Source organism: Ochlerotatus camptorhynchus, unplaced genomic scaffold (assembly GCF_037179485.1).
Source record: "Ochlerotatus camptorhynchus isolate MF236.1 unplaced genomic scaffold, CSIRO-AGI_Acam_v1.1 ptg000171l, whole genome shotgun sequence".
In the NCBI taxonomy this organism is placed as follows: domain Eukaryota; kingdom Metazoa; phylum Arthropoda; class Insecta; order Diptera; family Culicidae; genus Ochlerotatus; species Ochlerotatus camptorhynchus.
This window is the reverse complement of record NW_027040661.1, coordinates 949,944-1,067,358: the sequence shown is the minus strand read 5'-3', so window position 1 is coordinate 1,067,358 and position 117,415 is coordinate 949,944. Positions and strand designations below refer to the sequence as shown.

At 37.5% G+C, this 117,415-nt stretch overlaps 4 protein-coding genes across 6 annotated transcripts; 1 reads left to right on the top strand and 3 right to left on the bottom strand.

The window, feature by feature from the left end:
- The first annotated feature begins 9,351 nt into the window (after positions 1–9,351).
- On the top strand, positions 9,352–11,978 carry SrpRalpha (signal recognition particle receptor alpha). The gene is made up of 4 exons (XM_065222512.1): positions 9,352–9,609; positions 9,678–11,135; positions 11,196–11,363; positions 11,428–11,978. Exons 1-4 carry the CDS (start codon positions 9,493–9,495, stop codon positions 11,551–11,553), a joined length of 1,869 nt encoding a protein of 622 aa, XP_065078584.1. The 5' UTR covers positions 9,352–9,492; the 3' UTR covers positions 11,554–11,978.
- An 8,846-nt stretch (positions 11,979–20,824) lies between these two features.
- Osbp (oxysterol binding protein) lies at positions 20,825–106,446 on the bottom strand. Of its 3 annotated transcripts, XM_065222509.1 has the most exons (11): positions 106,001–106,446; positions 85,206–85,295; positions 71,298–71,396; positions 64,644–64,832; positions 64,308–64,566; positions 64,077–64,236; positions 40,034–40,224; positions 23,298–23,554; positions 23,030–23,240; positions 22,322–22,965; positions 20,825–22,255 (listed from the first exon to the last, which is right to left on the bottom strand). In XM_065222509.1, exons 1-11 carry the CDS (start codon positions 106,183–106,185, stop codon positions 22,045–22,047), a joined length of 2,496 nt encoding a protein of 831 aa, XP_065078581.1. In that variant the 5' UTR covers positions 106,186–106,446; the 3' UTR covers positions 20,825–22,044. The 3 variants fall into 3 exon arrangements, with proteins under 3 accessions (XP_065078581.1, XP_065078582.1, XP_065078583.1); XM_065222510.1 differs by lacking the exon at positions 71,298–71,396 and having other exon boundaries at positions 106,001–106,445; XM_065222511.1 differs by lacking the exons at positions 71,298–71,396; positions 85,206–85,295 and having other exon boundaries at positions 106,001–106,445.
- Positions 106,447–109,573: 3,127 nt separating this feature from the next.
- On the bottom strand, positions 109,574–112,473 carry LOC135701655 (uncharacterized). The gene is made up of 5 exons (XM_065222504.1): positions 111,540–112,473; positions 111,102–111,281; positions 110,465–110,767; positions 110,200–110,394; positions 109,574–110,139 (listed from the first exon to the last, which is right to left on the bottom strand). The coding sequence occupies exons 1-5, from the start codon at positions 112,292–112,294 to the stop codon at positions 109,929–109,931; spliced, it is 1,644 nt and encodes a 547-aa protein (XP_065078576.1). The 5' UTR covers positions 112,295–112,473; the 3' UTR covers positions 109,574–109,928.
- Positions 112,474–115,329: 2,856 nt separating this feature from the next.
- On the bottom strand, positions 115,330–116,094 carry LOC135701673 (uncharacterized). Its single transcript, XM_065222531.1, has one exon. It carries the CDS (start codon positions 116,092–116,094, stop codon positions 115,330–115,332), a length of 765 nt encoding a protein of 254 aa, XP_065078603.1.
- Between the last annotated feature and the right edge of the window lie 1,321 nt (positions 116,095–117,415).

The following is a 117,415-nucleotide window of genomic DNA, read 5'->3' as shown; positions in this document are numbered from 1 at the left end:
AGGTGTATATGTTTGGGTGAATTAAATGTGTGTGTTGAATGCTTTTGAGAGCGAACTGTATTAGTTGTGGGACTATGGTCTAATTGTGTTCCGACTAAAATGGATCGGCAAGCGTACGAATTAGTATGTTTGTGTGTATGCGAATGAGGATCGAACATAATTGGGATGAGATTGTAATTGTGTGCCGACAAGACACGGGTTTTCAGTTAAGAGTTTTGTTAGAGGTGTGCGTGTGAGATTGAGAAAAATGCTAGCTAGAAAAATTCGAGTGTGGCTGAGGTCTGCATTCAGAAAACTAATCTTGGAGTGTACAGTTGGCATAAGAAAAAATCTTTAATATAAAAAAATGGACGGCGAAAAAGAAGTCGGTCACCACAATGGCGCAGCTAACGCTCCCACTAAGTAAGTATTTTAATGGAAATACGATATAAAGAAAGTAAATAGTAACATGTATAGTTTAAATGATTTTTCTGATATATAGAACAAATTTGAAGGCAGCCATTTTGCTTTATAAAAAAAACTGAATATATTTCTGATGGTGATGAGTAGCCTGGATTGACCCAGTAGGCTCATCATGGCATAGGCAAAGCAGCATTAAAAAAATGAATGAAATTCATTTGACTCATCATGTCAGAATGGTGGTGATGAGAAGGCTGAAACATTAAAAAAAAATTAAATTCAGTAAGCTGTAGGGCTGAGTAGGCTGGATTGACCCAGTAGGCTCATCATGGCATAGGCAAAGCAGCATTAAAAAAAAAGTGAATGAAATTCAGTAGACTCATCATGTCACAATGGTGGTGATGAGAAGGCTGAAACATAAAAAAAATGAAATTTAGTAAGCTCACCATAAAGTACGAGTTGGTTGAAGAAATAAAAGACCGAGTAAAAGACAGCAATAAATACAAATCCATAAAAAAATAGGTTGAATATTTATAAGAATTGTGATCCATTTATTTTAGGAAAATAGCAACCAAGAAGAAAACGAAGCAAACAAATGTTTCTTTGGTGCAAGGAAAAAACTCGACTTCAAGAAAGATCAATGATGCTCCGATAAAGAAAAGGAAGAAGGTAGATGTTCGTAAATCCCGATATTGCGAAGCTATGGCAAGTGATTTGAAGACTGAAAGGTCGCTCACTGCTGAGCTTCGTAATGAATTGGAGAAAATTCGGATGGAGAAGGAACAACTTGAAGCGGCCGCTAAGACGCCAGCTACAAGTGATGTTGACAACCGGAGCATGAGTGATTTTAATGAACACTTCAGACCACACAGCACCCAACACAACACATCAGCTTCATTTGATGAGTCTCGATTCATGTCATCAATCAACCAACTGTCCATTTCATCCGTCAATGTTCCGGAGTGTAAGCCTATTGGTGATGATGGAGAACTTCATCGACACGCGTTCGAACAATGGAAAGATCTGTTGGTGGATTCGATGCAGCTGGCTGGTATTTCAGATGAAGCAACTCAATTCATGATCTTCAAGGTAAAGGCAGGCAATCAATTGTTGGACATCTACAGGAATACCAAATCAGACGAAACTGCGCCAGATGCAGTGTCTAATCCGTTTTCGAACGCGATGCACCGGCTCAATACTTACTTTGGTTCTGGTTCAGACGTGCAGCGGCGTAAACTGGCTCTCACGTTTCAGAAGCAAGGAGAGTCAGAGTCGGCTTACATAACTAGGGTTGGAGCTATAGCCCGGTTGTGCGAATATGGAGCAGATAGAGAGTCTGAAGTTATATTGGGTACCGTAGCAAATCAAGCCAGATGCAAGGACGTTCGTACCGCTGCCCTTAAATTGTTGCACCACAAAGGATCGTTCATGGAACTGATCGATAAGGTGCGTGAAATTGAGTGCATTCGCCTAAGTGAGCAATTCTTTAAGGAAAGACATGCACCGTCAGAACAAGTCAGCATCGCTCCAGTTAGTGCCGATTTCCCGTTGAACACTCAGCAGTATCGACGACCAAATGCTTCTTTCTATCAACGTGGTATGTCTCGTGGCTACTCAGGGCGTCAGTACAGTCGTTCAGGAAATCAACGCTACGTAGGCAACGGCAGGCCACCGTTCACACGGGCAGGTAATCAGAGATCGGCTCAAGGTTCCAGATGCTGGAGATGTACTAGTGTATACCACGACCCGTCTGCTTGCCATGCCATCGATAAAATATGCCATAGCTGTGGACGAGAGGGTCATATCCAAATCGCTTGCAAGACAAAAGTTCAGGCGGGAACTAAACGAGAGGCTGAGTATGAAATGTCCACACCAGATGTTCCACCGCGTAAGATTGATGCCATCCAGAAACAGGACAACGATAATGTACCTACGGAAAATGTAAGTGATGAAACTGAAAATTAAACTGCCATTATTATTGAGACCATTATTATTATTATTAAAACTTGAACTGTTGGATTACTTATGAAATGGTCATTCGTAAACATTTTTTTTATGCTTGATAAATAAAGTCACCGGACGTGAATTACAAATATAAGTAGTAATGAATTTAAAAAAAAAAAAAAAACAACAACAAATGAAGGGAATATGCCACTTATTCAGCATTTTGTGATATTCTTCTGACAGGCCGTAGCCGTTGCAGCACACGGAAAGACTGTTATTCATATCACTACTGTCTCACATATGCCAGATGAAGGAATCATCGAAGGTACCGTTGCTGGCATGCCATGTCAGTTCCTCATTGATTCTGGAGCACAGGTCAATACGTTAACGGACGGTATTTTTCGCATTATGGTCTCCGACCCTAAGTATTGCGAGGGAGTTTTCAATCTACAGAAGAAATCAGACCGTTCTCTTAAAGCATATGCTTCTGCGGGAGAAATAGAGGTTATAGCAATGTTTGAAGCCTACCTGTTTATTTCTGACGATAGACCGGTGTATCTAGAGAAATTCTACGTTGTAAGAGAGCTTCGATCTCTGTTAAGTAGAACAACGGCTACAAGATACAGGGTACTTATGCTGGGAGTTAAGGTACCAGCGACAATAGATGGAAGTTCTACGATATCGTTCTTGACAGAAGAAATCGCTGCTATCAATACGAATGATATTTTCCCTAAGTTCAACATTCCCCCGGTGAAAATCGCATATAACAAATCAGAACCACCCTGCAGGAACATCTACCTTAGCATTCCACAGGCGGTAAAACCGCTAGTTGAAGAACGTCTAACGCAGCTAGTAAGTGCCAATATTATTGAAACGGTGACAGATGACATGGATACCTCGTTCTGCTCGTCCATGATCGTGGTACCAAAAGGAAAGCACGACATCAGACTTGTAATTGACCTCAGAGGACCTAACAAGTACATCCACCGAACTCCGTTCAGCATGCCCACATTGGAGAGTATAGTTGCGGATTTAAACGGAGCCAACTGGTTTTCAACGATTGATTTGAAAAATGCTTTTTTCCATGTCGAACTTGATGTTGAATCACGTCATTTGACGAATTTTTTTACCGAGTTCGGGATGTTCCGTTGTGTGCGACTGCCATTTGGTTTGTGCAATGCACCCGATATATTTCAGGAGGTACTGCAGAGGAAAATACTCGGTGGATGCAGAGGAGTCACAAATTACCTGGACGATGTATTGGTTCATGGGAGCACAAAGGAGGAGCACGACGCAAATCTCGCTGAAGTTCTAGCTCGATTACGGGAGCATAACGTGATGTTGAATGAAGCAAAATGTGTATTTGGTTCTCAATCAGTTCTATTCCTGGGATTCATCCTTACACCCGAAGGCTGGCAAATTGATGATGAGAAGTTAATCGCCATAAAAACCTTCAGAACGCCGGTGAATTGCGGAGAAGTAAAAAGCTTCCTCGGATTAGTGACTTTCATCGACCGGTTTATCATTAACAGGGCGGATAAAACAGAACACTTGAGGGCATTGGCAAATTCTAACAATTTTTATTGGACAGATCGGGAAGAACAGGAGTTTCGTTTTCTACAAGACGACGCACTCAATGCTATAAAAACGCTTGGATACTATAGCCCAACAGATGCTTTAGAACTGTATGTGGATGCATCGCCCATTGGCTTGGGTGCGGTGTTAGTACAATTTGATAATCATGATGTACCCAGAGTTATAGCATGCGCCTCAAAATCACTAACGCCCACCGAGCAAAAGTACCCTCATGCTCATAAAGAAGCGCTGGCTGTGGTTTGGGGTGTAGAGCGTTTTGCATCGTACGTACTAAGCAGGCATTTCATCATCAGAACCAATGCGGAGGCAAACGAGTTCATATTCGGATCAAACCATCGTGTCGGCAAACGAGCAGTGGTACGGGCAGATGCATGGGCTCTTCGATTACAGCCTTTTGATTTTGAAATGAAAAGGATCCCTGGAAAATCTAACGTGGCAGATGCACTCTCAAGACTGATACATCACTCTCAAGAGGCTATACCTTTCGATGAGGATAACGATAATCATTTTCTGTTTGCGCTTGATTCAGGTGGTATTAGCAAATACAACGATATTTTAGTATATTTAAACCAATTTATCCCGAAATAGGTTCCTTAGACGTTACATGGGAAGAAATTGAAATCAGCTCGGAGAACGATGACGAGCTTCAACTGTTGCGTGCCGCCATTCAACTTGATCAATGGCCACTAAAGCTCCGCAAGTATGAGGCTCAAAAGAAGTACTTACATGCTCTTGGATTCATGATTTTCAAGGACAATCGTCTCATCTTACCAGTATCCTTACGACAGCGTGTCATGCAAACGGCACATGGAGGTCACGTCGGTGAAGTTGCGATGAAGCGGATTATGAGGGAATACTTCTGGTGGCCGAGAATGTCTAGTGATGTCGAGCGTTTTGTCAAAGAATGTGAAACATGTCTTCGGCTTTCCAGAAAGAATCCTCCTATTCCACTTAGCAGCAGGGAGTTGCCTGATGGCCCGTGGCAGATTCTTCAAGTAGATTTCCTCAGTATTCCCGGATTTGGATCAGGCGAGTTTTTAGTTGTTGTTGACATCTTCTCGTGCTACTTATCAGTAGTTGAAATGAAGCACATGGATGCTGACAGCACGAACGTTGCGCTTTGCAAGGTGTTTCAGATCTGGGGTTGCCCCCTCATCCTCCAGAGTGACAATGGGCCTCCTTTTCAAGGTGCTCAATTCATTAAGTTCTGGGAAGACAAAGGCGTTAAGGTGCGTAAATCCATTCCCCTTAGCCCACAGTCAAATGGGGCAGTGGAGCGACAGAACCAAGGGGTAGTGAAAGCTCTTGCAGCATCTAAAATTGAGGGCACTAACTGGAGACGTGCTCTTCAAATATACACTCATAACCACAACAATCTTGTTCCACACTCGAGACTGTTGGTAACTCCGTTCGAACTGATGTGTGGGTGGAAATTTCGCGGACATTTCCCATGTCTTTGGGAACATGGAGGTAGACAGCTTGATCGTACCGATATCCGTGAAAGAGATGCTGAAACGAAACTGGTAAGCAAACGAAACGCAGATTTAGCTCGGGGGGCGAAAGAATCAGATATTAAAATTGGCGATACAGTGCTACTGGCTCAACATAAAAAGTCGAAAACTGATCCTGTTTTCACACACGAACGTTATAAAGTTGTTGCCAGAGATGGTTCAAAAGTTGTTGTGATGAGCAGACGTGGTATCCAGTATGCACGTAATGTGCAAGACGTGAAGAGGGCTCTCAGAATAGCAGATTACTCATCGGACGAAGAGGACGTTCCCGCAGAAATGGTTTCATCGAACGACATCGAAGATGCTAAATATACGGATTTGTCCATTGATTCTTCAGTTCCGGTCGTCCCCAAAGTAACAGCAAATCATGATTCATCACATTCAACAGGACTTCGACGACGAGAAAACATCAAACGACCTAGCAGATTCGATGGCAATTTCGTTTATGCCGTGTTTCAGTAACAAACGATTGTTGATTTTTTTTCTCACTAGAAGAGTGGAGATAGAGAAGAATGTAGTAATGTAGATGATACCTATAAATAAAAAGAATAAAATTATAATGAACAAAATAACTCACCAATTGAGGATTGATTTATTGCATGACGCAATGACCGAAACTGAATATTTTGATCTGGTACAGATCAAAACAGAAGCAAATAAACAAACTGACGTTTATCGCTTCTCACACAGCTTACTGCGAATATATAGTATTGGACGATCTTGGATAAACTATCGTGTTGCTTATGGTTGGAGTCTCAGGAGAGCTTTAATGTGAAAGTTGTTATGAATGCGAGTATGAATGTCGAATGAAAACTAAGCGATGGAAACCAATATATCGGATATAAAGGTGTATATGTTTGGGTGAATTAAATGTGTGTGTTGAATGCTTTTGAGAGCGAACTGTATTAGTTGTGGGACTATGGTCTAATTGTGTTCCGACTAAAATGGATCGGCAAGCGTACGAATTAGTATGTTTGTGTGTATGCGAATGAGGATCGAACATAATTGGGATGAGATTGTAATTGTGTGCCGACAAGACACGGGTTTTCAGTTAAGAGTTTTGTTAGAGGTGTGCGTGTGAGATTGAGAAAAATGCTAGCTAGAAAAATTCGAGTGTGGCTGAGGTCTGCATTCAGAAAACTAATCTTGGAGTGTACAGTTGGCATAAGAAAAAATCTTTAATATAAAAAAATGGACGGCGAAAAAGAAGTCGGTCACCACAAACAACACTTATTTTGTGCCAATTTTTTGCCCCAAGTGTGCAACAGATTGAAATTTCGCTACCGAAAGATGGAATATCCATACATACAAAAAAAAAACAAAAACTGTATTGGTAACAATATTAACCTTTCAATTTAAAAGTATAAAAAACATCGTTATTCTTACTACGAAAATATTTGATTCAACAAAGTTGTTTTTAATTAAAAAAAAAGAGATTGTTTCAAATTTAACTTGTAAAAATTGAAACTTAAAAGGTTTTCCCGTGTTTACGAAGAACGATCTAATAATTTTTGCTATTGGTAAATACGAAAATCAAAGAATCGGAGTTACAAATAGCAAAATCTTTTATGTTTTTTTAATTAACAGGGATGCTACGACAGCTACTATGCTGAACACTTTCAAAACGGTTTTATAACTTAGAACTTCATCAAGATACAAACTGCGACGGCTTAGTGGGATTACGAATTGTTGGTAGGAATATTTATTTGGTTTCTAAGATACAGGATACAATACTGGGTCACGTAAACACTGCATTATTATTCGAGACCATGTAGGAGGCAATATCTAATTATTATTGCTTATGTATTTCTGATAAAGGAACCTTACATACTTATATAGAGACCCTGATTTCGGTAAAAAAATATACCGCTTATACCCCGTACATACTATGGCTTATATCATGTAATATAGACTGTCTTGCAATGAGCACTCACATATAGGATTTCCAGTGAAAACTAGATGTATGAGTGCTCATTGCAAGACAGCCTATATTACATAATATAGGCCATAGTCTGTACGGGGTATTAGATCGGTAATCCTAAAAATTACAGATGTTTCGATATTTTCTCGCTCTATTGCTAAAAACTGTAAATAAAATGACCGAATTTCATTTTAATTTAACGAAAACTGTAAACATTTTTACCGGCAGGTCTGTAAATCAGCTTCATGACTGACTTTGGTGAAATATTTTACTGAAGTTTCGGTAAACAAAGTGTTCCATTACCGAGTCCGGTAATGGTCTCGGTAAACTTTAAATCCGAATTGATTTTTGATGGGCTTTGAAAATGTTCATGTTTGTGAAAAATTAAAAGATGAAATAATGGAGGCTGTCATGTAACACCAAGATGAGTGAATCGTAGATATTTCCCGTAAATATAATTATTATTTTGACGTAGAACTACGTTTTTGTCGACTATACTGGGGTGCAAATCAAAAAATATGTGTGGTGAAGGAGTGTTAGGTTTTGAACGCTTGTTACTTTGTCATTTATAGATGAAACTTAAATCCAAATACGCCAATCGATAGGATATTACATTACAAACCTGCTGAAATAAATATTTTTCCAATTTTTCTTTAATTAAACTTTTGAAAATATACAAATGATAATTTTATCATTTGTTTCATGAAATAAGCCTTTTTACCAAACCCAGCTCCTTCCCCATTCATAATAAAATGGCGGGAAATCCTGTCAGTTGCGGGGCTTAGAAAGTATGTTTTGTGCAGAATATGTAAAAAAGGAGGGAATTCGGATGTATTTTTTCTGCAAAATATGTAAAAAAGGAGGGACGTCGGATGTTAACCTAAATGCATATATCATGCATCATAGATAGAGATAGATAGATAAGTTCTACGTCATACTGCGGTCGTGTCTAGGACACAACCCTTTACTTTTTCATCTAAATAAATATCATTACAGATGGCCGATGTTAAGCCTTGTTTTATTTTCCGTCGGTCCAAGTTCTATTCCCATATTCACGACGATCTAAAACAGCATTTGGAATCTTTATCCAAATCTTCCCTGTTTTCAGTGTAGCGCAGAATACTTCCAACAAAAACTTCTTTTTGTTCATCGGTGGAGCAAACACATTGACCAAGACTGTGTCAGTTGTTTGTATGGATTGCAGTGACCGCCACCTTGAAACAATATTACAGCATTACAGTCAAGGTTAAAGAGGTTTTAAAAAAGTTTTTATTGGAATGGAATATAATGGAATTGGATTTGGAAAACGAAATCAGTTTATTTTTAGTAACTTACAGAAACAATTGTCTGACAAAAGAATGGTGACTTCCCATCAGAACGGATATTTTCGTACATTCCTTAAGACCTTAATTGATTTAATTCATCCGAAAAAAGCATTAAAATTTTAAGCTACATCTACTAAAATCACCGCAGCATGATGATACTAATGAACCCAATGTGGATGGAGATGTCCATATGGGGTCAAATGATCCATTTAGTAATCTGACAGCGGGCGATGAGTTATGGTATAAAAACAACAAACCAATTTTTTTTTTCAAACAAGTGCTTGGTATAACTTATAAATACCACAATGTACTAATTAAAGCGAAGAAATGTTTTTCATCTAAAATTACTAAAATATTGTCAGTTATGAATGCAATACTTGTAGTTCACTGGCTGTGGGAACAATAATGTTTATTTATTTTGCTTGTTTGGTTGACAGTTCGATTGGTACTTCTGGCTTCACTCTTGGCGGGACTCTTATTATAACATTGACTCTGTATGTGAGGCCCCTCGACAGCCTCGACAGTGGCTGCATTCTTGTCACACATCTCAATGTCAAAATTGACGTTTATCATACTACGTGTTTACGTTCGTTGTGCTGCGTTGTCACCGTCACTCACTACAGAACATTAGGAAAAACATCGGGCTGCGAGGTGAGATTTTTGTGCTAGAAATTCAACGATTTCTCGCATTTGTAACACACGCAGGAGTTTAAAGTCCATTTGCGCGAACAGGAAAATAAACGCTTAGTTGTTAGTTTTAGGTAAATTTTACAGTGTGGCTGATTGGTGATCCAAAATGTTGGATTTGTTTACCATCTTCACCAAGGGCGGAATCGTCCTCTGGTACTTCCGAGGTACTAATCAAATATTTGCCCCTTCGGTTAATGCGCTTATCCGCAGCGTAATTCTGCAGGTAAGTCTGGGAAGCATAGATTTGACTGTCGTTGAGGCATAATTAACATTGACTATTTTGTGCTCCAGGAACGTTCTGGAGTTTACGATCATGACGGGTTATCGCTCCAATACAAACTGGACAATGAATTCGAGTTGGTGTTTGTTGTTGCATTCCAAAAGATCCTTCAGCTTTCGTACATCGACAAGTTTTTGAGCGATGTACATTTAGAATTTCGTGATAAGTATAAGAATGACCTGAGAGCTGAAAACCGAAACTATACGAATTTTGAGTTTCAAGATGATTTCACAAGGATTCTGGAGCAGGCCGAAAAGTGGGGCCGAATGCAAGCAACGCTTCCAAAGCAGATGCGTAGCTTTGAGGATTCCCATAAATCGAAGAAAACGGTTGCTTCCATGATTGAGAGAAAGGGTGAGGAAAAACCAGCTGGTAGTAAGAAATCGGTGAAAATAATGGAAAATAAAAAGGAACAGGAAGAGAATGTTGCTCCTCCTCAAATGAACGGAGGTAATGAAGATTTGATTCTGGAGAATCGTAAGAAAATGATAGAAAAGTTGAACAAGAAGAAGGGAGATAAGCCCAAGTCCCCCAAATCTCCGCCACAAAAATCTGGAAAACAAATGCGTGTTTGGGATTTGGGAGGTAATACAAGAGATTTGCCAAATTTGGATCGTTCTAAGGACAAGCCGGAAGACATGAAGAGCGATTTCACAACGAGCAATGCAATGATTGGCAGCATGAAAGGGGGCATTCAAGATTTGGAAGTCGAAAGCGATAGCGATTACTCTGAGGAAGAAGATGAAGAAGAAATCAAAAATTATGAAATGCGCCAAAGTACTGCACCAACCAAGAAATCTGGCGGAGTATTCTCCTTGTTCAAAGGCTTGGTAGGATCAAAGAATCTTACTCGTGAAGCTATGCAGCCAGCGCTTGATAAACTTAGTGATCATTTGATTTCCAAGAACGTTGCATCCGATATTTCTCACAAGCTATGCGAATCGGTCGCTGTAAAACTAGAAGGAAAAGTTCTTGGCACATTCGATACCATTGCTGCAACGGTTAAAAATACATTGACTGAAGCTCTGGTCCAAATATTGTCACCGAAACGTCGCGTTGATATTCTTCGTGATTGCCTGGAAGCCAAGAAAAACAAGCGACCTTACGTGATGAGCTTCTGTGGGGTGAACGGTGTCGGAAAGTCCACTAACTTGGCCAAAATCTGCTTCTGGTTAATTGAGAATAATTTGAATGTTTTGATTGCGGCTTGCGATACGTTCCGTGCTGGAGCTGTTGAGCAACTGCGTACTCACATGAGACATCTGAACGCTTTGCATCCACCGGAGAAGCATGCTGGAAGGAACATGGTACAGCTGTACGAGAAGGGCTACGGCAAAGATGCAGCTGGAATTGCAACGGAAGCCATACGATATGCAAATGATTCTTCGGTCGATGTAGTTTTGATTGATACTGCAGGGCGTATGCAAGACAACGAACCGCTCATGAGAGCGTTGGCCAAATTGATAAAGGTAAATGTTAATGTCTTCCTACATTACTGGTCACAAATATGTAATTCGTGTATATTATAGGTTAACGAGCCCGATCTCGTATTGTTCGTTGGAGAAGCCCTCGTAGGAAATGAAGCCGTCGATCAGCTGGTTAAATTCAACCAAGCTTTGGCAGATTATTCTGCGAATGAGAATCCGCACATTATCGATGGTATTGTTTTGACCAAGTTTGATACTATTGACGACAAGGTATATGTGTAATCCTCGATTTCTCAATTTTGCGTATATCTTAAATGTGTTATTTCCTTCATAGGTGGGCGCTGCTATATCAATGACATACATTACGGGACAACCGATTGTGTTTGTCGGAACAGGACAGACCTATACCGATCTGAAAAAGCTGAACGCTAAAGCCGTCGTTCATGCTCTGATGAAGTGAGCTGGTAAAAATTTCCACGGTGTGCATTTTACTCCATCCACTCCTTATAATTGAGCTCCATGTATCTTACTTGTGCTTGAATATTTCTGTTCAGATGTTATATCCTAGTTCGTGTTCAATTCCAATGATTTCTTCCACCATTTCTATCGGCTGAATTCCAAACATTAAATGCAAGATAGTAGACCAATTCCAGCTAGTCATAGGGACAGACACAATTGAAAAAAGTATCTTCTACTCACATGTAGTGATTGAACCTCGATGTATCTTTCTTTTTTATTTTTATATAACTGTGTACCTACCATAGTTTTTCGTTTGTGGATGTATATTATCATTGTACTTTATCGCTATTTTGTTGTGTTTTATTGAAGGAAAAAAGGGAACATTTACCTTACAATTATGGAGAATAAAAATCGAGAACATAAAATATATGGAAAATTATCGGTATTGTTCGACATTTACGGCGATGACAGCCTTCATGGTCGAGTATTTTTGCTTATCTCTTCTCCAGGATTCATGTTACATGCACAGCCCCGGTATACTTCCGTGTATCGAAAACTCAAAAAGTTTACTTAAGCTTTTGGATGATTACCCGCATAAACGCGAACCATCACATGACCTTACCGATAATGGTTATAAATTGTTTATAATCCCTGCTAAACTTCAACTGAAATGGTTATGGAACCTTACATGAACGTTTGTGTGATAAAGTTTTAACCTTATGTGTTATGGTTTTTTGGAAGCGGACCTTACAAATAATGGGTTGTTAAGAACCATTACCATTCCAAATTCTTGTTTTCTCCATACATTTTCGGAAAGAGAACTATATTAGAACGTTTTTACTTATGGTTTGAGAACATTAATGGTTATGGTTATGGTAGTCAGTAAGGTCCATTAATGGTTTTGTATTATCGCTCAACTTTACGTGAAATATATCGTGAATTGGTAATCAAGAGCAAATTTTCATTACGTCGAATGTAACAAAGGTAAACAAAGTCGAGCTATCAGTGTCAATCGATTCTCCTGCTATTATACTATATACTGTCCGAATATAGGATCAAATCCCATTTTTAAATTTATTTACCAGTCAAATTGCTTTTTGACGTAATCACCTTCCGATCAAAATAGTTTTCGATGTTACTTAAGTCACCCAATTTCTATGGAGATGCCGTTTGACTTAAGTTACAGCGCTGAGAAACCCGTGAAAAGTGTACGTTCGTCGTTTCGCTTTCTCATTATTAAAGTGAATAAATCGAACTGTTTGTTGCTAAGATGATTTCGGTGGTCCTAAAATGATGAATGGGCTGCACGTATGGAGACGTAATTGATAATTCTCCCGAATATCCTGGTAAATACACTTTGACTTAAGTAACAATAGGGGCCACCAAACGACGTATAATAACTTTTGACTCAAAAACCAGTATTTTTTAGCATGAAAGCTAGCGATTTGCATGTGTATGATTAAAACCCTGCTAAATATGTTAAACATTGCTATCACTATGAGATTATATGTGTTTACTTGGAAATAGGAATAACTTTTCGGTCATCAAAACAAAACTTTATTTTTCTCGGATTGGTGCGAATGTTACTTACGACATAATGAAAATTTGCTCTTGTAATCAGTAATTTACAGGCAACCAATTCGCGATATATTCCACATAAAGTTGATCGATGTTACAAAACCATTCATGGACCTTACTGGTTACCATAACCATTATCATTAATGTTCTTAAACCATAAGTTAAAAGGTTTTAGTAAAGTTTTCTTTCCGAAAATGTATGGAGAAAACAAGAATTTGGAATGGTAATGGTTCTTAACAACCCATTATTTGTAAGGTCCACTTCCAAAAAACTATAATACTTAAGGTTAAAACTTTATCATTAAACGTTCATGTAAAGTTCCATAACCATTTCAGTTGAAGTTTAGCAGGGATTATAAACAATTTATAACCATTATCGGTAAGGTCAATTTATGGTTCGCGCTTATGCGGGTAATCAAACATTTTGTTTATTTATTTATTTATTGTTGTTTTACATCAACAGGCTGGATGAAGCCCCAATGATATTAACCTTATCAACTATAGTAAAAAAAATACATTCAAGCATGGTCAAGCAAAACATTAAAAAACATATATCTTATAGTCAGTTACTCCTGCCGGTGAAAAACATAAGAAAACTTTTGACGAAGCGCATCGGGGGAGAGATGAAAGTCGAAAACAGATGCAACTCTGTTGAATGTTCTCTGCAGTCCGCAAATTGCGCCGTATGCTCCATAATTAGTGGGACGTAGAGGCAGTCTTAGGATAAGGTTATTACGAAGCGGTCGGGGTTGAACATTCAGGTCATGGTGGGTATACAAATGGTGATACAGCTTTGTCACTACATAGGCGAGGAGGTCGCGGGGGAAAAAGTGCGGTTTTAGAGCAAATTGTAAACAAACTCGGTCACTGTCCCATACAAAAATCCAACATGGCTGAATCATGAATTTGACACATTAGAACGACTATATGTAGTCACCTTGATTCAGGTCAATTTGCCTCAGGTTAGCCTCGCAATCTGTCCTTCCTTGCAGGATATCGGCCACGGTTAGGGCTCTGCTTGTGTCTCTTCTAGTCCGGAGAAGTTCTAGGTCGATAAGTTGACAACGGCTTTCGTAACTGGGTAATCGAAACGGATCATTCCAAGACAATCTATGCAACGCACAACGAAGAAAGCGACGTTTAACAGATTCAATTCTCTCGGCACCGTTGTTGTAGTTTGGGTTCCATACCGCTGAAAATACTCAAGTGTCGATCGAACAAGCGAATAATAGAGAGATTTTAGACAGTAGATATCAGTGAAGTTTTTAGCTATCCTAAAAATGAACTCTAAAGTTCTTGACACCTTATCGACAACATATGCAATGTGTTGCTTGAATGAAAGTTGTGAATCCAAGATCACACCCAAGTCTTTCACCTGATTCACGCGTTCGATTGTCTAGTCAAGCAGGACATAGCTAAATATTGTCGGTTGTTGTTTTCGTGAGAACGTAATAGCGGAGAATTCGGCTGGGTTCAGTACCATTCTGTTTAAACTGCACCAACTAGCGAATACATTCAGCTGACGTTGAAGAAAGTGACAGTCAGTAATGGAGCAGATTCGTAAGAAGATTTTGAGGTCATCTGCATATGATAACCGAGGAAGAAATCAACGGTCCCATGTGGCTCCTGTTACGTTTGGGACACTTTGTCCCTGCAGATTCTTCTGGATTGTGATATCTTTCCGAAATCACAAACGCGCTCGTTGGTGGTTAGAACAACAATAATCTTTATTCAAAATTATATTCCTTAACACATTTTTTCCTACGGGAGACACCTGAAGTCATTATGTGACAGTTTATGTAAACGATCACCAATCAGCGATCGATATTAACAAACGAGAGAATGAGAGAGTGAGAGAGAGAAAGAATTTGGAGAAGGCAAATTGGTTAAGTCGGTTGCGCTGAAAACGGCTTAGCAACTAGGAATATCGGTTGCCCGGAGTGCGCCTTGGCGACAAGCAATACGATACCCTTAGACGCCGAATATGGGTTATTAAATTTGTTTTAGCGTTCATCGAACTGCTCCATGCACTTGCTGCGTAAGGAGTTCGATGTCCGAGTGAGGCATGGGAAAATGCTTTTACTAATTGAAAACTGAAATGCTTTTTGAAAATTGATGACATGTGAGTTGCGCATGTCACACTCCCCTGAGGTATACCTGATGTGGCGAAGAAGCTAGCTGATCTGCAATCTCCTATGGCAACCATTAGTTGGCAACCGGTAAGATATGATCGAAACCAACTCAGAAGATTACCGCATACACCGGCCGAGTTTAGCAATTTGCAATAGCATGGTTCAACTTGTCAAATGCTGCGGATAGGTCTGAATAAATAACGTCCGTTTGAACCCGATCCGATATGATTTCGGTTGTATACGATGTGAGACACAGCAAATTGGTGGTTGTAGAGCGACCAACAGTAAACCCATGTTGATCAGCACTCAAATACTGCTTGCAATGGGACAGCAACGGTTCCATAATCACTAGCTCGAATAGCTTCGAAACGGCACTTAACGATGTAATTCCTCTAAAGTTATCCACAGCTCGTTTCCTTCCTTTTTTGTGGACGGGAAACATGTGCGCAAATTTCCAGCAAGATAGAAATATGGCACTGGAGTGAGACATTCCGAACATTCGGCGAAGAAGCGGAATTAACAAGCTAGCAATATGTCTCTTCAAAAATACAGCTCCAGGTCCAGGGTTAAAGAATGACTTGAGCAGAGTCGCGGCCTTATAAATCATCTCAGCATTAACATCAATTGCACCCAGCGTTTGATCATTTACTGGAACGTCCCTGGCAGTCAGGCAAACTTTTCGGAAAAAAGGTGGCAAATATCCTGAACGGTGGCAGCAACTTCTCCGTTGAATTCCATAGACGATGGGAGGCCGGTATCCCTGCGTTGCTCGTTTACGTAGTTCCAAAAGGATTTCGGGTGTAGCTTAAGTTTGCGCTTGATGCCTCTTAAGAAACTTGAAAAGCATTCCCGACTGACTCGCTGGTACATGTGATTCAGCCTCACATAATGTAGTTTCAGAGGAAGCGTGCGATACTTCGTAAATCTTCTCAATGCTGCTCTTTTGATTGTCTGTTTAACCTACGTAGCTCTCTCGTCTGCCAGGGAGGGTGAGACACTTTGTGGTGAGTTCTTTTCAGGACGTGTATGTCAATGACATATGCCAAGACATGTGAAAAGGTTTGTGCTGCAGCCTCAACGTCATCTGGATCGAGGATGTTCTCCCATACCATGCTAGACAATACATCTATGATTCTACGGTGGTCAGCTTTACGGAAGTTATAAGAAACCGTAGCACGATAATCGTCGCAATCACGCACGAGTTTGTCCTCAACAGTGACAATTAGAGGAGGGTGATGTGGAACTAGATTAGTTAGTGTCAGTGCTGTAAATTCTCAAAATCATTTGAACATTTTTGATGAAAATGAGAAAAGTAGCTATTCGCTATCAAAGGGGTGATATCAGTTGCTTAGTCATTTTAAGAAGGCATGGATCATTCTCATTTGAGAAACGCTATATATCATTCAATTGAGTGTAACCTACACACTAACTTAGTGTACAAGGAGCCGAGGAAATTGATGGATCCCTGTCCTGTGTGCTCACGAAGCAGAGGTCCAAACTACGATACGGTTGGGAGATCCCACCACCGAACTCGACCGCAGGTCCAGAACGACGCTGATGGCAGGAAACAGCTAGCGCGACTGGATCGAGTGGTTCGAGGTCTCCCATAATGCGAAAGGCAGTATGTTCTGGTTTATAGCGTTCCAATTCACAACGCGGCATCTAATTCTGAATCATCATACTAGGTCTAGTTCGGAGATGGGAGTTGAGAATTCGGAAGGTCCCGGAACAGGAGAGATCGTGATGGCTAGCGTGTTCAAACGAGGCATCCACATGTTTTTTGAACTGTCTTAAAATTCACGGAACAAAATTCCTTTCGGCCATGTATCCGATGTAAGAGCAACTGCACGTAGTTTGGGAGTCAATCCGACTTTGTACGATATGTACGATACCGCTTTAGTAGCACCAACAAGTGGTTTGCTGGTGAGCGAGCCTTCATCGCGGCGTCGTTTTAATGGCGGTTGACGCATAAGATCGCCGGAACTCAAGTGTTTTGGAGTTGTCAATGCGATTCGTTTCGAGAGCATTTCCTTCCTGGTGAATCATCCTGTCCATTCCGTCTCGCACGCTGAGCCGATCAAGTCGCATCGGTCTCGTTGTACGACACTATCATTTAGTTTTGAGTTTTTCCCCACGCGAGGGTTTTTTCTCGCCAAAGTTAATTGGCATAGTGTTTAGACGACTAGTGCGCGAGTGAGGAAGCCGTTAATGATATGCCGAGTGCTTTCATTACGGTCCAGCTTTAACCCAGCATCATCGCAACATCATCAGCAAAATCATCACCACTATCGGTACATCACCCCATCGATAGCAACAACGAAAGAGCGTCATATCATAGAGGTAACTCTAAGACTACTGGGTCCCGAAGAAAATCATTATTATTTTTGGCTCACTCAGTACCAGAACAACGGTCCCAAGCAGTCCCAAGCTATTTCACTCACCCCTGCATGTTCTGCATGAATCCACACACCCCTGATGTTATCTGTCAAACTTTCATAGCGAATCAAAACAAACATAGTGTAGTAATAGAATTTCAACTAGAATAGGGTACGTTAATCGTTCGCTTGGGACCAATAGGCTACTAAAGTGGTGAGCCAATTTAAAATCGTTAGTTTCGTATTGATTGTTGGTCATATTGCCTACCGAGTCGACCGAGGCACACCAGCATCGAGGTTATTGACTCTGCAGCCGTTGGATCAAACAATTATATCTCTCCAGTCTGCTGCCGCCTCAGTGCGTTAGGTATAAATCGTGTCGTTTGTATTGTTCTCGCCAGTATAGCATCTTCCTTGTTTCCCTGGTCCAATATTAGATTGGTGTTTAATTAGAGTGATCCAAAAATCCAATTTTTTTTTTTCGCTCGATTTTTTTTTGCCAATTTAAAATCGTTAGTTTCGTATTGATTGTTGGTATATCCATAGAGGTAACTCTAAGACAAGTAGGTCCCGAAGAAACGTGCTCAACTTTTTGGCTCACCTCTGGTACTATCTTGGGTCCCAAGCTTGTCGAATCACCCCTCGAAAGATAAGAAAAACCAATAACCCCTCATTTTATCTGTCAAACTTTCATAGCGAATCAAAACAAACATTGCGTAGTACTAGAATTTCGACTAGAATAGGGTACGTTAATCGTTTGCTTGGGACCAATAGGCTACTAATTGTTGGATTGTTGGTATATCGTTATACACTAGAGTTGTTTTCTACGCGGTTTTTTTTACACGGTCTTTTTTTACGCGGTTTTTTTTTACGCGGATTTCGGAATTTACGCGGTTTTTTTTACGCGGATTCCGGAATTTACGCGGTTTTTTTTTACGCGGGACGTATCACCCGCGTAAAAAGCGACTCCAGTGTATTACGCGAGTTATTGAACTAATAGATTCCATCCGGCTGATGTTGCTTGTGACGGAATACAAAATTAAAGAAGAAAAACAGTACAGTTTTCCCGGGTCCTGTACCAATTTTACGAGGTAAGAATCAAAAGTGTCATTATGATGAGGATTAAGTTGGCATAACAAAAATATAACCCGTTTCCAGTGAAGGGAGAAACAAAGTTAATATTTGTAAACATCCGGACCCATTCGATGAGCGACATCCTTCAAGGATCGATTCCAGCAGTGAACTGTGCTGCATGACGAAAACACCCTTCGAGGAAAGCCTCGATTGCATCGTACCGGTTGATGCTGGTGATAATTATGTTTAAATGGCTAATTTTTTCCAATAATTGTGTGGCAATAACAAAAATATGACTGGTTTCAATGATTTCGGTTCATACTTGCAAAGATTTCAAGAGGTTCTTTATTTTATGACTGGTAGCCCGCATAAACGCGAACCATCACATTACCTTACCGATAATGGTTATAAATTGTTTGTAATCCCTGCTAAACTGCAACTGAAATGGTTATGGAACTTTACATGAACGTTTGTGTGATAAAGTTTTAACCTTATGTATTATGGTTTTTTGGAAGCGGACCTTACAAATAAGGGGTTGTTAAGAACCATTACCATTCCAAATTCTTGTTTTCTCCATACATTATCGGAAAGAGAAGTATATTAGAACGTTTTTACTTATGGTTTGAGAACATTAATGGTTATGGTTATGGTAGTCAGTAAGGTCCATTAATGGTTTTGTATTATCGCTCAACTTTACGTGAAATATATCGTGAATTGGTAATCAGTAATTTACAGGCAACCAATTCGCGATATATTCCACATAAAGTTGATCGATGTTACAAAACCATTCATGGACCTTACTGGTTACCATAACCATTACCATTAATGTTCTCAAACCATAAGTTAAAAGGTTTTAGTATAGTTTTCTTTCCGAAAATGTATGGAGAAAACAAGAATTTTGAATGGTAATGTTTCTTAACAACCCATTATTTGTAAGGTCCACTTCCAAAAAACTATAATACTTAAGGTTAAAACTTTATCATTAAACGTTCATGTAAAGTTCCATAACCATTTCAGTTGAAGTTTAGCAGGGATTATAAACAATTTATAACCATTTTAGGTAAGGTCAATTTATGGTTCGCGGTTATGGTTCATTCCACCTAAATCTGCATTCTGGACCACTGTGCATTGTTCGATAAAATGTTACCCTTGCCGATCAGTTTCATACAACGTTTCTGGCGCATCGAAGAGGTAGAGAATCAGTCCAATTACTCGGTGGAAGAACAGCAGTGTGAGTTCCATTTAATTTAAAGAAATTCCAACCGCCAAGAAAAAAAGATCGTTTTCAAATTAAATAAAGTGTTGTGTAAAATACGATTGGAAGTTTTGCTACTCCTTGGTGAACTTGAGTGCCTACTCCGCCGGTTTTGCCGTTCTGTTTTGGTGACTAGTGTCCGTGTGTGATCCCGAAATACCCCGCCGGAATACCACGATCCTGCCCTAACATATTGGTAATCAAACTGGAAGGAACAAGTGGCATTTTTTTAAAGATCTGGAACCATGGGGCGATTCTACAACAGCATACTCTCTACCGTTCGTAACATTTGAAAAAGGCCTATCAGCTATTGACAACAAAACTTTTCGCACGAACCGAAATTCGCCTACGCAAACCAATAACCAATAGAATTTCCCCTACTCAATAGTGCTGTTGGTTTGCGTAGGCACGCTTCGATTGTGCGAAAGGGGCATTACAAGTTTTGTTTACAAAAGCTGATAGGCCCTTTCCAAATGTTAGGCGAGGTTTCTCAGCAATCTTGGTTCAAAGATTGATCGTTTACTTGAATGCAGATAATCATGATTATCTCGGATGCAATGGAATTATAAATGATGATTTATGTTCCTGTGGAGAAGCACCTGTAGATCCAGACCATATGCGTGTTCTAGATATGAATATCAGAGACGAAAGTTATGGACAAGTATTGGAAAAAAGGATTATTCCAGATGTTTCAATTATTCTCAACGGCAGAGAAATTTTGCAAAAAATAGCCGATTATAGAATGTGAAAATTACGTGTAGAAAAAATATAGTATCGATAGAACCACTAACCGCAAATAAAAGGCTAGCCTAAAAAACTTAAAAAGCCGTGTGATAAGTATAATATTTCAAAGCCTGAGTTTGGTTTAAAACATTTTCATTGTTTTATTTTACTTCATATTTTCATTAATAGCTTCATAAGCGTAACAACTAGTAATTTCTGTCCTATTATGTTTCCTCTGTTTTAATTTTCATGACATTTGAATAAAGTTTCTTTGTATATTTATGGTTTTCATTCGAATATTGTTTAACCTGTTATTTCGTTAAATTCACATCATTAGTCAGAAAGGGTTTCGTTCCTTCGTATTTGTTATTCCTTTTTGTCAAGTAATTTGTCTAAACTATTTTATCTAGTTTGTTTTGTTTTAAATGTATAATTTGCCGTGTTTATCCGTTACTTGAACTGAGTGAGTTTTTTCTTTCTTTCTCGATGACGGATTGCTATTTGTTTGTGGTAGGAAATCTTTGCTTTCTGGAATTTGACATTCAGTGTTTAGTTTTGCTTTACAATCGAAACAGCTTGGACAATATAGAAGATTAACGTTTCAGTTATGATAAGCAGCATAAGAGTTGAGAAAAACATAAAGCAATCGAACGATTTGAATCACCTTTTTGAACCAAGATTTAGGATAACCATTGTCTACCAGCTAAACTCTGCACCATGTTTTAACATTTAGGTACGATACTTTATAATTTTACATGCCGCCAGTTACCAATCTATTCGTACTCCACTTTTTTTGTATAATAGTAATAATGTAATTTGCTAGCAATAGTAATAGTGCTTAGGTAAAGGTATCCCAAAATTTGTTGTAGTTTACGTCTCAAAGAGAGAGAGTCACAGTTATCATTTGAATGCTATCATATCAATTCGAAGACCACTCTCATAATTTCTGAATGCTTTCCCTTCAATATTTTGTGTTGTTCTTCAATATTAGCTGATATTTCTAATCCGGCATTTGTTTTGTCTTGGTAATTGATTGTTGTTGTAACAGTAGTAGTAGTATTTGGTAATGCCAACAAAAACAGGAACTAAAGAAGAACAAACGTTCGTGTTGCTATATTTATTCTTCAAAAGATGCATTAAACAATTAGTCCAGAAAATGTATTACAAATAACACCTCGATATTTTTCGTTTCGCTACGCTTTTATTAAATTAATTAGCAATATATTGCAAATAAAACCATCCATTTGATTCATCCGTTCACCTCTTTCATACATAGTACTAAACCTATCAATAAAGCAAACATTTCCAAATTACATAACCGAAAAAAAAAAACAATGTACAAGATTATACAACTTCCTAGAAAATATCGGGGCATTTGGACCAATCCTGCTTCACCTTGGCATCCCAATAGGTTCCCTTGAACACGTGCACCAGATTATCGGTGCCTTCCTCTTGCTGTTTACTAAACCAGACCGGTTCGTATGGCGGATAGGGTCGGCCTTCTGCCGCAGCCTTCTCGGCCTCAGCCTCACGTTCACGTCGTCGCGCTCGTTGCTTTTCTTCCAGTCTGAATTTCATGAATGATCAACAATAAAACATAATGTCCAGTTGTTCAAAAGTTTACAATTCTTACCTTAGTTTTTCCCCATTACTTTCGTTCCACTTGCCTTCCTCCATTAACCGCTGATCGGGTCGCAAACGCGTATCTGTGCGTGCAACGTTAGGCTCGAGTTCGTTCAGTTGGCAGGCAAGCAACGTGAAGTTGTAGTATTTATCACAATCAGTTGGCGGTAATCGCCTACTCCAGGCCGTTTTATAGTTGCCCGTCTTGTAGACAGGATTTTCAACAGAGCCACTAGTGGAAGTTACTGGTGCAATTTCGATTTTGCTGTCCCAGGTACCGTTTATCACCCATTTGACCTGGTTGGAATTGTCCATCACTACACCCTTCACACGACGCTGTGTATCTCTCGTAAAGTATGAATAGGGTAGATATTTTAGATGGCATTTCACTCCTCGGGCATTCTTTTCGCCGAATATTTCCATATCTCCGTGGTTATCAACCCAGAGCTTTCCAACGATGATATTGTGTACCGTAGTGGTTACCTTGCGCCAAGTGAATTTGTTACCAGTCGCAGGAAATTCAACGTGCGCGTACCCAAGCGGAACTATTTGAATATACTTGCCACGAAATTTGGAGGTCATTGTGAACTCCTGCCAACATCTCCAACCCCGACCCTCACAGTATTGTGCTGCCATGGGTGGATGGTGAGATACCTATGCGTAACGAAATTGGAATTTCAATGAGCTTAACGGTAAAGCTTGATGTCTTTCTTATTACCTGTTCATTGATACACCTCCAACCGAGATCATCTGTCCGGTCACACTCGTACGTTTCGCCAAGAAGTGGATTAAATGGTTTACCAGTGCGATTACTAGTGGTCGAATAACTCGAGATGGTAAATGCGGTTACGTATGCTAGCTGCTCACAAGTTTCTTTGCACTGAGCTGCCTTGTCCAAAATTTCCGAGTATTCGAAATCCTCGGTTAATCTATCATACACAGAGTCAACAGATTATTATATTCTCATAAAACAAAATTCTACATACCTTTGAAGCATCGAGAGCGGTTCGTTGAAATTAACCGGCATCGGAATTTTCGATAGATCCTTACCGATGCAGTTCTTGATGATAGACCACAGGTTCAACGGATAGTTGGGTTTGTCTGGTACACGTGTTCGTCGCCTCCGTACCACCTTTGTGGATTGGTTGTTATTGAAAAGGGTTGGTGTTAGTGCTTGACTACTGTTAACAGATATTCTATCCGTCATGTCCATATTGTCTAGATTATCGGTGACTACTAATACCTGAAATTTAATCAGAGACGAAAGCAGATGACTTGATTAGGAACGGAAAGCAGTATAAATTGTAACATTGGAATGTAAACTTATGTCTTGGTAGTATTTAACTTAATTGTAATTTCGCAGCGCAGGTTGGGGCAGCAATAGCGCAAAGTCAATCCAAGGCCAATAATAAAGGAGATGCAATCACATGCAGGCTACATGATCGCCAAAGGAAGGGATCAGGGTAGATTATGGCGGGTGGTTGGTGGTTTTTAGCGAAGACAACAAATCAAGAAGACTGGCAACTTTGTCAGAATCAAAGCGACAGATACAATGGCGCTGCGCTTGAGTGAAGGTAGAAGCAACGCATAGAAAAATGAGCAAATGCACAAACCCTTCTTCTGATGATGTAATCTTTGCTATCAAATTCGTTCGAAGCATTTACCTTTGAGCGGCAGATGACGCGATTGTACCTGTCTCATAGCGTTCATACGAGAAAATGGAAGAGTTGCCAGTCTTCTTGATTTGTTGTATTCGCTTTTAGGTTGACAACAATGCACTCAAATTTCACGACTGAAATAATTTGACTCTGAAGAAGCTTCTTACACGGGTTATACGTAAAGAAAAGTAAATTAAATTGAATTAGCTTAAATAAAAATAAAGAAAATAAAAACCGCATTAACTGCGAGCAAAAAAGAAACTTAATGATTACAGCTCCAAATATTAACTAACAAGTAAGGATTACAGCTCCCTTTGAATAAAATTCGAAAACTGAGGATTGTTATATGACTGAGAAGATCATGACACGCACGTTAATTTCTATAACCACGTAACAGAATAAATGAATAACGTAACAGAATAAATGAGTAAACTGGTAAACCCTGGTGCCCGGAGTTTAGATTTAGAAATTGCATATTTTTTTCCGAAGGTTTACCTACCAACTGCAGTCTTAATAGGCTATTATCTCGGTTGGTTTACTGTGATCTGTCAAAAGTTCTTGGTAAACCAAAAAGTCAGCTGATCGCAACTGTCTCGTGGACAGCCTTATTCACTACAAAATTGTGATAGAGAAGAAACCAAATCAGGGGAAATATGTCAGAAGGGTATAACTCGAAACGTAAACAATGACTTTGAACGTCGATTTCTCTTGAATGACCACACACCCACGGAATCTGATCACACCAGCTCATAGAACAAACATTTCTCTGTCAGATGATTTAGTTAGTTTGAGTGGGTGTCATTCGTAAGAAACCGACGATCCAAGTCATTGTTTACGTTTCGAGTTAGACCCTTCTGACATGTTTCTGCTGAAATCTAAAACGACTGGTAAATTCCAAATGTGATGTGAATGGAACCCACCATCAGTGCAAGGATTACCAATGTCTGCAGATACTTTACCGGTTGTAAAGTTCTGCCTGATGGTTTGTTGCAGCAGGGTGAATCAGCTTCATTGAAGACCTTTGGATGACGAAACGACCAGATGGCCATCTGTTATCACGTGACAAGGGACTGGCAAATCCACGAACCCTCGTCCAGTCAACAAATCCTTTGATTCCCTTAGGCTGACCCCACCGCCCCCAGGATATAATATAATCACAGACAAACAGACGTAACTCTTCATTGTGTATCTTCGTTCATGCATTTAACGGTTGATTTGAATATTATCAGTTCCGCGAACTACTCGCCGCAGCGCTGGCATCGAATCACTTTGACGTTTCTTTATATTCTATAGAACTTTTATGCAATATTGTTTACGAGTTAGCGAGCAAGCTTGTTTTCCGCGAGAAGCCAGAGAGATGTCGCTACTGAGGTTATATGTTTTGAGATACTATGTTTTCAAGAACAAGTTTTTCAAAGAGTTACGTCTGTTTGTCTGTGATATAATGTTTTAATATATATGAATTACAGTAATGTTCCACCACATGTTCAAAAATGTTCAGACATTTGGCGTTCAATGATGTTTTCAAATACACACAAAAAAATGGGATGTGTGGAGAAAACTCCATTAATAATTTGCCAAATTTAAGAGAATGATGTAAATTTTGTTTATATAGATAAAATCAGATACGATCTCACCAAGTTAGTCCAAATGAATCCACAGGAAGCATCCGTGCTATTGTTGCATTGTAGTTCCAATCTAGGACGGTTCGCTTGATCGGGATCGACATAAACTAGTCCCCTCCTATGTAGAACCAATTTGAAGTGTCCAATCGTCGAAAATGTTAACCGGATTAATAACCAAATAAAGGTCGGCGCCCAATGCATACGTTTTCGGGTTTTTTGACAGATAATGCATGGGCTAACTGTCAAAAAACCTGAAAACGTATCCATTGTGCGACGGCCTTACACAGAAATTCAAAACAACCCAAAATTAAGTTCTTTTCACTCATCTTCCATGTTCCGTACGATAAGCCAAATTTGGGTAAACCGGCTCAAAGTAGTTTGCATTTAAGCACGGCAAAAAAAATTACCCATCGCTAAGTTATTTTCAATTTTTTCTACCCAAAATTAAGTTCAATTAACTCAAATTTGGGTATATCGCATATTACTCAATTTTGGCTTCTCGTACGGAACTAGACGGTTGAGTCGAATCTTTCGTTCTATTTTTGACAACAACAGCGAGAGGAAATGGAACGGGCAGAGGTCAAATAACTCAAATTTGAGTTTAAAAAACCCAAGCGGTGGGTAGTTTTGTTTTTCTGTGTAAGCATAAAAAACTCCGAGAAAATACCAAGGGGCTGCTAAGCCAGCATTTTTCTGATGTCTGATATTTTTCATCCACACATATGCAACCAACGCAAAACAAACACATGCGGAATAAGCGACAGCTATAAAATACGCAATACAGCCGCAAAATTCGTATGTGTTGTTCAAGTTTGCTATATTTTATATTACATATAGAGATTGCTGACGTTTATCGTACGCACACTACGTCACGTATACGTATACGCAAAATGTTTTCATCGGGAAAAAAAACTTAATAGCGGAAAATTTTCCCGATGAAAACAAATCACTGACACAATCATACTTTAGCAATCTCTATAGTCCGTGCAAGAGGGTACTGTCATACTTGTCAAATCCCATACACGGTAACCGCAAAATACCCAATAATGACTACAAAGTAAGCATTTTCGAGGGAGACTGGGACTACCCATTAAATGAGTAAACATATTACCCATTTATGAGTATTTGTTACTCAAAAATGAATACTTACTACTTATTTTTGTAGTTGTAATGACTCATAAATGGGTAAAATTTTACTCATTTAATGGGTAGTCCCAGTTTCCCTCAAAAATGCTTACTTTGTAGTCATTATTGGGTATTTTGCGGTTACCGTGTACACGCTAACTTGAAAGTACTCATTAATGAGTAAAAAATACCCATTTTGAAGAAAAGTGGCTTAACTCATTAATGATTAAACAATTTTACCCATTAATGAGTATCTGTTACCCATTAAGGGGGAGAGGTAGCTCATCGATTCTTCCGGTTCGCCTCCTAGCATCGTGCTATAAGGTACCAGGCGATAACCAGGGTAGTTGATCGATAGCTCCATGACGTCATTTCATTGGCGTCTGCAATGCGAAATTCTCATAGCAGGCGTTGACGATGGGACGTTGTCGAGTTGTTGAATAGCAACTATCGTGGTAACTCACCGATTACCTGTCGATCTGCCAAATTTGGAAAGACGTCTGCATTGAATTGTCTCATATAATAATATTCCGCCCACTATATCACAAGAAATTGCTAGTAGCTGAGTGGAATGGAGATAAGTTAAGCATTGGGTACAGGACCAAGTCTCCCCTGGGTGGTGCCAGAAGATGAGCGCAATAGAATCATCAAGTTGCCATAAGGCACGGAATGAGACTATTGCATGGCTGCCCGCATAAACGCGAACCATAAATTGACCTTACCTAAAATGGTTAAAAATTGTTTATAATCCCTGCTAAACTTTAACTGAAATGGTTATGGAACTTTACATGAACGTTTAATGATAAAGTTTCAACCTTATGTATTATGGTTTTTTGGAACTGGACCTTACAAATAATGGGTTGTTAAGAACCATTACCGTTCCAAATTCTTGTTTTCTCCATACATTTTCGGAAAGAGAACTATATTAGAACCTTTTAACTTATGGTTTGAGAACTTTAATGGTAATGGTTATGGTAGTCAGTAAGGTCCACGAATGGTTTTGTAACATCGATCAACTTTATGTGGAATATATCGCGAATTGGTTACCTGTAATTTACTGATTACCAATTCACGATATATTCCACGTAGAGTTGAGCGATAATACAAAACCATTAATGGACCTTACTGACCACCATAACCATTACCATTAATGTTCTCAAATCATAAGTAAAAACGTTCTTATATAGTTCTCTTTCTGAAAATGTATGGAGAAAACAAGAATTTGGAATGGTAATGGTTCTTAACAACCCATTATTTGTAAGGTCCAGTTCTAAAAAACCATAATACATAAGGTTGAAACTTTATCATTAAACGTTCATGTAAAGTTCCATAACCATTTCAGTTAAAGTTTAGCAGGGATTATAAACAATTTTTAACCATTTTAGGTAAGGTCAATTTATGGTTCGCGTTTATGCGGGTGGGTAGTCAAAGTCTTCCATTCGTTAGTCATTTCAGGTGGATTAGAACAGGTTTAGGTTTAGGGTGGGCGTTGGCCAGATTTGGATTTTTCAGATATAATCCTAAATAGGACCTAGATTATTTAATACACTAGTAACCTCAACTTCTGTCACAATGTTTCATTGTTGTGACTAATCAACACTCAATGGGTAAAATATCAAATTTGCGGTAAATTTGAAAAAAAAAGGTAACTTGGAGTGTAGAGCGCACTGCCCACTGGACGATTCTAAAGCCTGACCAATATGTATAGATACATTCATACCATTGGCATTTTGTATTTGAGATAAGACAGAGACAGGATGCGGAGGGCCCGCTTAGGGGGAGCGTAACCCATGTTATGGCTTCCATTTATTAAATAGTTCAGATAGGCTGGAAATGATAGGTTCATGTTGAGAAAATGTACCATATGGTGCCCGTTCACTGATCAAAATTAAATTAGATTCAAATCGTCAGGCCCTGCCCTGTAATAAGGGGATTGACGATGATTTGTCAAGTTTCATTTTGCATTTGCATATAATTGTAAGTTTCGGTTTGCTTTTGTAATTGTAAGATAGATAGTTTGGCTCAATTGAAACATTGAGTTGTATAAACTTGACGAATCATACCTCTAAAATAGTAGTAGTTACAGTGCCGCATTATCTAACAACCACTGCCTGCAACTAATGTTGGAGGGGTCAGCAGGGCTGATTACGGATCAAAACTAACATAACTCTAACACTGAAATGATCCCGAAACTAACGCTCATTCATTGCACTTTGAGTCATAGAGTAGTTTTATTTATTTTCCTACTAATCTATCTACACACTTAGTTTTTTCTACCGAGCTCGGCTGTGTGGGTCTCGGCGGGGAGGGGGTTTCGCTGAGATCTCGGCGGGAGTGACATTTGATTGCCGAGTCTCGGATAATGCCTTTTCTAATAATCTGCCTACGTTTCTTTTATTTGTTATCTACTTCATCCCTTTTTTATTTGTCTGCTCTTCTTTCCTCTTCTCTTCTTTTGTTTTGTTTGTTTACATATAACTAATACTAATACCTCCTTGTTTTCTCTCTAATTTGTCTACTATGTCCCACTATCACGATGAGAGATGAGCTACCGTACATGGTACACGCTCATATACACTCCCAAAATAGTATGCCGCAACACTACACCAGCCAGCAAAGTTCAACAATCCATCGTTGCTTATGCCTTTGTTGTCGTTTGGAACCAGTTTTGCGAGGTAGGCGACGATTGTGCGTATTTCTCGCGTAACTTTTGAAAAGAGCCTATTTATAGCCTGAACAATACGTAAAGAGCAAATTGAAACATTGAACGTCGCGTGAAAGTGGAACTTAATGAAGGCCTAAGTACTTTTTCGTAGTTTTTAGTTTTCGGAAAGATCGTCGGTTACAGTGGCCTGCTTACTGAGCAGAAAAACGCGGTCCCAGGTCCTTACATATCAAAGAGATTTATGGTAAAATCGCTTGTGTATCGTGTATTTTGCGAAACTCGTTGTTGTCGTTGGTTCCGGGTTTGAATGGATACAAAAATTTGAGCAACGGTATTATGTGATATGAGGGGCTCGGTGGCCTTAGAGCAATCGTTTTTGCTTACTGAGCAGAACATCATGAGTCTAATCTCAGGCAACTCGGTGATTAAAAAGGTGCTCGTCTGCCTAGTGGCAAACGTTTTTGCTTACTGAGCAGAAGACCGTGGGTTTAGTCCCAAGCTCCTTCGCGTTATATGATCGTTAGGACATCAATTCAGCTTATCGTTTACCAAAACGAACCCTGCTGCAAACCCAACCCTCTTATCCAACATCCCAGTGATTCCTCGTGGAAGTGCAGAGGTGTTCTCGGCTTCCATCAAAGCGAGTGTCATGTCAACACAATCCTTCCCATTCCTTTCTTGACCTGTGTTCGGGCGCGGCCGGCGCTGGTATTGCCTAATTTAAGATCACCAGTTTTTACACATTGAAGATGACTGCTAGTCCCAAGCATCGTCTATTGGTTCTCTGTGTAATTACAGCTGATCTGGCAATAACAGAGTAGCAACCGTGGGCGGTCAATCAAGCTCAAGCTCAAGCTAATGAGTATCTGTTACCCATTAATGATTAACAATTACTCATTAATGGGTAACAGATACTCATTAATGGGTAAAAAATTTACTCATTTAATGAGTTAAGCCACTTTTCTTCAAAGGGGTCTTTTTCAACCATTAATGGGTACTTTCAAGTTAGCGTGTAGTGAAAAAAATGGTGACAGTCCCGTGAAAAAAAACGAACGTCATACAACGGAAAAAGGAAACGGTGGGCAATTTTGTGATTCGGAATTTCCATAATCAACCGGGAATGCATGAATTTCACCACATCCAACTGCGAAACACGTTCAGAGGCACTTTTCGTACACTTTCGTTCAAAAACACTTAATTTTTTTCAAAAATATTTGCGAGTGAACCAACATCATCACCGCGTAAATAAACTAAAATTAAAATTATCGCTTGCGATGCCACAAATGTCTGGTCCGGGAGAAAAAATCAATCAACGCAGATAGCGTCAATGAATCATGTTTTCTTTCTCGATTCTAAAACTTCTCGGAAAGCGAGAAAACCACCAATCACACACGCATCACCGTCCGGGAGGCAGAGTGCCAGCGTTAATCCGGCAAATGCAACCGAAAACTATGAATGCGAACGCAAACACAAACTTAAAACACAACCGTATCCAAAGGCATTCGAAACTTCACTGACTGACTGGTAAATGCCAAATAACAATTAAATAAGAGTAGTAAATTATTTGAATAAAAATAAAAATTCCTGTTTACTTCACCACCAACATAAAACAATTTTGACTACACGCTTAATTCAGATCAGCGAAGTCGGTAGAATTTTACCAGGTATTCGAACAACAGAACAAGTCGGTTAAATTTTCAAATGACTGTTACACGTGAAAAATTTAAAAAAATTATACAAATTTTAAATTTTTTATCTTTTATAAACAAATAGGGTAAACTGAACAAAGCCTGTACAAGTTCTGAATAAATTTCTATTTATTGGGGTTTTCACTGATGTTAAACTTTTACCGGATAGTTCTGTAGTTCAAAATATACCGAACGACGGAGGCCTGGATTAGTGTGTACGATCGTGTGCGTTTGAAATTTGGAACTGTTGTATGGACTATTATGCATATATTAGAGAAAAAACAGTTTAGGGAAGATGCACAAATGACGTAGCAGGGTGACCAGCTATGCAGAAAAATACGCTACAAAGGAAACGGGGTCCATAGTTGGTGCTTCATCAAACAGCTTTATTTATTTGTCAACTTCTACAGACTCAATGTAACCCCGATGATGGATTAACTTAAAATTAAAAGAGAAGTTCACAAATTTAAAAAATCATAAACTAACACTGTTACACACAATCATTCGCGGTTCACATAGCCGGAAAAAAAGAGAAACGTCTCCCTAGCATCTGTCGTGGCAGGTGGAAATCAAATATCGAAGAGACTCGATTGAACAATCGCTGCAGCCCACATATAGCACCGTTCATTCCGTAGTTTGTGCGACGAAGTGGCAATCTGAGCATAACATTGTTACGCAGCGCTGGGGGTGGGTTGATGTTAACTTACTCCAAGATTGCGGTGCAATTAATGTTGCCCTGTAATGTGTCCGCGATCAACTGGCAGCGAATTTCATAGCTAAGCAAGTAAAACGGGTTTCTCAACTCTCTCAGCACCATGTTTGTAGTTTTGACTCCAAACCACAAAACAGTGACTTGAGGCAATAAATGCCCGAGAAATTCTTTGCAATCCTGAAGATAAAGCCCAATGTCCTTGATGCCTTGTCAACAACGTACGAGCTGGGTTGCTTGTACGTAAGTTTTGAATCTACAATGATTCCACGTTCAAACATTGTGCCCCGAAGATCATAGTCAAATATAACAGGTTCCTTCTTTCGAGTAAAAGTGATCTGGTAAAGGCTTCAAACTGATGTTGAAGGAAGTGACAGTGTCATCGATCGAGCAGTTCCTCAAGTAAGTTTTAAGATCATCAGCATACGCTAGTCGTGGACCTTCGATAATCAATTTCACAGATGACTTCCTTGAAAAATCAGACCGGCAGTCACCATGGCCAACATCAACTGTCGATCAGCGAGATGAGAGCGAAACCATCTAAAGGGGTTTTTGCTAACCCCAAGTCTTTGCAACTTGGCAATCGTGATGGCATGATTTAGCTTATCGAAGGCGGCTGACAAGTCGGGTAAATGACGTCTGTTTGAGCTCTTTCAATCATGCTATCCGTGACATACGAAGTCAGACACAACAGATTAGATCAAACGTGAACAAACGTTTAACGATTGTTTCCGTTTCATGCAGCAAAAATTTTCCCTTTTTTGCATATTTTTCTACATCACCCTAAAATGCTGCGTCATTTATGCATCTTCCCTTAACAATGGGCCGTAATAAAAATAATTTACTTTACTTTTCCGTGCTTTTCTTACGGGAAAAGTAAAGTAAACGCTTTTATCCATACGACCTAATGTATTTAAAAGCTAAGTAGCTAATTTCATTGAACCATTTTAAAACTATCAACATAAAAAAAAGTAGAAGGGTCTGTGTCTAGGGGCACTAACGGAAGCTTGACGTAGGACCGCTAGTGGACGCAACAAATGTGAACATTTAGTTCTTTTAATTGATCAATCATCAATAATTTTAACTCTTTCCGTTTTTTATTTGCAAGCGTATCAAATTTGTAGTAAGGTATACGTCCCTAACCTCGGTCTAATATGCAGCCATAGATTACGTTTTTAATCATAACTCATCAATTAATTTACCTGCAAACGATATTCTACTGCTAAATGGTATGCTTAGATATGCTTATCATGTCGTTTGCTATCAGGAACCGCAAAAAGTTGAAAAACTTACTTTTTTTAAGACAAAAACTCACCAGGGAAATGTATGTAATATCGGTCTATTGTCCCCAAATTGGGTCTATTTATGGATGCAACTTCGTCCTATCCTGTTTGATTCTCAAAAAAAACGCTCTTGGTAACGTTTTCTTATGTATTTTTTTTTATCACTATCACTGTTAACTTAATACTCTTCATTCCTCAAAACATTTCTTAGAGAAAATTTTACGAAAACTACATTAAATCACTCAAGTTAAAAATTAAAAATTAAAAATTTCGCTTATCGTCTTTCGACCGCAGAATATCTAAATCAAAACATTGTGATGTTCATTATACAGATTTGGCAGAAAAAATCTCCCTTCCTGTTCGTTCCTTATCATCCAAATGCAAACCACATTGTTGACGTTACTCTTATTGCTATATGCTGTCAAATGAATTTCATGGGCCAAAGTTAGGAACATAGAAAAGAAATGTGTCCCTAAAGTTGGGTCCATGATTTACTTGTGAAAACGTTGTTAAACAATTAAAATAAACATAAAATATTCAAACAGTAACTGTGAGTTTTACGTCTAGTGTGTATTATCAGGTAATTCCATTCAATAAATGCCATAATCAGGCCATTTGATGATCGTCAGTGCAACCTTCCCATCTTAACCTTAGAAGTCATGGCGGCTAAAAACTCCGAACAGAGTGATATTCTCAACCAGTTTTATTACTTACGAGAGCTGAAAATGTATTGAAATGTTGTGATATAAATTGATTTGTGTGTGGTACACATTTATCAATCATCAGTGATCAATATTTTCCTTATTTTTTGTGTAATATTCCTTAATTAATTATTTATTTGCGTGATAGGCCGAATGAAAGGACTAGACCCACATTACATACCGTAACCCTATTTATTTCAAAGAGAAAGTTGATGAAGGGAATCCAAGGGACTGTCAACTTGAGTATTTTCGATTCATCTACCCGACTTTAAAAGGTGTATTTTGAATTTTTTGTTATTTATGATTTTTTTAAGTTTTGTGCATTTTGGTATTAAAGTGTATTCAATTCACCCCTCACAGGATTTCCTTCCAAATTATATGATTGGGGCGGGGCGGAAAGTATCGTTTGTGCAGAATATGTAAAAAAGGAGGGACTTCGAGAGATTGAACTCGTGAGAGCTAATTTTCTCGCAAATGTGATTTTATTGGCTTTCTGCGGACTGAATATACACCCAAAGCGAATTATTCCCACTTCTCTCAAATTATATATGGATTTTTAATACTTCCTACCAGCGTGTTCTGGAAAATGGTCGGACGATGATTAATCTCACCAATACATTCGGGTCTAGAAATCCACACCTTCTATAGAGACCAGGTTGAGCCTTGATAGCTAGCTGCTTGCGGGAACTGATGACCTTGACAAATGTTCAAATAATACTCTTAACAAATTTATGGTGGTCCTGAAAAGGACCGTTTTGTAATGATGGCTGAGCAATGCTGAGCTGAGCACGGCGAGCTACTGATTCCGATCCCAGCCTAGCGGTGGGACTTGTTCCTCCTTCTCTATGGTTGCTCATATGAGCTCTGTGCTCACTGCTTGCAGGCAGCCTTTCGTTGTTGTTGTTGAAAGCACTCCTGCTGCTGCTGCTGCTACTACTGCTGCTGGACTGGACACCACCACTTACGGTGATTGAATACGCACCGTTCAGTGGGACCGCATCGAATTCGATTTTTAAGTCTGTGTTAGGGAATGCGCTGTTTTCAGACATTCGGTGATAATTTTGATCACCATTGCAACAGTTGGACATTTGGTATTTTTCAATAGTGACCTATTAAAAATTAACTAAGTGTTCATTTCAGCAGATTGGTAGATAAATTTCCAATCGTTTGGCTTGTTTAGAATTAAAATCTATCTGCTGTTGGTCGAAACCTGACCTCTTTTCGTAATGCTGTGCATTTTGGTTTTTTGAAATTGCGTGGATTCTATAGATCCTGTGGAGATCTATCTAGCCCTGATGTATGTGTTGGTAGAGGGAAAAATGTAAACTTTGCGGGAGACGATGTCTTAACACTCGAAAGCAATTTTGTGAAATATGAAGTAAAACAAATCCTAGCTAGTTCAACACGGATGAGGCTGTCGAGCTGTATGTCGTTTGGAGCGAGGGTGACACGCTTGGCATAGATAACCGACCCGCAGCGACTCACGAAGAGCTAGTGATTCCGATCCATAGCATAGCGATGCAGCTTCTTCCTCCTTTGATGGTTGCTTATGTGGGCTCTGCAGCTCGCTGCTTGCAGGCAGCTTTTCGTTGTTACTGGAGAACAATTTTCAACGCCACACGCCAAAAGCACTGCTACTGCTGCTACTAATTTCAACGATCGAACACCACCACACGGTGGTGTGGTCGTTGGGAGCGTGTGGTTCTGAGTATGGCGATGAGTGTGCAAAATATTACGCAATTCCATCCTCCCTATTCGCACGCGCCCGAGGATCGGAAGCGAATGCCACTTCGACTTGTTTCGTCTACTTACTACTCTCTGGCGACTGTGCTGGGGAAGCAGCATATGCATGTAGGTAATTGGTGGATTTGTTAGTTAATTCGATGCTTTTTGACAATGCTGGACATTTACCAGTTTTTCAATAGTTTCTTGTTGAAAATCAACATTCGGAAGAATTGTTATCGATGCGTAGCCATATTTCTGATCGATTGGTGATAAAACTATTGAAATTGGACCAGGGGCAGCTGAGTTGTTAACGTTCAAAATCTTTCTTAATTTGTTACATGTTCCATTTTCGGTTTTCACAAAGTGTACCCCCATATAGAAATCAAAGACGTAGTCCTACGTCAAAAATAAGGCAAAACAATACAAAGCTCTAATTTTTCAAATTATTAGTGAAAATCACAAATATACACAGCATTTGTTCAAGCGGTATAACAGATTGAGTAAAAACAGGTATGTAATAATAATCTATTATCAAACATTCCTTCTAATTCAAGCTACACACTAAGAATATTTCACATTTCTATTTATCACATCGATCCGATTCGGTAAACACCAAACTGTTTACCGAACGTTCAGCTGTTGAGATTTTGGTAAAATTTAACAGAAATCTTTGAAATATTCTTAGTGTGTATGTTGCACATATGTATGTTCCTAAGCGGACCTCCCGCGTCCTATTTCCAATATCTAGTGATTTGGTGAAGCCTTGTGTTGAAATGTAGAATACATACTTTAAAAGAAAGATATGTTCTAGTTAAATTTTGATAAATATTACAATTCCTCCTACAGATTCTTTTTTTGGCCCTTGGACATGTGTTAGCTTCGAAACTTCTCACCAATTAAGAAAATCTAACAGAATATCAAAATCAAATGAAAAGTAATGAAGGAAAATGAAATATGACTGATAACAGTTTTGTTTGAATGACATAACCATTAATTCGAATAGGGTAGGTGTTCCAGTAATAGTGGTGTACCTATAGTTGCGGCATGGAGGTTGTGCCGGAATAGTGAGGAGGACCCGGATAAGATTATTTTTCATCGGTAGCTCTCCTAAAATAAAGAATATTTGCATATTTCAAACTTAAAATATGACTATAAAATATGGAAAATATTTAATTTTTTAAGATTTTCACTTCTTTGCACCTATAGTTGCGGTAGTATTCCTATAATAGAGGAACCCCATAAGAAACCAACGCATTCCACTATTATAGGAACCAAAGTTAGCAACTACCACAACTACTGGAACAGTGTTCCTATTAATGGAGGACGATCTTTCTAAAATTTTATGCAATTTTATTACAATGTAATATTTTTCTATCAAAATATAGAGGTTGAAAGCTATAGATTGACGTATAACAATTGTGTGTACATCGTATATTTATTTTTTAATTGATAAATTGGCTTAGTACCTCCACTACTGGCTTACCCACCCTATTACTAATTACTTGGTGAGACTGAGAAGTTTCTAATAAGCCCTCCCGGTTCCTCTGTTTACAGAACAAATCTGATATTTACACATCAGAATTGCTCAGTCTGCGTGAAGCAGCCGATTTAATCACGGAAGTCCTAGTAACAACCAAGAATTAATCGTTTGAGGCTTACTGAAGTGTCGTATAGGTGATATTTTCCACTAAGGAAGATTATAATATTTGAAAATATTATAACACCTGTAATCCTTCACTTTAGTAACGTCAACCCCCATGTCCAGCGGGAGGGGCATTTTTTAGATTTGTGACTTATAAAAAATTTCGTGATCCTATATTTTGAAGAAAAAATAAACGGAGTTGCACATTTTTTCAACAATTTGGGACAGAGAAAAATACCTAAAATGAGGGTATTTGGAAAATTATCATGATCCTAGATTTGAACAAAACCATAAATCTTTATACAATCAGGTCTTTTTTTACACGGGGGATATGTATCATGAAAAAAAAAACCTACCAAGATTATGATTTTTCACATGCTAAACCATTTTTTAAAAAATTGATTTTTATGCCATTTGTATTTAGGGGCTGTTCATAAACTGTTTAGGGGCTGTTTATGAGGGGTGGGGGTTGACAATTATCCACGGCCCATACAAATTTTAAAATTGTCTACGCAGGGGGAGGGGGGGGGGGCTATAGCATTTTTAGCACCGGTTGAAGAAGTAGCAGTAGCATATCTATGGGAGCTCTTCGAAATCATCGTGATGTCATGGATTCATTTGCAACATATCCGGTGAGATCTTTCCTTTTTTCTCTTAACTTTCATTCCATTATTATGTGAAACAGTATATGCTCGGTACGGGAGGGCTCACCACACCAGGGCACCCGATTGAAGCGAAGTGGATGGGGAGAGTGGAAATACCAAATCGCTGTCTTTAACATTTCGTTAAAAGAGGGCGGGCTCTTCTCCCCACTCATTGGGGCATCCTCCTGTTGGATGGCCTGTGTTTTGCCTGCTTGTATGACCCTGTTGCCCACGGGTTCATCCAAACTATTTTTGGCCCTTCATACAATGGCAGGTTGAGTACAACTAGAGGTAATTGAGCTTGATCAAGTCGAACAACGAGGATATTCCACAGTCTACCGACAGTTGTCTTGCTACAGTGAGTGGTAGTTCCATATCATCATCATCTTTCTTTTGTATTTTTAGCATGCTATGGTCCATACAGACATATTTTTAAAATTTCTGTATTAACAGTAAATGTTTTTTTAAGTATGCCATTCGATTATCTATCTATCTGAATCAAGTCGATAGGTTGTACCGTATGTATAGATTTTATCTAGTTCGTTTATTTGTAAGGCTCAATCGCGTTAGCTTTACGGAGCCGATAATTCATTTTTCTTTGAATGTAACAAAATTCTTTTAATTCTAGTAGGAGTTGGGCTGAATACTCGCGGCTTACCCGAGGTTAGAGGGGTACATTGTCGAAGGATAGGAAAAGAGGAGGAGCTTGGGGGTAGGATTTCGTTGTCTCATCAGAGCGATGTTGCCAGTATGAACGGTAGTGTGGTTCTAGATTCGTCTGGAGTTCGACCGGCTATGGTAACCAGTGGGCGACGTTGAGACTCATCGAGACGGGTGACAAGATAAACAAAAACTAATAAAGAGATACAAAAGACATGGTTGTATCGTTATCGATAAATCGTTACAAACGTACCGTATAACTTGTGACTCAAGGGCACCAACTGTGTAAAAAACCGCGTAAAAAAGACTTGAGTGTAATAAGCCTTGGAAATTTTTCAAGGTTCTGAGAGAAAAACTTTCAAGTTTCAAACAATTTAAACAATTCTGAAGCGAATACCTATGGATTTTGAGGAAAATTTAAAAAGAATTTAAGTGTGTACAAACAAATCCCGAAAAAAGTCCTAAGGAATACCGAGACGAAATCAAAGGGATTTCTAGAGAGACGGAAAAATTTCTGAATTGAATAGCTATGTTATTAAAAGTATAATTCCAAGGGAATTGTGAGGAGAACTTCAAGGAAAATTCAAAGGGAATTTTGATTAGAATTCTATTGGGATTTTGAGGAGTACAGCAGGTTATTTTTAATGAGAAGCCTAAGATATTTTAAATGAGCAGTCAAAGAAATTAAAATTATAATTTAATGGAATAGATTTAAGGGAATTCCGTGAAAAATACCGAAGAAATCGTATTCTGACATTAAAAAAAAAAACATTACTCAATTAATAAAAAAAATCTAATGAAATTTCCAAGAAAATTCCAAAGGATTCCTGGGGAGAATTTCAAATGATTTTTAACAGACTTCCGAAGCATTTGTGATGAGAGTTTTGACTAGACTTCAAAGAAAATTGTGAGAAGAACTTCAAAGGATTCGAATACTCAGGATAGCTTAAAGGAATTCTATGGATGATTAAGTGGAGAGTTTCAAGGGCCAAAGTGAATTCCAAGGTATTACGAAAAGAGTTTTCCGTAAGTTTAAATAAGAATATCATGAAAATTCGAAGTAGATTTCCAAGCTAATTAGGGATTAATATCATGGGAAGTTTAATAATAATTGCTTGATAATTTTGAGTTGAAACCGAAAAAATCAAATCCCGGAAATGTTTTAGTTGAGTTTTGATTTTCACACGTATTTTATTTTCAAAGTCCGGCTTCTTGAATATATTACTTTGAGGCTCATGCACATTACATCCGGAATGGAGTAGGTATAAAAAATCAATTTGCAATATTGTTGAGTAATTACAATAAGACGAAAAGCTCATGGTGCAAGTCTTTCTTTTGCCTCTGGTTCACTAAGTGATTCTGAAAATTTGACCGTATATTAAGGTTTGCTGATTTTTCGTTGATCTCCCGTCAAATTCCCGGGTTTTTCGTTCGATTTTCCCGGTTATTTTTCAACCTGTCAATTCCCGGTTTTCCTGTCCATCTTTCAAAAGTTGAAAAAAATAAACCAGCGTGCTGCTTGTATGCACACCACATATACAATTTAGATATGATTTACTGCTACGACTCTAGTCAAGCAAAATATAACGAAACTTACTTGCTGTGTTTCACTATTGCCTTCTTCGCCCTCTGAGGAGCTACCCGTAGCGTCGTTGGAGTTACGTCGGTGATTAGCAACCGGAATTTTCAATATGAACGAACTATCCTCCTGTGAAGCGACGGAACCACCTTCCTCTTGTGCATCGTAGAACTCATTGTCTTCGTCATCGGAAGCGGAAGTTGCTGCATCTGTAGAGGAAGCAAAAAAGGAACCAGAGTTAGCACGATTTATTACGTTCTATTAGCTCACATAAAAAAAACTGTTGATTATTACATCGAAACTGCTGCACACAGGTCATTCCATCGGTTGTGTAATATAACATTGTAACTGACCCCACAAATCTCGCGTAACATTTCTGGTTGATCGATTCTCTTCATCGACTTTCTCTTTGATTTACCACGGCAACATAAACGAATTTCTCGATATGTTTGTAGCACAGTTCGAATGAAGATGATTGTGCCTAAAACAACACACTCGATGAAGAGGATCGATCAAAAATCATAAGCCTTTTTTTCGTGTTACGCGAGAATTATGGATCAGCTAAAAACAATTATGAATCTGTCAGCCTAGCGTTTTAATCAAATGAAAGTGATCCATAATTGTGGGGTCAGGGTAAGATGTACTTAGATATTGTGTACACATTTACATCCATGGATGTAGTATTGTATCTGCTTTTTACTAAATTACATCTAAATTTCACACATCAACTTAAATTCCGTGGATCGATATTACATTGTTTTACTGTGTAATTATTAGAGGAATGAAGCTATGAAATAATTTACAACCGGGACAAAATTGAAGATAGCAAAGTTCATTGATTGAAATGGACTGGTCAATGAATCACAAAAGAAAATAAACAATAAGAAACTGCCGCTCGATTTGGATTCTTTTGTTATAGGAAATCGTGACGGTGAACCGATTGATGTGAGTTATCTTATCGTATATTGTTAATAAAGCAGAAGGTTTGATCGGGGTTGAATGAATAACACCATCAACTATGAATACTTGATAATGCAGGTGTTTAGAACAATGCAAGTCTATGATGAAAACTATAGCTTAGCACCTTACTACCTCCATAAGAGGTGAACAGCAAAAAAATAATTTTGATATCACATCAAAGTGAATGCACTTCAATCGTGTCAAAAATATGGTGTAATATTACATGCCAAAAAGGATAAAATTATCATAAATACAGTGCATGAATTGCGCTGCTTTTACTGCATTTGTTTATTTTTGTGGCCATAAAAATAACATGAGATTTTCGACATGATTGAAGTGCATCTTGGATGTAATATTAAAATTTATTTATGCGGTGTGTGGAGCAGATATGGCGTATCGACACTGAGCATTCATAAGGACCAATGGCGCAAACGTAGACAATCACTTCTTTCGCAGGGTGCCTAGTGAACTGGGAAATCGGGAAAATCAGGAAAAAGCCGTGAATTTCGATGACAAATCGGGAACAAAAATTACTACCCGAAAATAGAATAAGATTTTGAACTTTTAAAAGATATGCATGCCAAATGTGTGGCTAAATTAGATATGAATGAGGATATGTCGTTCACTCTGGATTGGCTCTAAGAGAGTTTAGGTTTTAACTCCAAGTCAGTTGTGTGAGTTCAGAGTAGAATTTTTAAGTAGCTTCAAGACGATTTAGAAGAGGATTCCAGGACCAAGCGAATTAGATTTTTAGGATTCAATTGCAAAATAATTCTGAGAATAATTTTAAGCGAAATCCGAGGATAATTCCAACGGCATCACGAATTTCTATGGAATTTTAAAGAAATTTCCAAGCCAAATGTCAGAAGAATTTAGCCCAAGATAATTCTGAACAAAATTTAACAAAATTCTGAGATTTGAGAATTTTAAATAAAACCATGGAATGAAGCTACAGTAACGTTCTAGAAAAAAGCTTTAACATTTAAAGAAAATATGAAATTGATTTTTTTATGAGTATATTGGATTGATCTGCAGAGAATTTATGTATTGTTATAAAAAAAAATTCAAGTTACACCCAGAGAGAATCTCAAACAAAAATTTATAAAGGGAAATTATTTTTAGGAACTGCTTGAGAATACTCAAATTAAATCCTGTAAACAGTTTTGAGTGAATTTATAGGGCAGTTATAACACAGACAAATTTTGAAGAATTCGAACGCAGAACCAAATTTGACCAAAAATGCTACTATCTTAGTAATGACCCATTTAACCTAGTGATCCCTTCTGCTTCCGGTTTTATGCACCGGGGAAAATTTCCAAAATTCCAAAAAAATCTGGGTGAAACCGGGAAATTGCTAATCGGGATTCACTGGTTACCACGTTCTTTCGTAAATTTATCGTAATTCAAAGTCTATCCATATAAGCTCTATCGGATAGCGGGAATCTCCATCTACATCATCATCGTGGTGGTTTACTTCGGTGAGTTTTCATTCTCGAGAAATTCGCGGAACAAATCCTTGTTTACTTTTGCTACATTCGCCCTTATTCTCAATGTCGGTATGTTTGTCTGATATTGAACTTAAGGGCAATGGATCCGGTTGTGTTGGGTTTGCGTTAATTTGACAGTTATGGGTTATCCGTCAAATTTACGTCAACGAAACGCAAACGGATCCATTGTGCGCGGCCCTTTATAGACACTCATAGTAATAAACCAGCCAATGTGAGCTGAACGTATCCAAATGAACTGTAAAATCGTAAGGAGGGTTTATAGACTTCTCTGCTGTTTATCTGAATGTTTAACCCGTTTTTTTTAAACTTTTGGAGTAGGTTTCACTTTATATTAAAGTTTCAAGATATGATCAAAAAAAAAATTGAGACTCGGTGGCCGGATTTATTCCAGTAGGTTTTTGGGTCCCAAGGGGTAAACATCATGTTACCTTGCTATTATCGCTGTTTTACCAGCTGGTAACATAATGATTCCAAACAAAAACTGCTTTTCCCAATTAATCATAATCATGCTCTGAGGTATTTCTAACCAGAAGGAAGAACATACCCGGTGCCGTTGAAAAAGCGTAAATTCAGGAATGTACGGATGATTTGATGATTCTTTTCAAAGCACAGGATTATGCTCAAAATATGTTCAAACATATTCAAAGTATCTGTGTGGATCATACATGACGAATTAACATGGATATCAGATGTTCTAAGTTCTCAAAATTATCCTGGATTTCAGATGGGGAAATTTCTGTAGTATCGAAATACGTCCGAACAGATTCAAAGGGTCTACGTGAATCATGCACGACCTTTTGCCATGTATACCAGATGTTTTTCGTTCTCACTCGTCCTGAAATTCAGATGATGTGTTCTACTAAATCATCCAAGATTGGGAAAATGTCTGTAGTATCGAAATATGTCCAAACACATTCAATGTGCCTATGTAAATGTTGCACAACCTATTGACATGTATATCAGATGTTCTAGGTTCTACAAATTTACCTGGAATTAAGATAACGTATTCTATCAGATCATCAAAAACTGGGACATATCGATACTACAGACTTTATCCAAGTCTTAGTTGATCTAATTTAAGGTGTCGACTACCTGGGAAAACCTGGAAAATCAGGGAATATCCGGAAATGAATTTTTAAACCTTGAAAATACAACCAACTTAATTACTGGGTAGTGTAGTTTGAGCATGGTTGTTCATTTCAAATTTTAAGTAGAGTTGTGAACTTATGGTTGCTCAATGCTCAAAATTACTCAAATAAAATGGTATTTAATATAAACTCAGCTCCTACTGGATGTTGGCAGATTCCTGAGTTGAACTGATATTCTGAGAGTTCCTATTCCAAATCCATTTCCGTATATAGAAGCTGTTATTGGTTGCATAATTTAACCGCAAGATTTTTCTTGTTCAGAACTCTCTTGAGAATAATCTCTGAAAATTTCATGTTAGATAGTGTGATTTTTTTCATTAAGGGATTCCAGTATATTTTGAACCGATTAAAAGAAAGTTCTGACTAGAAATGAAAAAAAAAAATACAGCGGATTCGCATCATTACTATTTTAGAAATAGTTGTCAAATAAGAAGCATTGCAACCCAAGCAAAAACAATATCTTAAATTATGAATATTACAAGCATAACGTGGTCGCAAAAATTAAAATAGATGTTTTGCTTCTAACTCTAACCGATTATAAAATACATGCTTTTCCTACGAGTTAATGTAAAACAAGGTTTAACATTTTAATGAATTATGGAAAATATATTTAATTGACGGCCTTTGTGGTTCTCTTTCATTGTTTTTAAAACGGTTTTTATACACACTTTTATTGTCAACATGCCTTAGCTGTCTGCAACATGACTTAAAAAAAATATTTTCAATCAGCAGATGCGTCAAGTTGTTTCTTAGTAGATACAAATAGGATTTTAACGGGATTCAGCTACTACATAAAAAAACATACCTTAATATAATAAATATATATATATATTTTATGCACCACCAGTTTGCTTCTGCACATATTCCCAGTGCAAGAGACAGTCAATACTTTCCGAGTTACAGACGTATCTTCACTGCAAAACAAAAACCGGTGTATCTGATCTGACGCATGTTAAAACCGATCTGTCAAATCGACGAATCATGCAGGGTGTATGTAACAATCAAGATGTGATGTGAAGAATCAATGTTTTATCAAAAGTCTTGTCCGTGTTTGCGAAAACTCAACATTTTTCATAATTCTCTTAAACGTCATCCCTTCATCCAACCAATAGCAGAAACAGATTAAAAAAAGCATTAACTTTTAATTAGAATTTAATAATCTCCTATGGAAATTGCTATCCAATGTTTCTAATCTATACTATCAAATGTTACATACGTCCTTTTAAAAACTTACGACTGATTTGATCAACCAGCAGCTAAAATTTCAGAAATTTAGATGCACTCACTAAAAAGTTAAAGCTTTTTGAACATAGACGAGTGCCCGGATGGATTTGAGTTCACTCACTCGACAAAAAGTGACACAACAGCGGGGCCCTGTTTAATAAAAATGAACACATATGTGTTCATTTTTAGTAAACAGGGCCCCGTTGTTGTGTCACTTGTTGTCGAGTGAGTGAACTCAAATCCATCCGTGCACTCGTCTATATAGACACCGACCACCAAAAACAAATAAAAACGGTGTTAATATTTTTTTTACTGCTGAATTTCCGTTTCGGACCATCATTATGGTATGTAGGTATCAAAAAGAAAAAAAGAAAAGGCAATAGTGCGAACATGACTGGTGTAGTATTCGTATTACTATAGGTAAACGTACGGTACACCATTACCTGTTTCTACAGATCCGTAAAACGTTCAAGGTTGTGACATTGGCATTGACTGAAACGTTGCGTTCAGAAATATGAACAATTGCACTGACTCGGTTCGAAAATCATTCTCAGAATAATACACGGTGCACATTGCATCTAGTAAATTCCCACGGCGCACACTTGTTTAGTAGCATTTGGTAGAAAGCAAAATACATAGAAAAGAGGCAATGACAATGCATCACAAGCTGAATTCAGAATGAAATCGTTGTTTAGCGGCGCCGGTAGTGTAGTGGTAAGCGTGATTATCTCTCATCCCAGCAGGCCTGGGTTCAATTCCAGTCGGCTCTGCCGGGATGTTCTGAGGCATAACAACTCTGATCACGCCTTCCTTCGGAATGGAAGTAAAGCTGTTCAGAGACGTTGAATAGAGACACGCATAGACTGAAGCAAGAAGAACCAAACGAACCGTCAAACACTGAACCAAACGAGCAAAGTTAATAAACATTACTGTTCGCTCAATTCACCAGAAAATAGTATTGTTCTCAATGATGAAAAAAGTTTTTAATTATTATCGAGGCTTTTTTTTTAATGAAATCCATAGTGTGTTTCAATAGCTACTCAGTTGAATTCTTAAGAATAGGGTATAGAACTACTTCGGCCTAAGCGCCCATATATCAAGCAGAAAACATCAAATAAGTCCATGATTTCGGCTTTAACAGGTAAATAATGCGTTTTGTACGATACTTTAGTTCAAATGCTACTGAACGAAGTCAATAAAAACGCGTTATATGAATGATTGCATCCAATGTTATCAAAAACAAATGAAGCACTCCGACCGAATCAATTTTTATCTGCATCCGATAGGCCGAAGTGAATTCATCGGCGTTTCAATGCGTTAGAAGTTTAGAATCCGTATGCTAAGTTTGGCGTCAAGAAGCAGTGTTAGACTTTTAAAAATATCTCAACAATTTGTTTCTCTTTATCAAATCTTATGGTACGTACGGAAAGGTAAATACATTTGGAAGGCATCAGTAATAATAACATTTCGTTTGGTGCTAAACTGCGCTAGATTAGAAAAGACTAATTGTGCTTAATAGGCCGAAAATGGGGTAGTTATCCCTACATATGGACAAAGGTAATGAGTACACGCAGAAGCTTAAATAATACTGACTATTTAATAATATACCCGTTCACACTACAGTCTATGTTACGTGATATAGAGTATCTTGATATCAAACGTCATGTATAGTATTTCCAGGGAAAACTTGATGGATGGATTCTGATATCAAGATAGGCTATATCATGTAATATAGGCTGTAGTGTGAACGTGATAATAGGTTGACAAACATGAGACAGACCAAAAAGTTGTGGATCACCTGTGTTACTATGGGATGTAGAGGTTTAACAATTAGCATTACAGATATTTAACTGAAAAAATGTCAAGTGCTAGACCATATATGACTTGGTATTAACAATCGTCTACACGCATAAACCTACCGGCTAATGTATACTATTAACTTTTGTGACAGGAATATTTAATAGTTTAATAGTCTAGTTCGAAGTTCTACATGTATTATTTGCCTTTCAAAAAGTGAATCCATTTCAGTATCCTCACTTTGTTATAAAGCCTAGTATACAGTTGGAAGCGAAGTGAAATTTGAAGCAGGTGAAAAACCATGAATATGAATTTGGTTGTGGAACATTTCCTCATTTCCTCTTTTCGCAGAGTTCACAATTCAGGTGAAGGGAAATCAGTCAGTTTTCACCTCTAGTGAAGTGAAAAAATTGACAGACACGTCAAGTTTTCGCTTAGCTACTGTGCCTTTCACGAGCATGTGCATGGGTGAAAAAAAGGGGCGGAAGATCCAAAATGTGAACAAATCACAAGTACCCGAGCAGGAGAAAATAACTAATTAATATTATTATTATTATTTAGCTTTATTTAGGAGGCTTTCAGCCTTAGGCTGGTTCGCCTCCAAAAAACTAATTAATACCTTAGAAGGGACGTAAAGCTGTTGGTCCCGACCCATGTGGTTGTTGATGGGTGTGGAAGCTGCCTGGCTATTCGATTGCCGTCAATGGAAGACAATCGATGTCCGTCGGTGATTGGCCAGACCGACATTAAATAAAGGAATTAAGAAGAAGATTATAGAGATCGAGTCTTGTAAATAATATCGATGTCTTATTTATCGGAAAACAATATTCGTTAATCACTATTGTAGAAATGCTTCATATTGGCTAGTTCGTTGCATTATTAGTGTTTAGAGGCTTTGAAATGTGTCTGAATTCGCAACTCACCCATATTGTTTTACTGGATAATTGTTGTTCCGGTGATTCATCATATTACAAACCACACACTATTCGTTCATCCCGGGTAACACCAAGATGAACATTCATGTTTGTTGAAAAATCGTTGTCTTCATGATTCTGAAAAAAAAATCATGGCACGCTGATCTTCAAATTGTATCCCTTTTAGTAAAGTATAACCCTAATAAAATGTTTATGGTTATTTTGTTTAACGACGTGTTGGGGACCATCCAAACCATTTTTGGAAAAGTTCTATAATTTGGGTTATCACTCGTTTTTTATCAGGGAATTCCTGCTTCTAAAATTTTATTTTTTGGTTACAATGGTACCTTGAATGCATTTCCACCAATTTCATCAAGCATATATAGAGTTACATGTCCATTCAAATTCATTTTTCAATTCCCGTTTTTTCCCGATTACGAAACTCAACCCAACTTCATATGTCATTAAACCGATTCCCACGGGGTCATAAAGGGTGTATTCGACACATAAACAGCTGTAATATTATAACAATTATACGAAATTACTTGAAATTTTCAGTGTATAATAACGCACACATGTAATCATTGCTGAGCAGATGCTTTAAGCATCACAAAATCATTTGTTTGTAAATAAACTTATACCCGATGCTTACAGCTTGGTGTGCGAGTGTTGCACTACACCGGTGTAGTGCAGCTAAAAACGAAAACCTCCTTAGAACGTCTAGTGTAGACCATATAATTTTTTTATTGAAACAGCGAAATCGTAACTCTACTGGATCACTCTTAGTCTAGCGCATTAGCATAACGGCGCTCTGATATGTAGAGTAAGCTCGTGGACCTATCCGAATGTTCCTATTCGGTGAATCTCACCATCTAGGGGAAATGGCTCTAATGTTGACCTATGGATCTAAGATTGGGCCTATCGCTAAAAATCCTATTTATCAATTTTATCTAGATGAACGCGTCATTGGAAGGGTAATGGATATTTTTGGTCGCTATTGAAAATTTAGTCAATTGCTGCATTTATGTATGGGCCCAAATTAGGAATATTTGGGCCGACACTACATCCATTTCCCCTACTTGACAAATCAGTGCCAACATTTCAAAGGGGCGTAATTGCATTTGTAAACAATGGCTTTAGCCGTCGATTTCTCGTGAATAAAAGCTCACTCATTAAAAATAATGACACCAGCAGGTAGAGAAATGTTTCCTCTACCAGTTAGCATTGTCATTTTAGAGAGGTAAGATTTCAATCGCGAGAAATTGACGGCTAAAGTCATCGTTTACAAAAGCAATTACGCCGCTTTGAAATGTTGGCACTGAAATGTCCTAATTTTCATGATTTTCTTGAGGGACAAAAAGCCGTACATCTTAGCGTGATCCGTACATCTAAACATCCCGTGTACGGATTTGGGTCACGCACGGTATACGACACTCGTTTTATGTGCATAGTTTTTAACAGAAATTGCAATTATGTTTTCGTAGCGTGAATTACTCGGAATTTGAATTCAAACGGTATATGTTTATTATTTTTATTTGTAATATTTATTAACGACACTTCATCACGTGCAGACTACCAGTAGTTATGATATAGTTATAGTATGTATTGTTTTCAACTTCTGCTAATTGTTTGTTTATCAAGCAAGGTAACCAACTGTCGCTTGACGTAAGATTTATCGATAATCGTGCATACACTCTTTTTCTTTGGTTTCTTCGAACAGTATGCCATTGCAGATTGGATAATCTTTGATATCGATACTCCGCGAATTTGATTATGGTGGATGGTGGTTCACTGCAAAAATCACATCGTCGTACGGCCACATGCTCTTCTTTGTTCACGCGGATGATAAATCCTGTGCAAAATCTCGCACTCGCGTTGTACAATCGCATGAGGTGGATTAGAAACATTTTTTTTCAGCATACTACACCACCTTGCACCAGCTATATTAGTGACAAATGGTCGATTATCGTGTTACCGTGATGCTTCTACAGTTAGTCATTTCCAGGCAGGAAAGTATACATATAGGTGCTCAGCCAACAAACGGAGACAAAGGAGAGACGATTAAATCCACTGCCACTGCTGCAGTCCATAAATTTGTTTGAACGAATTTGTTCGTGACTACGACTTTGACGTAACGTCGCTTCTGTTTCGGATATTCATTCACATTACAGAAACATTTCACCTTTTAAGGTATTACGCAAATAGATGGGTGATGCATTTATACATTTATACTCTATACAAATGCAGATGGATTTTCCTTAAACACATTCATTGCATTTATGGTTTTGCTCATAATCACAATCTACACACTTTGTTCAAATGACAATTTAACGGAATTTACCTAGTGGAATATTTGTACACCCAGCATCATTATATGGTTGCCACTGTCGGTTTTTGCCTATACGGTGTACATAGAATATTCTACAGTCCAATCACGCTACCGCGGTACACTAGCTGCTGTTGCACTCAAATACATGAATTCTAACGAATTTCCTCATATAAATAATAAATAACACAACTAAACTACTAGGGAGAGTTTACAATTGTATAACTTTCAACTAATCACAGATATTAACTTAATTTGGCAATCGGAAGGAATCACTTTCGAAAACTAACTAATACTGTACAATATTCGACGCATTTTCTGCTACACACCAATTTGAGGACACATCATTCCTTTTAGTCGATATAATTTTGGTTTCCAAATTTGAACAGCTGGTTCACGCGTGACGTCACAACACGGTGGGTTCGATAAATGAATACGAAAGTAAAATCTACAAGTAGGTAACATAAATAAACCAACGAAAAGGGAAAACTTAAGGTAATAAACTGTTTCAACAGTGCTATCGCCGTGAAGCGACACCCGACTATGAACTACTATCGATGCTGAAAAACTTCTGACAGCGACTGGTTGACCTGCGAATTACTGTTACTGACATTGATGATGACTACCCCACACTGATGCTACTGGGGGCCTATGTGAGTGAGCATATTACGGCCTCTGTGTGGCGACATGAGATGGTTTCAGTAGAGGAAGGAAAAAAAAACACTATACATCGTACGATTGCGTTCGGCTGTTTTCTTGGCCTGGTAACACGAACACATCGTAAAGAGGCAAAGGCAAAATTATATGGTGAATTGAGTTGGTTGTATGTTATTTCTGCACGCCAGTTTGTTTGTGTAGACAAAACAAGTATAGTTCATTAGTGGTATGCGAATTTTATAAATAAAGACAGTCTTATAGGAATGGGGAATGAAGGCAAATTAGGGAAAAAGAATTCAAGCGTTCCAAGAGCATCATCGATAGTACAATTTTACATAATTTTAAATGTTTGTAACAAAATTGGCAAAAAGATAAAATAATGATGTCTTTATGTCAATTATATGAAAATTTTGCAAAATCTATCGTTGTTGATGGAAAATCGTGACTATTTTACTAAAAGCGTGCCTTCCCTAATAAAAGTGATATTGTTATTTTCAGTGGCGTCCCGTAACCTCACTTTTCACCTGTGCATCACGTTTCAAAACCAGATTTAATGCCATATTCATACTCGAACCGGTACACTACTTGATCTTCTAGTTAACTCGATATCTATCAATTGCAAGCAATATTTTGATAATTGTTTATGTTTCGAGAGTTGGTGCACAGGTAGATTGAGGTTAACAAAACCCCATTGGTTATTTTGCTTAACGACATGTTCGGCGTATTATCCATACCATTTGTGGTAAAGTTTTGCTATTTGGGTTATCGTTCATTTTTGGTATTTGTTTATTAGGGTTATTATGTTTTTTTCATTGAATCAGCGAGTACGAACATGATTATCTGCTAGATCAGTCTACGGATAATATACAAGTTAAGAACGCGTGTTCCAGAACACTTCGAATTTCATACACAAGGATCAATCAAATCAAAACCTTTCATCAACATCAACTAGCAGCAGCATTAGGTCTCCTTCGAGAAGCAGTCACAATCATTATGTTCATAGTTAGCAATTTCATCGAAATACACTGAGCAGCATAGCAACAAACCAAACGAACTGCAACGCGCTTCTTCAGCAACATGCGATAGGATGGCGATTCTATCTCACCACATAGCTAAGGCACGTTTCTCCAGTGAGGTTAATTAGTTAAAATTTTTTTTAAACGTATCACAAAACCATGAGGTTTTAACTTACAGATAAGCACATAAACAAAGCTTTATCTGACAATATTTAATACATAACAAACTGTCCAAAATTGGGCACTGTTTAACTTATGGATACCATGCAATCATACAAAAATGGATTCTGTTAATTAACGTTCAAAATATCTCTCAATCGGCTGCATTCAGAAAGTTGATCACTACATTTCCGAAAATTAATATATGAACACTTAAAAAAGCATGGCTTCCCGCAATTTTAAGAATCTTAAAACATAGAAATCATTTCCTTGGACGAGAAATTGAAAGTCTTTCCTGGCCCTTCCAGGAAGTATGCACCATGGATGAAATACGATTTGTATTGTATCATAGTAGTTTGGAAGCTACTGAAAACAAAACCTATTGCTTTAAAATATTCAATTATCTTCTAGGAAGCAGTGCTGTCAGACTTCACACAATGTGAAGTTATGCAATTTTTACGATAATGCAATTTAATTTCATCGCACATTCTGTAAGGATGCCATACCAAACTATTCGTCATTTAATAAGTCCTATTTACATTGATCGATTCTCTTCATCGACTTTCTCGGCCATGGAAACACAATTTCGTACTATTTTCGCCACATAGTTAAGAAGGTACTACCTTTTTGCTGCTCAGTTCGTAAAGAAATAGAAAAACGATCAATCTAGGTAGGACCTGTTGAAAAGTGACGCGAGAAATGCACAAAATTGTATAAAAATCGAAGGTGAGTGTGAAGTGATCGATTCGTCATTTGGTGTGGAAATCTCATGTCAAAACATATGATGGCATCAAAATAACCAATGTATTGAAATCTTAAAATTGCAATTATTATCTTGTGTATCAACATTTCATTTAAAATATAATCATCCCTCGATATAACGTCACTTAAAAGTCTTAACATAATGTCTTTAGAACTAATTTCTAAGCGAATAATATTTACTAATTTATTTGTTTTCAGAACTTTTGCCAGCAGTGATACTACTCAGATAGCTTAAACATTTTTTTTTCAAATCACCGAGGAACACACTTTTTTTTCAAATCACCGAGGAACTGAGGAAGTGCTCAACGAACACTAAGTTGAGGGCCACCGTAAGATTCCAGTAGGGATGCAATAAAGCCAAAGAAGAGAGAGGTAGAAATAGGATTCCTTCGTCCATAGCCAAAAAAAAAATGGGTCGTTTGCAAGAACTGCATTTCAAGTACCCAGTATAGATTCAAACATTACTAGATGAACATTAAAAAATCCCTCTGTGATTTGATCGATTCTCTTTCGTTAATAACTCAGCTACAAACCCTAATAAACAAATACCATAAACGAACCTAAATGGTAAAACTATTTCGCAAATGGTTAGGATGATACCCCGGTTATGGTTTTTTTTATCAATGCAAACATTCCTTGATGTATGTATTTGATGTTCTGAGCGGTTATCAAACTGTGTGTCGGAAATTTGTTTGCATAGCCAAAGAGAAATTCGATGAAGATAATCAATCAAACCAGAAAGGACCCTTTGAAAAATTATTCATCTAGATTAGGCCAGCAGTTCCAGTTTTTTTGCTAAAAAATCTTTGGGTATTTAGTAGTGTGGATGATCCATCCCACCCTATGATCCCCCAGTTCGGTAGTTCGGTACATGCAAGGAAACAAACATTTTCATCCATACTGTGCTGTGGGATGATTTCAAAGGAACTTCTAAGTCGTAAAGAAGCATGTGAGCAATAATGGTTTGAATTCAAACGGTGGTTAGCAGGGAGAGTGATTTCGCTCCCTCTTTCCTTATATGTAGGTAGCACACAGACCAGACGACTGCATGTATCGAAATTATGTGCGCACGTTTTCGCTTTTGTTCCCCACAACCGGTTTAGAGTTGCACGTTCGTTGGGAGGATCATATTCGTATGTTTTGATAGAAGTCAGGTTATCATAGTTTATGTTTTATGAAAACAACATTGTTCTATGCAGTCTATTATTTGCATAAACAACAACAGGTTCTGTAGCAGCGGCGAACGGCAACGAAAAATATGCATGTTATGCAAATGATTACGTATTCTCGTGCAAAAATCAAAATTTCTAGATGCTGACAACCGTTAAATTGTTCCAAGAGGCTGCGTTTCCTGGAACGATTATGGTTCATAGAAGTTTATTGCTTCGTCATTTTTTATAGATTTTTCCACTCAAGGTTGTTTATCACACTTGCCATAACACGTCCCAGAGTGCAGATGTACCGAAAGATTACGATCAAACCAGCATGATTTGAATAAATAAACAAGTCTGAGAAAACGATTGTGCTTTCGTCACTTTGATGGTGACCTAGAAAATGCGTCTATTAGTCGAACGCTTTTGCTGTGGTTCGTAGTCAGGAAGCTATGAGGAAGTAGTGCTTTGCGGTAGTATATGTTGTGAGCCGGTGAAGGTCTACAACCTTATGCTACTAACTGGTTTAGTGCGTTGTTGTTTCACTTGTAAAAAGACACCTTATCGATTAAGGCGCAAAAAAAAGAAAAAGAAAAGCAAATATTGAATGAATTAAACAATTCACAACGATGCATGGTTTTGAATATAGCTTCTTACCTTCAGGAAAAGTCACATAATATCAAACAACACTACTGAAACTATAGGAGCAAAGCTGTCAATATCTTAAGGAAAATCAAAAGTTTTTCGTAATTTTTTGACTAATTGCAAGTTGCAAGTACAGTGCTGTTCGATATAAGGCTTGTACTCGAAAAAAAAATGCACCATTTTTATCCGCGTGTAACTTTTTTATCCGTGGGTAAAAATTGATGAAAATCTAGGTATAACTAGTTTGGAGTGAATTGTTTACATGTGCAAAATTTCATAACAATCGGTTCAGTGGTTATTGAGATGTCATCGAAACAAGACTAAAATCGCCGGAGAATTTTGCGCGCCGTCATGGAAAATCCGACTGCGACCATGAGGTGGATCGGAAGACAACTGGGAATCACCCATACAACTGTGTCTCGCGTGGTAAAATTGTTTAAGGAGTCCCAGACGACCGAGCGGCGGGCTGGAAGTGAATGAAAATCGAAGACAGCTGACCCTGTGAAGGTCCGGAAGGTGTTGGATTATTTCAAGCGTAATTCGAACCTTTCGATTCGCGACGCGGCTCTGAAGGCAAAGTGTTCCGCCTGGTTCGTTCAGCAAACCATGAAACGAGCTGGGCTTCGGGTATTCAAGGTCCGGAAGGCACCGAACCGGCGTGATCAACAAAACACGGCGGTCAAATCCCGCGCAAGGAAGCTGTATCGAGAGTGGTTAACGATGTGTGTGGTTATGGATGACGAAACCTACATCAAGGTAGACGCAAAGCAGATACCGGGGCTGGATTTCTACGTTGCCAAATCACGGTTTGATGTTCCGGAAGACATGGAAGAAGAAAGTGGACAAATTCGCCAAAAAATACTTGCTCTGGCAGGCCATATGTCAATGCGGTAAACTGAGTAAACCGTACATCACAATGGGTACCATCAACAACGAAATTTACCGCACCGAGTGCCTCCAAAAGCGTCTGTTGCCCTTCCTGCGGTCCCACGGAGGCGAGACATTGTTTTGGTCGGACCTGGCATCATGCCATTACGCGCGATCGACGTTGGATTGGTACAGAGACAATAACGTTGTTTTTGTACCAAAAACCGCCAACCCCCCAAATTCACCAGAGATTCGTCCGGTGGAAAGATTTTGGGCCATAATGAAGGCCAAGAACAAGCTGGAGTTGAAGAAATAATGGATGAAAGTGACCAAAAAGGTCGGCTCCACCATTGCACAAAATGTAATCAGGGGTCTTAAGGTTCAATTTACTTTGATGCATTTTAAAAAAAATCAAAAGCAGTTTTTTTCAACGCATTATTTTAGATTGCAAAAAGCTCGCGTCATTTTGAGTAAAATATCAAAAGAAATCGAATAGTGCAAGCTTTTTGAAATCTGAAATAAGGCGTCAGAGAAAACTGCTTTTGAATTTTTCCAAAAAGCATCATAGTAAATTGAACCTTAAGGGAAAGGTGCGGGCTTTCAGCGATGGAAAGGAAATTGAATAAAGTAATTATGCCATATGTATTAGTTTATTCCCTGAAAGTTTCAAGAAAATCCAACTTAAAATAAATTTTTGGCGAACACTTTTGTCTGGTGGCCTTAATAGCAGCGCATGCCGATTTTCATACAAAATTGACAAGTTTGACATGTTGTAACTTTGTTCTCTTAAGATCAATTGAGCTGAAACGTTCGCCACAGAACTACAAGTATGTTCTATTTTACGATTACAAAATAACACATTTTTGGAAGCACTTGCCGGAAAGTGAGATACTAGGTAAACTTGTTCGAAAAATAGCAGTTTTTGTTTGAAAATTTATGTAATGTATTTAACTAGTATATATTTTTGTTTATTGGGTGAGGATTGTTTGAATTTTGAGATATGTAAAATTTAATATCTCAAAATTGAGCTGAAATGCAAATCATTAAAACGGCGCCGGTGGTGCAGTGGTAAGCGTAATTACCTCTCACCCCAGCAGGCCTGGGTTCAATCCCAGTCGGTGCCGCCGGGATGTTCTGAGGCATAACATCTCTGATCACGCCTTCCTTCGGAAGGGAAGTAAAGCCGTTGGTCCCCGGTTCATGAGTTGATGGGTCGATAGAGTAGGGTCCAGGTGTGGGAGCTGCCTCCCTGGCGTCGGTAGCATTGGTGCTCAGCACGGAAAACAAGATCGACGGAAAACAAACCAAAGGAACAAAAAACCTAGTATCTCACTTTCCGACAAGTGCTTCCAAAATGTGGTATTTACGGTTATGTCAAAGTTGTCAATTTTGTAAGCTAATCGGCATGCGCTGATATTATATCGAACAGCACTGTACGTAAACCTACTTTATTTTAAGAGAGTTACTATGTGAACAATAAATTTATCTGGTTTTCCATCAGATTATTCTGACAAAAACTCCATACCGCATCTATAGGTACACCACTATTACTGGAACACCTACCCTACCCGAAAAAAATAATTCTAGATAGAGCTGGAATTAGGGCCTAACAGCTTTTGTAAACAATGACTTTAATCGATGATTTCTAGAAATTCAAGGCTCGCCCACGCAAACCAACATCTTCATCGAGTAGGGAAAGACTTTCCCTATCCGATGGTTATGCTGGTATGCGTGGGCGTGTCTTGAGTTCCTAGAAATCATCGCTAGAAGTCATTGTTTACAAAAGCTGTTAGGCCCTAATTCCAGCTCTATCTAGAATTATAATAAAACAACGAAGTTACAATGACATTTACTGTTGAATTTTGAGTACATTAAAAATTATTGTTAAATTATTGTACGGGAGAAAAAATAGATTTCGATGTTTAACGATACAATGCTCAAACAACGAAAATTAGTGTGATGAGATCAAATTTGTTCGGGAAAAATTACTTTTTTATATTGTTAAGATGCTTAACAACCCCCTTTTTTTACTGTAAATTTCTCAAATACCATGATTTTCATTGTTGTGAACCATAAATTTCGTTGTGATTTTATGGTAATGGACAAAAACGTCCAATGTTTTGACAGTAAATATCATGGTTACAATGACAATGAAAATCATTGTATTTTTATTGGATTTTTTTTTACGGGTAATTATCTACATTTAGACGTATTGATTAAGGGTTTGTCCAAGAAGGTGGACGATTTTTGAATGATATTGTACAATATTGCGCCTCGGATAGCCCAGTCAATAAACGCAAGGTATTACCAAACCAGAGGCGAGGGGTTCGATACCTGGTTCGGTCTAGATAATTTTAAGGGTTGCAAATTTTATCAACTTTCCGAATTTCTAACGTTACCCTCTACGATTTCCATGAAACTTTGTTGAACTTTTCACTATGTGCGCAATAATTCAAATTTGTGGTGGAATTTAGTCATTTTGTCTCGCAACTAATTTTCACAATAGAGTAAATATTCTAAATCTAATAAAAGTTTGCATTTTCGATGAGTTTTAAAATAAGCATTAGCTTAACTTAACTCAGATTGACTGCACATATCAATGGATTGTAATTGATCAGAATTCGTTGAATTGCACAATGAATCAACTGAATGGGCCTGGGAGTGACCTATATTCTCATTGTAAAAGTTTCAGTAACTCCATATATTAATGATCAATAGCGGCTCCGGTCACGTCCTTGCAATCAGGTGAATGCAGGGAATATTAAAGAGACCTTTGTTGTTTTGGGAACCGTGTCTACCTCTACGTTTTCACAAAGGTCACAAGAGGGAAGATTTTGTAAGTATGTACCGATCAGGATTCATCTTGAAAAGCGACGCGATCGATGTTAATTCCGTTGCTGTTGGTTAAAAAGTTCTTTTGTCAATAAGTAAGTCAGGTCTTACGGGTTATCGAAAAAACAAATCGCTGCTGAACCTGACTTCGGTTGACTTGTTCTCCTTTTCTGTTCTCTTCAGTATACGAGGTCTTCACGGCACTTCTTCACCGAGCACCTCAATCGCTTCCGTTGTGACACTTCTGGCTACCAGAACTAGTATCCAAACTGCTAATACTTCGATCTTCGTTCTGCTTTCGTTCTTCGTGAAGTTATTGCTTCTCTGGCTGCTTCCAAGCCTTCCGATTGCAGCATCCGTGCCCGCCCATCTTCTATGTAAGATGGACGGCACGGATGCTGCAATCGGAACACACTTTTTTTCCTTGATACAATACACTTCCGGAAGCTGAAGGCTTGAGGAAATGCAGGGATGTGGGAATTTCCTTTTTCACATTTATATATACACCACGTACACCTGTGTATATGTCGAAGCATAGCTCTTATGGGAATTTATCCCGCTTAGCTTTACCGTATTTCCGCAGTACCAATGTAAGATCTCTGTCGGGAACATACACTTATGGCAGATCATACACTTTCACATATTGAACATAATCCCCCGTATCCGATATTTGTATCGTTTGTCTTTCCATCATCATAATGAAACATTAATTGCTAAGGTCCGCGTCCAATTATTCCGGAAAACACACTATTCTAGATTTTACATGTACTCTAGGAAACCAGCTGGTTGTAAGGTGCGATGAAATTAGGGACTTAGGAGTAATTCTTGACTCGAAGTTGACATTTGTAGATCATGTGAATACCACAGTTGCAGCTGAGTTAAGCTTGTGGTGTTGAGTACTTGGCACTGATGAAGTCTAAATACGCGTATCTGTCAAAAGATAAGCAATTATAACGGAATTTAAAGAAAATAAACCAACCCACTCAAAGCTCTTCATAAAAGGATTTCGTTAAGAGGTTCGACAAATTTAAAGGATTAGCTGGGTTAAGTTTGATCAACTTTGTTTCTATCTCTTAACGTTCTCATTTAATAAATTTGATATATTTAACTTGGATGCCTTCGTAGTGCTGAAATTTGTCATTGTCATTGACAGACTTTCGTGAGATATTGACAAAATTGTTTTTCACATAGACTTGATCCTCAAAAAAAATCGCCAATGTCAAAGATTCACCTAGTAACAAAAAGTGTAATTTCGTGCATTCTGAGTCACATTATTGTTATCCAAGCAGTTCAGATGCTTGTTCACTTTAAAGCCCCTATGTAATTATTTTGGTGAAGTCACTTAATTTCGTTTCAAATTTAGCTAATAAAAAAAAAATCTGCACATGTTCGTCACTGACAGCATTGTCACTGACAATTGACATGGTTTGCTTTGACGATGACTGTCAGTTCAAATGAGTGACCAAAACAGAATTTTGAGTCTTGCCGTGTATTATCGAGATTTTGCAGCACTGATTGAACGTGATCTTTCTAATCTAATCTAGACTAATTTTATACAAACGCATGAAATACGAGAAAGACTCCTGGAAAATAATAAATAAAAAAAAAAAAAAAAAAAATGATAAAGTTAGATAACATCATTTTTCTAGTTAAAATAAAACATATTTAAACAACGAAGAATTTCTTGAATACAAGGCTGGAAGGATGCGTGAATATACCGTACCAAACGCTCCGAGATATATGAATGTGATTACTATAGTATTGAATATATCATATAATGCTGAATTAATTGCTGCTGTAATTGCAAACAATATTGAAGATTCTTGATTTAAAAATATGGGTTAGATAAAAGAGACAATTTGAGCTTTTGTAAACAAAACTTCTTGGGATTTTTTCATCAATCGGAGCTCGTCTACGCATAACAACACCACTTTCCCACACTTAGATTTTTTGCCGAGATGGGCATCACCGAGCAGCTCGGCATTTTATTTCTCAGTAAAAATCTCAGTAAAAAACTTGCCGAGATTCAGCAAAATTTATGTTTGTTTCTAAAATATGAGATCTCGGCGAAATTCCCGTTTGTTAGCTGAATCTCAGCAAATTTTTCACTGAGATCCAGCAAAATGAAATGCCGAGCTGCTCGGTGGAGCCCGTCTCGGCAAAACAAATCTATGTGTGTACCTGGTGATGTACTAGGTTTGCATCAATGTCATGAGTGAGCTCCGATTCTCAATAAGTTTTGTTTACAAAAGCTGATGAAACCTTTTCAATTGTTGATCTTGAATTTATTCGGATATATTACGTTTTGTTTTAGGCCTAGAAGCCACAAAGACAAAGGGTTTTTATTTCTTTCGTAAAATACTTTATCAAATACCAAAAGCCGATAACAAGCATTTCTTTCTTCAAGGACACCCAGTCAGTCAATCGCCAGGAATATTCAGAGAGAGTAGAATGTGGGTTTGCTACTTATTTTCAATTCAGTGAACGATCAGACGTGGCGAGCGAATCAAAGCAGAGGGTAGTAATTGATAATAATTTAATTTAATCAATAGACGAAAGCACTGTCCAGAAGAATGTGATCAATTCAGCAATCAGACGTGATTGCAATATAAGTCACTAGGAAACATATTTTACCCTTATTACAGAGAGTCGCTTGGAAAAATGACTTTCGAAGCGAGGCCCGAAAGGGCCGAGTGTCATAAACCATTAGACTCAGCTCGACGAGATCGGAAAATGTATGTGTGTGTTACTTGTGTGTGCGAGAACGAAAGTAGTGTTTCTAGGCAACCACTGAACCGAATTGGACACAAAAATCTCCAAATGAAAGATATCATGGTCCCATAGAACGCTTAGTTTTGGAATCGGTCATCCAGCTCCGGAGATATGACCGGAAATTGTTCCGGGGGCCATGAGACTAAATCTGACCTTAAACGAATAAAACTCGACACACCAAATCACATGAGAATTAAAAAAGAACAGTTCAATTTTAGTCATTTGAAGTGCCCATGATCACACTGGCCACATCCGGCCATGTTCCTGTACCCCCGAAGAAGTTACCAGTTTCTGACTAAGGTCAAAATACCTCAAATCAAATGAACATTCAACAACCAGTTCAATGGTAGTCATTTGGAGTGCCCAGGATCACGCTGGATTTTCATACTAAATAATTCACAATTTTCGTACAAATATTGACTAATAAAAAAGCCAAAAATAGATGGAAACTTTTATTTTTTTTTTCATCGAACTCGATATTTTGTTTGACGAACTTGAACAACTGAGCACTCGACGATCGATTCGGTAATTAAACAGTTGAAGAGTGCTCGGTAGTCAAGCTACGCTTTCGAGCTGTCAAATATAACCGAAACGATTACTTTAACGTGACAGTAACTCAGTACTTTTTTGAAAATTTAGCGATAGCTGAGCAGCTCAGTAATTTGTTTAACAAAGTTCGGTAAATATGAAATCTTTTTGTCTAATCTAAGCTAGTCTACACCAACAGCCAGTTCTTGAAAGCATCCTGGAAAATGATTGATATACCTCAATTATTTTTCTTGTCTATTTCAAATAGAGGAAATGGATGTAATGTTGGCCTAATGCCCCTAATTTGGGCCCATACATAAATTCAGCAATCGACTAAATTTTCAATAGCAACCAAAAATATCCATTAGAACCGTCCCAATGACGCGTTCATCTAGATAAAATTGATAAATAGCTGATTTTTAGCGATGGGCCCAATCTTAAATCCATAGGCCAACATTAGAGCCATTTCCCCTATGTTTAACATTGAGGATGCGTCGCACATACCGCGAACCCCACTCATTTTCAATATATTGATGCGATGGGGAATTATTGACAATAATATTGATGATGTGAATACAGAAATATTGTCAATATCGATGTGCCGACGACAATACTGAATGTCAATAATGTCAATAAAAGCAATCGTGTACGGTCCACTTCTGAAAAGAAAAGGAAAGGAAAAGGAGAAGGACAAAGGGAAAAGGATTACCTATACATACTCTATGAACACAAACAATATTTTTGATATGAAATATACAATATAGAAATTCATAACGCCGACCACCCGGCATAAAAAGTAATAAGGACTAAAATATGTTCCTATGATTACTGAAAAACCCTGACACCCTAGTTTGAAGTTGTCAGGACTAGGGTTCGGTCATAGGCCTTATACCAGTAACGCACCACGAAAAGATGATCTACCAGCGTTACTGGTTTGAAAAGATAAAAATGGACAATAAGGAACAAACTCACCAAGTAAAGCCAATTGAACCTAAAGGCAGTTTTACATGTGTTGTTGTAGCAGTCCAAATTGTAGACGGTCCGCTTGACGAAGAGCAACATGAACTAGTTTGGTTTGTTGTAGAGCTTGCACGGAATTTCTTCTCTCGATTTGAGATAAAAGATATTCGGATGTAGTCGATTTTTGATGTTGCCAATGCCTTTTCGTGGTCAATAGTTAGGCTCAGCGCTGCGACTCAACGAGATGAATGAGGTAAATATGAAATCATTTTGTTTCCAAAAATTACTGAGAATCGGCCTTTTATAGATAGCATTGTTTTTTTTATGTAATACAAAATATTAGACCTGCTTCAGAACAGTATCTTGAAAATATTGCAACAATATATGTTACAGCATAGCTGAAACAATGTAGCAGAACAACATCCATGGCGTCATTTTGAGGTGTTTGACATATGTTCCATGCGTCATCTAAAATAAAAGTTTGTGCAGTGCATTTGTGAAATGGTCGGTAATAAAATTATGAACATGTAGTAAAACTGGCATGATTACCGATGAGTTGAGTAATTAATATTACCGAAATAATTGACAGCAATTATGAATTTTTCACCAACATTTCAAAAGGGAGAAGCTGCTTTTGTAAAAACAATTAAAAGGTCGCACATGCAAATCAACTATACCAACTATACTCAAGTAGAGGAATGTTTCCTCCGCCAGCTGGTATGGGTAATTTGTAGGAGTAAGCTTTTTTTGCAGTCATTGTTTACAAAAGCAGTTTTGCCATAATGAATAGCCATAACGACTTGCAGTTTACAGAAAAAAATCAGTAATGAAAAATGCAGTAAATAACTTTTGAAAATTCTGGCCTTCAGTAAATCATATTAGGGACAGGTGGGGCAAGAGTGCAGCATTATAGAAAATTTTGTCCAAAATAAAAACTTACTAAAATTGCAAAAAATAATTTTGTGCAGATCACATCACATGAAATTCGAAATTATTTATAACAATTATACATCCAAATATTTTTTGCCTGCATTGAGGCATCACTATTAATTATTAATTGAAGCATTAATAGGTACATATTTTCTTTAATTGGTAAACAATCACCTTCTTAAAATGAGCCTCACACCGCGCAAGAGTGCCTCCCCTACAGTTATGAATAAAATAATACAAAAATGTTGAAGAAATTGCTTCATTGTGTATTTCAGACTTCGGTCAGCTTGTTTTCACCAAATTTGGCAAAACCAAATATCATAAACAATAGTTTTCATTTGATTTCATTGGTAAACATGGTTTATTTGTTATGTATTGAACAATATTGTAAAATTAAATATATTGAACGTACAATTATTAAGGTGGCACTCTTGCCTCACCAGACCTTACTGGTTTTCTTTATAAAAATGGAAAAAGCCGAATATATATCAATTTAATAGATTTGCCGGGTGCAGTACGCAATAAAAAAAATACCGAACATCAAGTATGTTATTGATAGTGTAACAGTCAATTTTTAACGTTATAAGCAAATTTAAAAAATGCATGTAAAACATTTTTTTAATCATTTTTATTACCAATTGCTTCGGAATGTTTGCGCTAGCAATATGGTGTATCTTTACCACCATTGATACAATCACCTGTTTCTATTCCTTATTAAAACCTTGTTTTTCATAAGCAACATGGACTACTTAGTCCTTTGAACCCTTCCAGATTAAATAGGTTTTACATCACGCCTCTCACAATGAAGATAAATATTCGTGAACAACCTTGGTACATTAGTTGGTTCTGGAGCGGTGTTTTGTGTGAAAATTATCAAAAAAAAAAGATATGGATATAATACTCACTCGGTCTATGGCGATGTGCTGCTTGTTCGAGGTGCGAGTGTTGCCTAGCTAATTGTTCGACCATTTCTTCCAGATGAAGTTTCTGATCACGTTCGTGCTGCAACATCTTGGACCATTTATGACCCTGGGTCTGCGCTGTTTGTAAATAATCCGAACAAGCCTGTCGAAGAGCAAAAAGACAATCAAATGATTGAGAATCCTTCTGTTTTCATTAAAACAATATGTGCTTACATTTATCATGGCATTGGAGGATATTCGGAACAACGTTGCACGTTCACTGACTATCTTGTTTTTATTCGCTAGATCTTCACCGGATTCCAGCTCCGATAAGGCGCGCTGCAATGCTGCACCATGCTTAGTTATCAGATCGTAGCATGTCTTTAAATTTTCTAATCTAACAGTTAACTCCCTTACTACTAAGATGAGTTCCTCGCTAGGTATCGTGTTGGCTGCTGTTTCTTCTTCCTCATCGTCACTTTCCATGGCGCGTCTGTGAAAGGAACATATAGGACAAGAACATTGCTTTGTCGGTACTATGCAATCTAGCAGAAAAAAGGAGACACTTACATTGCTTTCGCTTTGGCCAGCTCTAATGCAGTTACCCAGGACTGTCGTTCCACTTCGTTTCCAGCTTTAATGTGAAACGTTTGGGTTCCACCATTCGATATCACAAACGTACAGGAGTCCACAGTGTGGATAAGGGCGCCATGGAGGGATATTGTACCGCGACAAGTGTGTGTCATCTCTGCTTGATTTCTGTATATGATGGGATGCAGTGCGACATGTAACAGCACAAGGACGTGCGAGTACGGATGATAGATGGAAAAAGAAAAGAAAATGCGAACTCGTTATTAGTCTCTGGTCCTAATGGAAGTCCCATATAGCTAGGAGTAAGCAGAAAGCGAATAAATGTAGCACAATAGAAAGGGAAAGGCAATCCAAAGTACGGAAGAAGCGGGCAACATTCCATCACCAATTTCAATACAATGCAATACATAAAGGTTACCGCCACCAGCCACCTGTTAGAAAATTGTCAGTACCTACATTTGTATGGAATATGTTAGTAAATATTTAGTAATATATTAATAGACATTACCAATCGACCCTTTCAAGCAATGAACTACTTATTAGTACCTAAAAATTCAACTCTTTTTCGCGTATGAAGCAAAGCCGGCACATCGAAGCCTTTGGTATATAACGAATAGGTTGGGTACAATAGAAAAATTTGCACCACAAATCACGATACATTTCCTGATCATCCCCTTACAATTCAGAGCTCATTTTAAAAGTATAGAATATAATTTCTTATACAAATCATCGATATTCATTTGAAACAATACACTTAATTTATTAAATTTCTTGTTGTGAACATTTTATTGACAATGTTTTGGCCTTCATTTCATAGTAAGTAAAATAGATGCAATTCTGAGCTGAATATAAAAAAATATATTTGCTTAAAAACTATGTATACTAAATAAAAAGCTGATATTATAAAGTAGACATGAGTGCTAGCTTGTAAACAAATTCCAAAACTTTGTTTCTGAGTTTTAATACTGTATTTCTTTTGTAACACAAATATTTACAACAATTAAGTACAGTTTACCAGACGTTCATATATCTGACATAATTAAGGTTGTATTATATTGAGATATTTAAGTTTTCCAAACTTAAAATCTCAACACTACACACAAAACAAATGGCATGAATATCAAAAGTAAGTGTGGATTTATTACATTTTCTGTATATGTTTCTTACAACAAATGTACTGCAGTATTTTCAATGAACTGTACCGTACAAGCAAGTTTTCTAGGCTCAGTGCATTTGAAAAATCAAACTTTGTTCGAAAATTTAGCTTACATAAAAATAACAGTGTTCACTCGGCTGTCGACATAAACAGGCTACCCTCGATGTGTGTCACGCGATCATCTGTTTAGTTGGCAGCAACCATTGTGTGGTCCTTCTCATTGTTCTTCATCAGCAGTTCTTTCGGTCGATGCTTCGTCGACTTTGGAAAGTCGTGATGAGTGTGTGACTGATGACCACATTTTGCGTCCATTGCTGCAATGGAAGCACTCTGCCCCCCGTTGGCGATACTGCCATACAATGAAACCACTGGAAGCGGATCCCGTTCTGATTGAAGGAGGCTTATTGGAGTGGAAGATAAAGTGTTTATTTTGTTGTACCATTTGACTATAGTTTAACGATGTTCTGTTTGGTGAACAAGAATCCTCGGCTCTGTAAAGTTAATTCGATTGAGCCTTATAAAATAAATTAATAAAGAATAAAAATAACAAAACTATTTAAAAAGCCTTCCGATGAAAAAATAAAAAGAAAACTATAGTCCGCATCGTGTTTTCTTCCTGTTCGGATCTATTTGCCTTTTGTTGAAGCTAAAGCTACAACACATTTAAAACAGCACTTCTCAGTGCTAAATAGTATCTTCAAATGATCTACCTTTTTTTACTTTAATTCCTCTTCAATCCTTGTATGAACCCTAGCCGAGGTAATGCTGCTTGGACATTGACTTAAAATTCCTCTGCGTTGGAAATCGTTTTGGAAAAACGTTTATCAGCCGCCATGGCACTTAAACACAAAAGAAAAGGACTATCTCTTGATGCCTCTTCTGATGAAATTAATTTGAGCAATTAATTTGGTATGCTCACGGATGATGACTATGATCCACCATCCAGGCAAAATTCTAATAAAATTTTCCGACTTAATGCCAAGAAGGAAAAGGTCCCCTTTATTGTGGTAACTATTTCCAATTCTTATACTCTTCGCGCGGAACTTTTGGACTTTGTTAAATTAAAGTTTTCACTACAAATTGGCCGTCGGGGTGAATGCCGTGTTTTTCCTGAAACTTTGGACGGATTCAAACGTCTACTAAAGTATCTTACTGAGAATCAGCATAATTTCTTTACTTACGATAACAAAACTGAACGTTTGTTCAAGGTTGTCATGAAAGGGCTGCCCAGTGATGAATCCCTGGAAAGGTTTAAAGATGAATTGACAAAATTACATGGAGTTGAGCCAGTCTAAGTTATCAAAATGAAAATGAAATCCCGACGATTCACGCAACGGGATTTCTAATTTTTTTATTTTGTTCATTTCAAGTCTAGTGAACTAAACAACTTTAAGGCCTTGTGCTCTATGTCCGAGTGAAATGAGTTCACTTCAAGTTTAGTGAACTAAACAACTTTAAGGCCTTGTGCTCTATGTCCGAGTGAAGTGAGAACACTTCAGGAAGACTGGAGGAAATTTCCAAAACCTCACCCAGTGCAGTAAATGCCAGGGATGAGGTCACGAAACAAAAAAAATGCTACATGCCTGCTAAATGCATGAATTGTGGTGATTCCTCTAACGCAAAGGACGCCTGGTTCACAATCATAAGAAATTTAAATATTCAAATTGTGGTGTAAACCACAAATCCAATTTTTGGGACTCGCAAAGCGATCCTATAATCTCGTTCTAAGCGATAGGTAGGACACGCTCCACGTTCCCGATCAGGTACTAATTTCTCTGCTGTTAACAACGATCAAAGAACAACAAATTCTACATTCGTACCCGTAAATGGAAGTAAATGGAGCTACCTATGCTGCTATTGCAGCTGGTAGAAATCGAAAACAAAATTCTAGACAACATAATTCTAACGAAAATTTAAAAAAAATTGACTTAGGAAGCATTACTGCTCCTAAAATGGAATTTTACAGAAATCATGAATCACGAATCTGATATGCTGAAAACTAACTAACTAGCTATTCAAACTGGAGTAAAATTGGCTAATAACTTAGTTATGACTTTGAAATTCAGTAATGGATTTTAAATAATAAAATACCTATTTTGAATGCTCGATCTATTAAAGATAATTAAGACGAGCTATTTCACTTTTTGAGAGTTTATAACGTGCATAGCGCCGTTATAACTGAAACGATCCTTAAACCTGAACATAAGGGTTTAACCGGGGCGAAAATTATTTCATTTATAAAAATTACCGTCTTGATGGAGCCGATGGTGGGGTTGCAATCATTGTTCATAGTCGTACCAAACATCAAATTCTTTCTTCATTTGAAACCAATGTTTTTGAAACTTTGGGAGTTTATGTCGAAATGAAATTCGGGCAACTTACGTTTATAGTTTCCTATTTGCCATTTCAATGCGTAGGCCAGCAAAATAATTTTCTCAAGGGTGACCTTCAGAAACTTACCCGTCATAGGTCTAAATCTTTTATTATTGGTTTAAACTCACCAATACACCGCTCATGGAATAATGCTCAAAGCTATGTAATGTTTGATGATTGTTCTGCAGGTTACTACACTATTCAATATCGAAACAGCTCAGCATGCTTTTTTTCAGCAAGAAATCCCTGATTTGGTCTTAACTGATTCATGTCAACTTTGTAGCCAATTGGTTACCCATGCTGAATTCGGTTCTGATCACCTTCCAGTAACGTTTGAAAGATTCAGGTGTTGATGGAATTTTCTATATCCTCATCAAGAATTCACAGAGACTTGTCTTTCTTGGTTAAAATTATTTAACAGATGTATCCATTTGGCATACTTTCCTGACAAATGGAAAAATGCAAAAGTTGTTCTAATTTTGAAGCCGGATAAAAATCCAGCTTTTTCTAGCTACCGTCCTACAAGTTTGACTTGGAAAAAGCATTCGACAGTGTTTGGCATGAAGGTGTGATTGTTTAGTTTTCCACTCTGTATTAACTAGTTCAAAATTATCTAACTGACAGAACTCTCCAAGTAAATTAACATAACTCCAAATCGACTACCGGTACAACCGACAGAAACTTTTTTTCGGCAAACAAAAACGATAATTTCACTGAATTTTTTGTTAAAAAAATACGGTGTTTGAATGTATTTAGTGATTCCTCAGTCCATCAGCTTCAATCTGATTTGATTTTTACGTCTCTGAGCAAACGCGTGTTTTCCGGATTCTCTTGAAATGTAGCCCCTGTTCGTAACTGTTCGAGTTTTTTTTTTGTTTTATAGTCACATTTTAAGTTACTTGTGACCTGTCGGCAGATGAAATTTGAGCTTTGATTTTATGATCATGCCATTTGTTTTGCGTGTACCCTTCAAGTATGGATGATATTGAGCCATGTATAATTTTTTCACAGGCAAATTAATGTTGATTTTCCGTTTCGCATACAAATTTCTCTACTAGTTTTGAAAGTTTGGCGCAAATCTAGATCGCAAACGAATCCCTACATCAAACAATGCACTTTTTTCGGGACCTCAGTGCAAATCCACTCACTCTAAAATACACTATACAATTAAATACATACAACGAAAGTGTCGTTTCTTACATTTGCTGTGTATGATTCTTACGTGACATGCAAAGGCGGTTCGTACAGTAAACTGTAGCGAATAGGCAATTGTTTTTCAGATTTCATATTTTTTTTACAAAACCTTCATACGATGATTCTTCTTTTCTTCTTTCCTTTATTTAACGTCGGTCTCTGTTCCGCAATCTACACTGAAAAAAGTTTTCACTTAGTTTCTATTAGGAACGCACATAGTATTTTTCCAAAAACAAAAACAATGATTTTTATCTGAATATCACATAGCATTAGAAATTCTATATGAGAAATCATATAGATTTCATTGGACACATAACGTTCATGTGATTTAGAGGTGCAATTTCCAATTATGGGATCACATGAAAGTTATGTGAAATTCACATGGATATTTTCCACTGGTTATGTGATTTATTTTATGAGTGTAGTGCCAATCACCGACGGACATCGATTGCCATCCATTGACGGCAATCGAATGTGCAGGAAGGCAGCTTCCACACCTGTGTAGGATATCGCACCCATTCACAACACACATGGGCCGGGACCAACGGCTTTACTTCCCTTCAGAAGGAAGACGTGACCAGAGATTTTTATGCCTCAGAAAAATCCCACCGACCTCGACTGGGATTGAACCCAGACCCATTGGTGTGAGAAAGCAGTCACGCTTACCACTACACCACCGGCACCGGCATACGATGATTCTAGATGGTATCACTTTATAAATTAGGCGGAACTGATTTTTATAAAATATTTAAATAATTTCTATACACTCAATTCTGATCCTATGCTATTTTTTCCGACTCTATATTTGATCGTATGAACTCAAATTTAAATAGAATTTAATGCAACTTGTATCAAAAAATCATAAAAAAATATGGTAGTATTAAAAATTATGTACCCATCACGAGAACAAATTCGCGTAAAAACAGAATTGAAAGTATGCGGTAATTCATTGAAAATTTACGCTTCGAAACAAAGCAAGTCGACAAAAATATATACCATGATCTAAATTGAAAGAAGAAACTTGGTTTTGAAGATCACACGTTTTCAATATAACATTGTTTAAAGGAAATTCCGCCTGAAATCCAATTAATTAATTATTGTGTGTGTCAATTAATTATCTTAAAGATAAATCGTTCTGCTCAAACCTTTGTAGGAGTAAGAGGTGGAAAAATAATCATCATCATCATCATCAGACGTTTTATGTCTTCATTTACATCATATATTTCTTTCAAATTGCACTAGGAATTTCACGGTACTTAAAACACACTTGCACTGCATAAAATAACGGTTTGCTTAATGTACTGTGATAGTAATATAGGCTAATATTAATCATTCACTTTTCCACGATTAAAAAATGTACACGCCTAAACAAACGATTTTATCGTGCTTAACTTCGAAATGAAAAGTATTAGAACGACACATAATGGACCTCTAACTTTCCAATGTTTTTTTTTATATTGGTAGATATTAGAGTATAGTATCGAGAGTAGCCACAAACGGGAAGACACACGCATTTCCAAAAATTACAAACTAGAATAAGTCATCGCATCGTTGTGGGTTGGTTGGTTGGACTACTTCCGGTCCTGATTTTATCCCAATAATTAAAAAAAAATGCAGCTGTTGTTGCAGAATAAGGCAGCCTAAATACATATTTCAACATTAACATTGTTTTTCTCGAGTATCACACATGATTCACTTGAAGAGATTAACAGTTACATCATTCTATAAGCATACCCTACACCTAAGAGTTGAGAAAAAAACAGATAGTAAAGACACATTTACACGGTTATACAGAGAAGCTCTTCAACAAATTTGAATGATTATACAATTCCGATTAGTTTAGTGAAAAATGTAGGCTGCATCATGGACTATGTTTAGATTTAAATTTTGAATATGGTTTATACTATTACTTTTTGTGTTTCTTTCTGTCTTTTTTCGATTCAGATGGGGTATTCTGTCTAGTAGGTGAGCGAGGCGCTCGAATACATTGCATCATGGATCCTTTGCTCCTGAAAATTGGTTAATGCTAGGTTTAAAAATTATATGATACACTGCAGAAGACAAAACGAAAATTAAATAAGCGCGGCAACTACATTTTAGACTATTCTACTAGTTATGCTGACTGGAACTAAAATTGCTCAATTATTGTTAATATGCTTAATGAGATTCAGTTTTAATCATGCACTCAACCTGTAACATTTGAAATTTACAATCTGAAACCTATATCTTGTTTGTGTTCTAGAGCATTAACGTTTCATAGTTTTCAATGTCAATGCACAATAAATCGGAAGCGATACGAAGCAGTTAGGCACGAACTGTAAATTAACAAGGGAGCGAGGCAGTAGTGCAGATGTAGCATAATGCCACTCTATCGTGAATTGAAGCCTTTCATGTTTGCCCATGCACTAGCTATAAAATAATAGTTTGCCAAAGCTGCTAGTTACACATTGAGTTTGCGCAGTTTTTCCGTTCTACGAGTAGATGTTTACTGCGACAAAAGTGAGTAAACAATTTAGTAAACGATAACTCTTCACTCTATAGCAGTTGTTGTCAAACCCTTTTGCTGACGAAGTAAATACTGTTTGGAATCGATAACACGAGTGAGTGGCGACGTCATTAAGAAGCAGTTTCATGCTACATTTTTACAATTAACGGATTTCATGCATAAGGCTTATTTTGTTTTTCAAATTATTTTTTTAGAGTGTACATCTTCTTTGACATTATTACGTCCCTACTGGGACTTCACGCCAGTAGCCAACACAATGTTCTTTGAGCACTTCCAAAGTTATTAATTCTGGATCAACAATATAAAAGGGCCCATCAGTATTTGTAAACAAACCGTTCCAAAGCCCTTTACTCACAAAGCGAAATCCACCCACGCAAATCAACACCATCATCGGATAGTGGGCAACTTCTACCTACACGATGATGGTGTTGGTTTGTGTGAGCGACCTTCGATTTGTGAGGAATGGGCTTTGGAACGGTTTGTTTACAAATGGTGATGGGCCCTTTTCTATTGTTGATACAGAATTGAGAGCTTTCTAGGCCAGTGTCATTTTTGCATTAGTATTACTGTGTGGCAGGTACAATCATAGTCTACACACCAAAAATGGATTGCTGAACTGCTTCCGGCAAAAGTACATTATACTAAATAACCAACAATCCGGCAAATTTAACTGGATGCTCAGCTAACCAACATCATCAGGCAAAACAGGGATTTTGTTTAGAGTTTTACATTTCCGCGTTAAATTTTTTCATGAATGGAAGTGCTATCTTTTAAAACTTCGTGAATCAACAATAACATTCTATCAATTTGACAATATATTCCCTTTGATTTCAGGAAACATTTATCCCAAGTAACATTCTGAATCTTTGACCAAATAAGCCGACATGAAACCAGCACTACGGCAAAATGTTATAATCACGGCTACTGTTTATTACGAGATATACCTACTATATTTTTTACAGTAGGATAAAATTTAATGAACCATGCATTTAAAACAGTTTTACTCTTGTATAGCCCAAATAATCAATCGTCAAACAATTGTTCATTGAAAATAATGAACCGTAATACGGATAGACATTAGGCCAAAATTAAAAAATGTTTATTTATGGAAATATTTTGAATATACAAAAAATGAAGTCTAGAACATGTTTCTCGAACTCCTGGAGTAAAGTGTACATAACTTTAACCAGTTGTTTTATTTAAATAGTGCTGTAAAGTTCATAAATAGTCGCAAAAACACGTTTTTAAAAATGTCCACAAGCAAATAAAAGTTTGAACAGACTTTTATGTGGATAGACGAAGCTTACACGCAATATTTAGCCATGCATACGAAGTACATTGTGATCATAACCATGTGTACTTCTAATAGCTACGTTAGATTTACATATTTTAAGAAATTTAACTAAAGGGTGATACGGTCAAAATTTGGTCAATATCAACTTGACGTATTTCTTTCAATTTTGCATTTAAAAAACCTGAACACCCCTCATTTTGAAGGTGTGTGTGTGTAGAATGTTGCTCCTATTTTGATTTTGGAATTCACTCTTCAGTTGTCAAAATGCCGTCCAAGCAAGAAGAGCAGCGTATCAAAATTTTGCTCGCGCATCGCGAAAATCCGAGCTACTCGCACGCAAAGTTGGCAAAATCGCTAAAAGTTGCCAAATCAACCGTTACAAATGTAATTAAAGTGTTTGGGGAACGTTTGTCGACAGCCAGGAAGTCTGGATCGGGGGGAAATCGAAAACCGGAAGCCGCTGAGACGACAAAGAGAGTTGCCGGTAGTTTCAAGCGAAACCCTAACCTCTCTCTCCGAGATGCCGCAAATAAGCTGGGTGTATCGTCTACAACCGTGCATCGAGCCAAAAAACGAGCCGGACTATCGACTTACAAGAAGGTAGTGACTCCAAATCGCGATGATAAACAAAATACGACGGCCAAAGCGCGATCCCGGAGGCTGTACACGACGATGCTGACGAAGTTTGACTGCGTGGTAATGGACGACGAAACCTACGTCAAAGCCGACTACAAGCAACTTCCGGGACAAGAGTTTTATACGGCAAAAGGAAGGGGAAAGGTAGCAGATGTTTTCAAGCACATGAAACTGTCAAAGTTCGCAAAGAAATATCTGGTTTGGCAAGCCATCTGTACCTGTGGCTTGAAAAACAGCATTTTCATAGCTTCCGGGACTGTCAACCAAGAAATTTACGTGAAAGAGTGTTTGAATAAACGTCTGCTGCCTTTCCTGAAGAAACACGGTTGTTCCGTACTGTTTTGGCCGGATTTGGCATCTTGCCATTACGGTAAAAAGGCCATGGAGTGGTACGCCGCCAACAACGTGCAGGTGGTTCCCAAGGACAAGAACCCTCCCAACACGCCAGAGCTCCGCCCAATTGAGAAATACTGGGCTATTGTCAAGCGGAACCTAAAGAAGACCAAAAAACTGCTAAGGGCGAGCAGCAGTTCAAGGCAAACTGGCTTTCTGCGGCGAAGAAGGTGGACAAGGTGGCTGTACAAAATCTGATGGCAGGGGTCAAGCGTAAAGCCCGGCAATTCGGATTTGGAAAAGCGGAAGCCTAACTGAATATTTTTCCTGAATTTTATACTAATTGAACTTGAAAAAGAAATTTACTTTGATTTTTTAAATAAACGATTTCACCGATTTACACGCGTTTTCCCTTGACCAAATTTTGACCGTATCACCCTTTAAATTTATGTTTTGGCCCAATGTCACTCCCTATAAGGTTTTATTTAATTTTAGTAAAATGAGAAACCAATTGCAACCAACCATTTCCATGACAGTCGTAAATATATAATTGATAAATATGGGAATTTACGCATTCTCGTCAATATACACCTGCGCATCTATTAGCATTTTCTCAGCATCACGCACACATATAACGTGTTTGTTTGTTTACATTTCTATGCTGCTTGCTTCGCTATCCATTCCAATCAACATGATTATCCAAAATTGTTTGAAAGCATTTTTACAGCACTCCAAACTTCTCAGCTGACCCAATCGCAAAACTGAAATCAGATTGAAGCTGAAAGACTAAGGACTCGCGTAAATACATTCAGCGAACTGTTTTAATAGGAAAATGCAGTGAAATTAACGTTTAAATTTATGTTGCCGAAAACAGTCAATGGGTACCGAAGCCGAAATTTACCCTATATTCATATGCTTAAAATTGTTTTCCTTGCTAAAATGTGAATGTTGTTAATGAAGGGAACGATTTTTTTTAAATTTTTTGGCCACGGTACTCTTTGCAAAAAGTTTCGAAAATATTAAAGGGTGTATTCGATAAAAATTACGCACTTACGCATACCAAATTACTTGACATTTTCAGTATTGGTAAAAGTATATCTATTATCTATCTATATAATTTATATATCTATCTTTATATTCATATAAATATATCTATTTTCCAGTAAAAAAGCATTTATTATTCAAATTCAATCTTAGATATTACTGCTGCACAGCAAAGTAGAACATCAACAGGCATATTATACTAAGCGATTCAACAACGGATTTATTTGCAATATTTTGGGCAACCAAAAATGCTCTCTCTGCTTCAACCGAAATGTCCGAATATACTTTTTTAAATATTTCAGTTTTCAACAACCGTATATATTTCTTTTCAAAAGATTTTACTTTTCTTAACAACTTTGTTTCAGACGTCATTTCAATCAGAAGTTACGTTTTCGTGCTACAATTTATTGAAAAATGTCAAAGACGCCATTTTGAAAAAAACATACAGGATCCAAACTGCCCGAATTTTTGCAAAAATGTGTATGATTGCTCACACAATTATGCAAAGTTTCATGCAAATCCGTGCAGGTCGACTCAATCATTAATCAATTTTGTTCCTTGCATTTTATCGATAAATGGTCTTGAAAAAAGAAAAGAAAATCTCCTGCAAACACAGCTATCATTTTTCAATGCAGAGCAATGTGGTGAATTGTTAGATAGATGTGAACAACCGTCTAGTTTCCCATAGTAATTTTCATATAAACATCAAATGGTTATAGCCAAGTCAGTTTATTAAAAATGAGTTCAAATTTTGGGAGGCCCGATTTGGAATCGTTTAAGCACTGCGAAGCGAAAATTTGAAATTTTGCATAAGTCTAATAACCAGCGGGTAGGAGAATAATGCGGAAGAAGTAATTGTTTACAAAAGCTGTTACGCCTTCATTAGAGCTCTATCTAGATTTGTATTTCACTTGCTGTTGCTGTTCGTGTGAGTCTTGGTTGAGCCTAGTGAATTCTAGGTTTGTCATATTTCAAGATAGAACTGTAATAAGGGCGTAGCAACTTTTGTAAACAATGACTTCTCTCAACGATTTCTAGGTTTTCAAGGTACGCCCTCGCAAACCAACATAACCATTAGAGTAATACAACATTTTAAATTTTCGCTCCGCTGAACAACCTCCTTTAATATCCAATTTTTGTTCATTGTCTTCTAGACTTTCACAGTATTGCTATGATGAAAAGTTTTAAAGGTATTCTTATTGGAAACAACTCAGCTACAACTTTGCCGAAAATTGTTTTTGAGCCAAACGTCAAATTAAATAACTATTAATTATTTGGGAGATTGAAATTCTAATGGCATCATCAAGCAGCTATTTTGTTGTTGCTGTTCGTCTGAGTGGGTTCATCAGGTGTAAAGCAAAGCAAACAACGCGTGTATTGTTGAGTAGGCAGCGTGCATTTGCTTCACGGTGAGCTTGTCAATTTTATGTGAATATATGCATTAATTTTTTGAGGAACCAGAATAGAAGATAACATGCCGAAAATAGGTTTTTTTTTGCTTTGGCCGGTATTACCGGTTTCGTACTACCAGTTAGACCACCTTAATTGCATTTCTTGGCAATTCTGAGAATAATTTAATGGAATTCGTTAGGATAATAACAGGACAATTTTAGGAATTCTAAAAGAATTCAGATAAGAGATAAAAAATAGTTATAAGCAGAATTTAAAAGGTGTTCTGAGTATAATTGCAAAGGAATACTGAAGAAGATTCAGAAATAATTTCAAATAGAATTCCGGAAAAACGGAAAATATCAAAGGAATCGTATACAGAGGATTGTTAAAAAAATTAAAGGAAACTTTCATGAGCATTCAGTAGAGAATTCCAATAGGTTTCTGAGGAAAATTTCGAAGAATTTCTTATGAGAGTGTTGATTTCAAAGAAAATTTTGAGAACAATTTCTCATTCCCCCTCTTTTTCTCTGAGGTGACTAAGTTGGTCATGACGAGAGGAGCAACTCAATAGTTGGGTAAAGAAGAATTGAATTATAACACACCATCGACTGGAAATTCTTTCGGCAACGTGGGGCATAATCATTTATAAATTGATATTTTTCTGCTCTCATACGCTCTCAATATCACGCGTAAAAATCATGCTTGATATTGATTTTACAAGCTCCTTTGATATTGCGAGACTATTCAACAATAATGAAACTAAATCTCACCACAGTTTGGTGAGATTTGCAGCTGGTGAATTTTGTTAGCTTGATATTCCGAGCTGCGATATAGCAGCTTGCAATATCAATTGCAGTTGTTTGCTTGTTGATTTTTGTTTACGAAAATCAAGCGGGATTTTAATCTGTGGTGAGATTTGATTTTTGGTAATTTCCCAACACTGTTCTCTTGATTTATTGTTTTATTTATGTTTGAAAGAAAAACATATGGAATATAATAGCAGGAAAAGTTTTTTTTTTTACAATGTTGCCAAATTTATGTTTTCTACACTGAACACTTTTTTTCCTTGATTTGTTTTCCGTGCTTAGCACCAATGCTACCGACGCCAGGGAGGCGCTCCCACGCCTGGACCCTACATATCGACCCATCAACTCATGCACCGGGACCGTGATCAGAGATGTTATACCTCAGAACATCCCGGCGGCGCCGACTGGGATTGAACCCAGGCCTGCTGGGGTGAGAGGAAATCACGCTTACCACTACACCACCAGTGCCGCTACACTGAACACTTTAAACATGATTTTTTTTTAGTGTAGATGTAATCAATTATCTGTTTTGTTAGCACCATCGTGATCCATCTTTTTTTAAATAAGATAGATTAACTGACACAAAGTTCAATGCGTAGTGCATGTGAGATAGCATTTTGGGAAATAAATATACAGAATATGATGACATTTATTTCAAACCTATTCTTTTGAATGAATAAAGAATATAACAGATCAATCAAAAACTATAAATGCTACTTTCTCAAAGCGAATGCAATTATATTTTTATTCAATTCCATCGTTATGCTCTACCGCCGTAATCGTTTACTCAAATCGTTTACTTATTGAATCGTTGGTTTAATTTTTTGTTAGTAGGTATTGTAGCCAGGACGAGGCGACCATAAAGTAGACATGTGTCAGATTATGTTGATGCATTCTTCCAGATATCTACTAGATATTCTATATGAACTCTTGAAGCACCAAACCAGAATCGCTCCTTTTACTATTTTTCTTAGTTTCAACGGATTTGTACTGTTTTTAATTTGATGAAAAGATATTTTTCCCTTCTTTATGGTTTAATTGGTCATATCAAATGGTTGGTACGATTGATATTTTTATTTCAGGATTTTCATTTTTTGCAGAACTGCTAGACAAACTGTTTAGCAAGTTAAAACTAATTAATTTCCAGCAAAAAAATTTTCCAGCATCCATTTGACTATGTAGCATCTACTGGGGCCTCCCTTAGCTCAGTCGGTAAAGGCGCAGCTACAAAGCAAGACCATGCTGGAGGTGGCTGGGTTCAATTCCCGGTCCGGTCTAAGAATTTTTCGGGTTGGAAAATTTCTCGACTTCCTTGGGCATAGAAGTATGATTGAACTTGCCACACAATCATACCAATGCAAAAATGGTACAGGCATCGAAAGCTCTCAATTAATAACTGTGGAAGTGCATCTAGAACACTAAGTTGAGAGCACGCAATAAGCTAATATGCGATATGCAATAAGCTTGAAATGCGAAGAAGAAGAAGAAGCATCTACTGGATAGTTTTTTTTTGTATTAGTGAATGCAAAAATATGCAGGGATTTTTGCATTCACTAAAACAAATAAAAATATCCAGTAGATGCTACATAAAGGGTGTCCACGACGAAATTGCCACACACAAAATTGATTCGCAAAATTCGAGTTTTCATCCGATTGCCATCAAATTTTCAGGGATTGAGAAATAACTATTAAACTTCATTTTACCATTTTACTCGTATTTTATTTACAGTCCATACGCAAATGCCCGCACCTTGGCCTTAACCCCGGTCATAAGATTCTGCACAACCTGTGAATCAACCGTTTTTTGCATGTAAACCCATACTTTCTTCAGTTCCTCGACTGTCTTCACTACCTTAGGTCGTTTAAGAAGGTGCTGCTTCATAATCGCCCAGTACTTCTCGATGGGGCGGAGCTCCGGAGTGTTGGGAGGGTTGAACATTTTCGGCACGAAATTGACCTTATTGTCCGCATACCACTTCAGCACGTCCTTGGAGTAGTGGCATGAGGCCCAATCCGGCCAGAAGATTGTTGGGACGTTGTGGGCCTTCAGGAGAGAAAGCAGCCGCTTCTGGAGGCACTCTTTTATGTACACCTGTCCGTTCATCGTGTCCTGGGTCACGAAAGGTGCACTCCGCTTCCCGCACGTGCAGATGGCTTGCCAAACCAGGAATTTCTTCGCAAATTTGGACATCTTCTGATTGCGGACATGCTCCGGAACGCTGAACTTATCCTTGGCTGTGAAAAACAGGTTGCCGGGGATCTGTTTGAAGTCGGCCTTCACATATGTTTCGTCGTCCATGATGCAGCATTCAACTTTAGTCAGCATGTTGAGGTACAACTTCCTGGCACGGGTTTTGGCGGACTTGTTCTGCTTCTCGTCGCGATTAGGGGCCTTTTGTACCTTGAACGTTCGAAGCCCAGCCTTAGTTTTGGCCTTTTGGACTTCGGCTTAGGTGCAGCTTCTTAGCCACATCCCTAACGGAGGCGTTCGGATTTCGGTTGAAGGCCCCAACTACGCGGTTGTGATTTTTGGTGTTGTACGGAATACTTTTTCCTTCACTTCTGGGCTTCCGATCGGTGGTCAACCGTTCCTCGAACCGCTTAATCACTCGCGACACCGTGGAATTCGCGATTCCCAACGTTTTAGCGATGGAACGATGCGAGAGATCCTTGTTCTCGTGATGAATGCGCAAGATTTTATCACGCACGAGCTGTTCTTTCGACTCCATTTCCGCGAGTTTTGATCACAGGACTTTAAAACTTGCAGGATGTAAATAATGCACTATGAACTAAATCAACCCAAATTTTCATTAAATTCTACCCAACGGTTAAAAAGTTAGAGCAATTTCATAGTGTGGCAATTTCATCGTGGACGCCCTTTAGTCAAATGGAAGTTGAAAAAAATTTGTTTGAAAAATAATTATTTGGATTTTACGGCGCAATTACAAAAAAAAACAGGCAGCGGACCAACATATTAAGGTTCAAGACCCAGTCAATTAATTGAGATTCTTCTTGTTTTTGAATTTCAAAATTTGAAATATTCTTCAATCATTAGAATACACATACAGTCACACACAAGCCTCCGAAAATTTAAAGCAAGTATTTCATGATTTTACATCGTATATTTTCTGGGTAAAACACCATCACTTCATTTACTTACTTGTGTTCTTCGTAGCATTCCAAAATTTCGCGTAATCGAATACACTAAATTAATATAAACTGGAGGTCTAATCTCTTGGTGAACAAAATAAAACACCAAGAAAATCACTTCGACTCCACTTCTTTGCTAGCGAACGTAAAAGAATCATTGAACAAGCGTTACCAGATGTATTACTTCTAGCAGTCCATATAAGTTTATTAAAACATGCAAATACGAAGTTTGAACCAATAACTTAGATGAGTGGATGTTTTAAATGGAGAATAAGTATCAAAAACTGAATAAATAAAACTAAAAGGACCTTTTTTGGAACTTAAACGTTCCAATAACAAAGGTAAAAAAGATTGAATTAAACACAAACAGGGGAGATTGCAACATTGCATTTAGCCTGTTATTGGCTTTCCCGCTCAGGGGTGTAAACTAAATGTCATACAGCGTGGTCTGGCAATGTGAATGTTTTGTCTACAACATTCTTATACGCATGCAGTGTGACGTCACATTTGCTGTTGTATTGAAAAGCAAAAGAATAAAAGAGATGGTAGATTTTGCTCACCATACCAGTTGATATTTATGATTCATTGACTGTTTTGGTACGGCGACGCACGCTACCAACGAATTTTACCAATACTTTTAGAAAGTTGTGATTCAGAAATACAAGAAAAAGAAGCAACAGCAAATCGAATGATGCTTAGTTGCCTTTTAATGTAAAGTTGAAGAAATAACCTTCCAATGATTTAAACACATTAGAAATCGGACGTTTGTTAGGTACGCCTCTTTTCTACATTGGAATATTATTCGCGTATTTGAGATACTACCAATCTAGGCACGTTGCATTATTGTTGTGCAAGGACCATTTGTAGAAATAACTCAAGGAGTATTTGAGTCAGACTTAAAGGGTGTTTACGATCAAAATTTGGTCGACTTAAACTTGAGTATTTTTTAACCATTTAGCGTTAAAAAATCGTTATTTATTAAGATGTAACATAAAATGGTATATGTAGTTTGACTTCCAGCATACTGATATTCCCAGTAAAATGACGATAAAATAAAAACAATTCTTGGGCTGTTCGTCATAATCCCAGTTCGTATACGGCGGAAGAGGAGATTCTTCGTCAAATCTGAGCGTCTGTCCAACATGGATGTTGGATCAAACAGCAACTGACTGACAAAAATAATGCATAGTGTTTTTTTGTCTCTCCATAAAAGTTCAGAGCTTCAAAATTTCTTAAATTTTGGCAGACAGTTGATCAACTTTATTGGTTTAGTCTATGAGAAGCTTGAAGAATTTTATTAACGGGTGTTCAATAAAAAAATAGAATGATTTCAGTGCCGTCCAGCGCTCTTGTGAGTACATCGCGACTAAGTTGCGTCGTTCGGCTGACCAGGGTCCCTTCTCCAATATCCATTGACGTTGTTTTGAAGAATAAACATTATGTTTTTAATAAAAAAATACTGAATTCGTTGAAATGTTTTTTTTAACTAGCTATATGACTGAAAAAATTCTCATTTTTTATTGAACACCCGTTATACAATTTTTTTCTTGCTATCCTTTTTCAAACTGTTATTTCTTGAAATACAATGAACCAAATTAGGGCATTGTTTTTATTCAATCAAAGTGTTTTGTTACTTCTACGTGAATTTTACGATTCTGAGAGTTGGGAGGAAATGCTGTACTAATAACAGGCTAAAGCTATAGTGCAAAGGATAGTTTGATAGTTCCGCTCGAAAACGACAGTGTGAAAATTGAAATCGAAATTGAGTGAAGGACCACATTAAAGCGTCAATCAAATGCGCACTCCTTTACCTACTTTGATGGATGAGGGGATTTGAGGAATTTCCTCAAATCCACAGGCAAAAGAGAGCGCATTTGCCTTGATCATATACTGTCTACGGTTGTGGAATAGTTTGTTAGTGTTGTAATGCAACTCTTCTTTATCTAACTATTATTTTGCTATATTACCGCGCTAAAGCTTCTTGTTGATATTAGTATAGTATTTTCTCTCAACTCTGATTATTTTCATTTGTTATTAAAACATCAATCTTTTAAACTACACAAAGTTTACTCGACTATTCATAGTTTATTACCCTGAGGTCTGGTAAACTCCACTCCCGTACTAAGTGTGCCATGTACAAGATGCTGATGCTCACGGAGGACCTGCAAGCACTGGGAGTTTATGAACGATGCTTGTTTAGTCATATAAACCAGAAAATCGTGCGATTAAGTTAAATTAATAATTATGAAATCGATTTTTATGACCGTTTTTTGATCGTAGGTTCAATCCTAGACTCCTTCTTTTTAGACTTAGCATCGCGTCGCTTGTTTTCCGCTCCCAATTTTTGTTTTGTTCGGTTCTATAGAACATACAAAATCGTTACTGATAGAATTCGGTCGAAACGGTGCGAAAAAAAGTGATATTCTCGGACGGTAGAATACGATGTGTGTTCATTTATAGTGTGAAAACATAGTTGACTTCTTCAGGTAGCATAATTTTATTTGAATATGTTCATGTCGTCGGTCTTGTTTTTGTGATGTAAGAGATTCGGTGACCTATTGGCGACCGTTTTTCTTTACTGAAAATAAGATCGTGGGTGCAATCCCTGACATCGCACCTCTTTTCATAGTAAAGCTTTCCCACTTGTACTACGGTCCAAAACGGACACAAGACACAATTTTTCAATTTTTTTATTTTACAAGCTCTAAAATGATCAGTTGCCTCTAAAAAATCAGTTTTTTTATACTAACTTCTTGTAAATCAAATAATGGCGCAAATTTTTACAAAACAAAGTTTGTTGATAAACTTTGACATTTAAAACTTATGGGTAATTTTTATTTAAAAAAAAAAAAACAAGGCGAGGGATAGATTTTTATCTTGAGACGGCATCTCACCCGTTAACCCCCAAGTCATTTTTGACCTCCGGACAATACGCGATTTTTTCAGGAGTAACCCAAGGATTATCCTCCTCCTATTTGAAAACAAGATGTTAAAGACATTAAAGTGGTATGGAAAATATACTTTCCCAATTTCTGTTAATATATGATAAAAGAAAAAAAAAACTGATCAATAAATAGATCACTGGGCGTTAATGGTTCAAACTGAAGAGCATTTTTTATTAAATTGGATAAATCTAGTGTTTAAAATCATAAGGGCCTAACTGCAAGGATCTATTCACTTAATCGATTTTATTTTGTTAATATTGTGCATACGGCTGAAGATCGTAACATTTCTCGCTGGCATTACTGGACGTCGGAAGTTGCTGCTGAGTTACTTGAATCATAACGAATATACTTTGTGTCCGCAGTCCCTCGGGTTTTTAACTTTTAACGTAGCATTTGCAATGCAACATTAGACGATTTTATGTTCCCCCGGATACAACGTATATTCGTTATGAGTCAGGTTAGGCAGTATTTAGTGCGCTTCGGTTTAGTGGTGGTGCAACTATAACTCGAGTCGATTAACATTTCGCGAAGTTTTTTTTTCGGTTGATTTTGCTAACCAATACATACAACTTTTTAAGGCACCGCAATTAAAAAAAAAATAGTTCACTCAACTGTAGTAGCTTAAAGAGAAAATCGATGAAGAGAATCGATCATTGCAGTTAGGCCCTATGATTCTGAACGCTAGAAAATCCCCAAAAATAAACCGAAAATTACGTGAACACCAAAACATAACTAAACACTATCTTCAGCGAATAGAGCTTCTGAATGGATTTGGTTTTTCGTTCAAACTGTGACAAACCTTGTGTGCGGGAACCTGTGAATTAAAATCTCCAGATGTCAATAGGATTTTGAACAACACAACATTTGCAATTCTAAATTTAACCCTTCTCCGGCAATAAATGTCAGAACTATGGGCTAGCTATGGTGTAAAAAAGAAGCCAACGTATTTAATACATATTTGCGTGGTATATTAGTGATTTATTCGATTGTTTTGACGCACAGTGAAACAAAGATGGGAATATTATTTTTTTGAGGAGGCAGATACGATAGTCAACCAATGGTATGTCTTGTTTATTCAACCTTTATTAAAAGAGATCAATGGTACATCTGATTTCGGATTACTTGAGCAAAATGAATGAATATATATATATATGCATATAATTAATGTGTGTTAGTTAATAAGCAATTGTAAAGAAGCAAAATTATACATGCAACAAGACACTAGCTTACTTGTTGTTTGTAGAAACAGTTGATTGAACAGTGTTAAACTAAACAAAAAAAAATTGTTTACTCGTGGGTTTGAAACAATAATATGCAAAAATAATTACAACACTTAGGCTAAAATGATGTAAATCTGGGGGTTGCATTCTGTTTTGGTCAAGGTTTTCAGAGCAAGTATTCACGTAAAACAATACTTTATTAAAATATTATTTACTCTATGCACGATGAATGAACATGTTTTGCAGCAAAACTAGCTAGGAACGGATATAGATTTCTGAAAGTTTTAGCAGTTACAGGAAAAACAACGATAGGCAAATATTGGGCAATGATTTCAATTGAGCAATTTTGGTTCTTATTAATAAATGAGGGTTGTATTCTGGTGAAAATTCATCATAAATTAAAAGGAGAAAATGATAACAAAGATTTCGGGAGAAAGAGAGAAACATTGCGCTGTTTCGAAATTTTTGTTTTGAATTTGGGGCTCTACTCACTCCGCTCGGGGGCCTTTCCTGCGACGTCGGATAGATAATTTGCCCCCGGCACTCCTGCCCCCTGCATTCGCTCCGGCTCCGTGTTCAGCCCTGTTCAATAGCAAACCCCAGAGTCAAATCAATTTGGTCGAATTAATATTGATTTTTATTTGGTTTGAGAAACGAAAATAATATGAAATGAAATCGAAATCGAACACATGTGAAACTGAGGAAGAGGAAAAAGCGGAACTGATAACGAAAGGATGGAAAACAAACATGTTGATGACAGAGACACTAACACACGCACCCTCACTCATATGTAACTGGAGTCCTCATGGTCAATACTTTCAAAAAGGGTTTGTACTTTGACAGTGATGGTGTAATGTACGTACATGCATGTTTTAAGTTATACAGTATGGTATTGTACAAATATTGTTCTATTTGCATTCCAGTGCATTTAAAACAATTGATAATAGGTTAGTATGTAATATCGCATGGGGAGCATTCTAAAAAATAATAAAACATTGCAATGTAATACTTATCGGTTTTAAAGCTACTTCAGCACAAACAATAAATTATTAATAAAATAATTTTAAAAGCGATTATCAATTTACAATTCCTAGAGTAAAGAGCGGAACACAATATGTTCGACAATGTAACTTTTTCGCCACGCAATAAATCCGGATCTGTTGAGCCACACACAAATCTCGCGTCACTTTTCAATAGGTCCTATTTACATTGATCGATTTTCTTCATCGACTTTTTCTGTTAAGATATTTCCGCATATTTTCCACAAATGTATTGTTTTTTTATTAAGGGGATTTTTAGCATTTAGCTGGTTCATCTCCACTATTTTCGACACATAGTTTGATGGAAGAAGCAACAATCCAGCATCTAATTCGACAAAGATGACAGGAAACGTTTTTTTGTAGCCGAATTATTTACGAAAGAGAGAGTCGGTAAAGAGAATAGATCAATAAAGATTGGTCTTTTTGAAAAGTGACACGAGAAATATGATGTATAGCTGTAATTCATATGAGCTCAATTCTGCTTTAAACTACTGTCTCATCGATGAATTATGTAAATTAAATTCCACTCAATCAAACGTACTTTTCATCATGTAACGATTTTTTCAGTCTTAGAGACCCTAGTTTTAAATGACATGTTTGTTTACGTCTTATCCATTATTTCAAAGACGGGTTCCGTCACTAGTAAAATTAGTTATTTATAAGTGTGTACTGTTTAAGTCAGCATCAGAAAGTTCATTGTTTTTTTTTTGGAATTCAAGACTAAGAATTTATATTGTTACTGAAGATAAATCCACTCCACAATTAAGTATTTGGTTCAGAGAAAAAGAGTAACTAACAAGGAAGATAAAATTCCTACGAAGGTTGTCTGGCGTACTTCAACATATTCTATTCTTAAAAAGGTGCTTGGTAAAGGGATTTGAAAATTACCCTGAAGATTTCATGTTTTCCCAGGTAGTAGACACTCTGGTGCAATTTTAAACCAAAAATCCATCCCATATCCTTGAAACTCTTTTGAATTATTTAAAATTCTTTTGGAATTAGCCTCAGGATTCCTTTAAAACTATCCGTAAAGTCCATTGCCTTTGGAGTTCACGGTATTTCTTTGAACTTCTCATCAGAGCTCTCTGAAAAAAATTCTCAGAACTTTTTTCAAATACTTAAATACCTAAATAATTCTTTTCAGAACTCCTGCACCTGGACTTTTCCCTCAATTACAATGGAATTTTTCCAAAACATTTTTTTTAGCTGAATGTTGCATCTTTCATAATTTAATATTAAGTGACGCTCGTATGTGTTAACCACACGGCCTATTTTTTAACCTCCGCTTAAGCCTTACCAGGTTTACCCATATAGTTAAAACTGGTATATGGGTAAACCTAGTTGAAAATTTAAGCGGAGGTGAAGAAATCGGCCCTCAGAGCACCTAAATTTATACAAGACTATCGTAGTATGGACTTTGGTATTCTTCTCTGGTGCCCTTTCTAGAATTCCTTTAAAATTCTCTTCAAATTTCCATTGGAATTTTCAATAAAATTTCTTGATAATTATTGACTTCTGAAAATCTAACACACCAATATCCTATATACCAATATCCTTGAAAAGCCTCCAAGGTTTAGAATTTGTTTGCGAAAAAAGGAAGTATATTTTCCCCGATATGACATCGAAATTCAACGTTTTTCCCAGCTTTTTTCATGGTTTTTAAAAATTCCTTGATTTTTTTCCGGATGGCTGGTCACCCTGGTTATAATTCAGTGTCAACATTTCATTATGGCGAAACTGCTTTTGTAAACAACGACTTCAACCGCCGATTTCTCGCATTAAAAGCTTAGTCCTCTAAATTAACGATGCCGGCTGTTAGAGAAAACATTCCTTGGCGGTGTAGTTAATTTGCACATGAGTTTTTATTCGCGAGAAATCAACGGCTAAAGCCATTGTTTACAATGGTAATTTGGAACTTTTGAAATGTTTGCACTGAATTGTTTATTTTTTGCATATTTCGTCATAACTACTGTAGAGTTCCTTAGTGCCAAGTACTCAATTCAAACTACCAGCCTTGTCCTAGAAGATTCTGTGCCTTTGTAATCGATTTGAATATAAATGTTGCTAGATATCAAGTTTCACAAGTATGTGCACAGGTAAAAAGTGAGGAGGCTACGGTTTGCAAAATTCTTGAATTCCTGAGGGACGTGCCACTTACAATGCCCTTCCGAAAAGCCTCAATGTAATCATAAAAGCTTAAGGTGATTGAATTTAACTGTAAGTGTGTCCTGTTATACTTCTAAATGTCACATGCAAAACTCAAAAAATAACCAATAAAAAATACCTTTTGGATTCAAAGATATGCCTTTTTATTTTTTCTTCACTTATTTGGGACATCCCTGCAATTTATGATTGATTCATTTCTAAAATACGCTAGCAATCATTAGTAAGAAATCTTGGTTCACTACTTCGATTTTGATGACTGTGTTTGGGGAATCGCTTTCGTGACTGACCAGATTTCACTAATCTCAATGGGATATGGTTTCGTTTGACAGTTTAGGTGCATGAAATCGACGTCCCTATAAGGGAAAGCACCACGTGGCTGCCGTGTTCACATACAATTTGGATTTGGGTCTCACTTCAATGATGTTTCAAGCTCCTTTTGGGTCACTTTCTATCAAATGTTTGACTGATGTAAAAATAAGTCGGTCCGAACATTTGACAAATCTTCTAAAGAAAGCTGGTCATGAAATTTGATCCTTCCGTTGGTGTGGCATATATTATAATATACCCACAGTAAAGTGTATTGTATGCTTCACTCCCTAGTTTTGTTACGTCACTCCACGCCTCAGACATCAGCTGGCTAGATCCTTGATCGTTCCGTTATTTTTGTACCGGGATATTCTGTTTAGCTTAACTTCTAAGATAAATACAAAGAAATTAAACTTGGTATTTAATGCCGTTACCAGATACGTGTACGACCTGCGGAGTTACGATCACATTTCTAACTTTTCTAATTTATTACTCGGATGCGATTTCGTCAACTACATAAAACTTAGAATGTATTCAAACTTTTAAAATTTTTAACGAAAGTTCTATACATCTTCGAAACTTCTTTATTCACTCACAATCTTCTAGGTCAAGTGTTTTTATTATTCCAAGATGCTCTACAAATTTTTCAAGTGTGTCGTTGCGCTATCGTTCGATTCGATTATGGAATGAACTACCGAGGGAATGAAAGACAGCAAGAAGTTTAACAACATTTAAAAACTTATGCAGCAACTACTTCAGTTAGGTTAATAGGTAAATCGGTAGTGTAATAGTAGCATATACTCTGAAAATCATTAGTAGATGACTTGTGCTATTATTCTTGTATTGTATAAATAAAAAATAAATACTTTTCATAATCAAAACCGACTGAAGGCACCCCGCCAGTGTACTGGTGGATAAACTAGTATAGCTGTATGGAGATTTTCATAAAATTAGCGATTTCTCCTCAAATGTTACTTCTATAGATGAGAAAATTACTCCATTTTGTTCCTAGTAGTAATAACGATATTATGTAGAAATAATATAGTACAAAGCGCACCATTGTCGATATACAGTCAACTTTCCATATCTATTTCGATCAGTCTTGTAAGCGGTCACGGTAGTCGACACATTTTCTGTGATAATTGACTGCCTTTGCTTGCGACACTTGCAAAACAAGCTATCATAGTACAGTACCAAACTAGAATGTCATTTGACAGGCTCTGTCATACGACACTGTCGCCGAAGACCGTCACGTATGTACGTATTTTAGTTTTTCTTATATTAAGAGCTGCTGATGTTGTACTTGTGTGAATTCTGAAAATAGCAAGTAATGATGTCCTAGTTATAATATTTCTGATCAGAAATGGTTTGATTTACACCAAATTGAGGAATTACAACGAAATCACACATGTCATATGATAGCTATTTTGCTAATTTTCTTTTAGCTCGAATGTTATTCTACCGCTCGTGTTGCGTGAGAGAGACGACGGTAGAGCATGAGTGTTCGAATACAAACAGACTGTCGCACACGACAACGAAGCGAGTGTAGTAAAAAACGTCAACTGTTTCAACCCCTGATCTCGATATAGAAGGGACCATCGAGATATGAAGAGATCTATATATAGTAGAACATGAAAATAGAGGTAACTCTAAGACCAGAAGGTCCCGAAGAAACGAGCTCAACTTTTTGGCTCAGCCCTTGGTTCTATCTTCGGTCCCAAGCAAATCGATGCACCCCTCGAAATATAGGAAAATTCACTAACCCCTCATTTTATCTGTCAAGCTTTCAAAGCGAATCAAAACAAACATAGTGTAGTACTGGAATTTATACTAGAATGGAGTACGTTAGTCGATTTGCTTGGGACCAATAGGCTAATCAAGTAGTGAGCCAATTTAAAATCGTTAGTTTCGTATTGATTGTTGCTACTAGACCGTTTGAAGGGACCATAATAGCCATCGACATATAGAAAAAGTGGTTATATATCGAGATATGGAGAGTTGATTTAATTTAATAAAATGTGAATTTCTCCATACATTCTAAAATCGTTTTTCCACCAGCGAAAACGATTGGAGGGCGGTTTGCCCTATGGTGATGAGTGTTGTCAGAAGCAGTACGAAGCACCTAATTTTGAAATTCAAAAGTCTCAGGAATCGGAAATTTCTCGTTTTCTTAAATCGAAATTTTTTTTTAAATGTTCCCAGGGAATGGAAACACTAAAATAATCTAAAAATTATATTACGGATATTTAGAAAAAAAAATCCAACCAACGGCTACCGTAGAGTTTAATCGCAGCTGAGCAGTTCCACGCCAAATAGCGAAAAAATAAACAACTTCCATGAAACTTCGCATAATTGTTCGCTAGTGGCAATGAGCCAAGTTTGTGCCGGAATTCGGCCATTTTGACTGGCAATCGATATTTTTCAATAAATCTTAGCACAAAAACGGCTCATCTGATCGCGTATGAGACAAAGCTATTTGAAACTGGAGTGCCTTTTCAGAAAAAAATACACACTGAAAAATATAACACATTTTCTTCAAAAAAATTAAAAAAAAAAGCTGTTAAATAACAAAAAAAGTGCATTTTTAAGAATTTTTAATAAATGTTAAGATAGCTCATCAAAATCGCTAACTTTTCTAACCAGTAACGCTGGTATATTACCTTTTCATGGTACGTTATTGGCATTAAAATCTACCACCGAAGCCTAGTCCGAATTACTTCAAACTAGGGGAACAGGATTGTTTTGTAATCAAAGGAATACATCTTAGTCCTTTTTACTTTTTATGTCTTATTGATAGTGACTCGGCTTTATCTACCGAAAATGATCTTAAAATAAGCAAACAATGAGTTACACAGAAATTTTTTTTTTTTAATATTTCATCCAAGAAGATGCACATCAATCACACGACACGGGGTTTACCACAGTAGATTAAAGAACTGGTCGCAGTGGATTTGTGTTTCGAACAGAGAAAAAAAAACTTTTCTGAAATCGATACAATGGACACTTCAAAATTGATCAAAATCGTAGAACATAGAGTTTTAGTAAAATGTTTGAACTCTTTTTCACGAAATATTTATGTGAGTTATGGATAGGAAACGATTTTCTGGACCAAAACAAATTTTTTCTGTCTAAAAACAAAAACAATAAATCATATGAAAAAAAACGTTCAAAATGTGTACTAATAGTTGATGTTTTTCGATTAAATTGTGTCCATTGCGTCCATAAAGGAAAAGTTAGAATGCTTGATACAGTGGCGTCGCGTCCACATGTGCAACCTGTGCACGACGCATGTGCAAATGATTTAAAAAATGTGTCTACATTATTATAGATTTTTTGGTCACATTATAGCTCTAATTCGTTACTCCAGACCACAAGTGACCATCAATACACTCTTTTATAGTGTGACTCAATTAAATCTTCCACCTTAGTTTACTTCAAAAAGGATTAAATTCAGTTCGGATGGTCTGCCTAATACCGAAGACAACAAATCAAGAAGACTGGCAACTCTTCCATTTTCTCATACAAACGCTATGAGACAGGTACAATCGCGTAATCTGCCGCTCAAAGGTAAATGCTTCGAACGAATTTGATGGCAAAGATTTCATCCTCAGAAGAAGGGTTTGTGTATTTGTTTATTTTTCTATGCGTTGCTTCCACCTTCATTTAAGTGCAGCGCTACTGTATCTGTCGCTTAGATTCTGGCAAAATTGCCAGTCTTCTTGATTTATTGTCTTCGCTAATACCGAAGGAAACAAATCAACGCTATTGTATCTGTCGCTTGGATTCTGCCAAAGTTGCCAGCCTTCTTGATATGATGTCTTCGTTAATACCTAATGCATTGATTTCTAAGCATGTCGATATCACTAAATTTGTGATGTATGGGTGCCCAGAGTGTGCATTTCTCGCTGTGCACTTGGATATCTATTGCAGGCAAATAGAGTAATGGAGAAAGAGAGCGCAAAAGCTCGCTCAGTTGTAAATCTCTCAATTACCCTGGTTCTTTCTGATAGTTTTGATCTGATGAATAAAGAGTTGATTAATTCAAGTTTGTTCCCTGGGTGAATTTTCTCTAGATGTTAACACTGTTTTATATCAAAAAAATGTTTTCGGAAGTGTTTGACGGATATTCTTCATTACACTTCAGTCGAAAGAGTTAGCCTTGTTAAGTTAAGTATTGCAATTCCTCCTACTTCGGTTAGCACGAAAAGGGCCATACAAGTTTTGTTTACACAGAATGATAAGCCTTTCAAATGTTACGTTAGGTAGTGATTAATATAGGGAAAATGCAGGTAATGTCGGCCTAAGTGTCCCTAATTTGGGCCCATACATAAATTCAGCTATCGACTAAATTTTCAATAGCAACGAAAAATATCCATTAGTAACGTCCCAATAAAGCGTTCATCTAGATATCATTGATAAATAGTAGATTTTTAGCGATGGGCCCAATCTTAGATCCATAGGCCAACATTAGAGACATTTCCCCTAGTAATTGAGAATATGTCCCTCGAATTCATGGAGCATTGAAAAATAAAACAAAAACTAATATGTGGTGGTAATCTATAACGAACAAAGTTTGGTGCACAGGTAAACAAATGAGACACGCGACGCCTCTGCTTGATAAGCTTTCAAATAAATTTCATTTTTTTGTTATTGAGTTTTCGTGCTATGATTTATTGAACAATATCGCCATTTTGAAGAATTCGGGCACAAACTTTATTCATTGTTCGAACATTCAAAGTGACGAAGTTTCATGGAATTCTGAGAGGGAAAAATATAATCAATTTTTCAGTTGGCTTGGAACTGTTCAGCTGTCAAAGTCCTACAGCAGGTATTAAAATGAGCTCAATATTGCAAAACACAAAATATGCATTGACAAACATTTTTGCTGGTGATTCTCCGAAGACTTGTATATTTGTCAGCTGGAGTGGAACTTTTTCTTCTATGCAATATCTACGACTTTTTTCCGGGAGCCGCATTTTTCATACACGCGATAAATTTTCTACAAGCCTGTCTTTTCCGGTTTAATTAATTTAGCAGAGCATATGAAATTCATTTTGCACATAAACCACAAAATAGGCTGTCAATCGTTTAAAGCAGAGGGCAGACCCATAGTCGTTATATTTATTGTCTGGTGGATAGAATTTCGATCCATCAAGAAGCGGAAAGAATTCAATATATTGTAGACCAACAATTGAAAAGCTACTATCAACTTTTATAAACAAAGCTGTGACAGTTCTTTTCTCGCCAACCGAACACAAATCAACAGCATCATCGGATAGGGGAAACTTTACCGAACCCGATGATGGTGTTGGCACAGACAAATAGACATATCTCATTGTAAAACATCGTCACTTAAACACTACCGCCATGTATTGAGTACACTGTGACGGGTGGCAGTACTACCAACTAAGAAACATTTAAATTGACCGTTAAATGCGTATTAAACGAACAACTTCCGAGTGTTATGTCTGTTTGTTTGTGGTGTTGGTTTGCGTAGGCGCGCCTTGAGTCACGAGAAAAGGGTTTCCGAAGTTTTGTTTGCAAAAGCTGATGTGTTTTTTTTTCTGGTGTTGGTCATGATATGCTCGATTGGTTCCGCTATTTGACAGCTTAAACTGGTTCCCGAGATTCTATCCGACTATAGGCAGATCCTATTCCAAGCAGAGGATAAACAATACTTTTCAACGCTGGATTTCTGCAGCAAGATACCCCCTAGGATCACCCCCTGTTTAAGATATTCGTAATCCTAGATCATTTTATTTTGCATTTGCAACAAGCATACTGAACCGATTTCAAAGTGGAAACTGAGATAATACAATTCTAGAATTGTAGATGAACTCTTCAAAAGGTCCTATCTGCTTTGAACGATTCTTCATCGACTTTCTCGTATAACCACAGTTAGTAATCTCGCTATTTTTGACACATAGTTTGATGAAGAACGTTCTCATAGGGTATGTTTTTGCAGCAGAGTTATTAACGAAAGAAAAAGTCGATGAAGAGATCGATCAAATAAATTATGACCTTTTGAAATGTTTGTCTAGAATTATCAAGTCAATTTGTAGGATATTATCACTCTGCTATTGGAAAGAAGATTTTACCGCTTGATTAAATATTGACAGGAAAGTTATACAGAAGATGTGAGCAAACGATACGTACTGAAAATTGTGAAATAGACACCAAATATACAGCAAGAAGAAAGAAAAACGATATGTTAGAGCGCATCGTGTTTACTTTTAACACATACAGACGAATGACTAAGGTTAAACATAAAATTAATAACAGAAATGCATTCGTTTGAATCACACACAGGAAAAGAGTGTAGGTAGGAAGGAAAATTAATTTTCCGAGCGCTAATTTTATCTGTACAGGGGGCTTAGTCTTCTACATGTCATTCAACACTAAGCAAAAGGCATGCATGCACTCTACGTATACATTGAATCTGTTTTTGGAACGTTATGGAAAATTTCAATTCACCAAAATATACACTTACGTAGGATAAAAAAAACGCAAACAAAATCAGGAGCAGGTAATAAAAGAACCGTTAATCTAAATTACTGCTATACAAGATTGGAATGTGAGGTGCACTTGGTTAAAGAGGATAACAGTGCATGTGGCGTTGAGCACTTGAAAAAGGGAAATATTTCTTTGATACTTATGTTCTGAATTAAAAGCTTTCTAGATTCATTGCAAACAAAAAGATTGAAGATAATATTTATTCAGATGGTCTTGAGATGCCTAGTCAAATCTTCATAAACTGTTGCAGATCAACATTTGACTTGAAAATGCACGACATGACGTGTTTGCATCTTGTTTCGAAAACAATTGCAAAAAAAATCTTGAGAAAACACCAAACAAAGAAGGTATATATTTAGAACAATTGAAGATATATTACGAGCAAGGCATCAACATACGAAGAGCGAGTAACAAAAAAGACTATGTCGCATGCGATGGTTGTCATAAAATACTCTGTCTGTGAAACAACGTTGATCAGAAAAATAGTAGTAGAATTAAAAGGAAAAACAACGAAATAAGATATACAATTATTCTAGTAAATCGGTCATCAATCGATTTAGATGATCAGAACGGTGAAATCACAGAAGCTTCCGTATACAGATCGGTAACTCGTTTATCCGTTAAATATTATGTCTTGTTCAGACAACAGACCTATAATATGATACAAGAGTGCTTTAATAATTATCGATAATAAACTTCATCAAAATAGCCTTGTAACATGTTACTCCGTAGTCCGAGTATAGCACTAGACTCCATTATCGGTATTTTCTTAAATTAATTAATTTAAGTCACTAAACTATGCAATGACTTAGAAACAGTTTGTTAGCCAAATATGGGCTAATAGCCCGTTCATGCGGTTAAAAAACACCGCTTTTTATTTTATTTTTAAATTTACTTTTCCTTTTTTGAAACAAAGAATACAGATTTTAAGTATGGGTTTATGGTTTTTATTGGTATCAAAACCGCAGAAAAAAATATGATTCGATTATGTAAAAATAATTTTAACTAACGATAATCGAGTCCGACCTGTATCATCAACCGTGCATGTTGCTGACAAAGATTTTGACGGCGATTTCAAAAAATCAAAATTGACCGCATAACGAAAAGTGGTCAGGTTTTGACCACATATAGCTCTGTCAATAGCGGATGGATTTTAATTCTAAACAAGCCAATCGATTAGAAATTTTTCTACAAATCTTCTAAATAGAACAATTTATTAATTTTCAAAAGATTACTATTGAAAATAACACAAATCTTCAGCTGTTGCAATAGTGATCAAAAATATCACCGATTGCCTGCAAACAACGCTTTCCCTAACACAGATTTCAAAAACGAATTCCATCGGGTCGCACTGAACGGTGCCTATTCAATCACCGTGTGTGGTGGTGTCCGGTCGGTCGTCAGCAAAAGCAGCAGTGCTTTCGGCGCGTGGCGTTGAACATTGTACACAACGAAAGGCTGCCTGCAAGCAGCGAGCTGCAGCCCACATGTCCGGAGAACTTTGAGATTAGGCCGTAATTGCTTTTGTAAACACACACGTCAATAGCCGATTTCCCGAAAATTAAATTAAAATTTCAAAAATTAACGACACAAACAGGTAGATAAATTATTCCTATATCATTTGGTATGGTTTGTTTGCGAGATTGAGTTTCAATTCACGAGAAATCGGCGAAAGACGTGTTTGTTTACAAAAGCAATTACGCCCAAATCTCAAAGTTCTCCGGATGTGCGTTCATTTCCCGAAGAAGGAGGAAGAAGCCTCACCACTACTGCCCGGGATCCATCTTTGTGAGCCGTTGCTCAGCATTACTCAACCATTACGACAAAACGGTCCTTTTTAGGACCACCATACATTTGGACATTTGTCAAGGTCATCAATCGGATGTCAGTTCCCATATGTTTAAATCTAACACACCATGTATTTTTAAGGCAACATTGGGCGTGACATTTCAAAAACCAAAGTCGGTCGCGGCATGGATGTGGTTTGATTTAGATCCAGAGATGATGGATTTTAATTCTTAATACGCAAATCGATTAGATTTTTTTTCTTTGATTTGTTTTCCATCAATCTTGTTTTCCATACTGAGTACCAATGCTACCGACGCCAGGGAGGCAGCTCCCACACCTGGACTCTACCTATCGACCCATCAACTCATGAACCGGGGACCATAGGCTTGACTTCCCTTCTGAAGGAAAACGTGATCAGAGATTTTGTGCCTCAGAAAATCCCGGCGGCGCCGACTGGGATTGAACCCAGGCCTTGGGGTGATAGGCAATCACGCTTACCACTACACCACCGGCGCCGCGGATTAGAAATTTTTTATACGAATTTGTTAAATTTAATGATTGATCATTTCATTGTCATGTCACTATTGTAAATTGCGCGAATGCTATGATAGTTAAAATTATCACCGATTGCCTGTGAAAAGCGCTTTCCCTAACACAGAATTTAAAATCTCGAATTTATATGACTGATCGTGAGAATCTCCCGATCGGACAAATTTTAGCAAAAAATTCCTCAAATTGGGTTCTTTAAGGGTACCCTAATTTTCATCAATTTTCGTACACTGTTACTATTTTAAATAAGTACGATTACATTTGCAAAAATCACCTTATTAGCACCCCTCGGTGTCACTTTGTATAGGAGCGAGCTGTCAGTTTGCCAGTTTAGTGTCAAACAGTGAAGTTATTATTTTGCTTTAAATCTTGATTTAAAAATCGAGATGAAAGTGTGTGGGTTCGAAGAAAATATCGCTCTGCTCAGAAAACGAAGCTCTTTCAAATTATACATAAAAACCGATATATTTTTCAAAATTAAAGAACCCAATTGATAATTGCTTTTTTTATATCTATTGAATAATATTTTGTGCACGAAAATGCGTAATTTTGTCATCAGAAAATGAGGTGATTCCATGATGCAAAAAGTGGTTTCCCTACAAAGCAAAAAAATAATTTTAATATCACATCAAAGTGGATGCACTTCAATCGTGTCGAAAATATGGTGCCAAAAAAGATAAAATTATCATTATGTATGAAGGGACATTACGCTTCTTTTACTGCATTTGTTTATTGTTGTGGCCATAAAAATTACACGAGATTTTCGTCATGATTGAAGTGCCTCCTCTTGGATGTAGTATTAAAATTTATTTTTTGCTGTGTAACACAGTCGCCGAATATTGATACCGAGCACTGAGCATGCCAGGCGGTACCTATCTTTATGCCATTTGATACACATTTTAAGCCCCTCATATTAAGAGAATTATGCCAAAAAAAATCTTGAAGAGGCTTAAAATTTGCATCAAAAAGCATAAACTAAGGTACTGTCCGGTTTGCTCAGATTCTGTGATTGATGTGTTTTCCCTAATACATATTTCATTTTCGCACCGCTATCATCTCCAAGAACATCGAGGAAAAATTTCCACAGTATTGTTCTAAACTGGCTTCGAAGCTTCCAACCCATCGGTCCTTTTCAGGACCACAAATGACTGATAAAAGAGTTAACTAAAGAGTAAGAGCTTGAATCCAAGACATTTCGTCCAGGATTGGCTTGTACTACATAGGCACCTCAAAAACAGAACTCTCAAATTGCTTCCGAATTTCAACCCATCGAATTTTTTCACTGATAACTTTAAGAAATCAATTTAATATTTAGGGGAAACAGCCCTATTGTTGCGATACGTTAGCAGCGTTAGAAGCCTATTGTTGTTTATGGAGGTCTCCATACACAACAATAAGCTTCTAACGCTGCTAACGACCGCAACAATAGGACTGTTTTCCCTACATTTTATATTTTTGCTATTTTTGCAATCGACCCATCAACTCATGAACCGGGGACCAACGGCTTTACTTTCCTTCCGAAGGAAGGCGTGATCAGAGATGCTATGCCTCAGAACATCCCGGCGGCGCCGACTGGGATTGAACCCAGGCCTGCTGGCGTGAGAGGTAATCACGCTTACCACTACACCACCGGCGCCGCTTGCTGACAAAGATGACAATCAACATTATTTCGTTGCTTTCGCTTACTGATCAGTGATCACCAATTTTACTTCAACGCTACTTTTGAAATTTGCGTGTAAAGGAAATTTGTATGGAATCAGTTCCGAATATCTGGATGCTGTCAGATCCCCATGTTGGTCCATGCTATCATATCTATTTACTTTTGGACGAAAAATCATCAATTTTGAGCCGTCGGACTGTACCAGTACAAGACGTTTTGGAATTATCCTTTTTGGGACCCTGCCGGAATCAGTTCTGGGTATCTAGATGAGGCCAGCTCCACTTTACGGTCTATGGTATGATGCCTTTTTACTTTTAAAAGAAAAATCATAAATGTTGCGCCGTTGGGCGGTACCAGTACATGAGGATTAGGAAGTTTCCTTTTAGGGCCCTTCCGGAATCGGTTCTGGGTATCCGGATGTGACCAGATTCTTCCGTTGGTCCTTGGCATAATGTCTATTTACCACAGGATTAAAAATAGAAAATTTTGAGCCGTCGAACGATACCAGTACATGAAGTTTTGGAAGTCTTGTCGGAACCAGTTCCTATTGTAACCTTTTTGTATTTGTCTTTTGCTACTTTTCTACTTTATTCACCACCGGGAGTAAATTCAAAAGCTTCTCATTTAAAGCGCACATTGAGGAACGTAACTTTTATCTAACCGCACCACTCCGTTTCGTTCTGTGTTTGCCGCAATGCGAATGTGTTTTCATAAAGCTGTAGAATCGTTCTCCTCAAATTGATAAGCTTTAAAGTTTGCTCTTTGCGCTCAATATGGAGGAAGTAACAAGTGTGCTGCCCGGAGTGTTTTTCGTAATTCTCTTTAACATTTGATATTTAATATGGAGAATAAATATTACATCCAATAACAGATCCTATACGGCGAATTTAATTTATATGTTTGATAATCAAATAGATTCAAATATCTCTGTAAATCTAGATCTAAAAAAGTTCATGAAACTCGTTTAGAATATTGAAAATTAGTTTAGAACCTCTGGGAACATGATAGTTTTTGAAGTCCAGAATCATAACTATTAATAGGTAAATTCAGTATTTTTTTTCAAAATTGCTCCAAGCTGTTGCTATGTCTGGTATTTCAAAGCCCGTGATTTTATTTTTTTTTGTAGCTGATCAATGAAGTACTCTTGTTCAGTTTTTCAAGACTTTAGTTGATTAAGATGTTCAACTGTTCAAAAATTCAAATGGCGTCTCTCAGATATTCTCTCAACATAAAAGGTTGGTCAGGAAAAATTTAAGAGATCTCGAGCTGTTCGATGATTTTTTTTTTCGAGACAACAGGTTGATCAAATATTATAGTGAAGATCTTAAGTTGACGGATGAACTGTAAGTCTCCTGCTCCCTGGAAAAAGTTGAGAGAAAAATGATTCGAAGTATACGGAGATCCAGTTAGAAAACTGATTCAAAAATAATACGATTTACTCGACTAAATTTGACACTTCCTACAATAGCAACATCGGCATGGAGAAACTCTTCTGTTCTCAAAAAAAAAAAATTCAATTAACGATGACGGAAGGTACGCTGAAAATAACGGCGAGATAATTGGTAGGTTCGCTCTCCATGAAGCGCGGGCGTTAGATATATCCACCTAAAAATATTGTTTTAGCAATGATCATTTTTATCTAGACGCTTCATCATAATCTATGTCCTCGTTATAAATCATATTATATAATACCAGAGTAGGGAGATGGTTTTTTTTTAAACATCCGGTATCAAAATCAATGGTATTTTTACAAATGAAACATTGAAAAGCAGAAAGGTCTCTGACTTCTACCAGTATGTAATGTGTGTAATTTTCAATGGGTATAATGGATATATGTTCAAGATTTTTTTCAAGTGAAATGTCAGCTTGTATTGATAGTAGGATTAGAAATTTCATTTGTTTTCGATTTCAAGCAGCCATGGACGTGAAAAGCAAGGTATAATTATGTAGAAACTCGTGTGACATCTAGAAGTTGAAATCTCTCCGAGTGAATGAAACATTTATTTTTTACAACATTATGGAGGTACAAAAGGACCATGATTGGAAATTTAATTTGAAATCTGGGCTTAAATGTACCGTCAGAACCTCAGAAGTGCTGGAACCGGGACGTGTGCGCCAGCAGTGATTCATTTTCGTGATTAATGTGACTGGTAATTGAGGCAAAAGGGAAGAGACTTAAACTATGTTCAGTTGAAGACCAAGTACAAGCCACCTTCATTCAGAAGATAGTTATGCCACGACTGAATTTTAATCAGAATTCTCTTGGACTGGTTCCATGAATTTCTTGAAATGCTCCTCAAAATTCCATTGGAACTCTTTAAAAAGCATAACCAGAATAACTATGGAATACTGCTAAAAATTCCTTTGGAATTATTCTCATAGTTTTAATTAAATTCTTTCCAAAATTTCCTTTGAATTCCATGCACCCTAATAACTCAGCATTACTCAACCATCACGATAAAACGGTCCTTTTACTAAAAATGGTTGTTGTTTGAGAGTTAATTTTCATTTAACAGTATTGAAAAGGTACATACAAATTATCGCAATGACCGAATTACACATGACCTTGTCAATTAGCCAGAAACACTTCGAATTAAGGGCCTCCCTTAGCTCAGTCGGTAATGTCGCAGCTACAAAGCAATACCATGCTGGAGGTGGCTGGGTTCGACTCCCGGTCCTGTCTAGGGATTTTTCGGGTTGGAAAATTCCTCGACTTCCCTGGGCATAGAGTATGATTGTACTTGCCACACAATTATACTAATGCAAAAATGGTACCAGGCATCGAAAGCTCTCAATTAATAACTGGGGAAGTGCAACTAGAACACTAAGTTGAGAGCACGCAATAAGCTAAAATGCGGTAAGCATTAAGCTTGAAATGCGAAGAATAAGAAGAAGTATATGATTGTTCGCAAATAATTTTGTCATCAGAAAATGACGCGTGTTCATGATGGGAAAAAGTGGCTTCCCTAACACAGTCGCCGAATATTGATACCGAGCACGTAAACCTACGTTAAATAAATCTACGGTCGTGTCTTGAATACAATTTCTTAATTTTTATCTAAACTATGTTTTAGCTCCGCTGAATAAAGTGGTATGATTTCAGTATGTTGCAGTACGCCTAGAAACCATATAACAAATCAATTCATTTCATAACATCACAAATTATTTGTGATAATTATATTTCCATGCTTTCGCCCTACGATTTAAAAAAAAGTATCACATAATTGACTTTATTTAGCGCATTTTGTTTAAACATGGAACTTGTCGAACAGGTAGAACTTGTAGTCACGGCCACGGGACGCCTCTGCACTATTGAATTGTTTTGGAATCGGTCAACTGGTTCCGGACATAGATCCGGCACAAGTTCCTAATTGTACGACCTTGAGACTAAACCTGACCTGAAACGAATGAAACCTATCCTGTGAGCACATCATATCAAGTTGAACAATGCATTAGGTAAGTAACATTGATCGAATCTCTTCATTGACTTTCTTCTTTGGTTATTAACTAGGGTACAGAACCGTTTCATGTCGTATTTGTCGTTTTTTTTACCGTTGTCATTCTTGCATTTTTCGCAATGATCCGACTCTAATTGAAAGGTCCCGCTATTTAAACCCTTCGGAGTGTTGAAACACCCTCCAAAGGCGCGCCTCTTTGTCAGTCAAAATTGGATTCCTTAGCAACAAAATTAAACAATGACACCGATAATGACCATGCATCAGAACCCTAGTCTTAATCACTTCAAACTAGGGAACAACGAATTCACATAGATAAAGACTATGACTATAACTCATTTTTTCCTTGTTTCAAGTTCATCCTCGGTGGACTAAGCCGAGTCTTGTCGCTATCAACAAGGCATAAAAAGTAACAAGGACCAAGATGTGTTCCTTTGATTACTGAAAAAATCCTGTTCCCCTAGTTTGAAGTAGTCAGGACTAGGCTGCGGTGTAAGATCTACCACCGTAACGTACCACGAAAAGGTGATCTACCCACGTTTCGGGGCATAGGCGGATTAGTTGGGGTTTTTAACTTACGTCTGCGTTGTAGATGGTTGAATTCAGCTTTTAAAATTAATATAAGAAGATATAATCTGGTCTTCTGGGGTATTATATTTCTGAAATTAGACAGATGCGACGTATGCTATGTCATTACTTTGTATTGGGTTTTATGTTTTATTACATAATTTTTTTTAACTGCAATTCCTTCCTTCGGCATTCCCAAATGCTCACACAAATGCGAAACGTTGAGCTTGATTAGACAGCGTTGTGTATTTTTAGATTTGAGACCTTAGTGTCGTTTACCAAAATCAGATCCCACTGTATGAAAGTAGATGCCAATTGATAGTGCATAGTAGTGTTGATAATCTAAAATTGACGAAAACACATATTGGGACTGATGTGAGGTTATATGCAGGTCAATCATTATTTTATTTATTTTGCGTACTAAATTCAACGTTTCTCATTTTATTAGTCACTATTATGTGATTTTTTGTTCATTTATACAAACATTACCAATTGGGTTCTTTAGGGGTATTGAGGTAATTGCATATTCGTAATCTGCATTACCAATGAAACCGAAATAAAAAATTTCACCAATTTTAGAGCATTGGAACTATTTAAAGTAAGTGCGATTACATTAGCAAAAATTACCATCTTAGCGCCCCTCGGTGGTACTTCGTATGGGTGCGAGCAGTCAATTTGTTAGTTTTGTGTCAAACAGTGAAGTAATTATTTTGCTTTGAATCTTGATTTAAAAATCGAGATGGAAGCCAATGGGATCGAAAAAAAATATCGTTGTGCTCAGAAAACGAAGCCCTTTCAGATGATGTAAAGTAACCGATATATTATTCAAAATAAAAGAACCCAATTGGCACCACAAACATAATAAAGTTAATCTCTACTAGTCCTATGAACTCTGAAATTGCCATTTTCGGTAGCTTTCTAAACCAACATAAGTAACTGAACGTTCGGTCAAACTTTAACCGTTATTTTGAAGCCTATTTTTCACAAAACAAGATCAACCATCATTCCCCTACTGATGCTGTGGTTAGTATGCATGTGTGAGATTTAATTTAACGACCAAAGGCATTGTTTACAAAACCAGATTCGCCTTTTTGAAATGTTGATGCAGGAATATACACACACTAACAGAAAAGTATTTTACAAAAGAAGTGCTTATTTCTTTGGTTGACGTTGCTGCCTTCAAGCATTACAAATATCTCTAAAATGAAGGTGTGCTTATTCGATTTGCCCAGAAAATGTGCTATGTGGCCACCGATAAGCACAATAATAATCAGGTGATTAGAGATTCTAAATGCGAGCATAATGATTGAACGTTATTGTTACATACAATAGCACATACGACCAATAGGGGGAACACCGTTTGGCATAAGTATATCAAAATCTTGTAACCAATGAAACTTGTAATTTTAAAATTCTTTCATTTTCATTTCGCGGTATTTTTTCCCAACATTACGAATCAGCTAACGTGGCAAAGCTATAATCATTATTGCTGTCAATCGATATGAAAATTACATTTACATTGATTTAAGCGTATGTATTCGAATTTCATTTGAAATTTATGTGACATCGTTTAGATTCAACAGAAGTCACGAGGAATTGATTTTATGAGGGTGCTTGAATGTTTCCGTGATTTTAATACGTCGCCAGATTTTTTGAATGTACAAAACTGCTGAGTCTCAAAAAGTCAGCGTATCAAATTTTTGTAAAAAAAAACACCACTTGAAAAAAAAACTAGATTTCTCCATCATATTTTTAAAAGATTTTTATTTTGTTAATTTTATGGCCATGCAAAGTAAATTTGTGAAAATTAAATATTAATGCGCATAGACGATTTATGTAAACTTGCACTTTTATGACTTTTCTTCTCGCTTTTTGCACTTTTGGAGTAGTCTAGATAATTTTAGTTTATTTTTCAATAAACAATATTCATTAACTCAGTATTCCCCGGTAATCCGACAAAATGAAGGCCGCATTATTAAATATTGAGCCGACTGCTAAATCCATACTAAAACTAAAGCAGACAGCAAAGTGATAGCACGCGATAAACTTTTTAATCCGGTACTTTCTGGAGTAATAAAATCCACATTATAGTGTTTTTGATTAGCGGGAAGATATTGCATTATACAGTGTTCAAAAACTTGATGGAACAGTGTTCAAAGGCTAGATTAGGTGAAAATTCAGGACCAAAAAAATACTATTATGCCAAATAACCTTTATGCCAAACAGTGTAGCCCGTTTTCGTAAAATCAGTGCAATAGAAGATAAGAGTTGATTTGAGTAAGTAAATGATGACAATGAACCATATGGTAAGGTCGATTGTACCTACTATGTATGCTAGTGTGACACGTGCTTGAAGAATGATTGAATCATTGAAGCATGCGAGTACAATTTCTACGGTTAGATGAGTAGTTTTGTGTTTGCAAGTGTGGTTGTATACAAAAGATAAGATGGGAAATTTCACTCTTGACAATGAATGTGAGTTTTCACAGTTTGTTGCTCAAAAGAATATCTTTCATTATTTTATTATAGCATAGTTCAGTGATCTAACAAATTCTTATCAATACTGATTCACTAACGAGCTTTTCATTATCAGTTCAAACTGATATGTAGGGCGATTATCCGATTAGGGGACTATCAGAAGCAAAGTAGATTCTGCGAATCATCCGACTTTTGAGCTAGTGACAAATATGTTGTACAAACATGTTTCAGTATTGTCAGCTGAGTACAAGTTGATAAAATGATAACTCTACTATTGTAGCCAACCAGAGTCGTATAATTTTCTGTCAAATGGACTATCTTTGTCATTTTAAAAGAATAAAATTGTAAAAACATTCAAAGGATATAATGTTAGGTTTGCCCTTCCACGAAATTCGTTGTTTCGTAACATTTATATGGGTGGCCTTGCATTGATTGAGTGCACACATCCGTAATCGTGAACAAGAAAACAAAAAACTAAGTTGCGATTCGCACTAGGCTTTGCGATTGTAAAAAAAAACAGGGCATCGTGTGCTGGCGTTTCTGTTTACGATGGCATGTTATGACGTTTTATCTAGTTTTTTTTTCAGATGCAAATGAAAACAGGTAACTTAAGACAGTTTTAATGGGCTTAATGGTTTAAATGGTTAGAATGGATTGTGACAGGATAGTTGTGGTAATAGTAACAAAATGAATAAAGAAGTATGATACGAAAGGAAAAACAACGCTGAACTAATGGATGTTACAAAACTGATGGAAATTGCTTACCTATAATAGGATAGTACCCCTTTGGACAGAACAAACCACCGCTTCTGATATCCCTTGAGGTAGTTTGTCCACTTTAGCAGCCAACCTTTCATGTCGGGTTCCAATTGAGTTGAAACCGTCCCTGTGGCGGCGGAATTGGCCGCAGGCAGTCCTGCTTTCCCTGAAGGCAGCACTTCCGACATCATCACTGTCTTAATCCAACCACTGCACTACGGATTTTAGCAATTTCGCTACTTTCACCCAGTAGCTCCTGGATAGCAAAAACGGAATCTACCCAAAGCACCGTTCAATAAGAATCCACTTAAATATAATCACGTCTTTTCTAATTTTCCACAATAAGTGCGAATTAAATCTTAAAATTCACCACCGTAAACCAAAAAAACTCGCCTGAATCAGCCACGTCCCACGTCCACCATTTTTTCGCGACGAAAAACGAACGAGATGTGAAAAATAATTTGACAGCTCCCTTCCAACGGCTGATGTTTTTTATATATTCTGCGTCTGTATCTCTTTCTCATCACACTGAAGCGAATGACATAATCAAAAGAGAACAAGAAAATATCATTTAGTCAAATGACAGCGAAAGTGATGGACCCCTCGCGAGAAAAAGAAAAACATCGCATGCGATGAACACACGCATAAACAAAACCACTCACATTGCGAATCATAGTTAGCTCCCGTGGAGAATAGAAGAACTATGAAAAATATGATTTCAAATTGACCACTTTGTCAAGCAGTTTTGGCGTGACTTTCTACCAGGGATTTCCCAAAACTGGACCAACTAATTTCTATTTTTTTATGAAACGCACAAATGTTGGCTACTTTTCTCGAGGTTCTAGAAGAAAAAATCTCAAAATAATGTTTTATTTAAAAGTTCGAGTGGTAGTAAACGTCATTTTAAGTGCTCGAATGAAGTGGTTAATTGGCAAATCAAAGTTCGTACTCGTGGAGAATAGAAGAACTATGAAAGTGATGATGATTTCAAAATTTTACACGGTGAGGTATACGAGTTCAATCTTAAAATGCTTTTATTTTGCAAATGGAGCATTTTATTCAAATCTGGTTAATGCTACGTTAGTAGAAAACTTAAGGACTACTCAATAGATATATAATATAGAACAAATAATTTCTTTTCAGATTTGTAGGTGTATATATAGATTTCAGCTTTTCTACCACTGTAGCAGCAACCAGATTTAAATAAAATGCTCTATTTGCAAAATAAAAGCATTTTAAGATTGCACTCGTATACCTCTCCGTGGAAAATTTTGAAACCATCATCACTTGCATAGTTCTTCTATTCTCCACGAGTGCCAACTTTGATTTGCCAATATCAAGCTGAACAATGCATTAGGTCCTAAGTAACATTGCCAGTTTCTCTTCGTCGACTTTCTCTTTGTATCTTAACGGCCATGTTAAGACATTTCCAGTATCCAAGTTATTGACGAAAGAGAAAATCGATGAAGAGAATCGCTCGTAGAATCGATCAATGTTCAATGCTTTGTTCAGCTTGAAATGTGCGCGGAGTTTTACGATCGCACTCTTCCGAGGTAGCCGTATCGGAATGGCAGTATTAAAACGCGACACGTAAGATAAACTAATTAAAACTGTATCTAACAATAAAACAAGACGATTATAAAATACATGTCTTTAGGGATGGGCCATTAATTATGTCACGCAAATTTGGCCCATTTTCAACCCCCCCTCCCCCTTTGTCACATTTTTTATATGGCTCGTCACAGTTTTCAAAACCCCCCCTCCCCCCTAAATGTGTGACATAATTAATGGACGACCCCTTATTGATAATGTTTCTCGTTGGTGCTGGCACGGCATCGACGTGATGACAGCTTGACTGCCATCTCTGAGAGCAGCCAAAAAGTGATAAAAATAGAGTTGGTTCAAAGTCCCAACATCTCCCCTCTAATACATGAGGTACGGCTGGAATCACTGAGGCAATCTTCGAATGCGCGAAGAGCGGCGAGGAGCATGGGTAACTGGTTCTAGCTCGATGGCAGACTGGAAGTACGAAGTGACTAAGCCTGTCGTAGACACCGATACTTATGGAGAGCTCGACGAGAATGCTGATAAGGATGATGGAAGCACCGGTGACACTACCGGGACGTGCATCAAGCTGTTGGGCGTCGCAGACGGCAAGGATGTTGGATTGCCTAGAGGTCCGATCGGCAACGGTCCTGATGATGACGATCAGCTGCAGCACGGTCCTTAAGCTGGTTGATATGTGACCGCACGAGCTTCCGATTGTCGACCCAAACATTGTTCATAACTGTACCGAGGTAGGTATAGAGGTAAATACCAACGGTTGGAAACTAACAAATTTAACTGGGGACATGATTTCAAAGTTTTACACGGTGAGGTATCCAGCATTTTACGAGCGCTTATCCAGTATTTTACGATAGTTTATGGCCGCCACAATCTGGTTGAGTTTCTGGTAGGGAACATAAGCTTTGAAGTTTGGGTTGTGTCGTTTGACGTGTAAACGTTCAAATTTGAACGTTTACACGTCAAACGACACAAGCCAAACCATGGTGGGTATGTAAATGGTGATACAGCTTTGTCACTATATACGCGAGGAGGTCGCGGGGGGGGGGGGGGAGTGCGGTTTTAGAGCAAATTGTAAACAAACTCGGTCGCTGTCCCATACAAAAATCCAACATGGCTGAATCATGAATTTGACACATTAGAACACCTATATGTAGCCACCTTGAGCCAATCTTCAAATCTTATGTTCCCTACCAGAAACTCAGCCAGATTGTGGCGGCCATAAGCGATCGTAAAATACTGGATACGAGTGCAATCTTAAAATGTATTTGAATGCGAACAAATTATTTTAATTATGTCTGGTTAATGCTATCTTAGTAGAAAACTTAAGGGCTACTCATATAGACATATGTTATAGAAAAAATAATTTCTTTTCAGATTTTTAGTTGCATACCAGATTTAAATAAAATGCTCCATTTGCAAAATAAAAGAATTCGACAGTGAGCATGCATAAGGGCCTATACGCGATGATCGATTCTCTTCGTCGATTTTCTCTTTTGTTAATAACTCGCTAGATTTAACGTTTCTCGGTGCGTTTGCTGTTGCTTTTGATAGCCAATACAACCTGTTACTACTCTGCATTGAACAAATTCTAGAAAATTGTTTCGTTTAGCTGTAGCAATGCAAAGAGAAAATCGATGAAGAGAATCGATCATCGCGTATAGGCCCTTATGCATGCTCACTGTCGAATTTTAAGATTGTACTTGTAAACCTCCCCGTGGAAAATTTTGAAACCATCATTACTTTCATAGTTCTTCTATTCTCCACGGGAGCCAACTTTGATTGTCCAATAGTTAAGGCCCAAGCGCAATGACGGCGGAAGCGGAACGGCAACGGCAGCGGAAAGCCCGATCTGAGTAAGCCTACTTGTCGGATTGAAAACTAGTTAGATCTAAATCGACTTCGGTTAGGCATCTTGATGTGTGACAACAGTATGCGCCATAAAACAGTAGGTGTTGTAACGGTAATGGGAGACTGTGAAAACAAGAAACATGATACATTTTTAGGTTTGCATGAAATTATTTTGAAAATTTATTTATAGGTAAATTATTTTTCTGTTTTGCTGAAATATTCGTTGATTCAGTGCCTTATACCGCAAAAAAGGTATGGTATTCTGAAACTTTACATGTTTGATGCATTGTTTTCGCTTTCCAAAAATATCAACGGATCAACGGAAGGATTTACATTAAATGTTGTTTAAAATTATTTTCTCTCTCAAATTTACGGTCATAAAAATAATTCACAGCAACAATGTGATAATCGTTATAAATATCGCATTTGTCGATATTTTTGCATGAAATAAAAGTAAGTATTCATTCTTGTGAAAACCATACGAAAAAGAAAAAAAAACACATTGACGATATTGCAAAATTTACGCCGAAGGGCGAACTCCGTAACGGAACGAAATTTTTCCATTTCGCACAAAACCTACGTCATTCAGAACACGCAAACGTTCGACAAATCCTTTCCATCCGCGGCCCAAACCACTTTCATCGAACAAATTCTCAGCAAAGCCTCGGATTATCTCATCTGGATTGGAATGCATGAGTTCGATGAAATATGCGCAGCGTCGTGAATTTTCGCTTGATAATATAAAAGAAAAATGTCATAAAATTGATTACAGATGAATTCTACAGCCATACCTGGTGGTGATGATGCGAGCAGGAAAGATGTAAGCACTCAGTAGAATCTTGTTAGACTCATCACGATCGAATTTGATTTCCATCTTCCATTCATTGCCATTGAAGTCGATAATGTTGGGAGAGATAAAGCCGCTTTTAGCTTGTTTCTGAATGCTGCTGTAATCCAACAAATAGTACCCGACCGAGAAGTTTTTCCTAAATCCACAAACAAGAAACGAAATTCTACAGTGAACATCCAACATGGAACGATTAAGGAATAACTTACTCAGTATCTTTCTTCGTGGCATCGCATGATTCGTTCGAAGCATTCAACAAGTTTTTGTGGTGAATGAGGGATTTCTTTAGGAGTACAGCCTTATCTTTGTAATAATCGTAAGCCTCCACAACGTTTAATGGTTCGATGGCGATATGTAAGGTCATACTACCGCTTTCCAGATATCCTCCTGAGGTGAGCTGATCAATAGTAGCCAGTTCGAATTGCATCATTTTTCTTTGAATCACAAAGCGCTTTCGGAGAGATTTTGAGATGTCGTTGTGAGATATCTCGGTGGTTACTTTGAATTTATGGCTGAAAAAATGAAGCGTTGTTACGTTTTATTTGACCAGCAAGATAAGTCGGTTAGAGGGCCGATTTGAAATATAACCGTGGCTATTCGTATGTCTGGCAGAATTCATATTTCTAGCGTTCAGAATCATAAGAGCTAACTGCGATGATCGATTCTTTCCATCGATTATTACATTACTACAGTTAATGAACCAATTTCCCGAAATTACTAAAAGGATGTATTAGCTAGCAAAAACAACATCAAACGCACCAAAAAATGTTAAACCTGTCGAGTTATTAACAAAAGAGAATCGATCACCACATTAAGGTCCTTTTTGATTCTGAACGCTAAATTTACCTAGTAATCAAGGGAACATTTTCATTTGGAGCAACAATGAGACTAAGCAGCTCTCCTTTGGTAACGGACATTTTCCAGGTGTCACCGGTACTGTCATCAAGTGTTAGATTCAGTGTTTCATGTTTTTCGTCAACACAATCAATACTGTAAGTGGTCAGTTTTGTGGCAGGGATCAACTCACTGAAAACATATGTTAAAAATATAATATATATAATATAGGGTAAAGTGGGGAAAATAGATCATCTACTAGATTTATCTATTTTTTGATTGTCAACATCAACAGGCTTAATGCTGGTTGCACCGGTTATATTGAACCTGTTGATTTTCGCGAACATATAAACTAATAAATGTATTAGCTGAGCCATCTTACCATGGAACGTGAAATAAAAATAAAAATAGACCTAAGTATTTAGTAAAATGTTCACATAACAAACTTACCAACCAATGTCGTAATGGTCAATAAAATCCGTCGAAAACTCTTTGCATTGTTCTAGTAGTTTGTCGCACTCTGCGTTGAAGCGTTCCTGTTGTTTTATAAAATTGAAATGACCAATCGCTTCGATGTCGTCCTGTAGTTGTTTCACTGATGCTCTACGTTCGATCGGAAGTTGGATGCGTTTCTCAAGTTCTTCACGTTTTTCTTGTCCAATCTCGCTTACTTCACTTTTGGCCATATCAAAGAGTGCTTGTAATTCTGTCATTATGCGTTCTTCTGTGAGCTTGATCAATGTCAGATTCTTCTCAGACTCTTCCGTTTGTTTCTCGAGCATTTCGATTTGCAGTTCGATCTCTTTGATTTTTTCGTTTGTAATAGCGTGCTTCTCCAAGTAAACCGCGTCTAAACGATCGAAAATATGCCTCTTATGATCTTTGACATCCAAAATACATTCAGCGCATGTTTCCTTCTGACAGGTCAAGCAGAAGAAATTCAATTCTTTATCGTGAACCTGGCACTTCGGTGAACCGGGGGATGGGTTCGTTTTGCACCGCAAACATTTCCTCTCCAGCAAATTGATACAATTATCGCAGAAATAATCGTAACAACCAATGCACAAAATCGGTATTTTGGCCACCAAGTTACACGAGGTACAGTCAACATCCGACGTGGATAGCTTACGTTTAGAGCTTTGATTGGGGCTCTCCTGAGGGCTAGAGGGAAGCAGCGGAATGGGCTTCGACGGCGAATAATTCATGCTTTACGTTTTAAGAGCACAATGATCGTATATATTGAATGAAACAATGAAAATGACGCGCAATGGTTGAATTCAACTGCAATAAAACGCCAATCCACTTAAAACAAACGGAACTAAAATGATTTTTTTTTTCTAATACGACACAACGAGACCAACGAGACGCACGACGAATGCAAGCACTAACCTCAAGACTTTCACGATCAATAAGAATAACTCTCTTCTACACTCAAAAACCGTCAAAATGCACCGCTTTGCTCGATTGGCGTCTTGCACACTCAAAAATATTACAAAAACGAAAATAGATTAAATTTTATGCATTTTATGGTTTTTCAAAATTTATACATTGTTTAGATTAAAATTTTCGTCAAAATTATACTAAGTCCGAATAGCGGAGTGGAATTCGATCAGTTTTTACTAAAATGACAGGAAAAATAACATTTGGATTCTCTTCGCAGCTTCGTGCTGGTGAAGAGCTTTGTTCCTGCGGATTTCAACTGCGCCTGTGATCTGCTGGGCAGCTAGACCATAGAGGTAACTCTAAGACAAGTAGGTCCCGAAGAAACGTGCTCAACTTTTTGGCTCACCTCTGGTACTATCTTCGGTCCCAAGCTTGTCGAATCACCCCTCGAAACATAGGAAAAACCAATAACCCCTCATTTTATCTGTCCAACTTTCATAGCGAATCAAAACAAACATTGCGTAGTACTAGAATTTCGACTAGAATAGGGTACGTTAATCGTTTGCTTGGGACCAATAGGCTACTTAAGTGGTGAGCCAATTTAAAATCGTTAGTTTCATATTGATTGTTGGCTACCCGCATAAACGCGAACCATAAATTGACCTTACCTAAAATGGTTGAAAATTGTTTATAATCCCTGCTAAACTTTAACTGAAATGGTTATGGAACTTTACATGAACGTTTAATGATAAAGTTTCAACCTTATGTATTATGGTTTTTTGGAACTGGACCTTACAAATAATGGGTTGTTAAGAACCATTACCATTCCAAATTCTTGTTTTCTCCATACATTTTCAGAAAGAGAACGATATAAGAACGTTTTTACTTATGATTTGAGAACATTAATGGTAATGGTTATGGTAGTCAGTAAGGTTCATTAATGGTTTTGTATTATCGCTCAACTTTACGTGGAATATATCGTGAATTGGTAATCAGTAAATTGCAGGCAACCAATTCGCGATATATTCCATGATGAATATTGTAAGTATTTTTTAAATAATATTCATAATAAATAAAATAATTAAAAACCTTCCTGAAACAATTTTTATTTTTATTTGAAAACAATAATATTTACCATAAATAAAATAAAAAAAGCGAAAAAGACATTCTCTCGAATAAACCGTATCTATGCATTGTAAGTATATTTCGATTTTATACTATGGCACGCATAAACCATTTTTATACTAAGTTTGCATTCTCTCCATTTATACCGACGGAGGATACGGAGGATAGTTTCCAAATTTTCCAAGTAAAACCAGGAATACTCCCAAGGATTCGTCTCGAGATTCGCAGAGATTTCGATGAAACCGCTAAACAACTAGAGGATTCATATGTATAGCCAGAGGGGGACTTTTTTTCTGACTTGAAATGATCTATATTTCTTGAATTTGTGTGGTTTTCATGTATAACTTATCAAGTGACACAGATGCGCCTTAAAGAGGGTTTCGGATGGACCAGGAGGAATAAAACGATTAACTGTATTCTCTCGTGTTTTGTTTACAAGTGATGAAAAATGAATAATGAACACCAGCAAAAGAAACTACAGTGGTGTAGGAAAAAGAGGGGCACCAAAGGTGCAGTGGTTGCCATCTCAACACCCCTGCTCAACCACAGCATCGTCCTAGTCCTACACACAAAAAATTATCGTTAGTAAAATTGAAAAATTCATTGGTAGAATTAAAAGTTTCCGTTGGTTCTTTTTGGTAGAAAGTCTTTAGCTTTCAAAACAAAAGTCAGCTAACTGTTAATTCAAAAGTAACTCGTTTTTTACTTTTAAAAGTTGAAACTTTCAAATCGAATTGTAGAACTGTCAATATGAAAACCTATTTTGTTAAATAGACTTATGAAAGGATTTAATTTAAAAGATGGGCAGTTTTATCGCAATGATTTATGATTTCATTTCAAATATGAATTCTTTTTAATTCAGTTGCTTGTTACTTTGAAAGAAATAAAGCATAGACATATTTAATTTAATATATTTTAGTTTATTTATATGATGCTGACTGAAAGGGCACGGCATTATGGAACTTCAAAGCATGGGAAGCGTATAACGCAAATATACAGTTGGCTGAACAGCTGGTGATGGTGATGGTGGGAGTAGCCTTCCTTTCCGGCAATTCTGACGAGGCTGCTGAAAATCAAAACACATCAATTAGGAAAATCGGAACCAAGCAAACTCTTCGAAAATTTCATCATCTTACCTCCAAATCCCGCAGCTGGATGATCCTTCCAATCCTTCCACTTCATAGCGTCACCACGAATGTCTCCATGTTATTATTTGTATCTTACAGAAGAGAAACAAGCGGTGGATGAAAATGTGGAAAAGTTCAAGAAACTGCTACTGCTCATGCTAATTCTCACAGCTGCTTTTGTTTTGTTTGTTTGTTTCGCATGTCCAATTTGGCGAGAAACACAGGTCCAGTACTGTCAAACACATCGCAAGGAAGAGATTTTTTGACAATTTTACAACTTTTATTCTAAAAAATAGACTTTTAAAATTACAAGCCGAAAGGGAAAGAAACACTTTTAAATCAAAAACATTATTTTACATTTGAAAAATTTCATAGTTGAAACTACGAAATTTGGGAAACTTTTAATTCGATCATGCATTATTCTTAAAGCAACAATTTTTGTTTTTTGTGTGTAGCAACGATCGTAGATGCTTGAATGGTGAGGGCGGAAGTCCCTTCGTCATAATATCAGCCTGTTGCTCCGATGTTCCGACGAATTTAATCTTCAGTACGCCCTGGTGTATCAAGTCCTTCAAAAAATGATATTTGGTGTCAACGTGTTTTAGTCAGCCATGATCACGACAGTCCTCGGCGATCCGAATGGTAGACTGATTGTCTTCATGAACCACTATCGGCTCATCGATCTTCTGGCCCAGATCCCGTAGCAAGCGTATCAGCCACAGCGTGTGACAAGCTGCTGTGCACAATGCTGACAACTCGGCCTCGGTCGATGATAATGACACGGTGTGCTGCTTCCGTGTTATCCAGCTTATAGTGCAACCGAACAACTTGAAGATGCAACCGGTTACGGAACGACGATCAACCAAATCGTTAGCCCAATCTGAATCCGAATATACTTCCAACACTGGCGAACACTCATCATCCCGGAAGATCAGTCCAACATCCAGAGTCTCCTTGACGTATCTTAACATCCGTTTGAGGTGAACCCAGTGATTCTCGTTCGGACAAGACTGGAACTGACTAAAGTAGTTCACGGCTGCTGAAAGATCCGGTCTCGTCGTTAGCGAAGCGTACATTAAGCAGCCAACGAGCTCGCGGTACGGCTTCGACGTCCTCTGTTCTTCGATTCCTCGCGTCAGCTTCAATCGATTCTCCAAAGGCGTGGATATCGGCTTGCTGTCATTCATCTCGAAACGTTGCAGCAAGTTTTCGAAATAGTTGCGCTGATGAATCCGCATGATCCCGTTCGGCGCATCTCGTTCCACGGAAATTCCCAAGAACTGCTTTACTTCTCCTGCATCCGTCATCTCAAATTCCGCCGAAAATCCACGCTTCACAGCTTCCAAGACTTTCAGAGACGAGCTGGCCATCAAAATGTCGTCCACGTAGAGCACAACGATGACTTTGTTTTCCCTTCGCCTCGTACGTAAAGACACTGGTCGTTCTCGCTGCGGACGAAACCCATCTTCACTATGAATGTGTGGAACCGTTCATTCCACGCGCGGGACGCTTGCTTCAAGCCATACAAGGAACGATTAAGATGACGAACGAGGCCTTTCCCCTGCTCAAACCCATCTGGCTGAGCCATGTAAATCTCCTCGTTGAGTTCTCCGTTCAAGAACGCAGTCCATCGAACCGCAAGAAATGCTCTTGGAGTTGCCCACCTTCGAAACGCATACCAAGTATCTTCCGTTTGATGTGCATCCGGCTGGCAATGCTCTTCCGCTCGAACACTCTCTCCAGCGCGTCCCAAACCTCCTTGGGGGTACGCTTGTCCTGGACATACTCCAGCTGGGAGTCGTGGATCCTCGATATCAGGAGAGATTTACACTTCTTCTCCTGCTTGGCCCGTTTCTCACGGGCGGCCGCCTTCTGCTTCTTCACTTCTGCATTATCACCGGCTTCTTCTTTGATTTCAGCAATATCAGCCAACTCCCGCTCGACGCAGTTGAGCAAGTCGTACTCCTCAAGCAGCACCGTCACGCGGAATTTCCACGCCGAATAATTGCTTCCGTCGAACAACGCCAGATGATACCGATCGTTCTGTATTTCCTCCACCATCGTAACACCGTTACACTTTACTCGGTTCCCGACACTTCCGAAGCGACCTGGGCCCACAACCTAAAGAGGGTTTCGGATGGACCAGGAGGAATAAAACGATTAACAACGCGATTTACAAGAAGCGATAAAAAGGTTAATGTGTATTCTCTCGTGTTTTGTTTACAAGTGATGAAAAATGAATAATGAACACCAGCAAAAGAAACTACAGTGGTGTAGGAAAAAGAGGGGCACCAAAGGTGCAGTGGTTGCCATCTCAACACGTCTTTCAACTTTAGTTTTTTTGAAATTTCAATTATTATTAATTACAGTTCCTAGTTCTATCAGGCCTGTTTAGAGAATGACCACCTTGGTGGGATTGGTTTGTTATAAATTTAAAAAAAGAAGACTACTTAAAACTACTATTTACAACTAACCAACATATTCTATATAACCTAACCTACTATATACAAATTGCTTATCAAAGCATGTTCTGATAAATTACATTTTTGTGAAAATTTAGTCTTAATTTCGTTAATTCTTGAATCTATTTGGCAATGCCTGCCTCTTCGTTTAAATTTGTTATTCTAGTGTCGAAAGGACGATCAAGTACCATTCTCAGCACTCTATTCTGAGCGACCTGGATTTTGTTCC

Bases quoted from the DNA above. Each gene is read 5' to 3' on its own strand.
- Osbp (XM_065222509.1), bottom strand. From the start codon at position 106,185: ATGATGTCGGAAGTGCTGCCTTCAGGGAAAGCAGGACTGCCTGCGGCC. The intron at 85,296-106,000 runs GTAAGCAATTTC...GCTATTGAACAG, and splicing joins GGGGTACTATCCTATTATAG to GGCTGAACACGGAGCCGGAG. The intron at 22,966-23,029 runs GTAATAAGAAAG...CGTTACGCATAG, and splicing joins GGAGGTGTATCAATGAACAG to GTATCTCACCATCCACCCAT.
- LOC135701673 (XM_065222531.1), bottom strand. From the start codon at position 116,094: ATGGCCAGCTCGTCTCTGAAAGTCTTGGAAGCTGTGAAGCGTGGATTT.
- SrpRalpha (XM_065222512.1), top strand. From the start codon at position 9,493: ATGTTGGATTTGTTTACCATCTTCACCAAGGGCGGAATCGTCCTCTGG. The intron at 11,136-11,195 runs GTAAATGTTAAT...TGTATATTATAG, and splicing joins CGTTGGCCAAATTGATAAAG to GTTAACGAGCCCGATCTCGT. The intron at 11,364-11,427 runs GTATATGTGTAA...TTTCCTTCATAG, and splicing joins TTGATACTATTGACGACAAG to GTGGGCGCTGCTATATCAAT.
- LOC135701655 (XM_065222504.1), bottom strand. From the start codon at position 112,294: ATGAATTATTCGCCGTCGAAGCCCATTCCGCTGCTTCCCTCTAGCCCT. The intron at 110,395-110,464 runs GTAAGTTATTCC...TTGTGGATTTAG, and splicing joins GCCACGAAGAAAGATACTGA to GAAAAACTTCTCGGTCGGGT. The intron at 110,140-110,199 runs GTATGGCTGTAG...TATATTATCAAG, and splicing joins GCTCGCATCATCACCACCAG to CGAAAATTCACGACGCTGCG.